At 45.2% G+C, this 144,179-nt stretch overlaps 1 protein-coding gene across 5 annotated transcripts; it reads right to left on the reverse strand.

The window, feature by feature from the left end:
• Positions 1-26,657: 26,657 nt before the first annotated feature.
• On the reverse strand, positions 26,658-117,888 carry LOC139046702 (sulfotransferase ssu-1-like). 5 transcript variants are annotated; one of them, XM_070521442.1, is made up of 4 exons: positions 117,823-117,888; positions 44,887-45,002; positions 41,744-41,992; positions 26,658-28,006 (listed from the first exon to the last, which is right to left on the reverse strand). In XM_070521442.1, exons 3-4 carry the CDS (start codon positions 41,984-41,986, stop codon positions 27,293-27,295), a joined length of 957 nt encoding a protein of 318 aa, XP_070377543.1. In that variant the 5' UTR covers positions 41,987-41,992; positions 44,887-45,002; positions 117,823-117,888; the 3' UTR covers positions 26,658-27,292. The 5 variants fall into 5 exon arrangements, with proteins under 5 accessions (XP_070377543.1, XP_070377544.1, XP_070377542.1 ...); XM_070521443.1 differs by lacking the exon at positions 117,823-117,888 and adding an exon at positions 89,493-89,589; XM_070521441.1 differs by lacking the exon at positions 117,823-117,888 and adding an exon at positions 47,496-47,593.
• Positions 117,889-144,179: the final 26,291 nt, after the last annotated feature.

Raw genomic sequence — 144,179 nt, forward strand, 5'->3', positions numbered from 1 at the left:
CTATAGTCTGCTGATAAGTGGTTGAGGGGCGAGTGCCGTCGAGTATCGCCTGAGCCGCCGAGTCGTATTTGAACTCCGAGTGACCAGTTCACGTAAGAAACGACAAACCAACGTCTGCAACGAAGCTCACTGTCGTTCCTCTCAAGCTAGCTCAACCTGCCCGAGGGAAGCCGTCAGGTCTAGACTCCCCGGAAAACCAAGCACAGCAATCGCATCCACCGCAACGAGATCGGTCCGCCAGCTTTATTCGGGAAAGCTCTGCCATCGACTCCACGGTTTATGGACTTGCTGCTGCTGCCTAGCCACGCGTATCCCCTCATTTGTTTTTTTTAACTCTGTTTTACTGAATCACTCTTAAGTGTATTCTTGTGTAGTGTTAGTTTTCATATCCAGTGTTACTTGCTCATTACATTTCTTTTGTTCTGATGATTGATCCATATTAAGTCCATGTTTTAGTGTTCTTGTGTTTGTTTTTGTTCGTGTGTCATTGTCAGTCAGTAAATACCTTTTGTTCTCTTTCACCTGACTCTGACTCCTTGACTGTGTTCGCTTGATTACGGAATGACCAACCGGCTTGAATAACCGGCCGAAGAGTTAGGGCCGACAACGAACGTGTGAAAAGCAGTGACAGTGGGGTACGTACAATTGTACGTATATTTGTAATTACTGCTATGTACCTTATTTAGGCTAATAAACAATAAGGAGAAAGACTTTCTGATTCGTCCTTGTACTTCCGAGGGGGTTGTGCAGTTCTTTATTGGTGGTTCGGATGCTTGTTTTGAGCTTGTTCTTTATAAAACTTATGCTGTTCCCTGTGGTGTATGTGTGATTTCAATGAATCTGTGCACTGTTGGCTTCAATCTGCTCAGCGCATGCAGCCTCTGATTTAAGGGGGTATGAGCCACTGCATTTCTTACTTGCTTATGGAAGCGCAAGCGTCCGTAAGCGTAGTCGCATAGCGTAGCGACATTTTGCCCAGGGGAAGATGAAGCTCCCTCAGCGAGATAAAGAGACCCGTAAAGGAGAGCTTGAGTATTTCGACGTGAACAGCTTGCGTTGCGTCAAGCCTCAGGGAGCTTCATCTGCCCCCCGGCAAAATGTCACAGCGCTACGCGACTGAGGTAGAGAAAGCAATCCCAGCTGGCACTACCTTGTGGTTTCTTCTTGGACCTCGTTTGAAGATACAATGGGTCCAACTTTTTTTTCTTTCACCCCAAGAAACCACAAGGTGTTGCCAGCTGGGACTGCTTTCTCTACCTCAGTCGCGTAGCGCTGCGACATTTAGCCCGGGGGCAGGTGAAGCTCCCTGAGCGAGCTAAAGAGACCCATGATGGTGAGCTTGAGTCTTTCGACATGAACAGCTTGCTCTGCGTCAAGCCTCAGGGAGTTCCATCTGCCCCCGGGCCTCTTCACAACCCCTATATATCCCACCCCAGTGCAGGGTAGCAAACAGGAAACTCGCCTCTGCTTCACCTCTCTCCCTTTTCTCTCTCTCCCTCGCTTGCTTCAGAGGCTGCATGCGCTCAGCAGATTGAAGCGAACAGTGCATATATTCATTGAAATCACACATACACCACACAGAACAGCATAAGTTATAATAAAGAACACGCTCAAAACAAGCATCCTAGCCACAAACAAAGAATTGCACAACCCCTTGGAAGTACACGGGCGAATCAGAAAGTCTTTCTCCTCATTCTTTATTACCCAAAATAAGGTACATAGCTGTAATTACAAATATACGTACAATACTACGTACCTTAATGTCACAGCTTTTCACACGTTTGCCGTCGGCGCGAACTCTTCGGCCGGTAATTCAGGCCGGTTGGTCGTTCCATAATCAAGCGAACATAGTCAAGGAGTCAGAGTCGGGTAAAAGAGAAAAAAGTATCAGCCATTGTATCTTTGCTTGCTTAGACAACAGGTAACAGAAAAGGCTGTTGTTGTTTTTTTCCTTTTTTTCCTCTCATTCTTTGTCCTCTTCACAACCCCTATACATCCAACCCCAGTGCAGGGTAGCAAGCAGGAAACTCGCCTCTAGTTAACCTCTCTTCATTTTCTCTCTCTCCCTCGCTTGCTTACGAGGTTATGAGCCATTGCTTATGACTATATTGTTACAGAAACATGTTTTTACAGAGTGAAACGAGGTCCAAGAAGAAACCACAAGGTAGTGCCAGCTGGGACTGCTTTCTCTACCTCTCTCGTAGCGCTGCGACATTTTGTCCGGGGGCAGATGAAGCTCCCTGAGCGAGCGAAAGAGACCCGTGATGGGGAGCTTGAGTGTTTCGACGTGAACAGCTTGCGTTGCACGTGAACTCCGATTACTTGGCGTCACTTTGGCGGCGACATAGTTCACATCACTGAAGCTAGCGAGTATAGCGAATGCTCGCGTCTAAAAGGCGAGAAACTTGTGATATAATCATTTTTTGGCGAACGGGCGTCCACAACCAAACATGGTCACCGGTGTAAAGATCACGGGGATATGCCACGCATCATAGCCAGTCTTACTGCCGCCCTGTGAGGGCAACGTCCTAAGATGCCCCATTTGACGTGCTTCTTCAGCACGACACAGGGTTTTGGCGATTGAAGGACCCTTCTGACATGATAAAGGTAGAATAGTGTCTAGAAAGCTCTGGGCAGTGCGTGCGTCCAGCAAAAAGAAAGGCGCATATAGGGTAACTTCATGCTTGACACTATTGTACGCGGACGTTACAAAGGATAAGACGGCGTCCTAATTATTGCGTTCAGCGGCGACATAAATTGATAGCATCATGGTAAGGGTTTGATTCGTCCACTCCGAACGGCCATTGGTTTGCAAGTGCTAAGGAGTTCAAGGACGATATGCAGAACCCCAAAGCTGTAAATGTTTTTCAACGATGTCGGCGATGAATTGCCGCCCACAGTCACTGATGACAACCACGGGAGTACCGTGACGTTGTATCGTGTGACGCAACAAAAAGGAAGAGACATTGGTTGCAGTGACAGATGGAAGTGCCGTCGTTTCCGCATAGCGAGTAAAATAGCCGACGCATACTATAATTCAGCTGTAACCAGTTGACGTCTTTGGAAGCGGGCTGATCAAGTTGATGCCGACTTTTTCAAAGGGTGATGTCGGTGGCATAACTGGTTGCAAATTGCCTCCGGGAGCTGTCGTCGTTTGCTTGTGCAGCTGGAAAACAGTACAGGTCGCGACATTCTGTTTCGTTGCTTTCAAGAGCTCGCGCCAGAAAAATCTTTGGTGAAGTCGGTGAAGTGTGCGCGCCAAGCCAAGGTACCCGGACGCGATATCAACACGAATGGAATGAAGGAGAGCAGAGGGAAGCTTTTTGGGCACAGCTAGACGCAATGGAGGACCATCAGCAGAGTAATTTTTTTTGCATAGCAAATCATTACAAAAAGTAAGCGGTATTATTCCTACTGACTCACGTGCAGCTGCCCGTAGGGATTTCAAGGTAGTGTCGCATCATTGCGCGCTCCCCATGGTACTCAGGTCTGGAAACTCGGAAGAGATGAAAACTATAGTCATCGAAGTCATCATCATCAGTCTAAGTGTGCAGGGAAGGGAGTCGCGATAGGCAATAAGCACGCCTGTGAAAGTGTCCATTCTTGTAGCTGACGGAAAAGCTTGAAGGCACCCTTGAAGGCACAACGCCCAGCGGGCCAACTCCCCAGACGTGTCGCGAAGCCCAATAAGCCAACAGAGTGAACGATGATCAGTCACTATCGTGAATGCGCGGCCGTACAGATACGAACGGAACTTCTCAATGGCGAAGACGATTGGTAGATACGCGAGTTCAGTAGCGATGTAGTTTCGCTCCGCTTTTGTAAGTGTCCAACTAGCATAGGCAATGACATGCTGGCGACCACCCTAGATACAAACACAGCGCCAACACCCACACCGCTGGCGTCAGTATACAGCTCAGTTGACACCTCCAGGTCAAAATGCCGCAGAACTAGTCCGAAAGCCAGCGAAAATTTCAGCTGTGGAAACGCATACCCACTGTCAGCAGTCCACAAGTATGGGGTGTCTTTAGAAGGAGAGACGTGAGAGGAGAGGAAAGCTGTGCTAAATTTTTGATAAAGCGCCGGAAATATGAGCAAAAGTCTAAAAAGCTTCGCAGGTATTATATCGTCTGTGGCTGTTGGAAGTCGCGTACCGCTGCTCTATTTTCAGGGTCTTGTCGTATGCCGTCTTTGTCGACCAGAATGTCTAGTACGAGTGCCTGACCCTCACGAAATGTATTTTTTTTTTATTTTCAGATGAGGCCAGCTTGCTGGGTCACGGCTAGGTGGCTCAGGCGATACTGGACAGCACTAGCCCCTTGACGCTTCTCAGCAGATTGTAGCCTCAGCTTCTAGAGTGCTTGGCTCGTTCTAAACGTGCGTTCAAATAACTTCTTTCCCTAGTTCTATGTGTTGGGGAACGGCAGATAATAGTAACGATCCAATAAAGTTGCCCCCAAGTGTATCCCAGTTCCTCCCAAGGTCTTGGCCGCACCGCTTTAAATTAGGTGTGAGAGAACGGGTGAGTTCCCCCCGCTGTTAGAAGTCGCGCACTTGTATTGCACCACACACGCACTCCCTTGAGTCCATGGTGGGCCTCCATTGTCCGTTTACAAACACAGGAGAAACTACGGCAGCCGCCATACGGCGCTGTCGGCACAAAAACACTCGCAGCACTTCGTGGAGACAGGATTCCACAGACACCACATATTTCGGAGTATTCGCGCCCCTGCTTTCTTAGTAAGCTTCTCAATGCAGGTGTGGGGCAGAGCATACACAGGGTTTCCTACAAAAAAGCGTCCGGGCGTCACGGCCATGCCGAGTACAAAAAGACAATAATCTCATAACCTGCCTTCGACTTCTGCCAGCCGCATGCCCGAGTGGCCGGCAATAACTGTCTTGCTCACCGGTCCCTATTTCTGCGACCCTTTGGCACCCGTGGATCGGTGCTCCACCGAATCGAATAATGCCATACTGTGACAGCTGATTGTGTGAATCGGTTCTTACCAAACGTATTGCTACTCCAACCATATTAAGCCTTTATTGCTTTTCAGCTCCTTATTCTTCTGGGTCGAACAATTATCAACCGCCACCACACCTCATTACTTATTGTCATCCTCTTTAACTAAATCACTGCTTAGCTGTCTGCGTTGTGCGACAACACACACAACGAAGTAGAATAAATTAATATGGTGGAAGTATACCAACTGTTTTTTAGGAGGTCTAACATTTGTAAAAAGTACCACTTACCGTTAGAGTTACTTCCTTTAAGAAGACGCTGTTTAATGTATTAAACACTAATGTAACAGGAACAAAAATGCAGTGCGTCGAACACTTTGAATATTAATATGTCTGAACTGGTGCAGTCCAGAGAACTCGTTCCAACTGAATACGCCTTGCAATCTTGCCGGCTATAATTTATGGATTTGTATGTGTGCTTTAAATAATTAAATAGAATGTTAGTAGGCTATTGTTCTGCTTGCTGCTTTATACAGTTATATGAAGGACAAAAAAGAGACCGAGACACATGTGCGCAACATGTCTGTCTCTTTTCTGTCCTTCGTTTAACAGTATAGCGAAGGAAGCAGAGCAATGCCATACCAACTAGCCCGAGTCGAAGTTTTATTGAAAGTTAGGGTAATTATGGTAAATATTTAATTACGCATTTTCATTTATCGTAGAAGTAATGGCCGCCTGATCGAGAAATTCAAATCAAGCGTTAGAATTGTGCTATCTGACACAGGCAATTTTTTTAAGGTGGACCTTCTAGAAAAGAACAAGTGGTATTCGCCTTCGGCAAGCAACGTCGCTTAGCCGGTTGGGAAACAAACTCGCCTTCTAAGCGCCACGCATCAGCGACGGTTTTCCTCAGTGAGTCGGCATAGGAATAATACTTACGCATTTAAAGCAGGGCCAAGCACAGAGCCATGGGAGATGCTCTGTGCAGCTCTACTTCGACGTGCTTTCAGTGACGCCACTGAGTGCTGGCTCATTTGCGCGTGCCACGCGCATTGTGCTTTCGTGTGTTGCCGTGACAGCATGCGCGGGCTGCTTGGATGTGCATGTTGATCAAAATTTCTGTAGTGGAAAGTTGAAACGAGTGGAGCGCTTTTGCAAAGGCGTTGCATTAGGTAGCCTATTTGTCAAAAGAATGCGCACCGCGCTGCGTGACATCTGAACTCCGTTAGCTGTGTTGCAAGAAAAGGGTCGCTTTTATTTTGTTTTCCGGCTTTTGTCGTCCCTTATCACCTGTGCAACGCGGGAACTTTAGATCATGATGAAGCCCTATACACAGCAAATGTTTCGATCGTGATCAAGAATGAAAACTGCTGCACGGTCCACTGGCTCAACCTAGTTGTACTCACTCAGGAAATCGGTGCACACAGTACATTAGTAAATACTGCCTGAGACCGCGATCAACTATGTACGGATTGTACGAAATTGAGGTCGAAAGTTCTTGTGCGGAAGAAGCACCAGCTTTGGATAAGATTAAATGGCAATGCAAAGTGCGTTTGTTGCGATTGAATAAATTTGTCATCAGTTTTAGCATGTCAGGGACATCGCAGTCCTTGTGTCACGCGACTTCATGCTACAAACGTAAATATCTCTTGGTATTTGTGAGGCTGCTTTCCTTGCGACTTTCATTACGTTTTTAGTCATTGTCAAATCCTTTGTTTTTCTTGTTTTGTTTTTACATTGCGCTGACATCGGATGACATCACACCACTTGCTGCAGCTGCATGATGATACCGCAGCTGCGGGCGCTCAACTGTGGCGCCCATATGAGACTACGAACAACGGCTTCTGCCTCCGACTCCCCCTCCTTCCCCGCCGAAATGTTTTCGTGCTCTTATGCCCCGCCGACCAAACCAATCCCCAGCGCCGGAAATCATTCTGGATTTTGTCAAGGATCTCTTTTTCACGCTCGAAGCGACATTTAAAAGCGAACATTGCAAACTCAGGTTAGATTTCGCGGCAACGCCCATGCATCGGGAGTCACATAACACAAGGAGCCCCATCCGAGCACAAAGCTTGAAGGGCGTTTTGATGGCGAGGGGGCTGGTTGCGGCCTCTCGCGGAGGCCGCGAAATCTACGGAACGCATGGATTTCAATTCCGAAACTTCATGGGTATAAAGTTCTCATAAATTGTTGATGTGAAACGTGCATTGACATTTCCGAAGTCGTGCTTTAGATTTTAATTTCCGAAATTTTCTGGGTTCAATGTTGTTATAAACATTTGACGCCAAAGGTGCATTAAGAGAAATTTCTCAACTCGTACACCGGACTATCCAATGACACAAGCTAAATTAACACACTATCAGACAAGTTGACAAGTACGCAGCGACGTCCGATGAGACGAAGCGTTGTGGTGGTTAATTTCTGCCGTCATGTCAGACAAAAGAATATTAACATTTTTTTCACTTGCGCCAAAGCATCAATGTCAAGACACTAAATCCAGCAAAGGTAACTATGTTCTTATTTTTCTACTTTGACATTTATTCGCAAGGACACGTTGAGCCTGTTGAATTTTCTTGCTCTCGCTCCCCATGGGCTGCAAGAGCAAGCCAGAGCGCATGCGTATTTCTGGTATTGCCCTGACACCCACGCGGCACACGTCGGTGCGCATTCGTTTTTGTCTGGCCGAGTCAATTTTCGCGTGGCAGAGTTTTGAACGGTTTCTGGCTAGCAGACGACAAAAAGAAAATACGCTCGCCGACATCCCTGTGGGGACTCGACGGATTGCAACGCGTTCGCTTGAGCGCAATTTCTACGGAAAGTCTTGTGTCACCGGTGTAAAATATCGAGCAGTAGGTGTACGGTTCTCTGTGGACCGAGCGTCTCCTGTTTTCTTCAATATTCCTTCGGAAGCCACATTAGGTAGCCAAAGTAGGCATTCGATTGTGGCCAAGGTACATTGCCTTGTTTTTCGGTGCTCCGGACCCACAAAAGAAAGAAAAACGCATTGTTACGGCGCATCGAAGTACCGCATGGTGAAAGTTCGATTTCGTAACGTTTTTACGGAAAGTAAAGAGCCACGGGGCGCTTCAGTTGCCAGATAGTTTTAGCATAGTATTGCGATAGAAATTATATGGACACTTCAGGCGCGTTGCTGCCGTCGTCGTCGCCCTCATGTTCCACATAAGTCCTACGCGAAAACATCGTGACCGCGCGCCGCATGCTGCATGTCTGAGTGAAAGTGCAGGAGGGGAGTTGGCACGGGTGAGCCGACGATGGTGGCTCAGTCAAGCGGGGCAGGAAGCGCGCCGCCTACCGCTGCGCGCGATACATCGGGGGGAGTGGAAGGAGGGAGCGGGGGGGCTCAGGATTCTGTGATATTGGAATCGGTGATTGCGCAACATATTTATTTGCTTTTTCTGAGGCATTCGGTGACTTATATTCAGTGACTCATTCAGTGACAGTGAGTTTTCCTCAGATACGTAGATTTATTGGAGATTTATATATATATTTAAATATCTTGTTGCGAGGTTGTCTGTATACATGCACTGAACTTTGCTTCCAGTGACGCTTTCTTGCCCTTTATTAAGGTCTATCTTCGCATTTGTATATTCCTTTGTATCCGCGCACTTCAAATGTACGAGGGCGAGTAAAATGAAAGTGATCCAACCCACCCTACGCAATAATGGTTCGGTTCAGTATCTGCGAGGCATGAGCGTAGCACACAGGCACCTCTCATTTATTTATTTATTTATTTATTTATTTATTTATTTATTTATTTATTTATTTATTTATTTATTTATTTATTTATTTTAAATACTGCCAGTCCCATCAGTGACCATAGCAGGTGGGTATACAAAAGTGGAATACGTGGAAATAAAAGTGCAAGTACAAATTGTCTGTCAATAAGCCAAACAAGAAACGCAAAAGAACAAGGTAAAAATACATAGAAAAAACAAATATGGATAAAGAAAAACATTTGAATTTATTCAGAATAGGGCTGCGCATTTTATTTCATGTTGTTCTGACTACAACAAAAGCATAACACAAATTAAACTCGACCTCTCTATACAGCCCTTGCATGATCGTCGTGATATAGCCCTGCTACCATTATTTCATAAATAAGTCAATAATACAGCACCATCAGTTTTGCCTCTTGAGACTCCTCATTACAGGTCACACCGGTGGTACAGTCAGTGAAATTTCATGCGTACCTACGGAAAGACTAATTCATTTAGCTACACCGCTCTTCGAAGAGCCATTCGTCTTTGGAACAATGTTCCTAACGTTATCGCTTATGAAAGGTTATCGCTTAAGGTTATCGCTCTTGAGGTTCCGATTATTATTGGGCTATTACCCCTTAGATACTGTTTTATCCCACTCGCTCTGTAATTCTATTGGTTATATTTTACTTTGTAAAAGTTTCTTCTTCACTGACCTGTTGCGTTCAAAAGCATTCGGTTTGTCTTTTGTACAATTTTTAACAACACATTGCTGAATATTAGCGTATTTCTTACATTGTATTTTTTGTATATATGGTGACATATGAATTGTAATTATTGTATTGTCTTTGAGTTTACCTTCTCCCTTTACAGAATGCCTCTAAGGGCCTGTTAGGTATTTTTAAATAAATAAATAAGTTAATAAGTAAATAAACATGTCTAGGAGGCATGCGCAGCAATACAGTGAATAGGTCATGAAAAGGACTGCAAACAGGAACAAAAATAACAGTAAACATCTACACGATAACCAGCACGGCTTACAAGAGTTGCAAAGCATATTATGTGAATAAGACTGCGTTACTGATTGCTTGATATGGATTCTAACCGTGATGTGAACTGAGGTAATGAGTCTGCAGAAATGACTGAAGCATCGAGGCAAATCCATTCCCTTATCACGAGGGGGAAATGAGAGTACACGAATGTGTCATTATGGACATGCATGTTCTGTTGGAGTTTGTACATGTTTATGTATCTATGATCGTGACATGCAGGTATGAGGATAAATGCTTTTTAATGCTCTCATACACTGGGTTGAACATGGTTGCGTGACATAATGGATGCTCCAAAACATGAACAGCGTGATGTCGTGAGGCTTTTGACAGGCGGAGGTGTTTCTCAAAAAGAAATTAGTCGCCGTATGGCTGCCGTGCACATTAAACAATGTATTTCATTAGCCACTGTGAAACGTTTGAGCAAACCGTTCAACGAAGAACGTGAAAGTTGCAAAGACGGTCCAAAACCGGGCCAAAGCCACCGTGCAATCCCTCCCCCCCCCCCACCTAACGCAATTGCAACGGTTGGTGAGCTGATTACACAAGACCGGAGGATAACCATCGATGAAATGGTAGAGCGTGTGAACATCAGTCATGGTTCGGTTCACACCATAATTCATAAATATCTTGGTTATTGGCACTTGTGTGCGCAATGGATGCTCAAGATTTTGAAGCACAGCCAGAAGACGGAGAGGTTCAGTGCTGTCTTGGCTCATATGACGCGGTATCATGCGGTATATGCGGTATATGATGCGGTATGTAGTGTCACCGGGGACGAATCATGGTGCCACTATTACGAGCCTGGAACACGACGGCAATGCTTAAAGTGGAATCATTCGAATTCACTGTCCCCAAAGAAAGCAAAGGCCCTTATTTCTGCCGGAAAGGTGTTCTTGACTTTTCATCAATCCCCAGGGGCCATTACAGCTTCGAATTTGCTAAACCTGAAGAGACTATCAATCGTTTCCGGTATTGTGAAACGCCGGATCTGCTACGTGTTGCAATCAGGAACAAACGGAGTAGAAAAATGGCGAATGGGGTCATCTTGCTCCATAACCATGGCCGTCCCCACGTCGTTGATGCGGTTAACACAAAACTGGCAAATTTCAAGTGGGAAACACTGCAACATCCACCATAGAGCCCAGAACTGTCGCCTTGTGACTTCCACCATTTGGTTTAATTGAATAAGCAGCTCAAGGGAACCAGATTCACGTCGGACGATTACGCAAAGGAGTACATTACAGGCTTTTTGAAACAGCAACCTAAGGAACTTTATGAGACGGGAATCATGCGACTCGTTAGTCAGTGGGGCAAATGTCTCAATGCTCATGGAGACTACTTTTACATAAAGTGCCCCGTTTGTCATACATTCTCATCGGCTCACATTGATTTAACTCACCCTCGTATATTTTGCAGAACTCCTCATTTTTGTATGTGCAGTCTGCTGCGACTGTCGGTGCAATTACACGGTTCAATTTCGGTGGAATTACTCAAACTACACGACCGGTGACAGCTCCTCCTGAGCAATACATTTGAACAAGGGAGAACGTCATTGAGCTTTTTCCCTGGCCGTTGCATATGTACAGATGTGTAAACAAGGTCCTTGAATGAAAAATTTTGATTAAAACATTTGTCCTCCACTTCTTAATTTCACGGCATTTACATTTGTCATATCAGCGGCATGCAATGCTTTGCTGGTTTCGAGCTAATATAGGTCTAAATTTTCTGTGATATTTTCTTTACTTATTAAATAGAAAAAAATGGAAGTATTGATATCAGTTATTTCGGGCATAATTTTTGGCTCACACGAGTATGTTCTGTTCATACAAAATACATAATTTACTTGTCTTGGCAGCGCATAGCGTTCAGAGAGAGAGAGAGGGCTCTTTACTAGAAAACAGAGAATTTTACCAACGCGTATATAACCGCGGGCATGCTACTCTGTATAGGGATGGGGATTGGGATTAAAATATTCCAGAGAAGAGTGCATAGCGTTCAAAAATTCGTTTGCAGCATCTTTGGCAATTGCAATGGAGTTATCTATAATGAATTTGCTCCCTCGACAAATTCTACGAGGAGGAGGCGGAGCATATCCCCAAATTTAAGTTCGCCCACCCCAAATTTCAAGTTGGCCCACCCAAAAATTAAGTTACTCCATCCTTAAATTTGAGTTGGCCCACGTCAATATTCCCTGACATTCGCGTCCGTTCCTGAGAATTGAGCATGCTCTCAGGAACGGAGGAAATTAGGAATAGGCAAGAATCAGATGTATGCGTTAAGAGACAAAGCCGTCAATATCATTACTAATATGGATAAGATAACTCATATGGCTGAGGAGTTCTATAAAGATTTATCTTGTACCAGTGGCACCCACGACGATAAGTGAAGAGGGAATAGTCTAGAGGAACTTGGCATCCCACAAATACCGCCAGAAGAAGTAAAGAAAGCCTTGGGAGCTAGGCAAAGGGGGAAAGCAGCTGGGGAGGATAAGATAACAGCAGATTTGTTGAAAGATGATGGGCAGATTATGATATAAAAACTGGCCACCGTGTATACGTAATGCCTCATGACCTCGAACGTACCGGAATCTTGGAAGAACGCCAACATAATCTTGATGCATAAGAAAGGGGACACAAAGACTTGAAAAATTATAGACCGATGAGCTTACTGTCCGTCGTCTATAAAGTATTTACTAAGGTAATAGCAAATACAATCAGGAACACCTTAGACATCTGTCAACTAAAGGACCAGGCAGGATTTCGTAAAGGCTACTCAACAAGATTTGAAATTCCCACTATAAATAAGGTGATGGAGAAATGTACAGAATATAACCAACCCTAATATATAGCTTTCATTGATTACGAGAACGCTTTTCATTGGGTCGAAACCTCAGCAGTCATGCAGGCATTACGGAATAAAGGTGTAGATGAGCCGTATGTAAAAATACTGAAAGATATCTATAGCGGCTCTACAGCCACCGTAGTCCTCCATAAGGAAAGCAACAAAGTTCCAATAAAGAAGGGCATCAGGCCGGGAGATACGACCTTTCCAATGCTATTCACAGCGTATTTACAGGAGGTATTCGGAGACCTGGATTGGGAAGAATTAGGGATAAGAGTTAGTGAAGAATACCTTAGTAACTTGCGATTAGCTGATGATATTGCCTTGCTTAGTAACTCAGGGGACCAATTGCAATGCATGCTCACTAACCTGGACGGGCAAGGTGGAAGGGTGGGTCTAAAAATTAATGTGCAGGAAACTAAAGTAATATTTAACAGTCTCGGGGGAAGATAACAGCAGTTTACGATAGGTTGCGAGGCACTGGAAGTAATAAGGAAATACATCTACTTAGGGCAGGTAAAAAATTAAAAATTAAATTATTGGGTTTTACGTGCCAAAACCACTTTCTGATTATGAGGCACGCCGTAGTGGGGGACTCCGGAAATTTCGACCACCTGGGGTTCTTTAACGTGCACCTAAATCTAAGTACACGGGTGTTTTCGCATTTCGCCCCCATCGAAATGCGGCCGCCGTGGCCGGGATTCGATCCCGCGACCTCGTGCTCAGCAGCCTAACACCATAGCCACTGAGCAACCACGGCGGGTTTAGGGCAGGTAGTGACCGCGGATACGGATTTATTTATTTATTTATTTATTTCATATACCTCACAGGCTCCAGAAGGAGTATTGCGTGAGGGGGGCGGTACAGATAACAAATGCGGAGCAAAAACATAGCTTTTGTTACATAAGTATGAGCAAAAAAAGAGAATGAAATAATAAACAAAGAACACAACGTAAACAAAGATAAAAAGCAGGAAAGGTAAACGAACAGGTGTTAGCTTTTCATTATACAGTAAAGCAAACAACCTTAGAACAAATGCTTACATAAATAAATAACAATGAAGTTAAAAGTAACAAAACTGAACAGATACTAGTTTTTAGCTAAGTACTAGCCAAATATGCAGTGATTTTTTGTCTGAAGGTTAATGGGTCATTAATGTCAGCGAGGTTATCTGGAAGACCATTCCACAGTGCAATCGCACGTGGCAAAGCTGAGCAGTTGAATGCGTTGGTGTGACCGAAGATGCGTTGGAAACTGAGATGATTATGCAGGCGTCTAGATGTGCGGGAGGGACGAACGAGTGGTAAAGTAGATGGGCGCGCATTATGCATGATTTTGTGCAGAAGACAAAGTAATGCTATATTCCTGCGCGATTCCAAAGATGAAAGCGACAACGACAGCTTGATGTTAGTTACGCTCGAAAATGGGCTATAATCTCTGGCAATGAAACGTGCAGCACGGTTTTGGATCGACTCGAGAAGATGGATTAGATATGCCTGATGAGGTGACCATATAGAAGCTGCGAATTCGAGCTGCGGTTGCACTAATGTTTGGTAGGCTATCTTTCTTGTGAGGGAAGGAGCGCTGCGAAGGTTACGTTTTAAATATCCGAGAGTGCGCGATGCTTTAGCCGTTATTTTCTCAATGTGGGATGACCATGAAAGGCTAGGTGTTAGAATAATTCCAAGGTACTTGTATGAAGACGTGCGAGCGACGATACTATTGTCAAGTGAGTAACTGAAAATGGAGTAGGACTTTTTGCGAGTAAATGTCATCAGTTTGCATTTGTTAGTGTTTAGGGTCATTTGCCAATCCATACACCAGTTAGTGACACATTGAAGGTCACGTTGAAGAGCAATATGATCAGCGGGGGAGCGGATTTGACGGTAGATAACGCAGTCATCTGCGAATAGTCGAACACTGGATGTAATGTTTAATGGCAAGTCATTGATGAAAATCAGGAAGAGTAAGGGTCCAAGGACACTTCCCTGAGGTACGCCTGATGTTACGTTACTGAAAGGGGAAGAGTACTGGTCTATGACAGTGGACTGCTTTCGAAAAGACAAAAAGTTTCTTATCCGAGAAATTGTTAGGTCGTCAAGGTTTAAGCATGAGAGTTTAGAAATGAGGCGACAGTGAGCCACGCGATCAAATGCTTTAGAGAAGTCGATGAATATTGAGTCAGTCTGAGCACTGTCGTCCATATTTTTAAAAAGATCCGTAGTGAATTCAATTAGTTGTGTCTCACATGAAAGGCCTTTTCTGAATCCATGCTGATGTTTAAAAAAGAAGTTATTACATTCTAAGTGATGAACGACATTAGTAAAAATGATGTGTTCGAGTAACTTGCAGGGAACGCTGGTTAGTGATATTGGACGGTAATTACTCACATCGCTCTTGTCACCTGACTTGAAAATGGGTATGATTTTGCCAACTTTCCAATCATTCGGCAGCTCCCCTGTTGACAGTGACTGCTGAAATATATGACTAAGGATTGTACTGGAAGGGACTACTGTATTCTTTAGGATTTTCGTGTTGATGCCATCAAATCCGGAACTACTCGATAATTTGAGATTATTAATCAAAGTATCGATTCCAGCGGCTGTTACGGTAATAGGAGTCATATATTGGTAATCAGAGTCTGCCATCTTTGGCATATTGGAAAGGTCTTCCTTTGTGAACGTGGAAAGAAAGTAGTTGTTAAATACAGATGCGCAGCGCTCTCGCGGTATGGGAAGACCAGTGCTATCCACGAGAGTGGGAGTGTCAGTGCTGTTTGAAGGAGATATCGTTTTCCAAAATTTTTTAGGATTATTTTTTATCATTGACTGAAGGTCATCGGAAAAGAATTTATGTTTTGCACGACGAAGGGAACTGCAGTAGGCTTTTTCGCAGGCTTTATGTTTATTCCACGAACCTAACGTGTTGACGCTTTTGGCTGCCCTGTATAAACGTTTCTTTTTGTTCTTTAACGCATTCAAAGTTTTATTAAACCATGGTTTGGGCTGTTGGTGCGAAATGAGATCTGAGGTATGTATTTATTTGCTAAACCTAGTAGTTCTTCTTTAAACAGGCACCAATTTTTGTTGACTGATCGTTGAGAAAATGTTGCGATAAATCTAGATGAAAAGCTTTGTAAATCTCGGTTAATGGCATTATAGTCTGGTCTTTTATAGTCAAATATTCGTTTTGCTGTTAGATTACGTGTACATGAAGGTGTGCGAACTGTAAATTCTAATAACGAGTGGTCACTGAACCCATCAGTGATGGAAATGGTGCTAACTCGATTAGGTGCTGTTGTTGGAACAAGGTCTAAGACGTTAGTAATGCGCGTTGGTTTGAGGACTAGTTGCTCAAAAGAAAAATCAAGGATGAGCTGGACAAAGTCATTAGATGCACGCGAATTGCCTCTCAAGTTAGGCCAATCTATGTCCGGGAAATTAAAATCGCCAAGAATGAATATATCAGCTTTAGGGAATTTAGAATGAACAGCAGTAAGGCTCTCACGCAAGTTAGAAACAAAGTTATCAGTGCTGTCAGAAGGCCTGTAACACACTCCGTAAAGTGACTTTGATAGTGTCGATGTTACACAAACCCACACTATCTCAATAGCGGAGGGTATCGGTACTATAAACGAAGTGATGTGCTTCTTTATTGCCAGTAAGACACCACCTCCCCTTCGATTATGTCTGTCTCGGCGATAAATGACATAATCCTCCGTATCAGGAAAAACTTCGCTGTCATTCACGCCGTCACAGAGCCAAGTTTCCGTTAGTGCCAAAATATCACAGTTACTATTTTCCAAGTACGATACAATTTCGGTGCGTTTAGAAATTATACTACGAATGTTAGTAAATGATAAAGCTAGGTACGAAGGCTCGGTGTGTGTATGTTGCGCAGCAGAGGGGTTGTCAGACGCGCATGTTATCGGGTTAAGTTCTAGCTATCGCGAAATTGGTACCACGGTATCGGACAGCGAGTCATACCTGTAAGTAGTGTTATCTACTCGCAGTTTGTCGAAGGTTAACTTCAACGGTACGCCCTTGGTTTTCGCGAAGGCAATGAGCTTGCGTCGGGCGTTGCGTGTTTGGAGCGAAAAATCTTCGCGAACAGCGAATTCCGTGCCTTTGAATTTGTAGCCATTTTCTATTATGCTTTGTTTATTTTTAAAAAACGTAAATTTAGCAATGATTGGCCTGTTCTTCTCTCTGTTGAACTGGCCAAGGCGGTGTGCGCGTTCTATTTTGGTGGGTTCTATGGTGATGCCAAGGTGTTCATGATGCCAAAGTTTATAACTTTAGATTCGGATGATGGCCATGATTCGTTTCGATCATCAGGGATGCCAAAGAAGAGTAAATTACACCGCCGAAGTCTGTTTTCGGCATCCTCGCAACGCATCTCTATTGTTTTAAGCTGCCTCGAGATAGCATGGCATTCTTCAGGAGACTCGGATGATGACCTATTGCCAAAACTTTTAATCGATTCGAGATCACCCTATCATGAGAATAAAATAATCAGAAGAACAAAAATGGGCTGGGGTACGTTTGGCAGGCAATTTCAGATCACGAACAGCAGTTTTACCATTATCCCTCAAGAAAAAAGTGTACAACAGCTGTGTCTTACCAGTACTCACCTACGGGGTAGAAATCTGTGGGCTTACGGAAAGGGTTCTACTTAAATTGAGGACGACGCAACGAGTCATCGAAAGAAAAATGATGGGCGTAACATTAAGGGGGTATAAGAAGATAGCAGATTGGGTGAGGGAACAAACGCGAGTAATGATATCTTAGTGGAAATCAAGAAAAAGAAATGAGCATGGGCAGGGCATGTAATGCATAGGGAAGACAACCGATGGTGATTAAGCATTTCGGGCTGGATTTCAGGGGAAGGGAAGCGTAGCAGGGGGCGGCAGAAAGTTAGGTCGGCGGATGAGAATAAGAAGTTTGCAGGTACAGCATGACCACAATTAGCACATGACCAGGGTAGTTGGAGGAGTATGGGACAGGCCTTTGCCCTGCAGTCGGCGTAGCCATGCTGGTGATGATTACGTTAAGATATCAGTTGACCCACCCAAATTTATTTGGCCTGCTCCCATATTTCAATTTGGCCCATCCACAAATTTTTGTTGCCCGCCTGAAATTTGAGTTGGCACACCCTCAAATTTCATTTTGCCCACGTCCACATTTTAGTTGGTCCACCTGAATATTTCTCGTTGGGCCTCCCCCAAGTGCTCCAAATGGCAGATGCAAATAAACATACAAAAGTCCGCGATCATGACTGTTACCAGGAAAACGGTATCGTCAATCTTTATTTATGCAATAAAAGGCACTCCACTTAACAAAGTTGAAGAACACAAATATTTAAGTGTTACATTAACCTCGGAGCTCAAACGGGACCAACATATCAGTAATATAATCTCAAAGGCGCTGCGCAAACTAGTTTTCTTAAAAAGAAGCCTGGCGCTCGCAACCAATACAACGAAGCTGCTAGCCTACACATCATTTTTAAGGCCTGTTGTCGAATACGCTAACACAGTCTGGTTTCCGCATACACTGACTAACATAAGTAAGCTAGAATCAATACAAACGAAAGCTGTGAGGATCATTCATAACAAATATAGACGTACACACTCGCCAACACATCTTTTAACCCAGTCCGGTTTGCGAACGCTATCCACAAGAGCGAAACACTCTCGCTTAAAATTGTTGTTTCAACTACCAAAATATAACTGTAGGTAGATACCTCATACTAAATTTCATTCTCCAAGGCTCGACCTACACGTAACAAGCATGCGCACACATTGACAGAATACGCATGTAAAAATGACACATTTAAGTATTCTTTCTTCCCGCTCGCAATAGCAGAATGGAACCAACTTGATCCTTCTATCACCAACATTGAATCATTATCCGAATTTATCTTGCAAATAGAAAAAAAAGTGTGTGAATGACAGTGCCTATTATGCATGCAGGGACACCGGCGCATATTGCTTCATTCGTTAGGAAATTTTAATACACACTCTAATTTTCGACAGCTTATTCGTTTGCCAAAATGATTCCCAAACACTCGTAGTTTTTTTTAGTTAGTTCTGCTTTATTACTTGCCCTTAGTATTATCTGTGCTATTGTTAGAAAGCATCTTGCTCTTTTCCATTTCTTTTTTTTATTATTTACTGTTCCGTTTTATCTTAACATGGTTTACTTGTATAGTACTATGTATAAATTGCACTGCTTATGTCGTTTTTTACTTTTTGTATAATCTATACTTTGATTTCCTTGCATTGTACGGCTGAATTATTGCACCGCCCAACTGCCACGCTCTCGAAGGAGAGCAGCAGTATTGAAAATAAATAAATATGTAACTCTTCGTTCAGGAAACTTTGGTTCTCTGAGATAAGCTAAAATATGCACCTCCTGGAACTAGGTTAACGACTTAGACATATCTAAGTCGACCTAAACTCGAATAGGCCAGCATTCTCTGGGATCCCCACACAAAAGCGAACATCGATGCTCTTGAAATGACACAGCGTAAAGGTGTCAGGTTCATTTATTCTAAACATCGTACAAGTGACTCTCCCGCTAGTCTGATGACGCAGCATAACATTGACTCTATAGTTACGAAGAAAAATACAGACTAAAATTTCTCTTTAGAATCTCTCCTCTGTAAACCCAAATCCTTATTTAACACAACTAACAGCACGTCAAACACGACATCACGACGTCAAACAGCTTATATCACCTGAACTAGCCTTTTCAAACATTCTTTCTTTCCACGCACCATAACCGATTGGAAAAACCTACCTTTTTCACAGTTATATTGCTACGGCACAATATGTGCGATCACGAAAGGCCAGCAGTGTGAAGACGACGACGATTAGATGCTAGCGCGGGCTGTTGCCTCTTGACCTAGCGCAGCGTATTTTCCTTGTAAATATATTTGTACATAGCTTTTCGTCTGCGTCATCCTACGTAACATATCTGGTGGAGGTGGACGTTCCCTGTACCTCGTCACGGAGCTTCGCAGTGGACGGTACGTCGAGCCTTCCTTCATGGCTCCCGGCGACGACAACCCTACTCCGCCGGCTCCGACACCTGCTACCCCTTCGACGACCTATATCACTCTCCCCGCTACCCGTGATCCTGGCGTATTCTCCGGCCACGATGGGGAAGACGTCGATGACTGGATCAGCCTCTACGAACACGTCAGCCGTAATAACCGGTGGGACCCTACTATTATGCTCGCCAACGTAGTCTTTTACCTCGGTGGCACACCTCGAGTTTGGTATCGCACGCACGAAGATGAGCTCACCAGTTGGGATTCACTTAAGACACAGCTTCGAGACTTGTTCGGCAACCCCTACGGTCAAAAACTTGCCGCGCAGAAGGCGCTTTCCGGCCGTGTGCAGACGTCAACAGAGCCCTATTTCACGTACATTCAGGACGTCTTGGCTCTGTGCCGCAAAGTTGACACCCACATGACTGAGTCAGACAAGGTTTCCCACATCCTCAAAGGCATTGCCGATGACGCCTTCAACTTGCTCGTTTGCAACAACGTAGCCACGGTGGATGCTGTTATAAAAGAGTGCCGCCGCCTGGAACTCGCCAAAAGCCGACGTATTGACCAGCAGTTTGCCCGTCTGCCCAACACCCCAGCGACATCTTCCTGTGCCGACGCTCCTCGTCCCAACAACACTGCCGATGTTACCAGGATCGTCCGGCGTGAGATCGAGGCCGCCTATCCGGCTGCCTTCGACTCCAGTCCCACCAACACATCTGCAGTCACGGTCTCACTGATCCAGGCAGTTGTCCGCCAGGAGTTTGAAAACATGGGTCTTCACACCATCTGCTCGGCCCATCGCCCTGATACCCGCCCGGCCCATCGCCCTGATACTCGCCCGGCTTCTTCGATTTCGCCCCGTCCCGCATCTTCTTACCCACCACTTTTCCGCAACCCATCTGAGTGCCGCAATGCTGACGACAAGCCTATTTGTTTCCACTGCCATCGAATCGGACACATTTCTCGGCACTGTCGTAGTCGCTGGAGTTCCCAGATCCGGTCTACTTATACTGCCTACTCTCACCCCTCAGGTGGCCCTTCTCGTCCCTATGCCGCACGTTCCGATAATGCCGCTACTGATTCTCCTGCAACGAACCGCCCCTATTCTCGTTCGCCTTCGCCCCAACGACGACAATCTCGCTCTCCCCAGCCCCGTCGCTCCTACTCGCCGACTCCCTTCGGACGCCGCTCCCAGCCGGAAAACTAGACGATGCAGCGCCTCGAGGTGACGCTGCATTGCTCCCTACGCCCCCAAATCCTCTACTGACTTTGCCCACTCATCTGAACCTTCTTGACGTGCACGTCGACGGTGTTTCCGTGCCTGCTCTCATAGACACTGGGGCGCATTTGTCCGTAATGAGCGCTGACCTTCGTAACCGGCTCAAGAAAATTATCACGCCCGCCACGACGCCTGTTGTCCGTGTCGCCGATGGCGGAACAGCCCCCGTAATTGGTATGTGTACCGCCCGCGTCTCCTTCGCCGATCGCTCAAGAATCGTGCTATTCACAGTCATCGCCCACTGTCCCCACGACATCATCCTCGGCTTAGACTTCCTCTCCGCACATTCTGCTCTCATCGATTGTTCCGCCAGTACTCTCCGCCTTGACCTGCCTGTTCTGGATCCTACTGAACCACACCCCAGTCGCCTCAGTTCCGCCGACTTCGTTCGCTTGCCACCTTCGGCACTGACCTACGTTGACCTAGTGTCATCCCCACCAGTCCCCGACGGTCACTACATCGCGGCTCCTATGCAAGACGTCCTCCTTACACACGGGATCACAGCACCCCATACAGTTTTATCTATTACGGCGAATTGCGTCTGCCTGCCAGTAGTCAACTTTGGCTTGACGACACAAGTGCTGCTACGTGGGATGTCTTTGGCCCAGCTTTGTTCGTTCGAGGATCACTCAGTAGCATCCATTGCAGTAGACGACACTTCATCCGATACTTCTCTACCATCGCAGTCGACAAATTGTTCCATCGCTGACTTACGGAAAATGATTGCGCCCGACTTGCCCTCCGAGCACGCTCGTGAACTCTACCGCGGTCTGTTTTCCTACCACGACATTTTTTACTTTAACGATCGTCCTTTAGCCCAAACTACAGCTGTCAAACACCGCATTAATACCGGCGATGCCCCTCCTATTCATCGCCGCCCGTATCGAGTGTCACCAGCTGAGCGTCAAGTTATTCACGCAGAAGTTCGCAAAATGCTTGCCAAGAACATTATTGAACCGTCATGTAGTCCTTGGGCGTCACCGGTTGTGCTGGTAAAAAAGAAGGATGGCTCATGGCGCTTTTGCGTGGATTATCGGCACCTTAACAGGGTTACCAAAAAGGACGTGTACCCCCTACCTCGGATTGATGACGCCCTTGACTGCCTCTACGGTGCTCGCTATTTCTCCTCTATTGACCTTCGCTCCGGCTATTGGCAGATTGCCGTGGACGATCTCGACCGCGAGAAGACTGCCTTTGTGACACCCGACGGTCTTTATCAATTCAAGGTGATGCCGTTCGGCCTATGTAACTCTCCTGCCACTTTTGAACGCATGATGGACTCCCTTCTTCACGGTTTCAAATGGTCCACGTGCTTGTGCTACTTGGACGACGTTATCGTATTCTCCCCAACGTTCGCTACGCACCTCGAGCGCCTCTCAGCAGTCCTGGACGTTTTTCGGCGAGCCGGTCTGCAACTCAACGCATCGAAGTGCCAATTCGGCCGTCGCCAGATTACCGTCCTTGGACATCTCGTTGGCGCGAACGGAGTGCAACCGGACCCAGGCAAGATCCATGCTGTTACGCACTTCCCTGTTCCGACGTGTGTCAAGGATGTGCGCAGCTTCTTCGGCCTTTGTTCGTACTTCCGCCGTTTCGTGAGGAATTTCGCCGCCATAGCACGACCACTAACCGACCTTTTGAAAAAACACTCTCCTTTCCAGTGGGGCGATAACGAGGCCCCTGCATTCTCTCATCTAATCGACATTCTCACAACGCCTCCCGTTCTGGCCCATTTCGATCCTTCTGCGCCTACCGAAGTCCGTACTGATGCCAGCGGTCACGGAATTGGAGCAGTACTAGCACAACGCCAGCGTGGCCACGACCGTGTTATCGCTTACGCCAGCAGGCTCCTCTCACCCGCGGAGCGCAGCTATTCCATCACTGAGCGTGAGTGTCTGGCCCTAGTTTGGGCGGTTGCGAAATTCCGCCCATACTTATATGGCCGATCCTTTTCCGTTGTCACAGACCATCACGCGCTTTGTTGGTTATGCTCATTGAAAGACCCTTCAGGAAGACTTGGTCGCTGGGCCTTACGCCTCCAAGAATATTCGTTCTCTGTCACCTACAAATCTGGCCGACTACACACGGACGCTGACTGCCTGTCTCGCTACCCGGTAGACGAGCCTGACGACGCCGACAGTAGTACCGCCGACGGCATTTTCTCTGTGTCTGCCTTCGCTAACATCGCCGATGAGCAGTACCGAGACCTATCGCTGCGAGTACTCATCGAGCGTCTGCGCTCTACACCTACCGACGCATCCGTTCGCCGATATGTCCTCCAGGGCGGCATTCTGTACCGAAGGAGCTTCCTCCCTGATGGCCCTGATCTTCTTCTTGTCGTGCCAAAACATCTACGACAGGCTGTGCTCTTTGAGATGCATGACGCACCCACTGCAGGACATCTTGGGGTAACCCGCACGTACGACCGCGTCCGCCGCCGCTTCTATTAGCCTGGTCTCGCTCGCTCCGTTCCACGCTATGTTGCTGCCTGTGATCCCTGCCAGCGTCGGCAGACACCTCAGGTGCTACCTACCGGTCATCTCCAGCCGATCACCGTCCCTGTGGAACCGTTCTTTCGTGTTGGATTAGACCTGCTCGGTCCCTTTCCCACGTCATCCTCTGGGAACAAATGGGTAGCCGTCGCGACTGATTACGCCACCCGATACGCTATCACTCGGGCTCTCCCTACCAGCTGCGCCACTGACGTCGCGGACTTTCTCTTGCGTGACATTATCTTGCTTCATGGCGCCCCGCGACAGCTGCTTACTGACCGTGGTCGAAACTTCCTCTCGAAAGTTATCGCTGACATTGTGCGTTCCTGCTCCATTCAACACAAACTGACTACTTCATACCATCCTCAAACCAATGGCTTGACAGAGCGGTTAAACCGTACTCTTACCGATATGCTGGCGAAGTACGTTTCCAAGGGCCACCACGACTGGGACAATGCCCTTCCTTACGTAACATTTGCGTACAATTCTTCCGGGCACGACACCGCCGGATTTTCTCCCTTTTATCTCCTGTACGGTCGCGAACCTACCTTACCCCTAGACACGGCACTTCCTCCTGCTGCGGTCTCAACAAGCGAGTATGCGCGCGACGCCATCGCCCTCGCCGACCATGCACGCCAGCTTGCCCGTGCTCGACTTACGGCCTCACAGACCACTCAGCAGTGTCAGTACAACGCCCGCCATCGTGACGTACAGTTTTCACCTGGTGCGCTCGTGCTCCTGTGGTCGCCCTCTCGTCACGTCGGACTTTCAGAGAAACTTCTTTCGCGATACACAGGGCCCTACCGCGTGCTGCGCCAGGTGACGCCTGTGACTTACGAAATTGCTCCTGTGGGCTCACCCTCGTGCTCTCCTGTGGCATCTAGTGATGTCGTACACGTCAGTAGGCTCAAGGCCTACTACACTGCTTCCGAGTCCGATCTTTAGTCGCTCCGGGACGGCGCTTTTGCAGCCGGGGGTAGTGCTACGGCACAATATGTGCGATCACGAAAGGCCAGCAGTGTGAAGACGACGACGACGATTAGATGCTAGCGCGGGCTGTTGCCTCTTGGCCTAGCGCAGCGTATTTTCCTTGTAAATATATTTGTACATAGCTTTTCGTCTGCGTCATCCTACGTAACAATATAATGCTATTTTTTTAGAAAATAGAAGTCTTTAACATCACTAACATTATTGTAATACAAATTTATATCGACACTTATCTGTTTAATTGTGTTCTGTTATCTTGTGTCTCGTTGGCGTGCAGTAACGGCCTCGTGTAATATTTTTTTGTGTATCTCCGTGCGTGAAATTATTTTGACAATTAGGTTGTGTTTCGAGCGCGTAATAAAACTTTATCATTGTGGGCTACGCTTCATTGCCCTGCACGTGATGTTGCTATTTGCTAATGTTTGTACGGTTCGTGCTTTTTTTTATTTTTCCGCTTTTACAATTACTACTCCTCTTTGTTGTTAGGTATACGATCGTGTTGTATGCTAATATTCGTATGCGTTGCTTGGATTCATCTTTATGTATTTTTGCCACTCCTGCTTGGGTCCTCTTTCGGGCCTGCAGTATTGTGTAAAAAAATAAGTGTTTTCATCTGCTGGTATTGGCATCCCCCCCCCATTCCAATATGCCATTTCTTTTGATAGTGCAGCTGTTTCGTCTCTGTACATATTTTTTGTTCTTGATTTCTTGTGCTATATAAGTCATTTTCCAACGTTCTCTACGCCGTCTGTCTGTCTTTTCTTTTTTGTATATTTCTCTTATTGTTCGCTATCTGCGAGGTGCTGCCACTTGTTCCCGTTGAGGCTTTGGTAGGCCTGATTTTTATTGCATTTCCAACAGCCACGAATAAACTATCTGTCTGTCTGTCTGTCTGCTTGTTCGTCCGTCCGTCCGTCCTTCCGTCGATCCGTGCGTCCATCCGTCCATCCGTCCATCCATCTACAGTTATTCTAAAGAAACAAATCGCTGCATACCTTCCCGAGTAGTTCTTGTGGTGTCCTTCAACAGGTTTGCTGGACATCCACTGTTTCGGGGTCGCGATGGCGAGTCAATTTTTTCACTATAAGTTAATGTACAATAGCAAAAGTGCGCGATGTGCATCATGTTTTTATTGGTGCGTTAACAGTAATCAGCGGCAGGCTTGCTGATGTCCTTCGGACGCGTCTCAGCGACCTTTATTCCTTTATTTCGTGTCATTTACACAAAACTGCGACAACTCACAGCCATAGGTTTCATTATTCCTTATAAACAAATATAAAACCTTGACAGGATTACGTTACAGACACATCAGAAGTGCGGTGAACGTGCACGAAACGTAAAGATGCACTGTTGCTGAGGAATAAGCCACAATTTAGTACCAGATGCAAAAAAAATAACGAGATACAAACTACTAAAAAGCGATGCGTTATCTGCACTTCCGAATTTCGTTCGGGAACGTAGCTATCTGCACACTCAACAGAGAAATGAAAGAAGGAAAAAGTAATCTCCAGGGTCACATACGCATGGATAAAAGGAGCAGCTAACGCAGCTTTACATTAGACACGAAACAGAGATTTATGACCTCGACATATAGCGTTATTTTGGACAAGGGGCTATACCTCCTGATACAATTGTATGAAGTATTTATTACTCGGAAGCACCTGCACTCGTTTAGTACTGGTAACACTGAAGTACCAACGCAACCACCGCACTTTCCAGTTCGAGCCAGGCAAATCCGGAGAGAACCAGCGCGTTAACAACATATACCAGTGCATCTAAGCATAATAGCAGCGAAACTAGCGCCTCGGCCAGTGTGACCCTGCTTTTTTGCAGTTACCTCACCGATGTCCCTGTGACTACCAACGAGCGCCAACGTTACCTCTGCGATCCAATGTAAAAAATGCGCTGGTTTTACATGGAAGGTACTGGAAGGTGCTGGTTTTTGCAGTAGGACTTAGATGACAGTTCTCCTCAGTGGGCCTAGAAAAACTCAAAAGCACATAGAAAATGCTCCTGTGCTATCTCGAGATGATTTCCGCCAAGTCGCCAAGGTGGGAAACGAGTCTCAGGGAAATAATTTTCACAAAGGAGCAGTTACGATTTCACCGTGCAATTGAGATCGTAAAGAAGTCCGGCGTTAGAAATGTTTCTGTTTGTTCGCACCCAATCATATGAGTGCTCTGAATCATTGTACAAAATTCCATTAGGTAGAAAGAAATAATATGTGTCGATCGAGGCTGCCAGCAACTTCTTTCAATGCAAGGACAATAAATCGATGCTATCGTTTTTATTAGACAGTCATGAAGAAAGTCAACACGACACGTCGTCTTCCGTAAGAATAACTACTTGCTAGTAGTGAGGACTAAGCTCGGGATGCTATGGTTTTGTTTAAAGACGCAAGAGGCTTTGTTTCCAAAATTAATGCAATCAAAAGTTCATGCTTATGCAATCGCGTGCGGTTTGTTCTCCGGAAGCCTCTACATCACGGGGACCTCTATTTCAACATAAAGGGAAAAAGGGAAAACAGCGCCAGTCATGACAATGTCCTCATTAAAACATGCTGCGAGTGCTATTCAAGTTGGATTGTACCTTCGATCTAGTATTTCTTGCGATGATGCTCACTTTCTTTAACTGCAAATATACCATTCCCTGGTAAAAAGCGTATTCAATGAAAGCAGAAAAAATAGCTTCCGTTCAATCTTTCATCGCATTTTCTTTATTAATACTGCTTCTGTTTTCTTGTGCTCATGTTTCTTAATACATGGCTGTTAAATAATGACTCAACATTTATTTCGGCGGCGTGTAATCTTGAATGATAATAGTACGTTCTAGTAAATTTTCCACAAGGAACTCTTCTCCTATAAATTGCATAAGCGGCCCACACCAACGCCAGGTATTCAGAAGACATTACTCAATGCTCGTCCACAACGTCATGATGTGGTTGCTGCCTCCAGCCGCAATCTTTAGGCGCTCTTCGAGCTTCTTGATCATGTCAGGTGTAAACATGTCTTCTCGGCTTAGCCGCGTTTTGCCTTCATCACACTTCATGCCGAACAGCTGTCCGAAGGTCACTGAGGCTTTCTGCAGTTGCTTCACCCAGTCTGGTTTGCCTTCATCAGGCAAGGCGGCTGCCTCCTTCATCTTCAGCTTCGTGTGCTCCTCCACGCACTCCCAAACACCCTCGTATTGAGTCTCGGCGCAGATCTTCCTCAAGAACTTTCCGTTTCGCCTCAGCCACTCACCATACTGGCCTTCCTCGTCCAAGAAGTCAGCAATCCTCAAAACTGTTGTCATGTTATCATATTTCAAATCTTCATACGTGAGAAATAGGACGTTGTCGTCGAACCTTCGTTTGTACCAGGACACAAGGTCGGTGAGGTAATCACCACAGAAGGCTCGGCCCTCGACGAACTGATCAAAAAACGAGGGGAACGCCTTGAGTGCCTCGTCCACGCTCTTCCCTTGGGCGCTCGAAATCTGTTCAAAGAATTGCGCGCAGCAGTCGTACGGGTTTCTCGCGACGTAGATGTACTTTGCGCAGTCTGCTTGAGGAACAAGGTGGAAAGGAAGGTGGGTGCGTATGCTTCCGGGTCTCGGCATGGCCTGGACAGCATCAGAGCCCTGCGACAGAGTTGGAATATAAGAATGCCGTAGATTACTAAGCGTAAAACACTATTAGAAGCAAATACACATTAAAACTGGTAGTGTCCAGTAGAGCGGCTGACGTACTGAACACAATCCTAATTGAATGGCAGGGAGGCGGAGAGGTAACTTGAATAATGGTACAGTTGTGCAGACGGCGCTCAACTCTTATTACACCAGCAAGAAATCCAAATCAAGAAACGGGCTGACAGATGGAATAGCACACTGTGGTATGCAGGTTATAGACAGGGATAAGGTGCCTCAGACAGGCTGGACAACGTTTGCATAGGAGTACTTATCTTCGTCAAAGCTGAAGATAAGTCCTCCTATCGAAACGTTCGCCAGCCTTTCTGAGGCACCTCATCCTGTTTATAACCTTTATACCACAGTATACCAGTAAGAACCTCTTCATCGCAGCAGGGAGGGGGGGGGGGTACACATTTGTTGTGGGGCTAAAGAACATGCACATCAACAAGGGTAGGAATGGTGGCTTGTCGGTGAATAGTCAGGAACACTTTTTACGCATCATGAAACGTAATACGGACGCAAGAAGATACTTAAAGAAGCAAAAGAACAGCGCTACCAGCAATAACGATGTTTATTATGGAGACAAGACCGCATATACACTACAGGCACCGTAGCTGGCATACATCACGTCGAAGCACTAGGAAACATGCGCGATTAAAGTCAACTATCGAATCATATTTGTGACCAGGGTTAACCTACCAAAACCAATTGTCAGCACTGACGCAGAAAAACTAACTTCATCGGAGACAACGCTATCGACGGCTTCTAATGCCCAAGTCACCAAGCGTGTCTACACGCTCTGCCTCAATAATTATTCAGGTGAAATCTTCTTTATATACACCAACAATGACGCCTTTATCAAGGAAAGGTTGGCAACGACATGCTTGTGTATACAGGTCGGTAAGCTTATCACGCGGCAACATTTTGGTTTGTTATTAAGCTCTCTCAACCACTCATTTATGAAACTACTGCTTTACTCGACGAATTGTTTCCCCGGGGAGAGTGGCATACTATAAATTACAAATGCCTTGCAATCTATGAACTACTTTTCATTCGGTTTTGCGCACTGAACTTTGTTTGTCATAGGAAGATTTCTCTTCACATCGGGTCTTTTAGGCTTACTAAGTACCAAAAAACCACCCTAATGTTATCGTGGAGTGCCACCTCCTTGAGATTTTGTGAAAGTTGGTGAGTATAGCGAATCACGGCTGTGATTCTCGTTCCTGTACTTGCACCGTAGTGAGTGTCAGATTCGCCTGAACTTCAGCGATTCCATTTCAGCTGCTTCTCTGCTACAGGTACTAAAGCATGGTCTGGATAGCCAGCTTCATTCAAGCGTGAAGTCTGATTCTGGAAGCTGTACTTTATTAGATGAGGGCAAGATTTCCTTAATTAGTTGCTGCGGCACATTGTCACAATGCCTTTCTTGGTTAGTTTTGGGTGGTTAAAGCGAAAAGGGAATATTCATATTTTAGCCCTGGATCTTGGCACCAGCGTAACTGGATGTCGTAGCTAACGAGTTTCAAGCCCGCAGGTCTAACGGTTCCTTCAATCGGCCATTCAAGTGCGACTTCAAGAGTATTAAGACAATCGCGGAACACACTAAACACTTGCTTGATTTTGATTTGAAAGCTTTCCCATGAGCAGCCAATAAAAATCTGGCACTCACCTAATAAAGCATAGCTTCACGAATCAGACTTCATGCATAAGGATGGTCTATCTAGACCTTTTGAGACCAGAAGCTACTCAAAATAATTCGCGGCAGTTCAGGCCAGCCTGACACTCAAGACCGGCAATGTGCACGAACGAGAAGCAAAGCCGTAATTTCCTGTATTATCTAACTTTCACATTATCTCAAGAAGCTGGCACTCCGCGATATCGTTCGGATGCTTTTTCCAGTAGCCGAGAACTTTGGAAGGATCTGTGCGAAGAGGAATCCTTCAAGGACAGAAAAAATTGAGTGCTCAAAACGCATAAAAACAAGTTCGTAGATTGCAAGTTTTTGCGATTTATCGTATTCCCCTCTCCTCTGGGAAACAATTCATTAGCCAAACCAGTAGGTTCATACATCCGCGGTTGAGAGAGCACAAGAAGAAAACAGAAAACAAAAAAGCTGCTGCCTGACGGGTTTCCCGCGCTCCATACCCAAGCATCTCGTTGCCGACCTTTGCTTGATAAAACCATCCTTGTTGGTGGGTATAAAGATTTCATCCTCATAATACTTGAGGCAGAGCATATAGACGCACTTGGTTATTTGTGCGTTAGAAGCCGTTGAGAGCGTTGACTCCTAATAAATAAGTTTTCCTGCGTCAGCGGTAACGATTTGTCCTGGTGGGTTGTCGCTGACCATAAATATGATTCGATAGTTGACTTTCATCGCGCATGTTTGCAAGTGCTTCCATGTGATGTATGTCTGCTACAGCACCTGTAGTGTACATGCGGTCTTGTCTTCATAATAAAGATTGCTATTGCTTGTAGCGCTGTTTCTTTTCTTTTTATATATGCCTTCTTGCGCCCATATTACGTTTCACGCTGCACAAAAAGTGTTGCTGATGAACTTTAACCCGTGGTCAACATGCCGCCAGGTTTTATAGAAAATGCGTGGCAGACGCTGAGAACCAAATAAATTCAGCATTAAAACGGGATAACCTTGCGAGTTAGACTCATGAACAGGAATTCGGCGTCAACCTGATACTTTACCTGAATAGACCACAATTTGACAAAAGTAATTTGGGTGCGTAGGAAAAGAAATATATTAGTGTGTAAACCTGCGATTTGGGAACGTCCGCTGAAGCTACATGGTTACTAGGTGTGTAATATTCTTAAGCTGCATGATCGCTAATATTCCGTGCCCAAACTGCGGTTCTTCGGTGTATCCTTTGTTTTGGACTACGAAAGTACTACTCATGCACTGGTCCCAGTCTTCATTCGCAGCACAGTGCTAATCTTAAAGTTTTATTTGAAACAACAATGGCAAGTTTTTCTATTATTTCTCTGTAATTCACTAGAATGAAATTAGTTTTGTGTATTACTGGTACCATACGTGGTAAGGCACAGCCTATTAATTATGTATATAAAAGAGATTGATTGTTCTACATAACAAGTGCAGTGGTCGGCGCTGTGGAAATAGTCAACACGTATGTTGTAAAGCACAGTGAAAAGAGAACAAAGACACGGTTCATGAAACGTAACAAACACAGAGGGTTCGTATGCGCCGCAGTGAGTACACATGTTTCAGAAATAGTTCGTGATATGTCATTGGAATTGTTGCATTTATAAGTTGCGTAAATGTGCTTGTGATGATGACGTGGCAAAGCATTATGCTCATTGTAGCGTAGCAGAGTGCATGCCAAGCGTGGGCACACCAACCAGCCGCATGCACGTGCACAAAACAGTCACAAAAAGAAAATCATGTCAAATAGCCATATTGCGAAAGCACCACCTGCCTCGCAATGAACCCGTTGACCGTCCTCGATACGTACTGTTCACTACTTGTCGCGTGACTGTGCGATTCACCTGGCAAGATGATTAGACATCGCAATTGGCGACGCAGCAGAGGGTGCTAAGAATCACTGGCTCCGGACAGGCCGCCATTGGAATATGAACCTGGCAACGTTTAACGCTAGAACGTTATCTAGTGAGGCGAGTCTAGCAGTGGTATCGGAGGAATTAGAGGGAAGTAAATGGGATGTAATAGGGCTCACTGAAGTTAGGAGGCCAAAAGAAGCATATACAGTGCTAAAAAGCGGGCACGTCCTGTGCTACCATGGCTTAGCGGAGAGAAGAGAACTAGGAGTCGGATTCGTGATTAATAAGAATATAGGTGGGCACATACATGAATTCTATAGCATTAACGAGAGGGTGGCAGTTCTTGTTGTTAAACTTAATAAGAGGTACAAAATGAAGATTTTACGGGTCTACGCCCCTACATCAAGTCATGATGACCAGGAAGTCGAAAGCTTCTATGAAGACGTGGAATCGGCGATGGGTAGAGTGAAAACAAAATACACTATGCTAATGGGCGACTTTTATGCCAAGGTAGGCAAGAAGCAGGCTGGAGACAAGACAGTGGGGGAATATGGCATAGGCACTAGGAATAGCAGGGGAGAGTTATAAGTAGAGTTTGCGGAACAGAATAATATGAGGATAACGAATACCTTCTTCCGCAAACGGGATAGCCGAAAGTGGACGTGGAGGAGCGCGAACGGCGAGACTAGAAATGAAATAGACTTCATACTCTGCGCTAACCCTGGCATCATACAAGATGTGGACGTGCTCGGCAAGGTGCGCTGCAGTGACCACAGGATGGTAAGAACTCGAATTAGCCTAGACCTCAGGAGCGAACGGAAGAAACTGGTACATAATAAGCCGATCAATAAGTTAGCGGTAAGAGGGAAAATAGAGGAATTCCAGATCAAGCTACAGAACACGTATTCGGCTTTAACTCAAGAAGAGGACCTTAGTGTTGAAGCAATGAACGACAATCTTGTGGGCATCATTAAGGAGTGTGCAATGGAAGTTGGTGGTAACTCCGTTAGGCAGGATACCAATAAACTATCGCAGGAGACGAAAGATCTGATCAAGAAACGCCAATGTATGAAAGCCTCTAACCCTACCGCTAGAATAGAACTGGCAGAACTTTCGAAGTTAATCAACAAGCGTTAGATAGATGACATAAGGAAGTATATTATAGATAGAATTGAACATGCTCTCAAGAACGGTGGAGGCCTAAAAACAGTGAAGAAGAAACTAGGAATTGGCAAGAATCAGATGTATGCGTTAAGAGACAAACCCGGCAATATCATTACTAATATGGATGAGATAGTTCAAGTGGCTGAGGAGTTCTATAGAGATTTATACAGTACCAGTGGCACCCCCGACGATAGTGGAAGAGAAAATAGTCTAGAGGAATTCGAAATCCCAAAGGTAACGCCGGAAGAAGTAAAGAAAGCCTTGGGAGATATGCAAAGGGGGAAGGCAGCTGGGGAGGATCAGGTAACAGATTTGTTGAAGGATGGTGGGCAGATTGTTCTAGAGAAACTGGCCACCCTGCATACGCAATGCCTCATGACCTCGAGCGTACCGGAATCTCGGAAGAACGCTAACATAATCCTAATCCATAAGAAAGGGGACGCCAGACTTGAAAAATTATAGACCGATCAGCTTACTGTCCGTTGCCTACAAAATATTTACTAAGGTAATCGCAAATAGAATCAGAAACACCTTAGACTTCTGTCAAGCAAAGGACCAGGCAGGATTCCGTAAAGGCTAATCAACAATAGATCATATTCACACTATCAATCATGTGATAGAGAAATGTGCGGAATATAACCAACCCTTATATATACCTTTCATTAAATTACGAGAAAGCGTTTGACTCTGTCGAAACCTCAGCAGTCATGGAGGCATTACGGAATCAGGGTGTAGACGAGCCGTATGTAAAAATACTGAAAGATATCTTAAGTGGCTCCACAGCCATCGTAGTCCTCCATAAAGAAAGCAACAAAATCCCAATAAAGAAAGGCGTCAGGCAGGGAGATACGATCTCTCCAATGCTATTCACAGAGTGTTTACCGGAGGTATTCAGAGACCTGGATAGGGAAGAATTGGACATAAATGTTAATGGAGAATACCTTAGTAACTTGCGATTCGCTGATGATATTGCCTTGCTTAGTAACTCAGGGGACCAATTGGACTGCATGCTCGCTGACCTGGAGAGGCAAAGCAGAAGAGTGGGTCTAAAAATTAATCTGCAGAAAACTAAAGTAATGTTTAACAGTCTCCGAAGAGAACAGCAATTTACATTAGGCAGCGAGGCACTGGAAGTCGTAAGGGAATACATCTACTTAGGGCAGGTAGTGACGGCGGGTCTGGATCATGAGACGGAAATAATCAGAAGAATAAAAATGGGCTGGTGTGCGTTTGGCAGCATTCTCAGATCATGAACAGCAGGTTGCCATTATCCCTCAAGAGAAAAGTGTATATTAGCTGTGTCTTACCAGTAGTCACCTATGGGGCAGAAACCTGGAGGCTTACGAAAAGGGTTCTACTCAAATTGAGGATGGCGCAACGAGCTATGGAAAGAAGAATGATAGGTGTAACATTAAGGGATAAGAAAAGAGCAGATTGGGTGAGGGAACAAACGCGAGTTAATGACATCTTAGTTGAAATCAAGAAAAAGAAATGGGCATGGGCAGGACATGTAATGATGAGGGAAGATAACCGATGGTCATTAAGGGTTACGCACTGGATCCCAAAAGAAGGGAAGCGTAGCAGGGGGCGGCAGAAAGTTAGGTGGGCGGATGAAATTAAGAAGTTTGCAGGGACGGCATGGCTACAGTTAGTACATGACCGAGGTAGTTGGAGAATTATGGGAGAGGCCTTTGCCCTGCAGTGGGCGTAACCAGGCTGATGATGATGATGATGATGATGATTTGCGATTAAAAAGTGTCCGGAGTGAAGAATGAGCTCAAGGGCTGGTTGGTTCGGCCCACTTTATCCCTGCTTTATAACGGTACCGCTATAAAGCAGCACCGTTATAGCGGCGCTGCTTTATCAGCACCACTATAACGTGGAATGTTTGTTTGCATCCCTAGACGCCATTTGCAGTTATTTTTACGCTGTGAGTAGAGTAGTGCAGAATCTGCTAGCCCATAACTACGACATACAAAAGGGACGTCGATGCCCTCCCCCCCCCCCCCTCCCCCCTAGGAACGCTGCACTAGGTAATGCATTCCCTTAGAAAGAACGCTTGCCGAAATATCTCATTTCTCAGGGTAACACTCGGTGACGGTTTACATTACCATTTATTTTTGTGCTGCTCTCTCCCTCGTTTTGCACGCTATCTGTGCTTTATCCTACTCTCGTTTGCCTTTTTACATTCCCCTAGCTCTTGGGTTTCTTTGTCGTTTGTTGGTCGGACTATGCTATTTCAGCTTCCCAGGTATCCGTTCTTAGACCCCTTTTTCACCGATATACCAAACAGCCCGCAATGTTCATCTTCAGGCAACTATCGTTGTCACCGAATAAGAACGATAAGGCAAAACTACACCACTTGGATAGCATGAGGTGCGGGTATCGAATTGAGAGGTTAATGTGAAACCTGCGATGTGCAAAATAAGGCACAGTCAGCAGAGATTGCTTGAGTCAGGCTATATTTTATGCACTTAATCAGGGTATGCTCAAACCAGACTTTTTTCTGTGTTAGGCATATGGTTTTAATACTGAACATTGAAAGAAAAGCCTTTAATGGTCTGCTAGTCCCTCAAAAGGCGTGCACTGAGTGGACGTCATGTGATCTTTAGCATTGATGATATCATATTGACTAGCTTTTGTTTTGCGCACTTATTTGTCCCGCGAAATACTGCCATGATATACCACTTTTCTTTAAAAGGATGCTTTCCTGGAATTTACATTGAGGTGGGCTAAGCTCATGGAATTTATTAACTGAAAAAGTGAACCGATGCTCACCCGCTCGTTCAAAGCAAAGGACCACAATGTCTACCTCACCACATACATATAGGCAAGGCTTCGACATCATCTGTAGTATTTTAAAACCTTGTTGGCAAGTTCTAACTGAACGGAAGTCAATTCTACTAGCATAGAATGAAAGAGTTCACACTAGCTGGGTTCATTTTTGTCTCTTTGACTATCGCGATCTGTGAGAAGTCTTTGAATAAGTTAATGCGTGAAAATGTCGACATTCACTTCTTTTATTTACGGTCGCGTTAAACTCCAGCATGAGTAACGGTAAACGTTCTGCGTGACGGTTAACAAACCAGTATTCAATGCGCACCCAGAGAACCTTCCGAGGCGCGAGTGTTATGGAAGAATCTAAGGGTGACGGTGAAGGCCGGATCATATCAATGTCTACCATCATCTGCGCAGCTTTCTTGAACCATATATATCGCTCTTTAGACGTGATGTAAGGGGGTTTTCGGATGCAGGCCCCTTGGAACCTTGTGAGGCTTCATTCTCTTCTGGTAACTTGCAAATTTTACAAATTCAGTACACTTAGTTGAAGCATCCCCCACACACTTGACAATCCGCAAAGGCACTCTGTCTACTCAGCAGTGCTTTTTGCCTTGGTAGTCGTTTGAGTAAGACCACGGCATCTGAATATACATTATCTATCTCATGCCTATTTGTAACTCGTGGAGACCGAAGTCATAAGTCATAAACAGGATAGCCAGTACCTAAGTAATACCTTGGTTAAGGTAGAAGTCGGCGTTAAACACCTGCTGATTAGAGGATACCACTTTCGCCTTGCAACCTTGAATACCTAGCTCATTTAACTATACTCGTGGACAACTTTCGGTGGCAACGAAGGGAAAGCTACCGAGGCAAAGTGTGCACAAGTGACAGCGCTTCCGAAAAGAGTCCCATGTTTTAATCCACGTCATTAGGCAGGAGCAGAGAAAACAAACACTTTATTAGCAATAGTTAAATAAGACAGAATACAGCACTTAGTGTAAATGTTTACTTATTTTGCGACTTTTCCCTTCCGCGTCTAGGAAAACGCGATACCGTGGCACGTGGAGGCTGCGTCAATTCAGCCACTGCTCCAAGCAACCAAAAGCCCTGTAGAACGCTGCCGGACTACTTGGCGTGGTAGCACTTGTGCAGCAGGCACGAGCCTGTAGCTTTCACTTCATTGCCACAGAAAGTTGTTGGCGAGTATAGGTGAGTGACATCTGCTTACCATCTTGGAATTTATTACAGACTTAGAAATGCCGCCGTCTACCAAATCTACCACATGTCTTCCTTCCACTTTGATGAAGATGTGAAACACGCTAGAGGAAGTTAAAAAGTCGTGTTTAGTTGATCGGATCGGTACGATCATTCTTGTTTGCTAGTTTTTGTAGACGGGAGGCCTTGGACATCGTTTCCTAGGTTATTCGCCCGATTGGCTGTAGCACATCAAGTTGTCTGTGTGACTTCTACGGTTGCTTAGTTCTGGCTGATTACGGCTGCACCAGTTCGCGTCAGTCAATCTTAAGCGATTGCTCGAGTTAGCCTTAATTTGATACCATCAAGTACATGGTTCTTCTGAAACCACTGTATGCCACCTATAAATTCAAGGGATAAGTTCAGGGCAGAAGAAAGCACTCTATGCGTCAGCAAGGCTACCACTTCAGAAATGGAAAGAGTAGAGCCAGCTAGCATGAAAAGGCGTCGTTATTCTAAAAAGTTGTCGACGAGCAAACTCTGAACCTAAAGTAAAGATGTCTAGAGACCAGATTGTTGGTAAATTCATGTTTATGGCCGCGCGCCATGTACCCACCATTTTGGTGTATGAGCAGAAATCATGGGTTAATGAGCAGCATATGATTGGAATTATAGTGCTTATAACTGCCTATTTACGTCATTTTCGCCTGTATATACATATTTTTGCTTTTAGCAACAAAAGTGCTTTTTCGGGGGCATCTTGTTATCGCGATAGCAATTATAGAAACGCTGCCAGCCAATTTTCTTCGCCGGCAATGACGTCAATGTCGCCGTAAGGTTCCATATAAAGTGTAAACGCGATGAGATCGTGGCCGCCCGCTTTATGCAGTAGGTGCGAGTTAATGCTCATGGTGTCATAACAAGTTCATTGTGAGAACTTGCTCATAGTGCCAGAACAAATGGATCGCACTTGTTGTCTGCAGTATGCCAATTGACACAAAAGCAGTGTCTCGCCTTTTTAGCTGAATCCTGCTATCGATGGATGCAGGCACGTACCCAGGATTTTTTTTCGGGGGGGGGCCCACCACCTCCATCATCATCATCATCATCATCATCATCATGTTTATGTCCACTGCAGGACGAAGGCCTCTCCCTGCGATCTCCAATTACCCCTGTCCTGCGCCAACCGATTTCAACTAGCGCCCACGAATTTCCTAATTTCATCGCTCCACCTAGTGTTTTGTCGTCCTCGACTGCGTTTCCCTTCTCTTGGTACCCATTCTGTAACCCTAATGGCCCGACGGTTACCTAACCAGCGCATTACATGACCTGCCCAGCTAAATTTTTTCCTCTTGATGTCAATTAGAATATCATCTATACCCGTTCGCTCTCTTATCCAAACCGCTCTATTTCTCTCTCTTAACGTTATGCCTAGCAATCTTCGTTCGATCGCTCTTTGCGCGGTCCTTAATTTGCTCTCAAGTCTCTGCCCCATATGTCAGCACTGGCAAAATGCACTGATTGCACACCTTACTTTTCAATAACAATGGTAAGGTTCCAGTCAGGAGCTGGAAATGTCTGCCATATGCGATCCAATCTATTTTTATTCTTCTGTGAATTTCCTTCTCATGATTCATTAATTGACCTAGGTGATTAATGAGTGATTAATGGGTGATTAATTGACCTAGGTAAACGTATTCTTTCACAATTTCTAGTGGCCGACTGGTGTTCCTGATCTCTTGTTTCTTTGCCCGGCTATTTATCATTATCTTCATCTTCTGCATATAAATATTCAACCCCACTCATGGTCCCATAATTTTTCAATTCTTTAACGTCTCCTCTTTTGTGGTTTAGTATAATGTCTGCATTCTTCCAGTTTTCTGGGACCCTTGCAGCCGATAGACACTTCGTTTAAAGAGCCGCCAGTTTTCCAAGCATTATGTCTCCTCCATCTTTGATTAAATCGGCTGTTATTCGCCCTTCTCCTCCCACTCTTCATCGTTTCATGTCTTGCAGGGCCGTTCTGACCTCATCGCTAGTTATAGGAGTTTCTGTATCCTGTTCATTACTGTTTCTAAGTGAGGTATCGTGACTCCTCTGGGTACTGTATACAGGTCAGCTTAGAATTTTTCCGCTGCTTTTACTATATCTTCGAGATTGCTGATGATATTATCCTTCTTATCTTTTAGTGCATGCACCATGGTTTGTCCTATGCCAGGTTTCTTTTTTACTGATTTCAGGCTGCGTTCATTTCTTACGGCTTTTTCAGTCTTTCTCATGTTATAGTTTTGAATATCAGTTATTTTCGCCTTGTTGATCAGTTTTGACAGTTCCGCGAATTGCGTAACGCTGTGCGGCCGCCAGTCCCATACAACCGCGTAGAGCGCAGGACTCTGCGATTCTAGACGTACTGCGCTCACTGCGAAAGGTTAGAAAAACACCCACATAAGCACAGCAGAGAAGTGGCTACGTGAGGCGGTTCCACCGATAACTGTAGTAGCGTCATTCAAAACAAGTAATTGTTCTCCACTTCCGGCGGCGTTTTCCCTACTTCCTCTTTAAATAAAAAGATGTCGATCCATAAATATTCTCATAAACAACGGTTAACTTTTTATTGTTCACTTTTGCTTGCAGTTTGGTTGTTGCCTTGGCTCTCTCCCTTAGTAGATCGCTTAATTTCTCAACTCCTTGCGATTTTTGTTTCCAGTTGCCAATTTTGCACGAAAAGTGACATACAATTAGGGAAAAGCAGACGAGGTAACGGGCGACAGTCATCTTGCTTATGGGTTTAAGGGTTATTGCAGGGTTTCATGATGGACGCTCTTTCACATTATTTTATTTCCCACCTTATCTAACCCGCATATCACGTGTATATGGTTCCGGGCATCTGCCAGCGTCGCGGCGAGCCGTAACTCAAGGAAATAATGAAGCAAAGGGAAAAGTTAAACGCAATTGACGTTTTCTCCGGCCGCAGCTCGTTCCATGAGAGTACAGACCAGCTGAATAACAGCCGCATCCCTCTCCTGGTCCTAGGATCAGCCTAAACAAAGAAGGTTGAACTAACAAAAGCAACAGCTATGCGCATCACGGTTGAATAGATGGTGACAACTGAACGCATCTCGAGTTAATCACGCGGGTGTGGAATCTATGAGAAAACTGTCCTTCAAATTACAAGAGATGCCGATAACTACCGCCATCTAAAAGGAGTGAAAAAGGCAGCATAATGCTGACCGATGAACAGCTGCCAAGTCTCAACATTGATCTGGCGGCGCTTTAGGAATGTGTGAGGAGTGGTGGCGTGGGTGGGGATGGGGGGGGGGGGGTATACCACTTGATTTCGGGGGGGGGGCGGGCCCCCCCCGGGGCCCCCCCCTGGGTACGTGCCTGGATGGATGCTATCTTTAGATCTGACAAGTGAACGCTACCGCCGTTTCACACCCTGAAAATGGCCCGCACGCATTTATAAATTAAAACAGGTCGTTGCTTGAGAACAGCTTATAGTTCTTATTTCTGCCCCTATATTAACTAAAATGAGGCTTTACGTACATGTCTTATGCGCCGAAAACCTACATTCTTAGTGCCTACAAATCGAGCTACTAGTGATGTCTCGTCATTTACTAGGTTGCTCGGGGATGTCGCCAGGAATTGTTCCACCCACTGTTTCCAAGAGTTGCCTGCTTCTTCTATAATGTAAGCTGGCACCACTTTTGTGAAACACATTTGACGTAAACAGGCATGTTAGCAATATTGTCTCCAGAGCGCGCCTTCTTGCCAGCAACATATTTAAATATGCAAGCCATATGTTCGTACTTGATGACCTGCTGGCCAACGCACTGAGCTGCACAAGTTTATTTGCGATCTTTTCAGCACTTGGGTACCTAATCAGCGGAGTCGCCAGTTGGTTCTTTTGCACAATTCGCCGTAGCTTGTATCTCGAAAGCTTTGATAAAGAGCCTCACCTCTTCCGTCCCAGACGGAATGCTTTTGGTGCACCGGTTCAACAACTAGGTCATCCAGCTTCTCCAGGCGCGGGGTAACCTTTACGTAATTCCTTCGGTGAAGTACAGTACTACCCATCTAAGACTTGTCCAGAACTAAGCTCACTAGTTTTGTCTAGCTGAGTTCGCGGGGTGACTCCGCAGCTAGCTTATTTCGGGCTTAACGATCGGAGAATTTATCATTCTCAGCACAGATCTCACCAAGGGAGAACGTCGCCCACATAATAGATTCGAGAACGGGCTGCGTTACGATACGTGGCATTCCTAGCTCAAATAGTAGAATACAAAGCCTCACTGGGAACCTAACGTCTATCATGTGTGTCTCTTATATTCCGCCTTTGTGTTCTTCACTTCCTTCGTCAAATCACTGCTTATTTCCACCTTTTACTAAAGGACTCATACCGTGTCAATTTATTAATTTTTTCAGATGCTCTGAGCCATTTCGAGCAATGAAACAAGTTAATTTGTCACATACGAAATTGAAGAGTGCCAGCAGAATCCCTGCAACCATTGCTTTGGCCGAGCGCTCGATTCAAGAGTACACAACAAAGCATTTTCACGCTAAGTTGATACGTATAAGAAACGCAGACTTGGACAGTTGCTAACAGAGTTAGATTAGCAAGGACAAATGAAATGACGTGACCTAAGTGAGGAGAATCTATTGCATAGACGAAAATATTGGAATAAGTCTGGACCCGACTTTGTGGCTGCTTTCACGTCATTTAGTTGTTTCAACCAGCTCAAGTTCAGACGCTTCTGTTCAATGATACGTTGCACTAACAGGAGGTTGGACTACTTTGCCCGAAAAGGAGGTATTTGAGCGACTTCTATTATTACGAAGTAGTATACAAGTTTTCGTTACAGTACGTTTCTCTGGTGTAGGACAATTGATGAGTGCTCACAAAACCAACCTTACTGTGCACTATCACACAAGTCGTTTAAAGCCTAGATGCACAACATGCCTTATATTACGAAAAACACAATCATCGCCTATATTTTGCGACTACAATAATGTCAAGCTTACCTGCAACTCGAGGTGAGGTAGGTGCGTGGCCCGTTCCATAAGAGGAGACGGTGGCGCCCTCTTGTGGAGAATGTGGTAGATTATCAGTTGCACCCAGGTGTCTCCGCATAAGGGAAAATTTGTCACGACGAAGATGTCGTCGGCTTGAGGCTGGTAGGACAGCGCCGAGCGTGTATTCTCATCCGGGTAGAATTTGCTAATGAAGGCACTGCTCTCGCCCTCTCGGTTACTGTTCCCTGGCATGGCTTACTGCAAGACAAAGATGTTAGTTCAGATGTCACCAAACAAAGATAAAGAGAATCAGGCTTTTTATAAGATGTGTGATAATCTACTGCCTCCTTACAATAAGAGTATATTACATCGAAGGTACTAGTGGTACTAAAATCATTTTATCATGCCATGCACGTGTTTTGACAGTGTCCTGAAAAAAAATCCTATTTCATTTTGTGTGATTGTATCTATTGAAAATGTGGGAGCGACTCTTTGGGTTGAAGTGCAGACGAATCTTGCACTACCAGATTTATTTAGGGCATAATTAAAATTGGTAAGAAACGTTAATCACCACCTAAATAAATTAAATACACGAAACTTTGTGTTCATATTAACTCAAAGAGTTCCTTCTTTCCTATACACACAAAAACGGCAAATGAACAATTTTATTTTCAAGGCACTGTGACAACACGCAAATAACGTTTAAAGTCTATTTGCATTGGCACCTTCGGTATTAGCAGGCACTTGTTTCCACCCTGTTTCGAGTTGCTCTAATGTGTTTTTTTTAAGTTTCCCGCTGGTATGCGGAAACACTATTACAAGCAATCTTATATTGGGACGAAATTGGCTCTGTTACGAATTTCTAGTGCACATAACGACGAGAAAATGTGCTATTACAGCTTCTGCAAAAAAAAAGAAAACGAAAGCTCATAGAAACGCTGTACCTCATTTTTAAAAAGTAAATATGAACCAGACAGTAACATATTAAGCGAGGTACCTTATGAGCAATGTGTGGTTACGAGAAAGTTTCAAGTGCAGCAGTGAAGTAAGCGCTTCGGGGAAAAAAAACGGATTAAACACGCGCTCGGAAGCCCTCAGTGCACTCTTAACTGCCCTGTTTTACCGAGGTGTAGAACATAGTGCGGACGTGCAGCCAAGTTAGAAAAGGTGTGTGGAATATATTTCACCTTTTAGACCTAATACGGGTCGTCGTACATAATTCTGAATACGCGTTTTCTGAAAATTCTGTACATCATGTGAGCTTCGTAGTAGGCATCCACGATGTCAGAGCTGAGCTAAGCCATTCACCTTAGGTATATTTGTTACGTATAAGGTTAGATAAAGGTGACGTACAAGGAAGATTCAAAGTTATAGGGATAACTGGGACCTGTATATGTAATCGCTCTGGAGTGTTATAAGCGTTTCTCAACTACAAACTGCTATGCGGAACTAATTGTAACCGAAATGAGATTTACTAAAAGCAGGTGGAATATAAGTGCGGATGTGCAGGCAAAGTGACGCGTGTAGATAATATACAGATTTTGTGCAGCAATCTTTCAGGAGCTGCTCGAAGACGCGATACAGCCGCTATTCACTGTTTTCTAGGCCTCCGAATGAACTCTAAGACACATTCAATGTATATTTCGTCAAATAAGGGCATGTTCAGAATGTTTACAAAATCGAAGTTTCTTTATTAAACAGGCAAAACCTGTTTGAATGCGCTTAAATGTTACAGGTTGGGCAGTGTCACTTGAGCCATAGGTTTGGTAGAAGCATGGATTCAGCATGGATTTCAATAAGGACGCTCTTGTGAAACACAATTATTTGAACTCATAACTGACCTTCATCAAGCTGTTCATGACTGCATAAAAATCGATGCCATATTTATTGACGTTAAGAAAGCATTCAATAATGTTCCCCATTCTCGCCTAATGATGAAACTTATCCGGCTTAACATACATGGTAAAACTGTTAATTGGATCTCAAGTTTTTTCACCAGTCGCTACGAATTTGTTTCCGTTAGTGATCAGTATTGCGATTTAGCGCAAGTTAAATCTTGCGTTTCTCAGGGCTCCGTACTTGCACTAATTTTATTCTTAATTTACATTAATGACACCAGTAACAACATGACTTCAACATTTCGATTGTTTGCAGATGACTGAAATGATTACCTCTGAAGATACTAAATGGCAAATTTTTTTTCTAAAAGAAAAACTACGACATTTACTGCAGCCAGTAACGTTCGGTTCATATTTTATGAACAATATGTGCATACAGAATGTGTCTACGTTAGAATATTTGGGAGTGATTTTAACTTCTAACCTTACATGGAATGATCACATCGATGAAATAATTTCGAAAGCAAATAAAATACTTCGATTCATTAGGCGAAATTTGTATTTAGCAAATCATTCGACTATTAGCTCAAACAGCAATAGTTCGTTCAAAGATAGAATACGCTTGCATCATTTAGAATGAAAATCAGGCATACCTAATAATCAAGCATGAGTCAACAAAATAAAGCACCACGTTTCACCACTAAGACCTACTCTAGAACATCCAGCATCATGGCTATCAAATGGTCGCTCCAATTACCCTCTGTTGAAAAACCACGTCTGTTAGCACTGCTTTCCCGCTTCCACAGATTGTATCATACCCTATAATCCTTTACAGCATCCCATATCAAACCGCCGCAAAGAATTTTCCCCTGCCTCGACCATCCCTTCAAAGTGCGTCCCATGTTTGCGCGTACGAATCTCCTTCGGCAATCACCGCTATTTCTTGCTATTCATCACTGGAACAAGCTGCCAAAAGAAATTCCTCCTATACACGATCATGGCTCACTTGTAAGCCATATGAAACGCAGTTTAAATACGCACGTCTGGTAAAAACAGAATGTTGTGTTTTTGACCCACTGTAAATGCATTTACATTCTTTGTACCAAGTTTTTTTTTCAGGTTGTATGCATTTCTTTCTCTTTCTTTCTTCTTTATTTTTTTTTGTGTTCGATAACGTATACTACGGTATTCTATATTGTTATAGCCCTCCGCTTGTGTTTGAAATATCTTCTTGTTATCCCCGCGCCCCCTATGTAATGCCCGCAAGGGCCTTACAAGGGCGAAAGTGAGTTAGAAAGGACTATATATACGAACGGTTGAGCTCTTCTGCGTGCTCCTGAAGGGATCTCGTCCGTTTCCCACGGCTTGCGGACCAATCAGTGATTCACGGCGGCTTTCAGGTGGATCAAGGCGGAAATGTTGTATCAGACCTGTAGAAAGGACGGGTAATTACCATCGCCGTGTTAACAACATGCGGCTAAGCGCATTCCGCAGAACCTAGTTCTACTACCACGAATTTCGAGAACCGCAAGAAAATTTATGAATATTATACAGATTAGGTGCATCTTGATGCTAGGAATACAGCGTTGTTTGTGTTCATTTGAATCATGCTGTATTTGTCACCTTCCAATCTGTAACTAATAAACAATATAAGCTTCTATTATCTGTCATGTAAATACTGGATGTAAGCAATCGAATATCGGCCTTCTGGAATACGAATCGAGAACGAATATCAAGTATTGAATATCAACTAAAGAAGCGCAGGCGCTCGTGTTTACAGCAGGCATATCTATTTCGGTATAATTAGGAAAGCTCTCGCACTGAATAGACAGTCAACTATCAAGGACAATTAGGGTCGTTTTAAAAACAAGGTCACAACAACCGTCATGAAAAGAACTGCACGAAAAGCCGCTTGACACCGTTAGAGCGTGGTGGCAAACAAGCTTTCCAATAGTGACGGGCTGCTATGCGACCATATTTGCACAAATGCAAAGCAAATTGTTGAAGAAAAAGCAAACGTTATGGAAACGGAAAAGAAAATGCGAATGACGTATTTGTGCGCCCTTGGCACGACAGAGGGCATGTTACAAGGAAAACAACCCTAGTTGTAACGTAAAAGACAAAACTGCGACATGACTAGACTGCGAGAAAGACTAATTGGCAGTTCAGAAGCAAAAAAAAAAAATGGTACGCGACCCTTATCTTTGAATTCGGTGTCTCTCAGTCACAGTCGCACCTGCACACTGGTGTTAACTTTAGGCGAGCGCAAGGCACGGACCGAACTTGGAAGTAGCTGTTTGCCATTAAGTAGCCGGTTAAATGTGAAGCCACCCTCTCGTACGTGACGTAATTAGTGACGCCATCACTTGTGCATTCTACTTCCGGGTTTCTCAGGAATTTCGCCAAAGTCGTGTTTACGTGGCGAGTCTCGAACGTATACGCTAATGTGCGCGGTAATCAATTATTTGTAATTAGTTCTGATCATTAATGGCAGACATTTCAATACCACAACTTCTCATTAAAGCTCTGATACATCTATAAGAAAACCCACGAATATTTACTGTACTATTTTTTCTATTTTTTCCGATATACTTTAAACCTTCTCCCCAGTCGTCTCAGGAGGTGGATCGGAAGTGCTGCTTAAGAAACTAGAGTGTCACACGGTGCTCGTGCAACTATACATAGCCTGATGTCCCGTATTGGAAGAAAAGAAGGGGTACCAAAGAGCGCGGTTTTGTAACAACGCTTCCACGTATTTGCTAGTCAGAACAATATCAAACAAAGAAACCAGCTTATAAAACCAATATGAAGAAAAAGAAAGGATAGGGGAAATTTTTGTAAGTCTTGAATAAATGTGAAAATGACAAGCTCAAGCACAATGCAAGAAAAAAACAACTTGCTGACGGTGAGAGCCGTACCCGCAACCTCCGCATTACGCACGCGCTGCAATACGAATTGTACTACGGCGACGGCAGTTCCCACGTCTATGCATTCTTGGGTATGTTGCCACAGAACTCCTCGTTGGCCTAGTTGGTGCTTGCTAAAAGACATGTTTTTGCCGCAATTGAACACACACAAAAGGAAGACACGGGCGGCCGCCCGTGTTGTCTTTATGTGTCTTCTTTTTGTGTGTTTGTTTAATTGCGACAAAAAGATGTCTTATTCTTGGGTATTTATGTTTTTGTACAAGATCTAATCCATGGAGTGTGAAGCAGTGCCACATTTCCTCCGCAAAACTGAAAACAAAGCTTGCGTTTCCAATTTTGTTTCTGCATTGCTTCAAAAGTTTTGTTGCTGTTTTACTGTTGATAAGCATATTTTCCGGTACTTAGCAGATAAACAACAGTAAGCCGATATCAACAATCGGTTGTTCAGAGATAGATGGTTAATTTTGATATTCGTGACTACAGAATAGTTTATTTAGGAATACGAATAATGTATTACAGACCAAGTATTCCTTCTCTATTCTTCGATTAGTCACTTACCCTATCAAAAATACAATAGTATAGCTAAGGTGCTGTATAGCCTGATGGTAAATTCGCGGATTTTATTCAAGTACATGGACATTAGAGAAAGACAAAAACGTATAAGTAAATGATTTACATCAGCTTAGGTTGTAAAAGCTTTGTAACGTAAAAATATTTCAGAATATTGAAGATATGAAGTACAAAGGAACTTCAGTATTTTTTGCTCTGACCCAATCTTGTGTAATGCATTGAGCAATCATGAAGGTGACGATATTGATACGATTTATGCGAACAATCTAAAAGCATATCAATAGAAAAAGTCAAGCAAACGTTCAACAGTTCAGGCGCTTTCTAAGAATGCATAAGTTTGTGAATGTTTACTGAGGCGTCCTTCATCGCTCAAAGGTTCGGACTGGCGGTAGAATTATAATGCTAGAATGAACGGTAGGCACTCACGTCCCTTAGGCACGCCACTCCGACACGACCGTCCCCAGCGCCCTACCTAAGACGACTCTTCCAGACATCGCCACGCGCTCTGACGACCGCACGTCAAGTTTCATCGTAGGCGCCAGCGCTCGTTTCTCCCCTGGCGGAAGATTTCACCTCCCACGGTGTAGGTTTCCGTTGCTTCCCTTCAAGGTCGCGCTCTCGCTTAACTCGCGCTGCGTGCGAAACGTCTCTTGTTTGCGATGGCGCCTCATCGGAAGGCTGGAAATTGATGTTGTGTTGTTAACAGCCACAACAGCAATGTAAATGCGATAAGGTTAATACCACCAGTGTAGTCCTACCGATTCCTAAGAAAATGGTACCAAAAAGCCAGACGACAGACATGGATTAGCGCGGATGCACTGAACAATGTATTAAACAACTGACAAACTAAGAGATCCCGTTCAATGATCGCTCGTGAGTATAAGATGATTTTTATATATATTATAGTATATATATAATCCACAAGGATTTCATGATTACGCGGTATACGATCCCTTTCTTCAAATAATAAATTTCAGTTGTTGAACCAGCGTTGTGCTGTCTTCTTTGTCGTGTTTAGCTTGTGCGTGCACTGCCCAACAATGGAAACTTATCTTGCTTGCGCTATCAGTGGTCGTGGTTTACGCGTGCCCAGAAATTGAGTATGTGTGCGATGCATTTAACATGACCGCAGTTCCCTCCTGCATCAGCGCTGCACCAATCAATCGAGTTGCTCGAAGATACAGGCTCGCGTATTGGTCGCGCCTGTCTTGCCGAAGGAGACATGCTTACTAATGGTTTAAACATCCGTCTCTTGACCACTGTTAAGAAATTACCAAACTATTTACGCTGCTGCCCCTATCCGATATTGTAAGGTATGTACTAGTTAAAGTTGTGCACGCACGTTGTATTTGCGGTAGGCGGTGATATATTTTGTATATTTCCGCACAGTGCCGATGGAAGTACCTGGTCGTCAACAGCGACAACACGAATTTGCAGCAGTAATTGTGTGGGAAACTGCAACAATAGCTTTCGGCAACACGCATCGTTTGTGCTGACGACTTTTCCGGCGACACATGCGAAGTCGTTTCGGATTAAGTGCTCCGCATCTCCTATGTGGCTAAGTAGACGCTGCCCTTTTGCCAAATTGCAGCCACGAAAACTGTCGTCAACCGCACAGATCTTGTTACAGGCAGATGAAGCGTGTGCATCGTGCACATGGCCTTCGAATGAGACGTCCACACACAGGCTCACGCGCGCGCGGTGCGAAACCTGGGCAAACGCGTGCAGTGCCGCAGGCAACCTAGGCGGCGTGAAGGAGAGATACGAGAGGCGCACACCCGCTAGTTGAAATTTTACCCCGCATACGGCGCTCTCACGCCTTGTGTTCCTGTATATGCTCCCATATACAGCAGCACTACTCACGCCAGCGCGGCAGCGCCGCTCCACGGTGTCGTTGTTGTCTGCATGACCGCGTCGTACCAACTGGCGTCTCGTATCCACACGTCCACCGTCCGGCATCGCGCGAAGTGGGGTAATCAGGTAGCCCGTGCAGAACCGGGATCCGGGTCCCGCAAGCTCCGCGCAACGCATGAAACGGAGTGCTCGTTCTACTGACATAGCGTAAGCGCAAAGCAGCGTGGTACTGTGCCTACAGGGTGAATCTGTTATTGCTATAGTGAATTACTTTCTTTCTTACATACATCATAATGAGAAATAAATAATCGGGTATAACTTCCCTATAACGTCCGTGTAACGTCCCGGGTATAACCGCAATTTTATTGTGAGCCACGTCCTAGTGGAAAACTACGGAGTTCGACTGCCTGCGGTTCTTACACTGCACACGTATTCAAGCGCGGCAGCGTTTTGCAAGTCGTCCCACTAAAAATGAGGTCGCCGCTGCCAGGACACAACCCGTGTCCTCGAGCTCAGCAGCGCAACCAGCTAGGGACTTGGCTACCGTAGCGGCAGAACATTTTTGCATTGATCCCATGTTGCAATACTCCCGCCTTAGGTCTCATATATTTACCGCGACAAGTATTGTGGTTCCTCGAAAATGTTACGGACCTCTACGTGATTGGCATCGCAAATGAGAGCAAAATGCGGAATGTTGTCCGAGGTAAAGAAATGCTACTCAATGACGGCGCTCATCTGTACTAAGGTAAGTGCGCACGGGTGTGATTTATATGCAGTTACACGGCCCGCTCATCTCCGGTATTCAACTTGTGCGGTGTACAGGACTTTTGCGGCAAAATTTTAAGGGACGGCATAGTGCGCAGATGAATTTTTTGGGCTAGAGTAAATATTATGCTTAGTATAGACATCACTGGCGGTATTTAATATCCTCGAGATGGGACTGGGGGATGTCGGTGTACATATCGGATAGGCAGTTAAAATCAAAACTGCTTGTCGACAAAAATACACCGCCGTGTTTTCAATATGTAGTAAAGGTTGCATGATGCAAGCAAATGCACCCATGAGACCACGAGATGGCAACAATGATTCTCGTGTCTACGAAACCTTCACACAGTCACGGTGATTGCTTGCTGGCGCGGTAACAAACAGCAGAAAATCATTTAGTCTCAAGCAAAGCGCGTCGCAGGGGAGCGGGTGAAATGGCCCAAGCAAAAGGGGGCGCGAAAGCTGGTGAACGAGATGATACTGCAGTTCAACAGCGAGAGAACCAAAAAAGCAATAAGACTGGCAGCGTGAAGCGGCAGGTGACTGGTTCATACAGCAGTATCATAGTTAACTCACCTTGAAGATGCTTTCGTGCACACTCGGCAACCACCAGCAATGCCATACTGTTCTTTGAAATTGATTTCCATTTTGTTACATACAGGTGCCTTCTACAATGGCCATCAAGCGTTTTGTTGGTTCGTAGAAATGGTGAATCGGGTGTCTTTTTCCAAGTGATATTTCGGCTACTTCGAAAAAACGCATAGAGTTTCAATGGTGAACTTGTTTGAGAAATAAACATTACACAATAAATAACATTCAATAACATTCAATAACATTCAATAATCATGGATAGCGCCCACAGTTTTAGTGTGTGGCAGTGGAATTGTCGCGGATTCCACAACAAAAAGGCATCGCTGCGCCAATTAATTAGATCGATGGGGGTCAAACCAAAAGTACTTATGCTGCAGGAAACTTTAGCGGACGAAGTAAAGCTAACCGGGTACAAATCGGTATGTAGAGAAAAAGATTCCGGAAGGGGATTGGCCACCCTCGTTGACAAAAAGCTACCCTTTATCGAACACGATATCCATCTCGGACTGAGTAAAATCGAGTATATCCTAGTAGAAGTCGTACTCAAAAGGCACAAGGGCAGGGCGCAGAGTATCTTCTGCCTGAACATTTATAGCAGTCCCACCTACAAGAAACAAAGCTTTAGGGCACTTTTCAACAAGGCACTCGCAGTCGCAAAGAGCTCTCCGCTCATCATCGGAGGGGACTTTAATGCCCCCTACCAAGCGTGGGGATACGCTTGGAATACAAAGAAAGGTGAGGGGTTATGGAACCTTGCCACGGACCTGGGACTGTGCCTGATCACAGATCCGACTTTCCCCACCCGCTGTGGCACGTCCACGTGCAGGGACTCTACGCCCGACCTAACTTTTGTCAACAACTCGAAACAAGCTAGTTGGGAAAACTCTGGCACCGATCTAGGCAGCGACCACTATATCATACACATAAATATAGGTATGCCGAAACAAGAGACTAGAACCTTTCGGTGCACGGACTGGGACCTTTTCAGGAAAGTTAGAGCGAAGAGACTAGAATCGGAACCGATAGAAGCGGGCAGACAGTCCTTCCAGACTTGGATCAACCAGCTCGAAGAGGACCTCAGGGAGGCCACTAAAGAAATTAAGACAGAAGAAAACATAGAAAGCATGGACAGTAGGCTCGCGCATCTGATCGAGGCCAAACAATCCATTCTGCAAAGATGGAAAACGCAAAGACTGAACCGAAAGCTCAGGAAAAAGATAGCGTTGCTAAACAGACAGATCGAGGAGCATTCGAGAACGCTCGTGAAACAGCAGTGGGACGAAGTTTGCCACTTGGCAGACGGCAGAATCAAACATGGAGGCAGTTGGAGCATCCTCAAACATCTATTGAACGAGAGCGACACTAAGTCAAACAAGAGAACAGCAATTAAAAAACTGGTACATCAAGTCAGCCAGTGCATGACTCAGGAGGTAGTCATGAGACAGCTCGCGGACAAATATCTCCCGCTCGAACAACCGGGCGATAGCGACGAACGCGTGGAGTACATGGGAGGACCGTGCAAGGAAATGGACCGCGATTTCACCGAGGGTGAGGTACGGGCCGCCCTCCATGGTCTATCTAGTAGATCGGCAGCCGGACCCGACGGTATTACCAATAAACTCTTAATGAATCTAGACGATGAGTCGATCACTTTCCTGACGGGTCATTTCACCGAGCTGTGGAGAAAGGGAGACTATCCGGAGGAATGGAAGATAGCTAACACCATCCTCATACCAAAACCGGGCAAACCACTCCATCTGGATAACCTACGTCCAATATCGCTTACATCGTGCATAGGTAAAGCTATGGAACACGTTATTCTTAACAGACTCACTAGATACGTCGAGCAAAATGACATACTCCCGTATAACATGATCGGTTTCCGCCCCGGACTATCGACTCAGGACGCCATGCTCCTGGTCAAACACCAGCTCATACACGTTAGCCCGGTGCACGCGAGAGCGATTCTGGGACTAGACGTCGAAAAAGCTTTCGATCGCATAGAGCACAAGGCCATCCTCGAGGTCCTGTCCGAGCTGGGGTTGGGCGAGAGGCTATACAGTGTAGTCAAGGCGTTTCTGGGCGGTAGGCAAGCGAGCCTCACGCTAGGTGAACTAAAATCAAAGGTGATGAACCTGGGAAACAGGGGCACCCCGCAAGGGGCCGTACTTTCGCCCATGCTATTTAATCTAGCAATGACCAGAGTCGCGAGGAAACTGGAGAGCATAGAAGGTATACACTTTGCAATATACGCCGATGATATAACCATATGGAGCGCCAACGGTAACGTAGGCCAAACGGAGACCAGACTGCAAGAGAGCATACACGCCGTGGAAAGCACGTTAGGCGAGATGGGACTCAACTGTTCGGCGGCAAAGTCGGAGCTTTTGGTCCTAAAACATCGACGCAGGGGTCGAAGACCCAGGGGCTACTTGCCCGGGGAGGAACCCAAGATTATGTTACGCTGTCACGACGGATCCGCGATCAGGCAGGTGGAAAATATTAAAGTTTTAGGCTTCCACATAGCAGCGGGAGGTACAAACCTGAATGCCATTCGGCACATTTCCAACAAGACGGACCAAGTCATCAGATTACTAAGGAGAATCAGCAACAGACACAGAGGCCTGGGTGAGGACAGCGCTCTAAGGCTAGTGCACGCCTTCGCTCTCTGTCACTTCACCTACGTGGCAGGTCTATTTAAATGGTCGCAGGCCGAGCTGAACAAGCTAAACACTCTGATCAGAAAGTTAGTGAAGGCTACCCTAGGTATACCCATCAGCACCTCGAACGTGAAGCTCATGAACCTAGGCGTGCACAATACGATAGAAGAGATGGCGGAAGCGCAACAGATGGCGCAGCAGGAAAGACTGACGAAAACGCGAGCGGGCAGGCTTATACTCAAAGCGCTAGGGACAGACCCAAATAGATCAATGAACCCGAAAGAATCCGAGGTAGAATTGAGCGCGAAACCTAGAGACGTGATCAGAACCACCCCCCTCCCGAGAAATATGCACCCGGAACACAATGTTAGCAGGAGAAAAGCGAGAGCGAAAGCTTTGTTGAAAGAAATTGAACAGCTAGGACAACAGGCGGCCCTTGTAGACGCTGCCTGGGTCAAAGGCAAAGAGGCCTACACCGCCGTGGTGGTCGACAGCCGGGGCGAGGTACGGGACGCCATCACCATCTTCACTAAGGATTCCACGGTGGCGGAGCAAGCCGCGATTGCTCTAGCCATCAGGAACCGTAAATGGTCTTTCATCTATAGCGATTCCAAAGCAGCAATTAAGAGCTTTGACGAAGGCTATGTAGCTGGGACTGCGGCTAAAATTATCGACAAGGTCGAAACTATCAAAACTGAAATCCGATGGTTTCCTGCACATATGGGACAAGTGGACGAGACTCGGCCCAACCTCAACGAGGTGACGAACGACCTGGCACGAGGACTTGCTTGCCGTGCCGGTCAGAACCGAACCGACGCCCACTACCATTCCGGGGAACATAAAGATCACTTACTAACTTACAACGACATAACTAAATATTACTACTTGGGGCGTAGGCAATTCCCTCTGCCACACGTAAAATTGAACAGGGCTCAGGCAGTGACACTACGTTTACTGCAAACCGGGACGTACCCCACTCCGTATTTCATAAATAAAATTCACCCAGAAAGAGAAATTAGGACAGAATGTAACGTGTGCGATGGCATCATTGACATCAGACACATGCTGGCGGGCTGTCCCGCGACTCTCGCCGACCCCGAAGAAAAATGGCTTTACTGGCACAAGTTCATAACAAGCTCTTCATATCAAGATCAGCTACGGGCTGTCCAGAGGGTCCACGATGACGCCATAAGGCTCGGCCTGGCGGTGCCGACGTGGACGCTGCCCGCCTCGGTCTGAAAAGACCGGGCTTCAGGACACTAATAAAGTTTTGTGAATGAATGAATGAATAAATAACATGAACAAGAAAATAAAAGGCACAATTTGGTCCTGTGTTCTGTTCCTTTTTAATATGCGTTGTTGTAGGCGATAAATTAGGTTAATCAAACAAGAACCTCTGGAACATTGCTACACTATCAGGGGCTTAAGCGCACTAAATGCCACGTGGGAATAATTCGCATAAGTACATCATAGTTTTTTGACAGATATTGCATGCATTATTCATTCTAGTTTTATTAACCCTGCACTTCTGAATAACGCACTGATTGAATGGCGCAGTGTCCATGCTTATTAGACCATAAATTCATGTTTTTTATGTCTGTGTATGAGCTGGGCTACTAAATATATGTATTTGTCTGTACGCTAATAATTCTTTGCTCAGCTCGTCTGTGCATTCTTTGCTTAGCAAGCCATTTTCTTCATTAAAATAAATACCAGAAGGCGAATGAAGGTGTTTAGATGGGTTCAATCCGATGGACTACATTGAAACGCAGTGTTTGAATTCCCCTGGAAAGCTACATATCTACTCTCAGCGAAGACCCCCACAAACTTCCACAATGAACTTAGAGCCGTGTCATACTGAAATAGTAAAACAGAGAAACGCCGACGAAAATTAAAAGCGTTTAAAGCTTTCAAGACGTTTCGGCTTCCTTACCGTAGCATTGTTCACAAAAAAGTGGCTGCAGGAGGTACGCTTATGTCCATTTTAGTACCTGACTGAAGGGCCTATCGTGCGAAGGGAGAGGAAGGAGGAGGAAAAGAGCTTTTTATGACGAACACTAAGGCCCAGTAAAGAAGAGAACTTGCTCCGCTAAGGCCCGTTGTTGAATATTGGCATCATACCTGCGTAGAGTTTTTTTTTTCGTAGTCTGGATAAAAAGCGCCTCGATATACTGACGGGAACACCAATTTGTTTCTTTTGCTATTATGCTTGCCTTGTCCCAGCAAACCACACCACTAGAAGTTGCCGCGTCTTCTGCAAGTGCGTTGTAGTGAACGTTATTCTTTCTGATGTTATGTATACGGTCTTTCAGTCGCCCTTCACAATCCGATTCACGGAGCAATCCAGGCAGCCTTCGCAACCAGGCAGAGGCTAACCGCCTTCTTCGTTCATTGCAGAAATGCGCGTTTGAGGAGCGGAATCCGAAGCTGCTACCGTCACTGCTGGTGGAACCTACACGTGTCCACGGATCGTCCCCCTCCCTCCGTTCTCTACTGGCAAGCCGCACCTGCGCACTACTGTCCGATATCAACGGCGTCCCCTATATAACCGCTGCACGACGGTCCCCACATCATTCACGGAGCAATCCAGGCAGCCTTCGCAACCAGGCAGAGGCTAACCGCCTTCTTCGTTCATTGCAGAAATGCGCGTTTGAGGAGCGGAATCCGAAGCTGCTACCGTCACTGCTGGTGGAACCTACACGTGTCCACGGATCGTCCCCCTCCCTCCGTTCTCTACTGGCAAGCCGCACTTGCGCACTACTGTCCGATATCAACGGCGTCCCCTATATAACCGCTGCACGACGGTCCCCACATCATTCACGGAGCAATCCAGGCAGCCTTCGCAACCAGGCAGAGGCTAACCGCCTTCTTCGTTCATTGCAGAAATGCGCGTTTGAGGAGCGGAATCCGAAGCTGCTACCGTCACTGCTGGTGGAACCTACACGTGTCCACGGATCGTCCCCCTCCCTCCGTTCTCTACTGGCAAGCCGCACCTGCGCACTACTGTCCGATATCAACGGCGTCCCCTATATAACCGCTGCACGACGGTCCCCACATCATCCACGGAGCAATCCAGGCAGCCTTCGCAACCAGGCAGAGGCTAACCGCCTTCTTCGTTCATTGCAGGTGTGTATCCTGTATCTTTGATTACATCGATCTTAGGCTACTGGATTGCTCCGTTCGTGTTTGTGTCCAGCATGGGTGATAAGCCTCCTTCAACTATAAAAGAACTTGTAAAGGCTATGACTGACTTGAGTGCACAGTTTAACTCTAAGCAAAGTGAACTAAAGCAAGATATAAAGCATGTGATTGAATCTGAAATGGAATCTGTCAAAACTTCAATGGGCTTTATCAATGAAAAGTTCGAAGAATTTAGAACAGAGATCTCTGAGCTCAAAAAGACCCTGTCTGACGTGAAAAACGTAAACCTGGAAATGAAAAAAGAAAACAACCGACTCACAAATGAAGTGAAAACTCTCAGGCACGAATTGACTGAACTGCAGCAGTACAGTAGAAGAAATAACCTTGAAATCAAAGGCATCCCTCCAGCACCCACTGAAAATCTGATTTCAGTGATGACATCGATCTGTCATCTCTTGAGCACCAAGTTCGATGAATCCGATGTTGAAGCTATCCATCGTGTGCCCTCAAAAAACAAGGACGAACCCAACATCATTGTTAAGTTTGCTTCCAGGAAAGTGAGAGACAGCATTCTGAAAACAGCGAAAAAGCAACGGCTGAACACTACACTTCTGAGCTTTGACGATCACGAAAATCCCGTGTTCATCAACGAACATTTGTGCCCGGCAAACAAAATTTTGCTAGGTAAAGCACGGAAAGCCAAAAAGGAAAAACAGTGGAAACACGCATGGGTATCAGATGGCAAGATCCTGATGCGCAAGACAGATACCTCGCATGTTCTACATATAACCTGTGACGCTGATCTTGCTCAGGTAGTCTAGAAACATGGCCTTTTCCGTCGAGGAAATCAGTGCTAAGTGGCACGAGAGCGAAAACCTTTCCATTTTTCATTACAATGTCCGCAGTATAAATAAAAATTTAGACCAACTCACTGTACATTTATCGCAACATTCTTTCCAGTATGATCTTATCGCTGTAACTGAAACCTGGCTTAGGAAGGGAGAAATACCGTACATACCGGGTTACACAACGCTATCTTTACCAAGAGATAGCACCGCACGAGGGGGTGGCGTTGCTCTTTTTATAAAAAACGGCATAGATTATCAACAGCTCTCGGATTCCTCTCTGAGCTCTAATACCACAGAAGCACTTTTTATTCGCCTTAAGACAGACGTCGTAATAGGCGTGGTATATCGTCCGCCAAACACGTGCACAAGTCAGTTCATATCTGATATGGAGTCCATTCTGGTTCCTCTGATGTCTTTTAATAATCAGTTAGCAATAGTTGGTGATTTCAATATCGACTTATCAAAGGATGACTGTCCAGATTATATTTTCTTACTGGAATCGTTCAACCTCAAGAATGTTATCAATGTGCCCACTCGAATTACACGTCAGTCTGCAACAATTATTGATCACATCTTATGTAACCGTGATATGGATGCCTGCGCTGCTGTTTGTAACCAAAACATTGCTGATCACTGTTCAACTTTTCTGTTTCTGCCACGGTCGGGTATCGATTGTATTTGCCCTACCCATACCAATGTATTTTCACGGGTGGACTACGCGCATGTCAGGCGTTTGCTCGAATCTATTCATTTCGAAAATCTGTGTCACAGTGACGTTCACACAGAATTTGCTAACTTTGTATCTGCTGTTTCCGATGCAATTACTAAGTCAACATTGAAGTTTTCTCGGCGCAACTACAAACATGCCATATGTCCTTGGATTACTGAGGAAATACTCACAGTATTGAAAAAGAAGGATTCGTACTATAATAAGCTCAAAAACAACAGAACAAATGCTTATTACTTGAAACAGTTTAAGTATTACAGAAACAAATCCGTGGCGCTGATGAGAAAATCAAAGAAATTGTATTATACTAATTTGGTTAATCGTCAAGGAAATGACACAAAGCAAGTATGGAAGATTGTAGGAGAAGTTACGGGAACAGCTAAAAGAAAACAGATTGTTCCTGTCAACTTGTCAATAGAGACTGCAGACCAGTTTAATCAGTTCTTCACAACATACGGTCAGAACAGTGCGCAACCTACTCCCTTAGCTTCAGTGACATCCGACATACCTCGATGTATTAATAATGAATTCAGTTTCTCGAACATTACTAGCGATGAAATTGCAAGTGTTGTGGCGAACATGCCCACGAATAAAGCGGCCGGGCCAGACGGCATAATGGCTAAGGTAATCAAGGACAACATTGATTTGTTTTGTGTTCCTTTGTGCAGAATATTCAATCATGCGATACACTCTAGCTTATACCCCGATACTTTAAAAGTTGCAAAAGTTGTTCCGATATTTAAAACTGGTGACCCTAACAACCCGTCTAGTTACAGGCCAATATCTGTACTGAGTGTCGTCAATACCATTTTTGAAAAATTAATTGCATTCCAACTGAAAACCTTTCTTGATGTTAATCATATTATTTGTCCTCAGCAACACGGATTTGTTTCTAGCAGGTCCACGTCCACGGCTGTAGTTACTCTATCACAGCTTATCCTATCTGCTCTTCATAACCATAATGTTGCTGTAAGCGTATTTATAGACATCAAAAAAGCTTTCGACACAGTTTCACACTCCATTCTTTTAATGAAACTGGAAGCATATGGTGTGCGTAGCGGGGCCCTTGAATTCTTTAAAAGTTATCTTTCTTCACGACAGCAGCAAGTTGTCCTCAAACAGTTCAAGTCTGCATACCAAACTGTTACGTGTGGTGTACCCCAGGGGTCAGTTCTGGGACCGCTTTTATTTTCGCTCTTTATTAATGACCTCCCCAATGCAATACAGTGTTCTCAAATTTTGATGTATGCGGATGACACTGCACTTATCTTTACTGGCAACTCACTTGAATCAATAGAAAATTCTATTAACAATGAACTCCAACGTATCTCGACCTGGTTTCGTAATAATCATCTAACTTTAAACACTGAAAAAACTAAATATGTTATTTTTCGTTCAAAACAAAAGTGTATTGAATTAAGTGATTTTTCTATATGTGTTGACAACAATGTTATTGATAGTGTGTCTTCTTTAAAATATTTAGGGGTCATGTTCGACTGCCACTTGTCTTGGAAGGAACAGGTGCACAGTGTGTGTAAAAAGGTTGCGTACGGTTGTTTTACCTTGTCTAAAGCACGGCGGCACTTTCCACCTGCTATTCTTAGATCACTGTATTTTTCATTATGTCACAGTCATCTCAGTTATTGCAGTGAATCATGGGGAATCACATACAAAACGTATTTAACACCATCGCTAAGACTACAAAAACGTGCCTTGAAAACCATGGGATTACCTTCTTCGAATAGTTCTAACAATAACATTTTTGACGCAATGCAAATCATGTCATTCACAACCTTACGCGATTACAAAATAGCTCTTATGGTTAATAATATTATAAATACCAACTACCCCTTACCTCTTGGTGCATTCAGTATTCCCGTCCGCAACACTAGACAAGCCAGCAATGGCAATTTTAACCTTCCTATTTGCCATAATGCGTACGGAGAAAGACGAATAGAATTTACAGGAGCGAAAATTTGGAACTCGTTGCCAATTGAAGTAAAGCAAGCTAGGAATTTCAAACTGACATGCAAGAAACATTTTTTGGGAATGGAAGCAAGGCTACAAAGTTAGTTTTTCTTCAATGTGTTTGTGATTGCTGTCCTATATGTTATTTTGTATTGGACCGCTTACTAGCCTCATTGGCTATCGGTCCAAATATCTGTGTATACATTTTGTTTGTGTTACTCAATAAAGACTTCTTGATTCTTGAATTTCCGCTCTCGCCGATATAATCATGTAGCGTTCCTAGTTAAAGGACCCAATAGACGTAAAGCATTGCTGTGGAACTGGCATCCATTTCATCTCACTTTTATTCTCACTTCATTCTTCTCTTCTCCTGCCTCCCGGTTCCCGCGCTTCTTGATCTTCTATTCGAAGGCTCATACCGCTTAACCCTTCCAGGTTTCTTTTCCTAACCTATCCTGGTGTAATACTTGAAGACGTTTCCAATCGAAGCACTATCAACTGAGCCCTGTTCACCAATGTACCATAGTCTTCAATATTCCTTTTAGATTGGCTGTCTTTGTAACAAAGTAAGAATCATAAAATTTGGCACTGGATTCTGTTACTTCTTTCCTAACTAGAATGAGGTCGGTGACTTAAATGTCTGGGATATCTGAGCTATGTCTCTTGAGAAATTTTTTGTTTCATTCGTTCACGGTACCTCTCCTCCTGCGATTCATGTTTACTTTTCTCGACGATCTTGAGATTTTCTAACAGCCCCAGTTCACGGTCCACCTGAAGAATAGGGGTTTCTCCTGGAGAAGCGAACTGCGGGCTGCATCCCAAGCCACTGGTGTAGGAGCGATTGTGATGTGCTACAGCTGTTTCTAAAGAGCATTTCTATCCACCATGTAATATCATACATCCTGATGTATTGTTTCACATCTCGTATAGGACGCTCTGCAAGCCCATTGGCCGCGGGATTGTATGGCGCAGAGAATTTGATATATACATCGTGGTCACGAGCCAACCTTGCTAGTTTTTCACTCTTGAACGCTTGGCCGTTGACACTATTCGCATCTTGCGTTCCTGGCCGTGCCGCGACCATGCTAGTGCATTCATCTATAGCCAGAATAAAAGCTTGCCACTTTCGGACTCCTTCTAGTTTCTTATTTAGCTCGGCAAAATCCAGGTGTATAACGTCAAAAGGCAGGTTCGAGTGGCAAGGTATTATCGTGGCGTCCATAGGCTGCTTATATTTCACTTTGTTGGCAAATGTGGCATGAACAAATGCATTTATTGACATATTTTATGTGAGGACACGAAAATCTCTTGACTAGCTTGTTGTAGGTGCGCCAAAATCTGTCGTGTCCTCCTGATTCTGGACTATAGTGGTTCAAATAAAGCACCTTCGAAACCAGCGTTGGCAGGACTTGATAGTGACTTTCCATAAAAATCGATTGTTCAGTGCCTTCTCACAATTTTACTTCATTGATTTCTTCCGATTGCACTTTTTTGGCCTGTATCATCAGTCTAGACAATGCATCTCCATCAGTCAAAAGGGGTCCAGGTCTGTGGGAGATGGTGAAATCGAACTGCTGCAAGTAGTTCACCCATCTGGCGATACGTTGCTTTGGTTGGGTCATATTCAAGAGATGAGTAAGGGGCTGGCGATCGGTGAATAAAGTAAACTTCGCACCTTCTAGGCACGTACGGAACTTCTGAATTGCTTTGAGGACGGCACGAGCTTCCTTTTCAGCAGTCGTGCAGTTGACTTCAGGTGGCTTAAGGGTGGAGCTGTAGTAGCCTACAACATGTCGCTTTTCTTGGCCAGGTGCTTCTGGACATTTCTGGTAGAAGACTGCACCTGCTTCATTGTGTGAGGCGTCGGTATTCAGTTCAAAGGGTAACGTGAAATCTGGTATGCGTAGAATAGGGTCAGCAGAAATTCTGTGCACCAGATCACGGTAGACTCTCTCACATTCCTCAACGCACTCAAATGGTACTTCTTTCTGCGTTAGGCGTGTGAGGCATCTTGTTATTGTGGGAAACTCTTTTATGGAAGGTCTGAAATCCTGCTAATCCCCAAAACACACGCAATAAGTGGTCGTTTTATGGTTTTACCAGTTCTGATATCCTATCGACGGACTCTTTTTTCGTGCTTTTGGTAGTCTCATCAAAGACTCTTCCAAGAAACACAACTTTTTTTCGAAATAATTACCTTTTCTCAAAATTAACCTTGAGATTTTTAATACCTGAGAAATTTAATAAAAGGCATTTAATACCTGAGACAGGTGTTCCTGATGTTCAGCCTCTGTTTTGGAGAAGACGATAATATCGTCTATGTACACGTTAGAAAAGATACCTACGAAAGGCTTCAGGACTTCGCACACAATCTTCTGGAATCATGCTGGCGAGTTTTTTCAGGCGAAAGGAAGCGGTTATATCCGTACAGATCGAAGGGTGTGATAAAAGCAGTGTACATTATTTGTTTCCTCGTTTAGCGGTATCTGCCAGAAACCTTTGAACAACTCAGTGAGTGAAAAACTTCGGCAACCACCTATCTCATCTATAATCGTGTCTATCTTCGGCATTGGAAATGGTATAAGTTCTGTTTGGCGATTAAGAACCCTGTAATCTGTGCACAGTCTGAAAGTTCCATCTTCCTTCGGCGCAATAGTTATGGGAGAGGCGAAGCGTGACACCGAAGGCCAGATTATACCGGCGTCTAGCATCTCCTGCAATTCTTGCTTCAACCATATCTTGCATTCTCTGGACATATTATAAGGTGATTTTCGGATTACGATCTTGTCAGTTAGTTCGAAAGGCACCTTGTGTGACTTGATCCCTTGTGCATAGCTTCCTATGCATACCAGTTCAGGACAGGTCGTTGCAATATGCTCCGCGGACTTGACCACTCGCAGGTTACCTTTTCTATCATGCTGTGTGTCTTCCCTTGATAGTCCTTCCACTAAAACCGCATCGTCCAAGTATACGTTGATTTTTAGTTTCTTTATATCTGGTGTGGATAGCAGAAAGTCGTACGTTAGCCCCACTATCACCAGCACTTCACTCTCTATTTCATGACCTTGGGACTCGATGTTTACTGAGGCCCACTGATTATTCATTGTCCTTCTCCCGTCATAACCTTGCATCCATAGTACTCTTCCACTATCCAGGTGACTTACACCTACCAGCTTGGCATTTATTATAGACACAGAAGCACCGCTGTCGACCAAAGCGATTATATGTCTGCTTCCCACTTTGACAGGAATGTGAAGCAGGCGAGTTATATAGACAGTTTCAGTTGTGGTCATCGCGTCGGACTGATCACCCTTGTATATTAGTTTTTTGTCGTCGGAGCCTCTTGAGCGTCTGAAAGTAGGGGGGTAGGGTCGTTGTCGACGTTATTCACCCGACCTCTGGGAGCACGCCAAAACAAGTTGTCTGTGCTGTCTGCAAGGCGGTTCGGTTCTCGCGGATTACGGCTTGGTCAATCCGCGCCGGTCCATCTGAAGCGACTGCTTGAGCTAGCGTGCAGTCGCTTCTGATATTTTCTTCTGAGTAGATGGTATGTCGCGAAGGCACTCCAGGAGCCCGTCCATAGCTTTAGGTGATCGTACTTTAACTTGCTTCAGCACTTCCGCATGCAGTCCGTGCACTATTAGTGCTATACTAAGGCAGAAAGAGGAAGCGTAGGCTCGGTCAGCTTTAAAAGGCGGCGTTTTTAAGAAATTAAGCGCGGCGTCCCAACTTTGCACAGGGTTGCTTCGGAATGTCACCAAGAATTTTTCCTTCCAGTGGTTCCAAGAGTTGCCAGCATCTTCAATAATGTGCAGATCGTATCACTTTCGTGCAGCACGCCTCTTAAGTAACTACACATATTAGTATTCTTGTCCTCATCAGAGTGCCAGTTGTTCTTCCCTGCGACATATTCACAGAATTCAAGCCAACTTTCTGGACTTGAACACATGCCGTCGAACATACCGGGTTTTACAAATTTAGTCACCGGCTTCTCAGGGCTTAGAGAGCTTATAAGCGATGTCGCCAGTTAGTTTTGTTGCGCAATCTGTTTTTTTTTTTTGCAGCTGAAGAGTTTTCAAAACGAGGCACACCTCTTCTGTCGAAAACCGTGATTCAAAGGCCTTTCGACGCATCGGTTGAAGAACTAATTCGTCCAAGATCGCGAGACGCAAGTTTTCGTTCACTGCACCCTTCAGATGTAGTTCAGCAGTGCCCATGGAAGCCTTCTCTAAAACCAGGTTCCTGAGTTCTGCCGAGTTGAGTTCGCGAGGCAGTTCCACCGGTGGTTCGTCTTGCGCTTCGTATCTCGAAAAGATGATCGGCTCTGCGGAGATCTCCTCGAGGAAGAACGTCACCCACATGTTGGAGTCAGTTGTCGGCTGTGCCAAAATAATGTTGCGTTTCTAGTTAAAGGACACAATAGATGTAAAGCATTGTTCTGGAAGTGGCGTCCATCTCATCTCGAGTTTATTCTCACTTCATTCTTTTCTTCTCCTGTCTCCAGGTTCCCGCGCTTCTTTATGTTCTATTCGAAGGCTCATACCGCTTCAAAACATGCTCTGCACAAGGAATTCTATAAACAACGCCTGGAATATTTTCTCTCTTGAGCTGGTCTTTTACGTTCACCGGTTCATGCTTGAACTTACGGGCGGGTGCATAGACCACGACTACGTGAAATGTTCCCATACGGATCTTGCCAACGCCTAACTGACCCCTGGCACATAGGAGACGGCAGCGGGGGCCCGGCGTGGCTCAGCGCCCAACGAAGCACCATTGTGCACGCACCGTTCTACGGAACGAATAAGACTAACAGCTTACACGCAACCGGAAAGTTCGCAGCACACTCAGGAGAGATCAGAGGCAAGGCCACCTCCACTGGAGCAAATCCTATGCGCTCCTTGTATCAGGGAAGAGGGAACTGAGCGCGTGCGGCAGACTGGTTGATGAGACTCATAATTCAAGTCGCGACCGGTGCACGTCTGCTTTCTAAGGACACCAAATGAAAAGCGGCCATTTTTTCTCTCTACCAGCACGTCTAGAAAATAAATACGACCAGAGATTTCAGTTTCAGTTGAAACTGGATGGATGTCTCTATCCTGTTCAGATGCGCCGAGAACTCATCGAAAGATTCCTTATCCAGGATGCAAAACCAGTCATTAGTATAGCGCAGCAAAATCTTTGGGAGACCGTCGAATCAAGTCAAGCCCATGTCTCCACTGACTCCCCGGAAAGATTAGCCACCTTAACTGAAATTGGAGCACCCATCCCGTTTTCCGGCACTTGGTTGTAGATCACATCTCGAAACACAAAGTTTGTGTGTTAAAGGCAGAACTTCAGCAGCTTAAGAGCGGGCGCGTCTGTCGGACATCTGTCGCTGAGTTTATCGTCGGGGAGTAAGGCAGCTGAGCCCACCTCCACCGCCAGATCCACGGGGACACTGATAAAATGTGACGTCACAATGAAGAAAACTAATAACACTGGTCACACTCTCGGCAGTGGCCACTACATTGTCTCCTCTACCTTCGAAACCACAACTCACAAACCTGTGTCTATCCTTACCAAAGTCAAACATTACGACAAATTCAGAAATCTAAGCGACCAAACCACACCGACACACTTTAATGAGCTAGACAAGTGAGTGGACACACTCAAAGAAGACATTTCAGCTACCACAAGACACGGTAGCTATTGATTCAAACCCTGAAACAGATAGCAAACTCTTCCACTTGTGGGAAGCGCGCGCCAGCTTGCTTAAACGCTGGAATTATTAACGGCACAACCACCAGCTTCGTCGCAGGATCACAAAACTCGAGCGCCTGATCGAGCACTGATTACACTCTTGGTCTGGCACCACGGCAGTGGGGACAGATATGAAACAGCATGAACGGACTGTTCGGTTCCTAAAAGTCGCAGCATTTGTTCCGACATTTGCTTGATCCCACGCATCTACTAATACATTGGTTTCATACCATCTTGGCGATCTTCCTTTGGAAGTAGTGTCGTCAAACAAATGTCTTGCCATCCCTATATCTTCAACATTTACCTGGAATGATCACATTGAATCTACAATTGTCAGCGCCCATAAAACGCTTGCTTATTTTCATGGGAATTTCTGATGGGCTCCTCAGGCTCCTAAAGTATTACTTTTTAAAACACTAGTTCGTACGAAGGTGGAACACATCGCCTCTTTTTGGGACCCTTTCCATGATAATCTAATCTACTCGCCTGAAATGGCTAAAAATAACTGTGCACGTTTTATTATGTGTTACTATACTAGAAATGCAAGTGTGACTAATATGAAATCGAGTCTGGAACTGTAATCACTAGCATCTCGCCGTAAAATTTACCACTTGTCTCCTTTTCACCCCATATTTCACATTGTTCACTACACGATGATTTCATCTTGGCTACTCAGTATTTATGATCACGCATTTATCACCGACATCATGTTGCCGTGAAATTTTTTTTAGGACTTTACTTTCCAGTATTCATTTTTACGCAGAACTTGGGAGCAGTGAAACTTTCTTCCTGCCGACACTACTGAGATTAGAGACCGTCAACCGTCCAAAAATGTGTTAACTAACAGTAAATAAATAGTTTTTATCTCGTGTTCGTTGTTTCTTTTTCTTTGCTTGTGCTTACCTTTATCATCTTCTTGTGAGTTCACAATGTTTTATAGTTTGATGATTTGTATTGTATCTATTCACAGAAATGCTCTTTCTTTCTTTTTTTTCTCTTTTTACCACTCCCCTCTGTAATACGTCGCCCCTGAGGGTACAATAAATAGATAAACGAGCAAATAAATAAATAAATACATAAATAAAGCTACCCCTACCCTACCCTACATTAGGTCTACCTTACTACCATCGAGGAGCTAAAGGTCTCATCCGCCAAGCATATAGGTCGGCGCTACATCTCCCACGGACAACCTTCACAGCAAAGCTACTCGCTGCAGGAACCCACAACACTCTTCTCGGACTGTGCGAGGCCTCCCTCACCTTCCAGTACAGTCACCTGACCCGCACTCTATTGGCCAGGGCTGTCCTCCACCGCCTTAAAATGGGCATTCAGGCCTCGACCCAGGCCCTGTTCAACTCCCACCGCACATTCAGAACGCGTCAGAAATATGCCCCTCATCCATCATAAGGGACGCCATATGGCATGAACAAGTGTCTTCTGCGCCAAATACAACCAGTACTGCAACTCGATCTACGTCGACGCAGCCGAATGTCCTACCTACGAGGCGTTCGCGCTGCCAGCGGTAAGAGGGACCGGCACCTCTCTCGCCGCTGCAACCATATTGGTGACGAGCTCCACCACTGGACAAACTACCGGCACCGCCGGCGCGACATGGTATGAGGGCATGAGAGTGGCCTGTTGGTCTAGTTGGTACAAGGTTATACTAGGAGGATGGCAGCAAACTTCACAGTAGAAAAAAATCAAGAGGCAGACATACACAAAGAGACACCTTGCTGTCTCTTTGTCTATGTCTGCCTCTTGATTTTTTTCTACTCTCAAGTTTGCTGGCATTCTACTAGTATAACTATGGTATGATGGATCACGTGGACACCGTGGCCACGTTGGCTGCTTGGCAAGCGCCAAAGCGAGCTAAAACGAAATTTCAAAGTCCCGCATGCGCTGTGGTTCCGATTGAGTGGGGAGGTTTTCCCGCTTCGGGTGTCTGCTGGATAACACTTGAAAGCATTATAATAGGCCGTGGCTGCCTATGAAGGCGTCCGTCACGGTGGGCTACCGCTCGGTGCCGCAGTGCCGGAAGTGCGCAACGGGACCCGGTATCAGCCTTCATACGTAGCGGCAGAACAAGAAGCTGCGTGACGCTTGGATCGCGCAACTTAGAACTGCCGAGCAGCCATCGGCTAGAACTTGGGTGGGCAGCAAACACTTCCACGGGGACGATTTTTGCTATGGAGTCGGGGCTGCTATGTTTGCGGAGAGTGGAAGAAAGCGCGCACTGGGATGCTTGCACGCGCGTGCTGCCCGGCTAATGACATGAAACTCTTGTCTATGGACCTGGTGATGCTAGATACTGACAAGTTCACTGGAATGAAGAGGGAACGGTAAGAAGCACATAAAATAAATGCAATTGCACTGCTAATGTTTGTCTTCATGCAAACAATGGATGTGCTGGATTAAGAAATAGAAGCAGTGGGAAATTGCTCGCTGAGACGACCGATAAACGCACAGTGCGACGCAACCTGAGGAATGATATTGAAATGTGGGGAATTTAGAAGAAAAGAAAAAGGGGGGGGGGATAGTCATGAAGGCACATCAGAAGTCGCCGTAGGGGTCGGAGTCCATACAGTTATAACGAATGTATTTTTCAACAGCTGTGATAGCTTACACGCCACAATGGTTGCTCGTGTGGTATCAAATGGTCATATTTTTTAGCCTAAATTAACGGCACGGTACGAAAATGGGCTGGTCACGAAAGCAAAACATTGTGCGCGGACAGTAAATGCAGAAGCGCAGATGGTCGCTTTGAACCTGTGCGACAGCTGTAATGAGGCTTCATTCTGTTATGCTCGATTTGGTTATAGAGACAGCTTACCAGAAGCACACATTTCACATAGTTTGCTCTCCGTGAATGCCTGCGTATCGCGCAAGAAGCTGGTTCGCAGGACTCCATCGCGGCGAGCGCGCGCAGAGTCCGTTCACCACCTATTTACTAAGGAGATAGGGCCTGTAAACCATTCTGTGCGTCCTTCTTGGCCGAGATGATTAGCTCGATAGTAAAAAAAATCCTTCAGTTGGAAAGTACGTACGTAGTGTCTAGGAGAGCTCCCGCATGGTGTTTTTCGTGAGTGCCAGCAGCTAACCGAACGAGAATGGTACCACGTACTACGCAAGCGAGGCACGTTCGATAGATGGTGACTCCGTAAGTACTAGCCCCAATACTCGACCTCACCGAAACAGCGCAGGAAGCTGTGATCGTTCTAGCGATCACAGGACACTATACTGGCCTCGCGGATCGCACATGACGGAATCAAAGTGTCCGCTGTCCAGTTAGATAGCGGGTCGAAGGCAGTGGAACATTAAAAACAAACTTCAATTACACCAAGAAGGTCAGAAAATCAACTTAACAATACACAAAGCATTCAGTTTTCAGACCGTAAAAAAGAGGTCCTGTCTCTAGGCCAGGTAGGGCGAGTCTGCCCATCCCACGTTTTCGGGACCGCGGTTTCCATCCCCGTCGCCGTCCCCCACACCCAGGAAACCCCCGACACCTCGAAGCATCGTCAATGGGTAACTTCAAGGAGCCACGGAGGTCAGTGAAGCAGAAAGCAATAAAAGTATGGAAGGCTCGCTCCTCACTTGAAAGAAAAGTCCGGCAGTGCGTTCGCGGTGCGTCCCCGCCAACCACCACACCGCCAGTACGATTTTCAGCAACTCGAAAGCCACCATACGCTACTTTTGGAAGGGCCACATATCCTCAACCACCCTCCACCTCCTTCGTAACACCCCATAACCCCTCCGAGAGATTGAACTGATCTGGGTACCAGCCCACTCCTTCAACCCGGTGAACGAGGCAGCCCACACTAGCGCCCGTCGATTAGTCAGCCGGGCCGTGGACGTCTCCAACCCGAGTCTGTGAGAGACAGACTCGTCTCATTTCACGACAGAACCAACCACTATCACCCCATAATTGGCAACTCTATCCACCACCTCACAAGACCCAAGAAATCATCTGGTGCCGGTCACAGACCCACTCTTTCCCCAACCCGGCACTATACTCTCACATATACCTGGTCAGTACTCTCCCTCCTGCATTAGTTTTCGCAATAGAGTTAAATTAAATCACCTAGTTTCGGATTGTACGGAGGACCCACCTTCCCCGGAACTGAGTCAGTTCCTTACATCCGAGCAGTGGGATGCCGTGCTGCTCCACTTTGACCCGGCAGTACTGGGTCGGAGGTACCACGCGAATCTCGCTGTCTACCACTCAGGCCGCGCTTTCTCTATGGAAACTAGGTTTCTCAAGACGTTTTAGTTGAGCATCCACGCTATCACGAATTTAATGTTTTTCAGGAAACGCATGTGAGATTGAAGTACAAGCAACGGTCGAAAACAATTCTCAATTATCAATCGGCCCATTCTAAGCTCGTAGAAAGAGCTGTAGCAGAAAACTGCATCCGCTCTGCTCGAACCAGGTCCTCCGAACATCAAGTTTGTTATAGCCTCGAAGCCCAACTACGGCGTCTTAACATAGCTGTTTTTTATAAATTGTAGCCTCAGTAGTAGAAAGCCAGATTCGCGAGGTAATATTTGGTAGGAAGCTCAGGTGGAGGAATACGCACGCCCTGCACAGCGACATGTCGTAGTGCCCTACTGGCATCAGCTTTCAGACTACCTCAACAATGTCAGTGACAAGTACGCGGTATGAGTTGTGCTTTCAGCCAGCCCCGAAAAAGCTGGTAAAAAGCTAGTGAACGATCACAAGGAGAGGCAAGCCTGCAAAATAAAGCACACCAAAGCCCTCCTTAAATGCGAAGTTGGTGCGGTGTATAGCTTTACCCTCGCCTGTGAGAAATGTTATATTGGCCAAACCGGGCGCTGCCCCAGTTAACGTTCAATAGAGCCTCGCACGAATGCTGCTTGACTAAGTGGCGCTGGTCATTTAGTCAACCACATTTACCATTGCTCGTACAAGGCAGCATGCAAGGCGTTTCTCGAGGAAGCACGGGTGCTGCGCAAATTCAGCACTCAAAAGAACAGCGAGATTTTTGAAGCTTTTGTATCTCCAATGAAAAAGACTACTGCGTTAGTGCTCCTTGTGCACCCCATAGCACAGCAGTTCTTGTGGTTCAGAAGCGAACTTATTGCTGTAAGCGTCGAGAAAGTCGGCTTTCATTTGACATGTAAATGATCCGAAAAAAAAAGAAACATAGCCAAGGTCGTGACCCGAGAATGTATAAACATGTCGTCCTCGCTGCCGCTTCTAATCTCGTCGTATTCTCGAGCCACCAACTGGAGCGCCCTCGTAGGAGCTAGAATTACATCTGCAGGGCTTGTATAGGCGTGATCGAGAGTGATGGGCTTGTAGTGAGACATGCTGACAGTACAGAGTGTGCGTTCTATGAGAAGTCCTAGCGTCTTAGACCAATTCACACGGATGTATTCAAAGCTGTCTTGAGAGAAGCTATGGCTCAACGAGGAAGCCATAATTTGATTAGAAATGCCAATAACGGCTCCTGAAATGGAATGTGCCATCGATAATTTGAACCCGGGTAATTTCCTCGCACCCCCTGGTCTAAACACGCGATATTACAAAATGTTAAAAACATTTTGTCCATTTCAAACAGTCTATTTTATTGAAGGTTACGAGAACAAACCGGAACAATCATCATTTAAAGTATCTTATACGGTACTCATGCCGTATTCCTATGGCATAAAACATTTTAGGCATGTGAAATCATACACACCCGAATCACTTATTAATGTTCACTAGAACATCTCAGTCAGAGTCCTTGCAAGAAAAGTTCAGTTAGTGCCGTAGCTGTTCTCCAGATCGACTTTTAGAACGCGTTTGAATGCGCTCTATCTTCATCTGTACGACGTTCATTATTACATTATGTTGGGTCCATATTCAGAGAGGGAGTAGCCGTTGTGTACTAGAATTGCAGAAGCACGAATAATACTCAGTAAATACATAGGAGCTCCAATTAGGGTTCAGCGCTGTGTGCGTGCGGGCGACCCTCAGCTCGGTGTTTGGTGTTTATTTTCAGAACATATGTGCTCGTAAGTAATAAATATACACCTTTTCTTGGCTTTAAATCAAGCGCAACATAGAAAAAAAATATAAGGGGATTAGCTTGAACGTATAAATGTTACATTTTTTCTCAATTATTATATTCTATGTTTTAATTTTTCGTGCAGCAATGTCTGTCTCTACCAGAACATTCGCTCATGGACTAAAATTGTGCTATCTGCCAAGGGCAATTAAAAAAAAATGAAGGTGCTCGCTGAAACACCCTATACATATGCTGTTATGCTGTGCGCGCAATAATATATGTGAATAGTCAGCACTGCGCGATTCTTTTATGTCCTATGTCTTTCATTGTTACCTGTTTTTTACACAGGTGCCAAACCGGTCTAAATTAGCACATGACTGAGTATTAAAAAAATGGACGCGGTAGCGGCAGCGAAGACCTTAATTATGTTCGATGCAGGAACTCTACCAGTGAGAAATTTTCTAAAAATAATGGGTTTACTAGTGGCATAGGAATGACACTGCCTTTTTTGTTGTGAAATGGTATTTTCTTTACATGTACTGAAGAAGACGCATAAATAGAATAAATAGATACGCACATTTCGCTTCACTTCAAAAATAACAAAGCCAAGAGGACGCATACGCTCGTTCATGTAAATCGACTCTGCGACGCAGCCAAGGTATCGTTCTGCTTTCGTTGCCGGCGGGGAACATCGTGCGCAGAAACACAACCATTGATGCCGAGTATCTGTGCGCACGCCACACCATGGTGCATACAGTCGTCGTAGCGGACGGCAATGATTAATATGCATTTCTTTTTTTTTTGTCAGTGTGGACTTGTGCACCATTGAGGGGCGATGCCTACAACGCCTTTCTCGGCGCTCTCAATCACGAGAACGTCTTGAAACGCCTAGGGGCGTGTCCTGAACGTGTCCACCTGTAAATGACTGCTCATTTCGCCCACCGCTACCCGCCGTGGTTGCTCAGTGGCTATGGTGTTGGGCTGCTGAGCACGAGGTCGCGGGATCGAATCCCGGCCACGGCGGCCGCATTTCGATGGGGGCGAAATGCGAAAACACCCGTGTACTTAGATTTAGGTGCACGTTAAAGAACCCCAGGTGGTCGACATTTCCGGAGTCCTCCACTACGGCGTGCCTCATAATCAGAAAGTGGTTTTGGCACGTCAAACACCATAATTATTATATTATATATTATCGCCCACCGTTGATTGGCTGTACGCGCAAGAAGGAGGCAGGCTGGGGCGCCTGCCTCGTACTCACTCATATCCCAGGCCAACCAGTCAGCACTTGTGCTGCCGCCGAAATCTACCGTCCACTAATTGGAGACATATACCCGCTGGTATTTGCCGGGGAGCTCCTTCCGACTGGCGCCAGCTGCATTAGTATCGCTTGCAGCCTCACGTCCCCATATCACCCCTACGCATTGCGTAACACCATCCCACGAACGTCAGCGGAACGCTAAATCTTGCTATGGCTTTTAATGATTGGCCTTCTTTGTCAAAACTGCCAAATTTTAGTTTCAAATTTTCGCCTTTTAAAGCAGTTTCCAGGATCTCATCAAGCACAACAAAGGCTCTCACTCGCAGTCTTGTTGACAGCGTGCGCTTCGGTATCATGCACAGAATGGCGGACGAGTATGCATATTTTCACTATGGGACAGAGAAACCGAAAGCGTAAAAACTTGTCCTACAGGCGGTTCACTTTCATGTTGCATGTGCAATACCTCTCTATTATTGCCTAATTTATAATGTTTGATAGCGCACATCTTGGGCGCCCATTCCTGCATTGAGCGTCCGCGTGCCTTTTGCTCCCTCGGTGTATCCCAGCAAACCCGGAGCACTTCGGGGAGTTAAAGAAGGCGACAGTGAAGAGAGCGCGAAGAAGAAAGTGGAGGAGGAGGCGGAGCTGATCTGCCTTTGTTTTGTTTACGTATCGATGTGTGCTCCTTCTTGATAAAGAATTAAGGAATTTAGCCGTCAGTCGGCACAGGTGCGGGTTTCCCTTCTTGTCCTTCGTCTTTTTCGCGTTGTTCCCTTGTCTAGGCTACAGTAAAAGCATGAAGCCGAAAGCCAAGGAGAGGAGAAGGGCGAAAGGCTGAGCAGAAAAGCAGAAGACTGCGATAGCGAAGAGAGTGCGAGGAGAAAAGCGGAGGAAGCCCGACGAGATGATGCTTAGTTCCGCACTGGCGCCGGCCGTCCGGAGGAAACAAAAAAAATGAAACAGGAAGCTCACCTTCGCGCATAGCATTCACCGCAAGCTTTCTCCGGTAAACATTACAGTAACATAAGGTGCAGGTGCCGCGAAGCGGTAACTGTTTGGCCAGTCTATATATAGCGAAATATATCGGCGCGATGCTTCGATATATCGCGAAACGACAACACGCATAGGAATGCACTGAAATTTCGCATTAGGGAGTATCGTAAGCGTCCTGGCATATTAACACGAAAGTGTAATGCGCGCTTCACCATCAAGTTCCTCTAACGGATGTGGCATCAGCGCGAACAAGTACGATACACTCGCTTTTGACAGGGATGTGACCATCATCTAGGAACGGTGAAGCGAAGTACTGCATCGTGGCACTAACGAGCGCCGACAGAGGGCGCTTCAGTAGTCCCAGCGCAGCGGAGGATTCCACACGGTGTAGGCTATGTAGGCGGTGTAGGCCTTCTGCTGAGGTGCGTGCACTGTTTCCGCACATGGTATTTTCTTACGCGTTCTGTTAGCCTGCAACGCCTCATCGCCTACGGAGTGCGGCTTCAACATGCATGAGCAGTGCTTACACGCCGCCCAAAGCATCGTTTGCGATGACATCAACCAATAAAACTGCTGCGCTACGCCGTGCAGAAAGGAAACGACATCGCTTTGGTCCGGCGAAAGACATGCTTGCGCGAAGCAGAACGCCTTCGCGCACTCACTGCTAATTCTGCCACTCGCATTCCTGAAGCTGGGCGCGGCGCAGCTCAACTGGCTGCACAAGACAGTACGGAGCCGCACCACAATGCTCGTAGCTCCGCCGGAGCGACTCGGTAGCAGGACGCCGCTCGGCAACAGGGCGCGTTGCGCAAAGTGAACCAGCAAGGTTGTCGTCTGCCCGCAAGCCGTGCGCCTTTCGCTGCAGCCTACCGTGAGATCACGAAGCAAACATGCCACAGGCGCTGTGAAGACACGTTTAGCTTTGTATTCTACCAGTTGCTATGAAACAGGGATCAGCTATATGCTTTTCGACATGATAGTACCTGTGCCTGCGTATTCAACAAGCTGTTAAATTTTTTTGTTCTACCCTTTCAAAAAAGGTAGATGGAATATAATGAATACTGTGCCGGTGCTCTCATAATCGAATGATGTTGTGTTGCTCCGTGAAGAGCAGTTACTCGTGCAGTATGTTATTTGTGTACCAGTTCACAGAGGTCTAAAATAAGCCTTGAGCTAAGGGATCTCTTTCAGTATGTTTTTACGCAGTGCTCACGTTTCCACTATTGTGACGTTGTTGCGACGTCGTAGAATAATGTTTTACAGAAGCCTGACTACAATACTTCCACTTGTTATCGAGCGGGCTGGAGCTCAGCCATACAAGTGGCGCTCGAAACACACCATTATCGGTGAGGACAATCAGCGACCATCCAAATCTGGTGTGTGGATCAAGCGCGTCAGCTTTTATATATGACTCGTCAGATGTCCCAGCGTAACCCCTGGGGAACTCCTGTATTTAGAAAACGCCACACAGTTCGCATCAGGATTACTAACCAATTACAGATAGTTCGAGGAGAACATAAACGACAGGTAGAATGAACGATAACATTCGAATAAGTTTCAAATCGTGCAAGCGCTTCTTGCGCTCTGCGATAAACTTAAGTTGTTACCTGGTGAAACGCAGTGCCGGGAAAAATGATGAGTAAGCAAACGTATCAACGTACCGATTTTTATTATAGACATGAGAAGCCAACAAACAAAGACACCAGGAAAGACATAGGGGAAATCGTACTTACCCATCGAATTAAAAAAATCATAAATTAATGGCAGTGGAAGTGGATGAAAAAAGAACTTAGCGCAGGTTGGGAACGACCCCACGTCTTCACATTACGCGTGCGATGCTCTATCCAATCGCGATACCGCGGCGCGGTTTCCCCATTCACTTTATTGAGTATTTATGTGTTACTAATAGAACTAATCTTGGGAGTGTTAGCCAGCGCAACCACTCACAAACCTTGGCGACAGATGTGGAACAGCCTTTATGCCGCAAGCGTTACGAGTACGTGATCTTTCTAGGAGAACCCAACTGGTCAATAACTACTCGATGGCATAAATGTTGCCTGATTCGAGTCTCTCGTTTTGTAAGCATTAGAGGAAAGGGGGTTAACCAAGGGGCCCGATTTTTTAATAATCATATCATGAGAAGTCAACAAAGGTACCAATGAAAACATAGGCGAAATTGCTTGTACTTACCAAATGCATTAAAGAAATCATAAATGAATGGCAGGGAAAGATGATGAAAAAACAACTTGCCGCAGGTAGGGAACGATTCCTCGTCTTCGCATTATGCGTGTGATGCACAAACCAATTGAGCTGCCGCGCCGAGTTTCTCACACTTACTTTTCATTTTTCCGATTGAAAGAAGATGGTGTAACATGACCAGGCAACTGAGCGTCGAGAGACGGAGGGAGATTGCCTTACTTTTCGGAGGTTCTAAAGCTTTCACCACATCATGAGTTTTTCAGTCTCACATAAATCCGCACGGCTTCATTTACAGGTTGGTTATTCTTCCCCTGTTTCATTTAGGCCAGACCTTCTGTGCCTAATTTTTCCGCCACTCCCAGTGAACTGTAGTGATATGATAAGCTTGTTGTGGTGTCATCCGAAACACGTGCTTTGTGGGGATGTGGAGACAGATCCCGATCTTCCTATTAATGAACTGCTGCAGTTTATTTTCGAGAAACAAGCAGAGATGAATTTTATACTTTCTTCGCTAGGACAAAAGCTGGATATAGTTGCGGAGATGTTCGCGAAATCGGAAGCCCTCGAAACCACTGTACGCAATCAGGAACCCACAGTTAAGCAACATGACAAGAAAACTGTTGACTTCGAAGCCAGGGCTAGGTGGACCAACGTGATTGTTTATGGGGTCTCGTGAAACCCGAATGAAACGAAAGAAGGAATTAAAAATGCATTTGGAAAGGGTAATTTCCCAGATCGCTTCGATGTAGAAGTGACGTCAGCAGAAAGGATTCAGCGGCTGGGACAACAGAAGAGAAATCGAGATAGATATGTTGAAGGTTTGTAACAATAAAAAAATAAAAGGGAAACCACAAAAGGAAGCGATCTTTGTAAGGTTTGTAACCACAAACAGAAACGATATTTCAAACAAGTAAAAAGGAGCAGAAAGAACTATTTTACATGACTATTCGCGTGAAGCACAGCGAAAATGGGAAGAACTTTTGTATTAAGTGCGATCACATTGCAATGCTGATGCAAACGTAAAGCTCGTGAAAGCTAGACGTTTTATAAATAGATTACTATGGACTACATGTGGATTTGCACGCCCAAACTTGTGTAAAAGTGCCTAAAGACTCTACTTCTGCTTCTCGCGACAATGACTGAGAACAGAAGTCACGGCAAATCTCTGGTATTTGTCTGGCTCTCTCAGTCACGTATAGGAGGCCCTGAAATGAGGCCTAGACCCCATTTATTTCTCACCACTGCTGGCCTTTCTTCTGCTCCGCAACAATTCTAGTTTCTAATTCTTAACCACTCCTCATATCAGCGCTCCTACAATACGCTTATCTCCCGCCATTTTTCAGGCTCTCCATTTCTATCGCATCCCAATACAAACTTCTTGACTTCCTTATGCCTGCAGCCTAGAATACGCAAGTCCTCCACCCCGTTGTCACGACCTGCCACTCAGTAACTCGCCTCATGCCCGCCGTCGTCACGCGGCCGTGCAGCACCATTACCCCCTTTACTACCCCTGTAGTAGCCTACAGAAATGCCTCCTTCCTAACTCCTTAAAGGTCCTGCAGTTACGCTAGCGACTGTCCCCCTTCCCGCCCCTAAAACTGACAACCGCGGCCCATGCCTACACCCTCCGGATGCAGTCTCTATCGAGCTCCTTGCCATTGCCCACACCCTACAATCATTTCCCTTACTACCCTCTCTCCCGGAATATATATCGCCATGCACCACATGCGGAAGCGCACACTCCCCTATTCACTCAACAGGTGGTCGAACGAGCGGTCTCTGCACTGCAGGCTTCCACCGTTTTCCTCCTCTGTATCCCAGGCATTCATGGATTGACGGCAATGAGCTGGCTCATCAGCTCGCCCGCGATGCGTTTAACCAGGCATGATTGACTCCCTGGCCCGAAACCTCGGAGGACTTTGACAGACTCTCCCTGCACTGCACCATAAGGATAGTACAAGTAGTACAAGTAGTAGCACAAGTACCTTTACCTTCAGCTCCCTCTAGACAAGCGCTCCTATCATCGCCCTGATGCAGCACTCACTGCTCCGGATGCGCACCTTCTGCGGGATATTCAAATGGACGCATTGATTACCCCCTGCCGCCTCTTTCTCTACCGCTATTGATCAGAGCCCTCCTCTCCCAACTGCCCCTCCAGATATGCGAACCTCTCACATTGCCTACCCTACTTCTCGGCTTCTCAGCAATGTTTCCTATTCTCCCCCTCACTTTTCCATAGCCACCTGGCTCGAGTACCTTGGTGCTGAAGGGGAAGAACAGCGTCCACTTGTCGCCTAGGCGGTCGATATATTCGGCCTATAATTTTATGCTGAATAAAGTAATATACTACTACTACTACTATTACTACTATGTTGTTTTTGTAGGATCCACATTTAATGGAAATAATGGAAACTTAGTTGCAAAATGACATTTAGAAGGATGAGGTCTTTCCTAACTGCTACAACGTTATCCGCCTAGAAAGGACGAGCAGGGGTGATGGTGTTGCCCTACTGATTAAAAAAAAACAATATAATGTGAATGACTCCGAACATGAATGAGCATGCAAATGTTGGCTGCAGAATATTTCTAGCTGAGAGTATATTATTCATTGGCACCGTATATAAGAAAGCAACTAGCTCCCTGGAGTGTTGTAAAAAAAAAACTGATGCTCCTCCAAAGGCAATCAGAAATATCATCATCATCATCATCTTTAGCCTGGGTACGCCCACTGCAGGGCAAAGGCCTCTCCCATACTTCTCCAACAACCCCGGTCATGTACTAATTGTGGCCATGCCGTCCCTGCAAACGTCTTAATCTCATCCGCCCAGCAAACTTTCTGCCGCCCCCTGCTACGCTTCCCTTCCCTTGGGATCCAGTCCGTAACCCTTAATGATCATCGGCTATCCTCCCTCCTCATTACATGTCCTGCCAATGCCCATTTCTTTTTCTTGATTTCAACTAAGATGTCATTAACTCGCGTTTGTTCCCTCTCCCAATCTGCTCTTTTCTTATCCCTTAACGTTACACCTATCATTCTTCTTTCCATAGCTCGTTGCGTCGTCCTCAATTTGAGTAGAACCCTTTTCGTAAGCCTCCAGGTTTCTGCACCATAGGTGAGTACTGGTAAGACACAGCTATTATACACTTTTCTCTTGAGGGATAATGGCAACCTGCTGTTCATGATCTGTGAATGCCTGCCAAATGCACCCCAGCCCATTCTTATTCTTCTGATTATTTCCGTCTCATGATCCGGATCCGCAGTCACTACCTACCCTAAGTAGATGTATTCCCTTACGACTTCCAGTGCCTCGCTGCCTATTGTAAATTGCTGTTCTCTTCTGAGACTGTTAAACATTACTTTAGTTTTCTGCAGATTAATTTTTAGACCCACTCTTCTGCTTTGCCTCTCCAGGTCAGTGAGCATGCATTGCACATGGTCCCTTGAGTTACTAAGCAAGGCAATATCATCAGCGAATCGCATGTTACTAAGGTATTCTCCATTAACTTTTATCTCCCATTCTTCCCAATCCAGGTCTCTGAATACCTCCTGTAAACACGCTGTGAATAGCATTGAAGAGATCGTATCTCCCTGTCTGACGCCTTCATTTATTGGGATTTTGTTGCTTTCTTTATGGCGGACTACGGTGGCTGTGGAGCCGCTAAAGATATCTTTCAGTATTTTTACATACGGCTCGTCTACACCCTGATTCCGTAATGCTGCCATGACTGCTGATGTTTCGACAGAATCAAACGATTTCTCGTAATCAATGAAAGCTATATATAAGGGTTGGTTATATTTCGCACATTTGTCTATCACCTGATTGATAGTGTGAATATGATCTATTGCTGAGTAGCCTTTACGGAATGCTGACTGGTCCTTTGCTTGACAGAAGTCTAAGGTGTTCCTGATTCTATTTGCGATTACCTTAGTAAATAGTTTATAGGCAACGGACAGTAAGCTGATCGGTCTATAAATTTTCAAGTCTTTGGTGTCCCCTTTCTTATGGATTAGGATTATGTTAGCGTTCGTATGATGCAGCGGTGACGTAGAGGTAGAACACCCACCTCGCGTGCAAGAGGTCCGTGTTTGGAATCCCGGTGCCGGCAATTTTCCACCGGTATAAAGAAAAAAATCCGCGTGTTGATAAAATTGCACAAAAAAGGCCTGGAGTGTGGCCTGATCCCGGTGACCAGAAGCGGTAACGCTATCGCTCACCAGAGCAGGATTGGCCACCCTGGTGCAGTACTTGGCCAGAACCTCCTATATGAACACAACAATAAATACGAAGCAGAATAATACTAATGGACGATTTCAATTTATAGATTGGCATAGCCGAATTTCGGGTTCCTTGAATGGCTCGCACGCCAACGTAAGGCTAGAAATAATGGTGAACCATATCCTAGTACAAGCACTGGATTGCACAACACTGACCCATTACAATTAGGAGCCCATTGGGGGACTAATTAATAAAACCTTCAGCCCTCGTATTAGTGTTGAAGATAGGATCCTTCCGAAAACTGAAATAAGCTACGCGCACAATTTCAAACCAGCTGATGACGCTTCAAATGTGAGTGCTTGGGAAGTTTGACTTGACACGCTTCCACAGGAACACGATGGGAATAAATTCTGGAAACCCTTTCAGTTTCATGAGTTGAAACGCTAATCTTGCATTGTTCCAAGGAAAGTAAAATGAATAGAAAGAGGCAGCCGGTGGGTGACCTGCAATACCTTTAATTTAATGCGGCGACTTTGAGGTGGGCAAAAAAGATTCCAAGTAAAGCTGCGACCGTTTCATGGCTTAGCACACGGGTATGAAAAATGGGAAGAGATACCTGAACAGATTTTTTTTACCACGATGGCTGATGACGTGGTGCAGAGTCCTAAAAAAAGTTTAATATAGTTATCTTCTTCGGAGACAATGATACACAACATTGTAGTCAAGCAAACCGTTGGTTGCGAACTGCTAAGAATAGCTGAAGCCTTTACCTACTTTGCCACGATATTTTCTTCAAAGAGAGAACATCCTCTAGAAGATACGAGATGAAATAAGGTACATAATTGTGACGTCATCGTATCTAATGAAGGAATAGTAGCACTACTGCTAAATTTAGACGTGAGGGAAAGTTGTGCCCAGTTAAAATACCCAACGAATTTTTAAAACGTTACTGTGAATGGGTTTCGAAATTGCTTGTTCAAATAATTGCTGCATCGCTCGAAATGGGAGATTTGCCTGATCATTGGTTTGCTGAGAGTCGTAGTACTCGTCACCGCTAGAGTAGGTTGAAAATGATAGCGTATTCCATTCTGACGTAGTAGCTCTGCGGAAACCCGCAAGGTGGAGAGAAATAATGAATAAAGATAAAATCAGACATCCACCCGTTCGTAGCAATTGCTACAAAGGAAACGCATACGGGTTCCTCGAAAGAAAAGCCTCATAGTTGAAGAAAAATTCGTCCTGGTACAAGCAGCATTCCATTCTATGCAGCATTGTTTCCACAGGTGCTTGTCAACTGTCACTCAACGTTTTGACACGGTTCAATATTTCGCAGCAATTTCACATAACTATTTAACCCGAAGGAAAACATGCCGTGTTGGCTTAGCGGCTTTGATGTTGTGTTGCTAAGCACGAGGCAGTGAGATCGAATCCCGGCCACGGCAGGCGCATTCATATGGGGGCGAGTTGCAGAAAAAATCGCGCACTTAGATTTAGGTACACGTTGAACCCCAGGGAGTCAAAATTAACCCGGTGTCCCCCACTAAGGCGTGCCTAATAATTATATCGTGGTTTATACCCGTAAAACTTTACACTTTGATGTTTTGACCACTGTGAGCAAGTTGATGTTACTGCTTTGGATTTCTCGAAATAATCTGGTAATGTATGCTACGTAAAGCTTATCAGAAACTGAAAACGTATGGGTAAGTCCCATGATAGTAAAATGGTTTGAGGCATACTTCCGTGACAGATGGCAGCTTGTAGACATAACCAATGAGCGCTCAGCTTCATTGCCTACTACTTCTTAGGTGCCCCGAGAATGTGCGATAGGAACCCTGCTATTTTTTCTGCATGTAAACAATTTTCCTAAAGATGGGCATCCACAGCTGGAGATTCGCCTTCTGGTAGACGACTGTCTCTGGTTGTTCTTATTTTTTTGTTTGTGCTGTCTAGGAAAAGCGTTCATGTCCATACCTTGCTAAATGAGTCGTTAAATATTGTTTCGTTGATGTGGAGCCCACGACAAAGAAATTAACTTTCATAAGTCATTCTCCAGGAGTGCTTCATCTAAAACATCACCATTTAATACTATTAAAAATTGCAAACAAAGGAATTCCACCAAAAGAGTTGCGGAACTGCACAGTGATATCAAAATAAGGAGGCGTAAATTGTAACAAGCATCTCGTGACATGAAACTCAAGGTTTAGACTGCCGTTGTTCCACCTGCCTTGCAGTACGCAAGTATAGTGCGGGCTCCGTGCGGACTAACGGTAGTAAGTAAAATCGAACGAGTGCAGCGTCTTGCTGTGAGCGTTTTTTTCTCTGAACATGTAGTTGTAGTAGTAGTAATATGTATTTCGCCCATATTGTACAATATGCCACCGAGGAGAGGCTAAAGGAGGCAGATAAATCATGCCTCATGACAATGCCTTATCCCCGGATTACCTGTCGTGGCACAGGTGGCGAACAGGCAAAGCACATAGCTCCCAGGAACGCTGCCCACTAAAATTAATACCACAAAAAAGATAACAAAATCTACACACGCACTAATGATAACGAACTCCACAAAATATTTAGCAGTAGACAGAAAACGCTGCGGCGAAAACAAAAACGTCATTAGGAAATAGGTAAAGATAGAACACACCGATTGATGCCAATTTATGTTTCAAAATTATGCGGAAGGAAAAAGCATTCTTACATTTTTCTTAAACATCGATACACTAATACTTTATACAGCTATTTCCACAATGAATTGGTACGTATTACACAAGGATGAGATTTGGTGATGTAAAAATTGCTTTCCATAATTGGTACTAGATCTGGTGGTAGGAAACGCGACAACACGTAAATCATATGTTATATCGCTCGACAAATAAGTATTACTGAAAGTATCAAAATACTGCTAGACCTTATTGAAAATATTAACTGCCAAATTTAAGCTATAGAAATGATAAAAGATTGCGAACATGACAAGTCTCGATAACATTTGCTTCGAGTGCTCGGCCTACACACAATACTCGTAGGGCTCTTTTTTGAAGGGAAGACAATTTAAAGGACTCCGTTTTATTGCGTGTACCCCATACTAGGTTATATTATACAAGGTGGGAATGAAGAAGACCAAAATACAATTGTTTCGTTAGTTGTTATGGAAGAAAATGCCCGCTACGATAGATTACACAAATAGATCTGGCCATTTTCATTCTAATATAATTCACACGATCTGTCCACACTAGGTCTCTGCGGAAGCATACACCCACAAATCGGCAGCTATGCACCTGTTCAACACGCGAGTTTTTGAATTCTAATTGGATATGATAGGTTAATGGTTAGTTTTTTTGGATGAAAAAGCAGGAACTTCGTTGTTTTTTTTTACATTCAATTGAAGCTGGTTGACAGAAAGCCAAATGGATAGCTGGTTCAACCAGGCATTACACTGCTGCTCCAATACATTGAGATTAGAACGAAAAAAAAATAAATTTGTATTATCAGTTAATCTGTTAATCGAACGTTGAGAATGTCAATAATATAAAAAGTAAATAAAAGAGCTCCCAGAATTGAACGCTGTGGGGCACCAAAATTCGCCATACCGAAATTAAATTTTAAACCATGATTCTCTGTATACTGTGCCCGTTCAGTAATATAACTACTCACAAGTGCATTTCCCGGTCCACGAATTCCGTGAATGTCTAATTCTTTTAGAAGCATTGTATGCTTCACAGAGTCGAAGACATTACAAAAATCTAGAGAAATTCGAACTGAAAGCACTCTATTTTCAATATTGGTAATTATGGTATTTTTATATCTAACACTGCTGTTTGAGTCGATTTGCATAATTGAAAACCACACTGTTGTTGACAAAGAAATCTTTACCTTGTACGAAATTGTTTAGCCGATTAGAAAGTACGCTCCCAGTTACTCTTGAGAGAATTGGCAGTACCGAAATCGTACGATAAGCGTTCGGGTCGTGTTTGCTGCATCCACTGAACAAAACGGTAACATGCGCCATATTCAATTTGTCTGTGAGTACTCCAGAGAGCAGCATTCTATTGCATATATGGGTGAGTGGGGCCAGCGACAATATTAGCAGTTAATAGGAAAGACAGCAATTTCATCCTCTAAAGGTGAGCACGTGTTCCTAAAGGCATTAATGATCTTAACGACTTCATCTGTTGAAGTAGGTGACAAAAATATAGAATCCGCACTACAGGGAGGTAAGTATGAGTCTATAGTCCCAGTCAAATGACAGTTAACGGGTGCATGGTATGCTCCTGCTGCTATAAAGTGATCATTAGGCTTATAAGCAAGTAAGACCGCTGAAAAAGTTACTCCACTGACCCTTAATTATGAGGGCAGGTCTTCTTTTTTGCTGCCTATCATTGAGTTTATACCTTGCCAAAGTAGTTTAGGGTTGTGCAAGACAGACGAATACTTATTAATGCAGAATAAATAAAGACTTGGCGTTCTTTAAATCGGATCTTAATTTGTTCCGGAACTTCTTAAACTCAATTAGCTCAGCCCAATTTCTTGTTTCCAAAAAGCCAGATAACATTTTATTTTTTTGTTCAATTATTTGCAAAAGTGCTCCTGTCATCCATTCTTTTCTAGCCTTCCTATAATTTTTTGATATTTTGTGTCAGCAGTGCAGTGTCATAGCATTCTAATACTTTTTAATAAATATATCATACGCACGAGATTAGTAATGATAATAATAAATAATTAATAGAAGACATCAAATTATAAATCATGCTGTTCTCATCATAAGCTCTCCGTGGGCGGGTGGGAGGATTCATTTTCGCTTTCTAAGACTGAATAATTTGCCCCGCTGCTTGTTAGGACAAACCTCCCCAAATGTGCTTCAAGAATTAAAATAGCTTGGCAAAATTTTTTATCGACTGAGCAATGGCAAACTAAAGATAAATCCTGAATTTTACTTGCGCCCTCCCTGCAGACTGTCACCCCGTTACTGTCAAGCATATGCTCTTGGATCTAATGTGCCTAGAGTTGATGCTTACTTCCATTTCTCAGCAATACTAGAGTAGAAAAAAACTAAATTCAGAAATATTTGACAGTACAAACTCACTCGCAATTTTTTAAACTAAGTTAGACTCACTTATGGTTTAATTTGAATAGCGAGTTTCATTATTGTTTTGCATGATGAGCTATGTTACGCTTTGTATGTGGTTATATTTTTTGTTTTCAGTGCTGTGAATACGGCCACTCTGTAAGATCTCAGAAGGTGTAGCATTATTGAAAATAAATAAATAAATAAAATAAATACATGAGTAAAAAAATAAATAAATACAAGTATTTGTCTAATGCTTACTTTTTATAGCTTGTCTTTAGCCTGCTTGACAATTTGTTGGGTGTGCTTCTCAATCACATCTTTTGGCTAATCTTCACGTTGGTACGCGCCATCTTTTCAGGCAAAAAAATCAATTTCAAGACAGCCAACACCATGTCTATTTCACGCTGGCAATTTGCTGGTGCCGAGTAAAGAAGAAATGGCATGACATTTATTCAAAGAGGCTGTCTGACGTCATACAGGCCATCTTCTCGCTGTCCTCGTCCACTCCATTTTGCCACTACCCCGTCTTAGGTCCATCGACAAAATATACCATGCATTGCAGAGCCCGTCCAACGCGCCGTCTTTCCGCGGGTAGGGGTACACATCCTTCATGATTTTGTTCTGGTGACGCCAGTCGACACAAAAACGAAGAGTTCCAACCTTTTTTTCTTCGCCATGAGTAGAAGATGCACATGGGTTTTCCGACGGCGGAATGATGACGTAGCGCAGCATTTCGTCAACTTCGTTCATTATAGCTTCTAGTTCTCGTGTCGAAACACGGTGAGGGCGTTCTCAAATTTTACGCGATGCTTAGCAATTGTTGTATGTGCGTATGGTGATGAAAGGAAGTCCTTGTGTTCCTTCAGGACATGTTTGAGCTGTGCTTACTTATGCCTTGGAAGAAACGGAATTATATCGGAGGCTGGTTCAATAACGCGGAGCGTCATTGTAGGTTCGGCTGAATCATAGCGGACTGTCGTATCTTCGACTGCTGTCGCTTCTTCCACGCAGGCAATCTTTGTGCCCTTGTTCGGGTGTTTAAATTCGAAGGTTCACAGCATTGCTTTCGTCTTTCCTCCTCGCAGTTGAGCAATTGCTCTCGCGTCGAAAACTTGAAGGTCGAGCTTTGGAAGTTAGTCACCCTCGACGACGCCTCCTACGTCTGCACCTATTTTGGTGCCGTCGTAAATAATGATAAAGGCCGCCCCACATCCATCGTTTCTACCGGCATTTTCTGGTGTTGCGTAACTCGACATCGTCGCATGAACGCCGCCACAAAGAGCGTCCAACCACACGAACGGCACGCGGACAATTTATGATTGGTCTGCGCTCACCGAATTGCTTCCGGCGGCGGCGGCGAGATCTGGTGCCTCTTGAGCGCGCCAACCTCAGCGTCGACAGCGGGCGACGCCGGGTGGCGGAATCCCGGGAAAGCGCTGAATGTGAGGCCGCCTTCATGAAGCAAGGCGGGACGCTGACTTGACCTTCGAGCCCAATCAAGGCATGGTGGCAGCGAGAGCTCTCCGGCGGTATCACTTGATCATCAGAAGGCGTTATCGGTTGGCACTTGCGGTCGATGCGATCATCGACCGCAAGTGCCAACCGTTGGTTAAGGAAGTCGATACCCTGAATTAAGTCACGTGAGCATTGTTGGAGGTTAACGAAAGTCGCTGGTTAGGTCCGGTCATGAACGGTCATTCAAGTCCTGCAGATTTAAGTCGGCGTTATCAGGTGTCCTCGAGCCATGCGGAGTTCGGCGGACTTCCGAGGCCATCTTTACTTTACTCATTTGACTTGGCGGCGAAGTTTCCTCTGGCGACAGAAGTTAGCACCTGTGTCTTCTGGGGTGTTGACGTTCTGGTAATTTATAGGAAGGTCGAGGCCGGTGTTTCGTGGCCTTCCATTTGGCCAGGCCATGGCACCGTATCACAGCTGCGTCGTGTTGTCCCGGTACTGTGACTTTGCATCGTCGAGCTTCCTTGAGGCGGCATCTGCTTGGCTTCGAGGCGACATCTGGATGGCCGCGTTTCGTTGCGGCATCGTCGAGGTCGCTCTTACCACGTCGTCGTCGTCGGAGGAGGAGGAGGAGGAGGAGGAGGATCTTGGGCATTTCGACGAACAGCAACCGCATCTCTATCGGTTGCTACGTTTATTTTCTCGGTTATGGGCTTTCGGGCCGGCACCGGACTGGGCAAGTGTGTGATCGCCGCTGCGCCGACAGGTAGCGTTTTTTCGACGGCGAACGAGACAATCACCAGGGTCTTTATTGCGTGGGGGCGATGTAGTCGGCGTCATATCAAGGCCGTACGCATTCCTGTGGGCACGGAATGTTGACGGTGAACCCTCGTAGTCTCAAGTCACGGTATGGACATCGGTGATAGGCATGGCCGGCTTCTCTAAGGTGATAACAAAGCGGTCAATGGCCTGGAGTGCCTCATGCGTCCATTTCCCTAGTATAGCTGCGCCGGCCGATGGGCGCGCGTTCTGGCGGCGGCGGACGACGAGAATGTGGCGTGACGGGGTCTTGGCGTGGCTGTGGGAAGAAACATGGCGGCGGACAGCAGTGGCGTAGCTTATCAATTCCGGCTGAGGTTGTGGCGTTTCAGCAAATCCCAGCGACTGATGGATTTCATCACGGCCGATGTCGGAGACAAAGGCCATTTGAGGCTGCGATGCAAGATAATTTCACGCAGTTCTTCGCGCAGAATTGCCCTAATACTCTCTCAGAAGTTGACGGAATATAATTCTTGCACTTCTAACTTCAGCGTGAGCCCTTGGCGGTCATATTGCCTATTGCGCATTTCCAACGTCTTTTTGATGGTCATGGCTTGTGTTAGAAAATGCGCAACGGTCATTGGGCGTGTTTCTATTTAGTCCGGTGAATATTTCTTTAATGCTGTGCATCAAAAAAGTGGACCTTCATTTTTTCTAGATCATGGCGGGTGTCAGCGTGGTGGAAAAGACGCGTTATTTCTTCCGCGAAGGTGGTGATATTATATTTGGGCAACTGCGCTCGGGATTGCAGCAGAAGTTGAGCCCTTTCTCTTATAACTACGCTCGTAACGGTGTTCAAGAAGTTGCTTCGAAAGAGCTCGCTCGTTGTTAGAGTGGTCTCCCAGTTCTAGAACCACGTCCGAGGAGCGTCGACAGAGAAATAGACTTGCCGTAACGTGCCGACGGAGTTCAAGTTATTGAACGTCGCGTCCCTTTTTTATTTATGTAGCCAGGTATATGGGTGTTTCGTCATTGATCCGTGGCTACCTTGGTTGCGGTAGCGTCACAGGCGGAGACGACGCTGAGGCTGTCATTGTTGCTGCTAACTTGGGCGTGGGCTTACGGGTGTAGTGTAGAAGCCCGTGCACCGGTAAGAATTGAAGAGTTGGGCTAGCTCACAGATCCGCGCTGATTTTTCGTGGACGATGCCTGCAACGTTTAGCCTTGGATTATGGCGTCGTGGGGACGTCCCATAAAGGAACGCAGAAGCACCTCCGCCAGACGTCACAGTGCCATGGCGGCGTACAATAACACACTGGCAACAGTATCACTCAAAAACGTTAACTCTTTATTTGGCGAACCTGTGCACAGCAAAACAAGTGGCACTTAAAACACAACGATAGCGGCTAGCATAGAGGGCGATCGTCCGAATCTGATGTGCGGGTCAAGTGCGTGGGAATTTATAGATGAGTCGTCAAACGTTCCAGCATAATCCCAAGTGGCCACGCGCCTTCCAGAAAGCACTACATAATTCGTGTAGTGCATGCCGCATGATTACAAAGACTTCCACTAGAAGATACACAACAGATAGAATCAACACTAACATTTGAGTCCGTTCCAAATCATGGAGGCGCCTCTTGCATGTAGCGATAGCACTAGCTTTCAGTTGTATGCACGTGAACTCGAGTGCCCGGTAAGGAATAAGTGCATGTGTCAATCCTGTCAAATCAATCAGATCATAAGGAATTTATTAAAATCTAATTGTGCCCATCTGATTTCTTTGACTTTGTCTACTTCAGGAGCGCACACTAGCTTGAAGCCGGTGCTGCCTCTCAGAAAATATGCACATACAACACCTCATGAAATGCGTTGAAGTACAACGCAATAGGCGGTTCACCAACAATCCCCATCCCCTAGAAATGCTAATGAAGCCCATTATTTGGACACCTAGTGCCGCCAGTTTACAACCATCTGTAGTGTAAGTAAAGTGGCCAGGGAAAGGGTTATCTTGGCAATGCAAACTGAGCAAGAAAACTAGTTTTTTGTGGATCTATATGTACCTAAATTTTCCTGCGCAACAAAAGTGCTTACTGCAATTGCCCGTGAATTAGTGCAAAGAATGCAATAAACAACGTGTGGGCCAGAAAATCCAAGTGCATTCGATGAGAAACTGTACCTGTCTTTTAGAGACAGCCGAACGACGCTTTGCTGCGCTGATTCCCGGTCTCAAAGTGATAGGCAGAAGCTTCCTTTACACGCAACTTTCCACGAATGCTCACTTAAGCCGTGGAAGGGGCACAGAAGAGCGCCGCATAGCTTCAAACGCGCGTTAGGTGAAACATATAGCTACAGCTGTAGGAGAAGGGAAAGAGAAAGAGGCATAACCTCTACCTTCCATCAGCACGAGGCTACAAAATACCCAGTAAATGACGCGAGCGTAACGACAAATAAGCGATAGGCAGCAGGGCTGGTAATTTCTTTTTGCTTCGTTTCTTTTCATATTTTATTTTTGCTCACTTTTTCTCCTTTAATGTTTTTGTCATATGGAGAGCGTGGCTAAAGACTGTCGCACATTGTGCGATTTTCATCGCACAGGAAGTGCAGTTTCCGCCACATGCGGCGGAAATAGCATTCACAATGTCGATACCTCCCTACATTTTTCGACTGCGACGAAACGGTGACACGTCACACCGGCTGCGATTTTTGGACGAAATGGCACCATGAACTTTTCGCTGCTTGTTTCGGGAAATGGCATCTCGCTTAACAAGTTCAATTGGCGGATACGTAAACTGTCGAATCCGGTATGTAGCACCAACACGCGAAGCGAGAATAAAAAAAAACTTGTACTGCAGACTTTATTCTCCCATTTCTATGCGTTCGTTGACATACTACGTTGCAGATAGGGTGCGTGTTCACGTTTGCTTTTTATGCTACAGACCTAGTACTTGCTACGCACCTTTGCGAGGTCCCATTACATTGCGATATTCGATCCCTACGATAGAAAATGGCATTCTGTGGTCGTCACAATTTTGTTAATTGTTAAGGAGAGGCGCTCCTCGTAATACTTTTTCGTTACTCGTACTAGAGGTTTCAAATTTAATCTATTTATACAGTTGTCTAAGCAGATTTCAATTGCTTCACTACTTTTGGTGTAGCTGTTATAGCTGTTCAGTTATGTTATGAACAATGGCAAAATGTACTAAATTTTCACACACATTATTGTGCTGCTGGTTGTTTAGCTCCGTGTAGATCGCACAGAGCCGATATCTAGCGAAAGAGCGTGTACGACTGCTGGAAGTATAGAACAATATTCGAGCATTTCAATAATTTTTTTTCACGACTATCTGAAATGTAAATTTCTACTTTCACAACTACTACTGGCAGATATTGCAATTTCAAGTACGTATCAGCACTGTACATATCTTCAAGAGTACGTATGCTAAATATTGTTAGTATCAGACAATCATAAATGTACGAGGTTATTTTCATGTTACTGAAAAAAAATTGTTGATGTGTCCTAATTATTCTTTCATAGTTGCAGTAATTCTAGATGCTGTTTGAATAGACATCGGCACTTAGCGATCTGCAAAGAGCGAAATAAGCTACAGCACGAAGTTTTTGCAAAAATGAATCACGTAATAAATTGCCCGCAAAATTGCTCTATTTTCCCATTGTGTATGACATAACTCAAGAACTATAGTGGCTACACAGAAACTAATGAGATGTGAAAGCTGCTTGTAATGCTCTATAACCGGGTGGAATTTCAAATCTCCAGTACAAATATTTAATGAAATGTTTTTTTTTTTTTCGAGGAGCGTCTCCCCTTAAGCTGTACAGGAAAATCGCGCGTGCAGAGCAGTTTAAGTAATGCCAACCTATGCAATGTCGTACGAAGAGACAGCAATGTACCCAAAGTGTCAACGTTGCGGTGAACACCCTAGCCTTAAGTCGCATTCTTTTTCTATAGCTTTTCCTGTCACGCGTAAATTCCTTGATGCATCTTGAAAGGTTATGAAAGCTAATCTGCTCATTAAATTTCACATGCTAAACGTGCCGGCTATCGTAATGAATTGTGAACGATCGCATATTTCAATCGGTCACTTCAATAAACAGCATCGTCAACTTGTTTTCCAATATTTCGTACACGTTACATTGTATCTCTTCTTCGGAGAAGAATTTCTTTTTGCCAACACAGAAACCAATCAACCTTAAATATGCTGCGGATTTTGTGCCCTTACAGCACCTGTATTATCCCTTGTTTTGAATGGTAATTACATATACAGTTACATAACATTATTGGCTTGCTATAGTGACAGAGTGACAACGCACCCTACCGCAACGTCAACTAAAACTCCTGCAACGATGTCAAAAGCTGGCAGACAGCCTGTTCTTATATCCGCGAAACGTGATACGAACATCCTCACACGTTGATGTCACTCCCGTGTTTGGAAGGCGGGTGAAGTCGTGGGCGATGCATCGGCTTTTAGCATCATCGACATTCAGCAGTAATTTCGTTGAACATCGAAGAGTCGTTGACCATCGAAAGTTCAGGTTAAACGCAACGTCCGCGATTCCTTTCAGAACGTGCGCGACCTCATCGGCTTCTGGCATCTTGACGCAACCTTTTCGGCTAAAGGCCAGCCCATCCTGAATGTACGTCATGTATGACTCGGTAGAAGTCTTCACATGCCAGGCAAGTTCTTTCTTGGCGGCGCGCTCGCAGCCTGCAGCTTTGCCAAGCAACTCGCGAAGTTTGGTCTTACATACGCTCCAGCTTGTGAGCTCCTCTTCAGTGTTATCAAACTACGCTTCCGCAGTTTCCTTTAGGTAAGATATTAGGTCCGCCAGCAGCAAGCTCGAGTACCACGTGTAATGTGCGCATGCGCACTCAAAGAGTGGAATTCAATCGTTGACGTCGTCGCCATCAGCGCCGGAAGGGGTGCCAGGATCACATGGTGCAGCCACGACGATGGCGGGAATGGCGGCCGCCGCTGACGTAGTTTCACCGCCGGAAGACAAGCATAGAGTGGTGACTTGGCGACCACTGCGGAGCTCCATCTTGCGTCAGATCCCCAGCACTTTCCCCGAGGTGTGACGTGAAGGCACATACAACAGGGAGACGTATTTATAATATATTTACAAGGAGAGCAAGCACTGAACCATGTGGTCGAATGAGCCCGCCAGATCAACGGCGTGTTCTCCATCGACGCCCCTCTAGAGGAATATTACCCAAGCAGTAATATACCTATGCAATAGCGGATCAACGGTTCGGTGTAGAGCATCAACAACGAGGGTAGTGACACTTTTTGTGACGCAACGTTTATATATAGCATATAAAGCTGCAATGACCTTTCATATTCTACTTATCTGCTTGCGTAGAGCTTTAGTTAGCGACTGCTCATTAACGTGCAACCCTTTTATGATTTTGCTTGTATGAGAAAACGTGTGGGGACCAGAAACGTTTCATATGTGATGCATTGGCACAAAGCGTTGCAGCATATTGCTGCTATTTACATTACCGCCACTTACAGCTCGGATTACCTGGTGACTTGTAACAGTAAGTAATTTGAAGGTGAGTTAAAAAAACTAAACATATATTTCAGTAAAATAGAACGGTGGTTTTGTATCACGCAATCACAGTGTATTCGTAGTAATGCGATGCAGGCAGCACCACTAATAGTTATGAAACTTAAGAAAGAAGAATTGTCAACTTACCTGTTAAAAAGAACAGACAATAGATAATTCAGTGCCTGTGGAAAGTAGCTTAAACTGGCTCTTGTGGACGCTGATGAGACAAACGGAGTTTAAGGTATTACAATGTTTCTCTAATGTCTTTCCTAACACCTAGCATTCTCCAGATTTTGTACCAAAGCACCACGCAAGAGAAACTTCGATAACGATACTATAGCGGCATCAGAATTTGTGCGAAAGACGCCGCACGCATTGGCGTATGCGGCACAGTACCGTTGCTACAAGTAAGAGTCATGGCAATGAATCTAGCAAAAACTAAACAGAAAAGGATTCAAGAAAATAAAAGGCCGGCTGCGCACAGACGTTAGTGCGCTTGCTTTGTCGACGTGGCCCGAACGCCAGCATGTGATTCTTATCGACCAATAGGAACGCCCAGTCGTCATCGCCTGCCCTCTCTGGAGGGCTCTGGCGGAAAGATAAAATGTTGCTGCCTTTGGTTTTATTCAGGGTGCTTAGTGGTGGCAGTATCAGCTTGAAGAGTTCAGCCAACATTTCTAGTTTCGCGCGGAAATGCTACGATAGCAGTATCTCGTATCTTAAGATACACGATACATTATTGCATATATCACAAATACAGATACTGATACACGTCTTTCCGGACCAATCATGATACAGATACAAGATATCCAAACAGTATCTAAGATAATATGTAAGACACATACATTTTTCCTTCTGCCCAACACTGGTTGCGCACTCCAATACAAATTTAAACTTCAAAACATTTTTAAATAACACGCGTATTATTTGCTCCTATAAAGACAGGTCAACAGTATTATAACGTACACATTTTTTTCGCTGCATTAAAACATTTCTGTAGCGTTTGTCACGATGCATGGCAGCAAGCAACTCTGGGCGCCACACCAGCTGTCTAAAAAAAGCATTGCTACGCACGCGATTGCACAGATATTTCTTTATTTATTTTTCTCCAGTCGCAGCATGTGAAACAGGCCAAAAGTGACCTTCGAATGTCTGCACTCTCGTGAGCATAATAGAGGAACAAAAATATGCCTGCGTAATTTTGTCCACGCATAGCGAGCGCAGAGTCATAACTGAACTCTGCACATTTTCATATTCGTGGTTAACTGGTATGTGTGCTTGATGCAGTTCATGCGCCTGTTTATGACACAAGGAATGTGACGCTCAAAAAAGAGAGGCCCAACTAAAAAAAAAATGTGATCGCACTGTCTGGGGTGGATAAAAACCGCCAAACACCTGGTGTACGTGCAAACTGTAAAACATATATATGAATTCTGCCTCACAATCAGAGAACAGATTGTAACCTGTAGCTCGTCAAATAAGAATGAACCCTTCAACCTAACGCAGGCAGCAAAGCTACAACAAAGCGACGGAACGCTGTCAAATATCTGCTGGTGTATTCTCCGCCACTAGCTCCAAGGCTGTATATCTCCATCAAAACAAGTAAATGGGGGTCCACTGAGAGTGTTGTTGCAAACGCTGCACATCCATTGCTCTTGAATAACAGAAACAAAAATAGTACATTCTTGAACAAGTATTAGCTGCCTGCCTACAGAAGAATTGCACTGGTAATAAAACAAAATGGTACAGCAAGTTTGAGGTATGATAAAATGCACTTCGCTATGGTAGCTTTAATGTAGCTGAATAAACAAGAACACTGTATAATAACTATATTCGAGCGCACTTTCGATATTTTACTTTACCGAAGCATTGACGCGCCGCGATCTTGGGCTGTTAACGCTAGAATGTTTTCAATCTGTTACAAAGAAATTACAGAACTACAGTAAATTGCATAAAGGCATTATAAATGGGTCTATTGAGACGTTCGGTGTTTCATGATGACGTTATTCTGCTGGCGTTGTTTGTGTGACATCCTGAAATGACGCCCGTCTACGAATTGTAAATAACTTTCAAAATAAAATCTACTATCAATAGCAGAAAGTACGGTGGCATCTGCGTCTTGAGACCAGTCATCTAATATGGCTCTATGTTTGCAAAATCATCGTTATTTTTTATTGCGCACGCGCATTTCTACTGCACGGTAGCTTAAAATATACTGCGAAAATTAATGCAGATATGAGCTCCATCCTGAAATGTCTATTTGGCTCAGTGCAAAAGGCCATCTGTGGTTGGTAACTGAGTTGATAGTAACTTTGCAAGCACTCTCAAGATACAATTAGCTTATAATTACTTGGCCTGCGATTTTGTATAAGGGGCGCATTAAGCACTCAGCTGCCACGCTGTAATCTTGCCAGACCCTCCTCAGCCGATAATTAGAACCCATACGAAAGCACGTGCGAAGATCCATGACTTCATATAGGTCGCAAGAGTGCACTGGAAAACATATTTCGAGAGATCTCACCATTAGGTGGTAATCAGCGTTAAGTGAAGTATTTATGTTTTGCGCAAATGTCAATCCAACGATATCAAGGTGGAAACGCAGCAGTCATTAGGAAAATTTTCGCTTGAAACGACGCAAGTATAATTAAATTTACGCACTTCTCTGAAGCCTACTTAAATTATCCTTAACCGACTTCATCGCGACTCTCTAGCTAAACCACCCTCGCTCAGGCTAATGCTCTGACCTGGATTTGACCACTTCACTTGCTTCTCGATTTTCAGATGCTTCTGTTGCCCATTTCTTCACCTCTACTCCTGTAGCCAAATATTCCAGCTTGTGCTGCCAATTTCTTCACTTTTAGCATTTTGTTCTGCTCGTTGGGCACATGCGAGTGATATGGGGCCAGTGGCAATTACCTATGCAATGACCTCAATTCTTTTCTCGGCACGGCTGCAGCAAGCAGTATCTGCAATGTGTGGACATGCGGTAAAGGATTATGAAGTTTTTCTTGCAGCGCAAAAAACACGACGACGCAGAGGAGTAAACAGAAACACACAGTACATGTGTGTGTCTGTTTACTGTTCTCCGTCCTCGTGTTTTTTTGCGCTACAATAAACACTTCAATATGTAACACCAACAAGCCCAAATGTCTGCACTGAGGTAAAGAACTTCCACTTCAAAATAATTATATAGAAAACTAGCTCACGAATTCAGTCGACTTCATTACGATAAGTATTCAGGCTGTGTAGGGACAGACTTTACTGCTGAAGAAACCTTTGTTTAACATATGTAGAGGTTATTTTGAAATGTTCATTCCTTCGTTTCATGCGACAGAAATTGTGTCATGGACAGATCCACTACGCTGTCAGCCACACTCGGCCAACGTTCTTAGACATACTTCAGTTTTGCAGCTCCCTATGCGAGCCAACTGGCCGACGTGGCCGTAGCGGCGGTCACTGGAACTACCGGCGCTGCAGTCGTGTCTTTCGTCACACGCCACACGTCGTGTGCTCTTGCTGCGATGCGTCGCTTGCACCAACTGGCATGTAGCACTTATTCGTCGGTAAATGTAGTTTAGATGAGCACTCCGAGTTTTGTGACAAACCTGCAGCGCTTAAGTAACAGCGACTTTACAGTGTCGATGTATCAATGTGTACTGCAGTCACGTGTCTCTTCACGCATGGTGCTTCGTCTACTATGATGGGCGCGACGCGTCGTTTGCCCTACCTTGCGCCGCTTGCTCGTTAGTGAATGTGGTTTAGCTACCCGCTCAAATATTTATGCCAAGATTAATGCAAAAAACGCCATTTCCTGTGCCAACATCGAAATGCACGCGTGGTCAGTGCATCGAAGCTGTCGCTGTAGGGGGCAAATGAGCGGCCGGTCGCAACGATTGGGTTTTCCAACGAACTTTTCCTAGTCAGTAGTGCCGATTTGGTCTGCAGAGTGCATTTTTCTGGCAGCGTCTTCATACCATGTGTAATAAAGACGAGTGCCTGTATATCTGCAGGGGCATTAAGAACGTATCGCACGCTGCTCGAGAATGTAAGGCGCACCAAATGCTACTCCTCTGCTAGTAAGCTAACCGCCTCTCATTATTTTAGTGCTAAGTGATCATTGTGATCACTTTTTTAGTGATCACAATTGCTGATTTCCAGCCTGGAGAGACAACGCCATCTAGCCATACCTTGTTCATGGTGTCGAGGTGTTCAGGCCGCACAGCGGAACTCAGGTTCTTGTAGGCCTCATAAGTAATAGAGTCTGGACAAGGTGCTGTCTTGCGACTGGTACCATCTATCGCTGCAATCAACTCAGGCATGGTGAAAGAGCTTGCAATCCCCACAGAGTCTGCTGTAGATGGTAACCTGACGATATGTGTCGGAATGCCTGCCAAGGTAGCACCATTGGCTGTTTGAGGCAACACGTCGTACTGCGGGAAAAACTTCCGGGCTGCTTCTCTGGCAAAATCATGCGGCGACAAGCCAACAGCGACGCAGGCTGTGGCTGCCACGTGTGGACGTCGGCAACCGGGTTCCATAGCACGAAACGTTCGCTAGAGAGAAGCGTTCGATGTCGTGTATGAAAAGCGCTCACACCACGTATACCAGTGCCTCCGCGAGAGGTCGCGTTCATATCTCTGGGCCTTAGTAGTAAGGAAATTCAGTCTTGTATGTACTTGTGCAGACATGGGGTCTCGGGATGCTGCCAGCTCAGCTTGTCTGCGAGCAGCCCACAAGTTGAGCAGGCCGATATACGGTGCCGGTCAATCGACGTCTACCCAGCTGATAGTTGTAGCTTCATTGAGCGCGCTTTGTATGCGGCAACAAGTAGTGGTGACGAGTCCACAGAGGTATCTTGGAGAACGGAGCGAAAGGTGTCCCAGTTGACCACAGAACACTTGCGGCGCAATCGGCGGGCCTGCGACAGATGAAGGCCGATGATGATAGGGTGGTGGTCACTACTCCAGCAGTCGGGCTCCAGGTGCCGAGTGTGCCGGGACCCAACCACCACGTAAGATCTGGTGCGTATGTTGTACGTTGAGCTTGAGGCACAGCCCGCGTTGCTGAATCAGGATGGTTCAGTAGTACAAACAACGCATCCGCGAAGGCGTCCCACACACGCCTACCTCGAGGGCAGAAGTAGGGTACCCCCAATCTAGGTGAGGGGCATTGAAATCACCACCAACTAAAACAGGACGCGCTGGGCACTAACCAGCCCAGATTAATTCTTGAAGAAGAGCCACCAGCTGATCTTATGTAGTATGACACTACCACAACAGTTGCCTTGGGTAACTTCACAGCTACTGCCACTACCTCCTGATATGAGTTACACCAGTTTTCAAGAGAAAGGCAGATCTGAGGATAGCGCGTACCAACATACACTGCCGCCTTTCCTAGAGGGGCAGCTGTGTGCACGCGACGGTCACTCACCGAAGGAAACACGTATCCACTGAAGCCCGGAATGGCAAGCAAGGCATTGGTCTCCTGTAGTATCAGGGTCCACACCTGCAGCTTGTTCATACGTAGACGGGATTTAAGCTCCCCCACTTTCGTGGAGAGACCTCTACAGTTCCACTGGAAGCACGCCCCAAACACCTGTGCCCGCCATTTTGATTACGAGTCCAGCCGTTGTAAAATCACAGATGTCAGGTTGGATAACTGGCTGACCATGAACCGCAACAGCGATGTTGTAGAGTTATCCGGCAACGGAACTGGAGACCTGGTAGACTCTACGACCGCTACAACAGGGCGTGACAGAGACGATGATTCAGCGGAATCGATAGTTGTAGTGGTGTGATTTTCCACTGCGCGTCACCGACGCGAAAGTAGTTCACAGTGCTGTCGGAGCTTGGATGCCTCCGCTAAAAGGCAGGCAATTTGATTGTCAACTGCTGCCATATCATCACGCGGATGTTACGGCCCGCTCTGCTTCTGTGTAACCAGCGGGCGACGGCGGTCTTTGCGAACTTTGTCACTGTAAGTCTGTTGGTAATGGGGTGCAGGCGGGTCGGGCTCGGAAAGCTCTGGCCAGCGGTCGTCATCCCACTCTATCGCCGCAAACCTGTTAGATGTCGGCACTGGTTGTGTTGCAGGATGCTGAGGCCATTGGTTACGAATCCCGCGACGAACCTTCTGAGGGTCCTTTTGCTTTGCGGGACAACTTGGAGAAGTGATATCGTGGTCGTCGGTCTTGCAGAGTCCACATCGGTAAGAAACTGCGCCAGCTAGTACAGCTTCATCTGGCGCTGTAAACGGAAAGGATCGGCGCACGTGGCCCGGTCGGAAACAGTTGTAACAATAGACGACACTGGGTTTATACGGCCGAGGTCGTAGAATGCAGCCATAGTAGTACAGGCAGGTTGGGGGAGTTGGTGGGCCCTGCAAGGTGACGATGCGAGAGCGCCCCTTTCCCATGTAACGCGCTTGAATGACACGGTGAGTAGGACAATAGAGCTCACGCTGTAGAGCAGTCCGGTCCTCGCCAACGTCAACGTTGTAAACGTCACAGCGCTGTAAATCCGGGCCGTCTACCAGGTACACCTGGACCGGCACGGTGACTTCGCTTGTTATCGAGAGACGTTGAAGCGTTCGCAAACGCTTGACAGCAGCCAATGTCGGGAGTCACACAGTGATTGCATTTGACTTCTTCCTGGCCGTGAAGCCGCGGAAGCCTGTGGTGCCAAGACAAGCGTCTAGGTTTGGCTGAATAATCCTGTTCGGAATCTCTGTGAAGCTTGTGGGGGCCAGAGCTCTAATGGTTGCTTTATAGCAAACCGAGCCCGGTGTTGACACAACTGGGTGGTCAGTTGTTAGCAACGCTTGCTTTGGGAGCCGCTGTTCGCCGAACACGAATCTGGTGCAGATTGCTCCTGTGGCGGCACACTCTGCGCATATTTCTGCGCACCTGCCATCTTATCATCTGGCCAAGCATACCACAGCTGCACGCTGGATTGCATGGTCGATAAAGCATAGCGCCACCGCCATGTCACCCGAGGTATGCGTCACCGACGGTGGCTATAAGAACAAGCTGCTTGGCTGATAAAAGCCGCCTTCTACCACCAGCTACGGTGACGAACGTAGCGTTCGTATGCCCGTCCGCTGGCATCGTTCACCGAATAAAGAAGCGTTACGTTTTTATGTTGGGATTCGTCCTTCGCTAGCCGCGACATCCCCACATCTGGTGACCCGGACAACGAACAGCAACGCATCGCCATGGACGAACAAGACGCCCTTCAACGACAGCTGGAACTCCTCAACAGACAGCTTCACACGCAGCAAGAGATGATCCAGAGGCAAGAGCGACAGCTTCAGGAACGGCACGACCAGCTCACTGGTTCCGTGCAGCAGCATCCTGCCGGTTCCGCCGAGGACGCCGCAACCCCGGCAGACGGCATCCCGCACGCTGCTCCGCACGGCGTCTGGCGTGTCGCTGTCAAGCTTCCGCCGTTTTGGGCCGACTCGCCCGAAGTATGGTTCACCCAAGTCGAGGCCCAGTTCTCTCTTGCGCACATCACACAAGACCGGACCCGCTACGACTATGTCGTCGCCCACCTAGATGCCCGCTACGCCAGCGAGGTCCGGGATATCCTTGCCAATCCACCAAAGGCCAACCTTTACGAACACCTCAAGACGGAACTCATTCGCCGCCTGTCACTCTCGGACGACCAGAAGGTGCGACAACTTCAGTCCGCAGAACTTGCCGAGCGCAAGCCTTCGCAGCTCCTCCGCCACATGCGTGCTCTCGCGGGCAACATGGAAGTCCAGGATTCCTTACTGCGAGCACTTTGGCTTCAACGACTTCCACCGCACGTCCAGGCAATTCTGCAGGCTCAGCTTACGCTACCTCTCGACCAACTCGCCGGGATCGCTGACCGCGTCATTGAGGTCTCTTTGCCGCCGTTATCGCCCACCGTCCAGGCTGTCGCCGCACCGCCGAACCAGCGAATACCAGTACACCCACAGACGTCCATCCACGACCGCCGACATCGCAGCCTGCTTCCGTCATTACGCGCAGCGGACGTCTCGTACGCTGCCCAGATTTTTTCAAGCCCTGAAGGCTCTCCACTCCGCGGGGGGGGGTGATGTGGCGACACACTCTGCGCATATTTCTGCGCACCTGCCATCTTATCATCTGGCCAAGCATACCACAGCTGCACGCTGGATTGCATGGTCGATAAAGCATAGCGCCACCGCCATGTCACCCGAGGTATGCGTCACCGACGGTGGCTATAAGAACAAGCTGCTTGGCTGATAAAAGCCGCCTTCTACCACCAGCTACGGTGACGAACGTAGCGTTGGTATGCCCGTCCGCTGGCATCGTTCACCGAATAAAGAAGCGTTACGTTTTTATGTTGGGATTCGTCCTTCGCTAGCGGCGACATCCCCACACTCCGAAGGACGCTTCTAAGAACCACGGGGGAGCCGACGGCACAGATGGTAGCGCAGAAGACAAGTCCATAGGGGTACTCCTTTCGTCAAGCACAACTGGAGCCCCATTCCCGATCGGTGTCTGGGAAGCCATCGCCGGGCTTCGCCATGAGGGCAGATCACTCACGGTCTGATGTGCATTTTGGGAAGGTGATGGGTAGGCTGGTAGCCGAAGGACTTGGAGCAGGAACCAAGAGCTGGGATCCAGGATCAGGTGTCGATTGTGCGGCCAGTAATGCCGTCGTGACGAGCGGCACCGGCGAATCTACCTCCGCCAGCGCGTCACCGCAGGCACTAGGCCTTGTCCCGGTATCCAATTCAGCTGCAGGGCCGATGGAGTGACATTCGCTGAATGTCAACAAACTAGACTGCGCATGAGCGTCCGAAGCATGCGCAGATGTGTTGGGGTCCAATCTCTCGATGCATGGAACGTATTTACGCGGAAGGCGAGATTTTTCACAGGAGCAGTAAGCAACCACCTTAGCAGGGAAACTTCGTCGTCGTTGACCGCCGCAACGTTTACCTGTACGGCCTCATGACAGGAGGAACTTCTCTAGGATGCAAGCAGCCAAAGAACGTAACAAACGTGCATCTACAAGGCATTATCAAGGTTTGTATAATTTGAAGACGTGTGTTTAAACTAGCAACATTATCATCGGGCATTTAGCCCATCTGTGTACGTCATTCTAAACGTGAATTTACTATGAACAATCAGTAATGTTTCTTGTAGCTTAAAATAGATATAGACAGTTGTACTATGAACATCAAAAGGCACTTCTTCCATGGTAACAAAAGTTGTGATTAGTTTGTGCCGGAGTGGCTTTTGAGACCAAAAAAAGTGTCTCGGCACAACATTCCGTATGAAGATCACATAGAGGTAAGATACACCAGTGCCACGTAGACATCCAGAAGAGCTATTATTTGGCGCTATATTTGTGTACAGTGATGCACTGCTTTTTTCACATTCCACGCGGATTTATATTCAACGTGACGACATTCTTATGTTGAAGTCATTTCTCTTAAGAAAGAAATTTCTGCTGTATTGACTTGTATGGTGGTTATTAGCGCAAGAGATTCAATAGAAATGAAGGCAGTTTAGAGTTGCAGTTATGTAATTAATGCATGCCTATCTGATATGCAATGTATATGATATACAGCATTCCTAGCACGAAATACTGCATAAAAATCATGAAGAAATGAGCATTGTCTCCTATTCTGCACTATCTTCCAGAGAACTTATCAGTGTTGTTTTTACTGCACTCCGCTTTCTCATTTCCCATCATTCATCAATGGCAGTCTGCTAACAGAAGACAGTGACAGAACAGAAGGGTCTTGGCGAGTCAAGGTGGTAACAACGTTGCAGTAAATTTATGCATTTAAACCTTATTCATTAGTAACAGCACTAGTTTGGAGTAATTCACACAGACACACATTTCACAGTTATTAGCGTGCGTTAAGCTTGGCTGCTGTTCAGAACTTTCATTTCATTTCATTTCATTTGATTTCCTTAAAGGCCCCATTGAAGGGGTATTACATAAGGGGTGGGTACATACATACATAATGAAATTGATGGCCATATTTTTATTACAGGGTAAGATAATTTGTTACGGTGTTTAAAAATGTGCTAGGACAGGTTATGACTGTGATTTCGTTGGAAAGGCCGTTGCAGTTTGTTGCTGCACGAAAAAAGAATGAAGACGAAACAGTGACAGCTCAATCCACGATAGTGGATTGAGCTTGGAGACAAGGAACGGTATCTGGATAGCGCAGCAAAACAAGGAAAAGGCATCCGCATGGTGTGCTGTCACTCATTGAATGCATAGTTTGTTACTGTTTACTAGTACAGGTGGAGCAGTCGAGGCATAAAGCTACAGAGAACGCAGAGCAGGGGCTGACATGGTAGATAAAGAAGAATGTGCAGTGGAGGACCTTCTCCAACTTTCAACATCTGGCCATCACAAGAGTGTTGCCGAAAAATCTGTGCAAGTAGATTCCTTGTTCATTGTAAGCAGGAAGCTGAACCTTGCCGGCTTGCTGTCTACAGACAACGCTGTTGGAGCTTTCACAGGTGTTCAGTCAGTGAAAACTTTTCATTCAATTTGCAATGAGCTGGTTATAATTGACAATAATGCCTATGAGGTGTCCGTGCTTGAGCGTGTTGCACTTGTCATTCTGCGCATAAAGACTTGTCTTTCATTTGATTGCTTGGGTGCATTATTTATTATCAGCGAAACAACCGCACCCAGGCTCTTTCGCTCTACATTGCGCAGCCTTGCTGCAGTCTTGGAAAGTGAAATTCCTTGGTCCACAACAGAGGAAATAAAATAAACATGCCACTTTCCTTTTCATATTTCGCACGGGTGCTTGTCATCCTCGACTGCACTGAGGTTGAGACAGAAAAGAGTCGCTGTGCTTCAAGCAGAATACTTACGTACTCCCACTACACGGGAACACATAGTGCTAAAATCCATGTGGGTGTATCGCCTGCAGGTCTCATAACGTTTGTAACGAGTACTTTTGGTGTTAGGGCATCCGACAAGGCTTGCTAGAGAAATGACAGGTGCTTCAGAAGTTGCCAAGCTTTCAGGATGACGTAATAGCTGATAAGGTATTTAATGTAGATGAAATGTGCACAAAGCAAGGGCTGGGTGTTATACAACCCTTTCTTGCGTTCTCTGCAGCAATTCTCAGCTGCAGGTGCAACTCGCTAGTGCACGTGTTCACGTTGAAAGAGCGATCCAGAAAATGAAGGTATTCAAAGCATTCAAGAACCCAGTACCTAGGGAAATGAGAGAGGCACTTGACCAAATCTTCACTGTAATAGGAGGCATTTTAAATTTGTCGACATCAATACTTCTCATATAAGGTTCTGCGAACCTTTACCATTCTTCAGAACAGACACAGCAATGAAAAGTTCGTGTGCTTGCAAATGAAGCCATAAGATCTTTATGGAACACACCAAGCTTAAAGCAAACACGTCTGTACCGACTGGACACGTGCCTTCGACTTCAACCCCCCTCTGCAAAAATTATGGGGTTTTATCTGCGAGAACCACGATCTGATTATGAGGCAACCCCCATCTGGACTTTCTCGACTCGAGACAACAGTACTTTGCCGATTGTGGCTTGGTGTTGCGTTCACAAGATCTTTTGCCTTGCGAGTCGTTATAGGTGAGAGCGCAGCTTGCAGTCACTGTGGCACCGAAGAGACTATAGAACTCGAACTTTGCCGCTGTCCTCAATACAGTGCGCACCGGCTGTGGCTAGCGGCCGTATTGGTAAGCATGGGCAACATGCCACTTTCAGAATGCCGACATGAACTGTCGCCGCACCAACAGTCGGTCAAGACTTTGTTGACCTATTTACGTGGCAGTGGCCTATTAGCCTATTAGAGAGACTGATCACGCTCCCCCTTTCTTCATGCATTTGTTTTTGTCCCCGCTCTTCTTTCCATTTTTAATTCCCCTTTGCCTTCCATTGGTGCAGGGTAGCAAAGCGGAGGCTTTAACTGTGGTTACCCTCCCGCTCTTTCTCTCATTTACATCTCTCTCCCCTGAAAATCTTAACTGAATCTACCGTTTCATAACTGTGAGCCACAAGTCAAAATCCTGCTGGTTTTCATGTAGTTTAAGATGTATGCTTTGCTGGCAAAAAGTGACACCTAAAGAGCAAGCACGTGTGTTTATTTTGCTGCCATCCTGCTGTGCATGCTACAGTTGGTTTTATACACCGCAAGCTGCACTGCAAGCACTACAGAGACTTTGTGGTGACGCTCGGTCGTGGCAGTAGTGCACTGATCTGAGTACTAATAGTGCGGCCTTTGAACATGGAAATGAGGAGATCCTTAAATTGTTCAATTAAAGCGGTCTCCTGTCATCCATTAAAGTAAGTCAGTGTCGAGCAGCAAACGTCCACGTTTATTTAGTTGACATATCCCTGATAATCAACATGCTATTGCCGAGGAAATAACGGTTCAATTATAAAAGCAGCCGCATAATTTTTACATGCAACACGCCGTGGTAGTTTAGCAGGTAAAGCGTCGCGCTGCTGAGATGGAGAACTGGGTTCGGTTCCCAGCCCCGGCCGCCACATTTTAGTAGGGGAGCTGCAAGAGCAAGAGCACTCGTGTACTTTGATTTAGGTGCACGTTAAAGTACTTGTGGTGGTAAAATTAATCCGGAATCCCGCACCCACTACAGCATGCCTCATAATTATATCATGGTATTGACCTGTAAAACAAATTTCACATTTTCATTGTTTACATATATGTCTAACCTTATTGAGGTCGTAGATGTTGCAATGCCAAGGCAAAATATATTGCAAAAGAATATGCGCATTGCGCTGTTATTCTGCGAGGAAATTAAGATCGAGAACCGTTTAGGTAGTATTGCTTACGCTGATGTGTCCGTTGTTGTTGCTGTTTGGGATACTTCTGTATAATATTGCTGTCATGAAAAATTACTTTCATTTTCCCAAACGTGTCTAACTGTTCGTCCTTATGTCGCTATTTTAGTATACAAATAGTGCTTGCCAACAAGAATTTGTGTAAGGAGTTCATCCCATAACTTGCAAGCAGCTCTTTTCCATTACATTTAGACGTGAGTGATTTCACTGGTTTAAGTATGTTTGTGTTCATAAAGAGGACATTGCGTGGGCTAATTGTTCGTGATATCAGCGAGAAAACTCCTTCATTTTAGGCTTACAAGCAACGAACACTGATTTATCCCTGGTTTTGCTTTTAAGTAAAACACTGCTAAAGTAAAACACATTATTTACCTTGTGAATTCATTCTGCGCAGTTGTGTGTAAAAAGAGTGCGCTCTAGCTGCCATGTAAAGGGAATGTCACCCTGGCAAGCTTGGAGCTCAGTAGCAATTTATGGCCACTCCTTGTATGTTTTGTTTAAGGGTAATAAATTCAAATTGAGATTGAACAAACTATGTGAAGTTGGGACCATCTATGGATCCGTGACTGTGTTTGATATTGAAAGAACACTTTATTAGAAAACGATTATGCAGCAACAGAGCTCCAACAAATACAGAAATAAATCACTACGTAGAATGACCCGCAATTCCATTTGTTTGTCCACCACAGTGCAATGACTAGAAAAACTTGGGCCAGGGCCCTCACGACTCCTTTATGTAGCCCCCTATCTATTTCGTTAAAGCAACAGGCAAAGCAGGTGCAACGAAAGGAGTAAAGGTTGCTTTGGAGGCAGGCTGGCTAACGACGTTGACGTAGGTAGGTTTCCTGCATCAAGAAGATGTTTAGGATCCCCGCTGCGCACTTATCACTGTTATATCTAGGGAGTAAATTTGCTCTCTGACCTTTTTTTCATTAAAACTGAATTCTAAAAAAAAACAATTGCTGTACTTTTTTCAGTTTAAATTAAAAAAGATGAAGCCTATTGGCATTTCATTACTGGTATGATGCAAAGATTGAACACTTCTTTCTAGGGCAAGCTTATATCTTCTTGCTATGCGTCAATACTCGCTGCCTTTTAGCCAACAGAGGCATCTTCTAATAGAATTCATTTTATTTGTTTCTATACAATCGTGGAATGGTTAGTCGAGTTTACTGCTTCTTGACAGAGACCTTGTAACCAGACACAAAGCAGGGCTTGACATCACAGTACAAGTTCTGCCCCACTTTGATGTACGTAATATGAATACAAGCCAAGTTTCAAAGAAAGAGACTGTTAGATCACACATAAAGTAATAACACGAACATAGTATGTTGCAGAGAACAGAGTATAAAAATGATTAAGGTGAAATAGTCTCGCAAACAACAGTTGAATATTGTATAAAAATATTTTACCAATAATGCTAATGTCACCTAAAAACAGAGCCAAAAGTGAGACAAAATGGTGTCAATAGGTAGTATGCATGCCTCTCAACATGTTAAAGGCTACGCGCAAACAAGCTCTTCATAATAGAGCGGTTGCTGCATGACTAGCTACAAATATAAAGAAATGGTAGTTGAAAAATGATCCTATCGGGAGAAAATGCTGCTGAAAGAGTTGAACACTGTAAACCCATAAAAAACAACCCTTCGCAAAGAAGATATCCCAGATTGTATCATTTAAGATAAAACTGCTATATAACTAGGCTGTCATAAAGATGAACTCACATTTAACAACATTAGAAGCAAAAATTACAAGTTGTAGTGCAGGAGTTTCTTGCGAAATAATGAAAAAAACTTGCATTGCTCATTTTGTTTCTGTATTGCTTGATAACACTTGTGTTCTAACTTCTAATTATTTCTGATGTTTTGTTTAGCAGATGGACAACAGTAACCAGAAGGTAACGTTCAGTGGTTGTCAAATATTTGAATATACCAAATAGTTCATTTCCGAACATGAATAGCTAGTAAGTAGTATTGAGTTCGTATTCAAAGCGTAAGAGTATTTCCACACACTTGAAATTTATACTATATAATACAAAGCATCATGTAACACACGCGATGACATCACAACTTAATTGTGCCGCACAATGTACAGAGTATCAAAGCTTTTCCTTTTGTGCAATGCTAAGGACTTAGACGTGTACTGATTTCAAGGAACAAAGCTAACGATGAAGCCTATCACAAGACAATAGCGTGAAAATAAATTGTTGAGGGTGCACTTCTCTTGCCAAAACATTCACGCTCCTATAGACTAGGTTGCTCTGGACAACTTTCTAGTTGGCAATGCCTATTCGAATCATGCATGCTTAGCAAGTACTGGAAGAAGATACTTGATGTAAATATACTAAAATGGATTTCTGTTTTGAGGCTATGGTAAGCCGCTTTATCTCTCCTTGAAGAGCCTCAATTGCTGTTTTGTTGATCGATGTGATGCGAACCCGAAGGCCTTGTTTGATGTGAGCATTCGTAAGGTTTATCGAGGCTGCGTCAATGGTCTTTGCCACGGCTTCGATGACTTGTCTTGAGGTGAGTACGTTGTCTGAACTGGTCAGCAAGATAGAGGATTCGCATTCGGTATTAGCTGTTTGGGTCGTTCCAGTAGAATGAGGTTGTTTGACCACTTGCGCGTAGGATCGAGTGTCCCGCGAAGACTTGTTCTTGTCCATAAGCAGCTGAACTTCTGCTTTGAGAGCTTCTTTTTCTATTGGAAAGTCAAACAATGCAGTTTTAACTTCCTGGAAGGTTTTAATCAGTTCAGAACATGTGTCTGGTTGTGCACCTTCTTGTCGGGCTTGATTAAGCACCCTATAGAAGTTTACTTCCTGAGCATGAATGTCTATTACGACTTGTCTGGTTCTCGGTCGTGGTGCATCCGAGTTATCGCCGTTTAGATGGATGATACCGCAGTTGTCGCTCTATCGCTGGGGTGCGTCGCTAACAGCAGTGTGTTCTGGTTGTTTGTTAGTAACTGTGCTGTCAGAGCTTGCTTCTTCAGTGTCTAAATGACGTGGGATGCTTAGAGCCGGATTCTCGCATTTCTTATAGTGATGATTTCCGGCAAACACTACTTGTTCGCTTTCACTTTAAGTAGGGTCTTCTCTTGTGGAGTCCCAATCATCATGGTCGCCCCATGCATCTTGACGGTAGTTGTTGATGGGGAGCGATGATTCAGTTGATTTTTCTTAGTGCTTGCGCTTTTGAAAAAGTCTGCTTTGCTGAGGGGTTTAGGGTTGGCTTCAGTGTCCCTTTGCAGGGCTCTTCCCTGTTATTGTTGGGCATTCGAGGTTCTCCATTGTTTCTCATATGGGGCTTAAGCCTGTTTCACATGATGCGATTTTCGTCGCACCGGAAGTGCGATTTCCGTCGTTTGCGATGAAAATCGCAGTCGCAGTGCTGACCCCCCGATTTTCGGCTGCGACCAACCGGTTGGTCGCACAGTCGCACCGTCGCACCGATCGCTGCGATTTTCCGTCGAAATTGCGCGGAGAGCTGTCAACGGAGCTATTTCGCCGGTTTGTTTTGATGGCGTCTCGCACGAGCAGTGCAATCGCGGAGACGTGGATCGTCGAATTAGGTACGTGCGCGAATTAAGGGAGAATAAAAAACTTGTACAGATTGCATTCTCCTATTGCTATGCGTTTGTTGACACGCTACACAGCAAATGAAGTGCATTTTCACCTTTGCCTCGTGCGCCTTTGCGAGTTGTCAGTCCTAGGAGGTGTTCGATCCCCAGCAGACGACGAGGTCGTCACAATTTTCTTTTGTTGAGTAGCATGCAAAAATCGCGCTTACGGAGCAGCTTGAATTATTTCAACCTCGGCAAGGGCAAATGACAAGACAGCAAAGTACCCGAAGTTTCTACGTTGCGCTGAACGCGGTACCGTTCAGTTGCATTTTCTTGTCGGTTTTCAAGCATGAATTTCCCGATTCATCTTGAAAGCTTATCTTGCCTCTTATTAAATTTGACAGAGCAAAAGTGTAGGCTATCGTAATGAATTTGCTACGGTAGTATTAAATCCGTGGCTTGAATAAAATATTACATGCACGCTAAGTTGCACCTCTTCTCTGGAGATTTTTTTTTTCTTGCACAGAAACCAATAAACATAGGCTATGTTGCGGACTTTGTATCCTTACTGCATCTGTATGAACACTTGCTCTGCAAGGTAATCAACTGTACAGCTAGCAGATTAATTAAATTGCTTGCTATAGAGGCAAAGTGACAACGTACCCTCCAGCATAATTATGTAGAACTCGTGCAACAATGCGAAAAGCAGGCAAACGGCCTGTTCTTGTGGGGATAAAACAGTATAAAACGACACGCTGAAGAAAAGTAAATCAAAACTGTGCAGTGAAGTCAGCCAGTACAAGCAGTTCTTGCACATTCACAGCGGATCAAGTGTGCAGAAACATGCCTTCCATGTTTCTAGTAAGTTTCTAATAAGTTTGTGATCACATATATTAGTGTGTAAATCCATATAACGATATCCGCTGCGATTATTATTTTTATAAGTAATGAAATACCATGCTACTTGCAAGAACATATATCACCCAAGGATTTCAGAACAAATTTCTGCGTTTCAACTATACACAATATGTGGCTTATTCAATAAAAGACCATAAACTGGGCTTTTTTGCCATGACAAATTTATTCCAAACTTTACTTACATACAGGCAAGAAAAAAAATTATAGACAGAAATATTGTTCTTCAATTTGTTCATCTGCCACTGTGGCTATAGCATTCTGCTGCCAACACAAGGCGAGGGGTTGATTTGCCAGCCATGGAAGTCGCATTTCGATGGGAGTTGTAGGTGAGAAAAAAAGCTCTTGCACTTAGATTTAGTTCATCACCTTTTATTGAACCCTTACACTTCAAAATACTATTGCATAGGGGGGCATGCTTATGTAAAATCTAACACCAATAGAAAGCAAAGGGCAGAATTGTAAACCAACCATCTTTCGTGATAATTCGAGTGTGTAAATATTCATTGCATCGATATGTATTGTTCAACAGCACTGCACAAATAAGCATGAGCAGGTGTAGCAAGTACTCTGTCAGGAAGCTGGTTCTACAGATGTATAAAAGGCATGAATGCTCATACTACGTCGCACACATAGCACAAAGAAAACCTTTTTCAAGAGTTGTCCCTTCTGGCAGATATGAGTGGGACATAAGCAGCAGAAACTTTATTGCAGGACATTGTGTAATACTGCTTATGAAAGAGTGAAGAGAGTGAAAAGGCTTTTAACAACAGTACCTCATGCTGCTCTAATAAGAGGAACGATAAGCAAAAACATTTCTGGTAGAGCACTTAAACAGCAACTTTCTGAAAGACAGAAAATTTCAGGTGAGAGTTGGAGGTACATTTGGCGCACACACACCAACAACACGGGCATACTACAAGAAACACTACAGCCTATGGTGTATTACAGTCCATGGGAAAGCTATCTTATACAGAAATCAAGAATGATGCAACAAGCCCTCGACAACACTGCAGACTTTCTTGGCCAGTCTGGCCTCTCGCTTTCTGATAAGTCAGCTCATATGGACGTCGGAAAAAAAAAGAAAGACTAGAATCAAGAACTACCCAAGATTGCACATTGTGATCCACATAGCTGGACAAATATGCCCGCAAGTCAACATCCACAAATCCTCAGCTAGTGTAAGCCCGTGACGGCAGAGCCAGCACGTGGGTGAAACAATTATGCAATGCCTGGACGCAACTTCCACACCTGGTGAACAGAATAATCTCGAAATAATGGGGGTGGACTAGTGCATACTATAGAAAATCGCAGATGCTGTGCTTGTGTCCAAGGTATGGCACGGTATGAATTACCAGCAGCACACAAAAAAGACAACTCATCCAATACAGGCATCGGGTAGTAATAACAGGTCTTTCCAACTGTACCATGCTTGATGACCTCTATGAAAAAGAGCTGACGAACAAGCTCCTAGACGGAGTAGAGTTGCAGCCTGCAGCACAAATTCTTTGTCTCAAGAGCTCAGAACCTCGTCCCAAGATACTATGCCAGCTAGCATACGAGATGCAAAGATGACTACCCCTCCCTTCAGAAACACAACCTCGGGAGTACCTGAAATTGAAACACAACAGGCCCATACCGTGGAATATGGGGGCAAACAATTAGGGCAGGAGACTATATGCAACTGCCAAACACACAGAGGAGGTTGCTAATCATGAAAATGCAAGCAAACATAAGGCACATATAGTACACTCATCTGGCAATACCAGTGTAACAGTAGTATGACACTACATAAAACTAAACGCCATATAAGTGAGTACCATTCCAGGTCTTCCTACACCTAGAAAAGCTGAACTGAAGGCAATCAAAGCAGCACTTGTAGTGCAGATTACACCCTGCATGGATTCACCAGAAACTGTCTGGGCCTGCACATCACACAAGATTGTCGGGAAAATCAGGAGATTGACACGCGACTTGCAAGCACATAGCCAGAAATTAAATTACAGAATACATAGCCATGCAGATATTTCAGGAAACAAGCGGGCTTATAAGCCTGACATAATAACTGAGAACTAGATGAGTTTGTGTATATTCATTATTAACTAAAGTGCTACAGATAGACAACAGACAAGAAAGAAGTACTCGGTGTGTTCACTTCGTTCCTCTCCATCGAATTTCTGTTGCAGTATAGTTAATGAATTCATAAGGCTGCACAGGAGAAGAATGATACCTCTGCCCAAGGGCCCGATCTCACATCCAAATCCACGCGTGTGCACACACACACACAAATGTTGCAAGAGTGGATAGCATGAAGCAGTATCAACAGGATGACACTAGATATGGATGAGGACGAACTTTCAACTGAGGTTCATTTGTAAAAATGTGGCAAGTTATATAAATTAGCACAAAAAAAAGGACGATGAGCAAAACGAGAACAAGGTGAAAGCAGGAGCCAACGTTTCGACAAGTGGACTTGTCTTCTTCAAGGTCCACGTGTGAAAACGTTGGCTCCTACTTTCACCTTGTTCTCATGTTGCTCATCGTCTTGAATTTCCATCTCCTGCCTTCCCCGAGTTTTCCCCAGAAAAGAAAGACATCTTTGAAGGATAGATAAAAATTGGTGCTTGATACAGGCAAACATAAATAAAGATGCTACAGAAAGAAAATATAGAAAAATTCCAAGTGCAAGAAAAAAAATCATTACAATTGCCAATCCTGCATGCCAGCACCTTTCAAGAAACTTTGTTGTTATTGCAATAGACGGACTGACAGCTTGTTTATGCAAGCACATACTTCCAGTTCCATGCCACTGGGAAAAAAATGAGTTTCCTGGAAGGTAGCCACATGCACACTTGATGATCACAATGTTTTTTTTTCCCTGGACTTGTATATCTATATGTATTTTCTCCCTTTCCTGCTTTTATGTTTGGTTTCATCAAGCACTAGTCTTTATCAGGTTTTATTGCTGTACTACTTTGTGGTAACCTTTATAGATCACTGCATTTTCACAATAAACCTTTTAATCAGAAGTTAGCATACCCTGTTCTTACTGCTTCACACTGTACATTCTTGCTACATTGGCCAAATAAAAGATTTTATAAGGTATCATGAGGGCCATTAAAGTGACTTGTTGCAGTCTAAAAAAAAAACGAATAGCCTGGCTGCAGATGGCACCAGAGAACACATAGGACAAACAAGAAAACCGAGGTGATCTAACAACCAAAAGTTTAATGTACACACCGAGTAAATGCTCGCTGACAAGCAATAGACTGAACATGCACAAAAAGGAGAATCAAAAATTCATGTGTGTTTCCCGAGAGGAAATGCATCCATTTCTAACGGAGGCCGTGCTGACAGGATTAACCAGGCATTTTTAGATCTACAGCTTGCGTAATTTCTCTAGGCAGCTGATCTGCACAGAATGCTAGCTTCTTCCTCTACAATGCACGCTCAGATGTGGAGAGTGCATTGTAGAGGAAGAAGCTAGCATTCTGTGGAGATCGGCTGCCTAGAGAAATTATGGATGTTGTAGATGCAAACACACTGGGAGAATCTTGTGTCAGCATGGCCACTGTTACACTTTCAGAGATGGATGCGTTTCCTGTTGGAATCTGTATGGACACACATCAGATCTTGCTTCTGCTTTTTGTGTAAATTCGGTTTATTGCTTGTCGAACAGCATTTACTCGGCATGTTCAATAAACTTTCATATATTAATACACCTCATGATCGCCTTGGTTTCTAGCAGAAAGGTGTTCATTCTTTTTACAGTGAAGCTGTATATGCCTAGGCGAAACACTCATGGTCCGATCCCAAAAACCCTAGTGTAGGGGTATGAGCCATTGTTTAAGGGGGTGTGAGCCATTGCATTCGTCTTGCATGATGGACGGCGACATTTCTTTTTGGGTAGACAGAAATGCTTATGCATTTCAAACATACATTTATCTGCGTATTATTGCAGGGAAGGAACACAGAGGGCGACGGGGTTAAGACAAGATCATGATGTCATTATTATCTCACAGCAAAGGTGTGGTGGGCCATTGGCTAGACCGATAGTGACGTCGTTTCTCTCTAGCAGCAGAGCACGCGTGCAGCAGTCTCTCTCCGACTTCCCAATAGGTTCGAAAATGTGTCCCTGTATTTAATTAAATGAAATGTGCAGCCCCGGTGTGTCACTTCGTAACTGCAGTGCATAACTGAGTCATAAACATTATGATTAATGCATTAAAAAACACAAGTGTGCAACATAATTCAGAAAGACTTTGATGGACCCGCTGGAATACCACAATGAACCACTCATTGCACTTTCCATGATAGTGATCTTGCAAAGTGCAATGTGTGGCATTCCAAATAAACAATGTGATAAACCCAAGCCAAACATGTGCATAACCTCATTAAGAAACACAGACATAACCAATAATATAGAAAGACTTGAATAAACCATTGAAATTAACCCAGTGATAAACACCGGGGCTGCACATTTCAGCTTTGCTGGTTTACTGTCTGTACAGGGTGCACGGGCAGTAACTTTTTCTGTTATTGTTTGTTAAGTATTGTATAATGTTGTGCCAGTAAAACACCGACTACTTGGTGCAATGTATTGGCACTGCTTTTTTTGATGTTTTTTTTTATGTTGTGCCCTTCTTCCTTCTGTAGCTACTTTTCTATTCCCCCTCGCATAATACTCCAACCTTGCAGCCTGCGAGGTATATAAATAAATATGTATATAAGCACATGTCATTCATTTATCTGCATATACCTCGCATCATTTCTTGCTCAACAAACGTCACTGCATTGATGTCTCGCAGCGTGCATCTACATTAACTGCCATTTGCGTTTCGGTATGGTTTGTGAACAGTGTAATGCATAAAAATTACATTACATTAAGGTTGTGACCTATGCGGTGCATAAGCAAACCTTGCAAAAGATGACATGTTGGATTGTTGAAAATAAGACAAATTGTATATATCGCAGTTACTTTAACAGTATTTAATTGACCACTTGACAAAAACTTCACTTCGCATAGATTCCAACACGTACACTGAATCTGCAGTTTTCTTCTTTGCTTATTAATGCAGTCGTTACTGCATGGCCACATTGTAGATTTGAAAACAAAGTGAAATAAATTTGTTTGTTGCAATATAACAATATGTGTAGATCACTGCGATTGTAACACAAAAACTTGATACATACATGCACACTATAGGATGCAGATAAATGCTCAGGACAAACTCCAGAATGTTTGCATCCGGATACTTATGAAAGTGAACAGTTTCACTCCATGGCTGTCAATGAGAGGGAGAGAGAAAACTTAATTGTGTTCGTAGAACAAAAATGCATTGATAAGCTTAGACATATAGTCATTGCTTAACACTTTCGAAATGAATAATTATAGCTTGCTATCGACATTGAAGCAGCCTTTCGACAGCAAGAAAAGGAATAAGTTTCTCCAGCTCTGAACATTGAATTGCAGGAAATGCAAGCAGGCATAAAATTCTGCCAATACAATCTGTTTAGGAATACCAAATTGGAATAAACACTGAGGCTTGCATTTGTTCTTTCTCTGGCTGAGCAATCTAGTTTTAAATGACTCCCGTAAACACGTCGTAACAATGTTGATCTAATACAGGTTAAATGCATGACTAGCTTAAGAAATCCGGATGATTGCTATAAATTACAGTGAAGAAGCTATAATATCTAATAACATTAATAATATAATAATAATATTTATTTCCACAAAACAGGCTAACCTTGAGAGGCGTGCGAGGCTGAGCAGAAAGCTGAAAAATTCTACGGCAAGTCCGCCTGCCGTGGGCCTACGATCCTGCGTTATGAATAGCGCGTATTGATATGGTCTTCTTGTTAGAAGTTCCTAGTATACTACCAGCGCGAGACACGGGACAACAAAGTGGACGAGAAGCGTGTCTTTTAGAATGCTATGTTACAACGTACAGGTTTTTACAAAAGTGACGGTAACTGCTCGAAACATTTGATGCGTCGGCTTTTGCGCCTTTAGAAATATTTAGAGAGGGCTCCCATATATACATTCGCAGCGCGAGCGCGGCGATGGACGAACCAGGCTAGCGCTAAGGTTGAATTTCACAACACAATTTTCATTCCACGTCGTAATCACACAGATCGTTTGAGGCTTCGTTCAGGGGCACACGCGGGCGTTCGGGTTGGTGCTTCTTGTTGCGTTTGGCGTAAGAATATGGCTAGGAGCAGGCACCACATATGCGCAATGACGGGCAATATACACGCATCATTTCTCCAGAAGCTGATGCCGAGCACGGGTAGCGCGAGGATCTTGTTGGGCTGACACGACAACTTCCTGGCAGCCGAATTCCGAATACTGCATATACGGTGAGGGTAGCTATATGAACTTGTCGATAGGTCATCTTGTATATTGTTGTAGCGCAGGCAGAACGAAACGGTCATAGAAGGTAGATAAAATAACACACAGCGCTGAACCATAGAATAAAGAATCGCTGAACCACCTGCGAACAGCTGTTTACCATTGTTTACGTGCGCGATGTCGCACTGAACTACAGAAACCGCCGTCGCGCACTCCGAAACAAATGTTAACTTCAACACGTTTTTAAATTACAAAACAAGCATATTATTTGCTCCTAATAAAGAAAAGTCAACAATATTATAAGTTAAACGTTTTATTCATTACAATAAAATAATTGTGCAACGTGTGCCATGAAACCTGGCAGTAAGCAACCCTGGGAATCGCACCAGTCGCATTGTTAAAATCGCAATCATGTGAAATGGGCCCTCTAAAAATCGCTCTGCGACGCGTGCGACAGCACCGATTTTCGTCGTTCCAGTCGCAGCATGTGAAACAGGCATTAGTCGTTTGTGCGCTCTTTGATTTGGATGACTTCCCAATTTTGTCGTTTTCGAGCTTGTTTTTCCTCTGGTCGGAAAACTTTTTTCTGATTTTCCCCTGTCAGGGTGGCTTCGCCACTACAAGGAAAAAGTTGTCTGTGTTCTGCTGGTCGGCAGGGGTGTTGACTCGCTTTGTGGAGGTTGATGGAGCCTAGGGCGCATATGGAGGGGTTCTTAGTTCAAAAATGGCTGCCCCCATGGCTGCTGATTGAGCACTTTGTGAAGGGTATTCAAAATGGAAATTATCGCTCTTCCACTGAAAGTAGTGGTGAACTTATTAGCGGTTACGTTGGCCGGAGTCTCAGTGGGTATGTTCATCAGGAGATTATTTATTTATTACGAGTGATTAAGCTGGATGGGTTCGGATTATGTGACCATGTGCTCGAGGTGCGTGAAGTGGCCTGGTTGAAGGGGTTTGCTAATTAGTCAAAATGCAGCTAATTAAGCATTATAGCTTTAAAATAATGTTGCAGTTAGGTAGCCTGGAGTGCAAAGATTATGTTCCGACAGTTGTTATTTCAGATTAGTGTAAATTTCTTCGGATGGGAAGGGATTTAAATGGAAGTTTTTTATATTTGTGATATCAACCATGTTGCTTCCACATGGTAGTGATTAAAACCGGTGTAATTAAGTGACTGTATGTGCTACTCAGATTATTTATGTATGCATTTGGTCCTGGAACATTCGCGAACAACTTCCCATATTTGAAAAGGGGATATGAAACGGTGTACTCACCGTTCTTGACGATCTTTCGAGGAGCAGGTTGCACAAGGACCCAGCCGCGTCGCCGCCTGGTGGCAGTAGTATTGGGCCGGGCGAACAGTCCTAATTCTGAGGAATGTGGTATTCCTGGGACGACAGAACACCTCTTGCGCGCTGCCCGCGATTTCATGTACAGAGAAAATTAATCACTGACGTATTGTCAGAATTTGTCGTTGGACCATTAACTGAAAAGGTTTTATTGGGACCTTCGCCTGATCCTCGTCATGAGCCTGGTAGTCTGAAGGCACTCAACAAATTGTATGAGAGCAGTCTCGACAACAGACTTTGAAGGGTCTTGGAGTGTGAAAATTCTCACTACCAACTTCATCCTCATAATCAACAACTTCTCCATTCTATCTTTTTTCTCCCTTTCCCCATCTACTAAAGCCGAGTAGCAGGTGCGAACTTTGACTCAGGCCGACCTCTCAGCTTTTCTATCATAATAAATACCTCTCTCTCTCCCACAAAATACTTCTGTATTGTGTTTTCGTTTCTCTCTTTTTCCTTTTTCTGTCATTATTCGCATTCTCATTTTCCTTCCCCTTAAAAGGTAGCCAACCGAAGATAGCCTCTTGTTAACTTCCCCGTTTATACTTTACCTTTTTGTTCTCTCTCTTGGTTGACTAGATTTATTCGTTTGATGCGTCACTGTTGGCACTGTTGATCCACAAACAGTGTTTTTCTTGGACCATCATCCGTTTTGAGCATATGCGATGTGCTAGTTTCATTACGATCAATGTTGTGTCTGACTATTTTTGCTGTTGGAGCTGTTATTACCAGCGTGACGACTCAGAAATACAGGTCTACACATTGTCACCATACCGAGCACAATATATATGGCATACACACTAGGCACCCTCGCTATTTTTAGTATTACTTGTGGCCGTCTGCGAAAGAAAAGAACTGACACTAACGCCCTCAAAAACAGCGTAGACTGCCAAGCTTTCCATAAATTGCCGAACACTGTTTTTTAACACACTGCATTCTCTGAACTAGAACGCCTCCACATACTTCGGGTGCCCAAGATGCTTCATTCCCCAAAGGCAAAAGTTTTACGCTTTACAAACTGGAAAATAACTTTAAACCATGTTTCATGAAGAATGTCTCGCGAACGTCTATCGCTAGAGAATGCAACATACTTTCTACCGCGTCACCACTTCGCCAATGTGAGGCGTTGCTTCCTGATTCGTCGGCAACACTGTGCCTGTATGGTTTCGAAATGCGCAGCTGATTAGATCGCTGTCAATGGGTTTCGGGAGTCTTTTCTGGCTGCAGGGCGGACATCAGCCTGTGTTTTCATTAGACTTCCGGTGCGGTTCACGAATCGCCGTACCGTAACTCTGGCTGCTGCTTCTCTAAGGCTATTTTAATCCATTTTATGCACCTCGTTTACTGAAGATATACGCCGCAAATGGTTCTCTATGTTGTTACTTCGTGTTGAGATCGGTCACTTCTTTATCTCCCATCTGCTATCTCGGGCGACGGAGAGAGAACTACCACGGCGCACAAGGAACCCCTTGTCTCTTAAAGAGGTGCATCAACTCATTAGCAGCAGCTACCAGCGAACAGAAGCTTCATCAAGAGCAGCATCGCCTGCCTACTAAAAGCTGCTTCCTGAGCACTGCTCCATCAGCCCAGGCGTCTATTGTACAGCCATGTAGATTCGTCCAATTTGAGAGGACCTGCCTGAAGTGTGGTTCGCGCAGGTCGAGGCCCAGTGTCACTAGAATGCATCACCGAAAGCTTGACGCATTACGACTACATCGTCACGCACCCGGACTTCAGCTACATAACCAAGATCTTGGACATTCTCGCCAACCCACTAGCGGCTAAACCTAACCGGCAACTCAAGACTCGACTAATTCTTTGTCTGTCACTTTCAGAAGTCTGTCACTTTCAGCTGCTCGAGTCAAAAAACAAGAGTACCTAAGCCATCGCAGTCACTCCGCCACACGCAGCCCCTCGCAGGCAATGCGCATTCGCACGATCAATTTCTTTGAACGTTCTTGCTTGAACGACTTCCTTCGCATGCCCTGGCTATTCGCCAGGTACAGTACGTGCTACTACTGGGTAAACTTGCCTATATCGCTGGCCGCATCATCGCTGCGGTCAGCGATGCTGCGCTAACTGCAGCTGGAGATCGCTGGAGGACTTCGTTCTGGAGTGGACATAAAATAGGCGGATGACATTTTACAAGAGGCAAATTGGTCGAAATTTAATGCACTGTTGCTCTTGAACGGCAGTTTCGTATTGCGAGTCCAGATTTTCACGTTTAGATTACGGCGTCTACCACCGCTTGTGTACCTCCACCTTCAGCTCGGGCTATTTGTCGAGTGATAGGTACGAACAATCTTGGTTAAGGTAGCAAGATCGATTACCAAAACTGATTTGATCCGAAACCAGCACGATGGTTACAGTGGTATGTGATTGGCGTGCGGTGCTGCCGTAGAACTTGTGCTCCTATCAAAGTGGTAAATTTATGAATATGTCGGCGGTGATCATTGTGGATGTTGACTGATTAGCCTCGACTTCTATGAGGTGCCAATAGGGCTACGACAGACACGTTAATTACCGGCTCCAAGTTAGACATCACCAAACTATGGTTTGGTGCCGGGCTCTAAAATTGCCGCGCATGCCTTTGTGAATTTGACTTCTTTGAAGAAGCGGCCACCCGAACTTTCAAAACGCACTCTTGACTTACTGCTAGGGATAATCATATTTTATCTGCCAAGAAGGACGCAAGAAGTGATGAACTCTGATACGACCTGAAAGTGTGCAAGTCAGTGGAACATGCACGTACAGATGCATATCTGTTTTTCATGGCAGCTTTCATAGCTCATGTTCCCTTGGCAGGGATCCTATGCAAAGGGAGTGCGCATTTCGTGGTCGGTTGGCACTCGACGACATAATCAACCAGCCCCTTATACGGTACTGGCTAGCGAGAGTGCAAATATTGATCGTCTGAGCGCCGTTAGAACCGCACCTGTAACTGTGTGAAGTGTGATCGCATGTCATCCCGTTGGAAGTACGAGGGCTGCTGGCCTTGACTTGAGGCCATTTGAGCTGTTTTAATGCGAATGCATTATGAGCCCCATTACGCGAAAATCCGGCGTTGTAGTCGGCAGCGCGACCGAATGTCGGTGCCGAAAATGGCCGACGCCAAATGTCGGTTTTTCTTTCTCGAGAAAAGAAAAGAAGTATCAAGAAATACTATAATTTACGTACAATTTCGCATCGACGTTTCTGTGAATAAAGTTCAGCCTTTGATAAGGAAATTACGTGAAGTTTAGTATGGGTGCGGACTAAGCTCGAGCCTCCGGAGTGCGAGATGAGCACGTTTCTCCGACGCAATGGTGGCTCCAGGGGCCCTATAACGTAAGACTATTCCAATATGTTTCTATTCCAATCTCCTGACGTCAAATTTGCGTAAGCACCGACGCCAGCACCGGGCGGTCACCCGCAGGGTTGTCTGAACACACCAATAAAACGCTCTCTTTGTTCATAGGAGGTCACCTTTGTGTGAATAACATTGCCTACACTGAGCGGCTTGTCGTATCTAATTGGCTGACAAGAGGCGAGGAGAACGCTCAAGTGGAGAGGGATTCGATGGGGCAGAGCCAGTGCACTGAAAATCGGTAACCGGATGAAGAGGGCGGTGCCGGCGCCTGCGATTGGTCGGCTTTCCCTCACTTACCTTGTGGTGGCTGGTAGAAAATCGCGGCGGCATGCAATGGAAGCTTAAGAATGGCGCTAAAAGGGGCCCTCAGCCAAGACGAGTTCGCAGAATGAGGTGGTAAACGTGCCTAAAGTTCTCAAAAACGTTACACGGCCACGCAAGAAGTTTTATTATGCGCAAATACACCCATGCTCCCCGGCAGGTGCCAGTAGCGAGCGCCTGAGCGTTTGGCGGCAGCCATCTTTTATTCCTTTCAGAACGGGGCAGCCTGCGGCTATTCAGAAGAAAATTCAGTTTTGTTGGACATATTAATGCATCTTTAATGCGTACACGTCACTTCGATGCGGTCAATTTTCGCGGTTTTGTGACGTCGCGTGACAGGCAGGTGAAGTGGGTGCAGCCCGAAAACTTTTGACCAATAGCTGAAGGCTAATGGCGAAAAGGTGTCGAATCAGAAATAACTGTTTTTCTTTTTTCTTTCAAATCATGCATAATCAGTGTGTACACATCATACCAGCTGGGGAGGTATCGCGGTTTTCGTGAAGTCACGTGACAGACAGGCGAAGTGGGGGTGGACGAAAAAAAGTTTTTGACCAATCGTGGAGGGCTGATAGCAGAATTGGAATAGAAAAGTTTGGAATAGTTTTACGTTATAGCGCCCCAGGGTTCTGGTTGAATAAATGCATAGAGTTTCTAAATAAATACCCTAGATGAAAATGTGGCGCTAGTGTCTACGGGGGCTCTCATAAGCGTTGCCTGAACCTACATGGGAATGATGGGAAGTACAGGCTTCGGATTGACTTCGATCTTTAGACGAGTGGCATTTGCTTGCGGCGCAGTAAACGAAGCTATACTCAAATATTATCGCGTAACATTTAATATTATTTATGCAAGATGTTATATCTTGTACAACACACTACATAAACTAAGTATTACCTTGAGATGGAAGCATGGTTTTACTATGATTTATCACCGGGACACACCAGGGTATGCATTCTTGTGCGCTGCCGTTGCCGATTTAACGCCAGATAATTATTATTTATTTACTTTTGCAACAGCAATAACAACCGTGCATGTAGTTATACAAAAATACTCATCAAGTATTTATGGAAAGAAAAATGTTGTATTGTGAGAAAGTGTTGCGCCCTTGAGGGGAATGCTACAAGTGTCACCTGCTACGACGCTTGCTCGCTGCAAACGCGAGACGTTTCTCGCAGATGACAGGCACTTGCGAACTCTCTCCCTCTTTTGAACGGCTGCGTTGGCTGTAACGATTGCTGAACCTATTCAAGTACTTTTAAGCGCATCTGCTGTAGTGCTAGCTAGGATGCTAGTGGCCTCCTATCGGTATGCTTCATCATATTTTATATTGACGCGCCGCTTCCAAAGCGTTACGGCGTAGCTTTGCACGTACCCTTTTTCCGACACTTGACTACAGCCAGGAAGCAGCAACCATTCCTACCACACGTAAGTTTGTGTTCTCAAAGTCCTAAAACACGCATTTCAATGAGCACATAAACGAGCAACGCATAATGATGCCTTCAATAAAATTTGACTGTCAAGCCACTAGAAGTACAAATGTATATGTCTTGTATCAGTAGTGCCTTCTTTTTATTATTCTTAAGTTTCATAAAGCACGTAAAGCTACAGCGCCAACCTAACTCACTTAACCAACCAAGGTCCAAACGCTCGAAACGTGTACTTTCACCGTTTACGATGCCGTCACTTTCTCGTCAGGGCTTCGACACCACACCGCGGCACAAACATCGTCTCAGTCGCTGGCCCAGCGCGCTATAGGCACCCTGCAATGCAGTTTGCCTGTGCATATCGTGCCACCTAGCAGCAGCGGTGAGCACCCGCGGGTATGCCCTCACCGTCATTCCACCATTGTCCATGGTGCACTCAGGCCCGCCTGAAAGCCTGTTTTTCCAATTTTCCAATGGATGCATCGCGGCCTCTTGGCAGCTCCTTCGTGAGAAGTATGGACAAAAAGAACAAGCGCAGATACTTCTGCGTTAAGGATTGTAACAACCACGAAGGGGATGTCGGTATCAAATTGTACCGCTTCCCTTCAATACCGGGGGAAGCAACCCGGCGGCTGCAGTGGATCGTCGCGGTTCGTGCCGGTCCTGCAAGTTTCTGTTAAACAAACTAAGACGTAAATGCGAAAACAAGAAAAAATAAACAACCCGCAGCGGCATCCGTAAAAACACAGAGTACAGCGTCAACTGCATGAAAACGTGTGAACGAATTCCCGCTCTGGAAAATAGCTTAGACAGTTGTTTAGCTCGCCTTACTCTAAAACAAACGTGCAGTGGTTGTTACGTATCAAATTTAGCTTCGTAAGGCTCCGTGCTGGACCTTTGTACACGCTGTGTTTCTTCCTGCGCCAAGATCCAGACGCGAATTCAGGAACCGACCTCATTCGTGCCGATATTTTCTCGCGCTCAGAACAACAGAACTAAGCTTGGAATACACTGCAGCACACGTCGAGTATTCGAAAATTAGTATTTCTCTCGCGCACGCTAGCGCATATTTGTTCAGTTCTCACGTTGTTTAGTCTCAGCTGATTGCTCTCTATGATGCTTCAGCGGTAATGTCCTCTCACACTCCAGCCCGAACGACAGTACCAAAATATGCTCGAGGCACTTTGTCAACGGAGAAAAAAGCACTTACCTGCCATTTCTCCAAAACCTCTACAATTGTGAGGTGCAAGGCACGCTTCAAGTAATGAAGCGACAATTGACAGTTAGGAGACGTCCACGGCCGCATTTGCTCACTTACGTTGCATAAAATAATTATTTGTTAACTAACATTAGTTCAACGTCGGAAGCATGCTTGCTATGTTGCGACAAATACTTCGCGACCTGCGGTGGTAACTTAGTGGCTATGTTGTTCGGCTGCTAAGCACGAGGTCGCGGGAAAAAATCGCGGCCATGGCGGCCGAATTTCGATGTGGTCGAAATACCAAAACATCTGTGTAATTAGATTTAGGTCCAGGTTAAAGAATTTTAGGTGGTCTAAATTATTCCAGAGTCCCCCACCATGGCACGCCTACTTATCACACCATGGTTTTGGCACCTAAAACACTATAGTTTAATTTAAGCACCTCGTGTTATGTCCGTGATGTTTACTTCTTTGACACGATATACATGGTTGTCGTCGTAAATCTGACATCCTTTTTCAAGCGTCGGTGGTTCAAAATAGGCCTAGATGTTTTCGATTGCCTTTAAACCGCAATTTAGAACGTCTGAAAGGTTTCAAACGAGTGCCGCAAAAGCATGCCTCCGTAGCAGTGGCCGGCTCGATGTTTCGCGCAACTGACGCGCTGGCGCTGAGGGCTGAGCCGATCGCTGCGCCGCCTGACCATTGCAGGGAGCCCATCGCCACTTCGAGCAACATAACAAAGGCCGAGAGCTTTGCGTTGCACTGTCCCACTGAAGGTTACAGCAATTGTGCTTGGAGCCAAACCAAAACTGCCGAAAAATACTTGTAGACTTGTCCCATGCTGTCTCTGTGGACCGTTTGTTTGCGCAGGTAAACAATGTTCGCTCAAAAACCTATGCTGTGCTTATAGCTGGAATTTGGCATTGCAGGGATCTCTTAGCAAATCATCAGTTTCGATTTCCTTGAGTGCTAAATTCTTATTCCTCAGTGTCGCCACGAGCGCGTCACCGACGCCTCAGCGTCTTTCATCTCCAGCCTAGCGTAAAGCTACCAATCTTTCAAGCAGTAAGGTACTTTCCGTAAAAATCCGTCGCCTTATCACGCCTTTCTTGCAAAAGATTTTGACCTCCCTCGCCCAAGCAGGCTTTAACTTGATGTGTGTCATAAGACTGTCCAGTGTACCTGGACCGCTTCAGAACTACTGCCTTCCTTCCGCATCCTTTCCTAGCTCCAGAACACCTGCGCATCGCCGTAGCTGAGTACAAATATCTGCTCTAAAAATAAATGCCCCGCCGTTTCCCCCGGTGCCAAAGACAACGGCCGGTTGGTGACTTTGACGGTATTGCCGTTCCCTGAATGCCCGCACTGTTCTGCACTGGTAACCCGTGCGTCGCATACAATACTTAACCCACAACATACCAGGATCCCACGAGTTTTATCTTCTACTCGACTTCTACTTCGTCTGTCTTAACTACATACTCGTCTTGTCTTGGAGCGATTATGATCACTGCCACTATCTTCCTGTACTTTCGAACCATATTGCTGACCACGGCTTACTGATCTATATACAGGAAACTACGCTTTGCGCACCGGTCGTCACCTTTTATGAGCTGCCAAGTCTGAGCAGAATGACCTAAATTTTTGCTGGCATCACAGCTTGCCCTACGAGATTATGCTCAGCCCAACACCGCCAAAGATTTGCGCCGCTTACTTGTCAAGCTTAACTTCTACCAGCGTGTGTTCCTAAAGCATGCGTTTATCAGGATTCTATTCATGAGGCCTTGGCTAGTCTCCGAGGTTACAACTCCATTGCCATGAAACCACTTTTCACGCAAAAAGTTCAGGAGTGCTAAGATGGTCTGCGCGATGCCACTATGTCTCATCCAGGACGGCGTCTCGTGTGACTCGTCACAGATACCTCAAGCACCGCCGTAGGAGCAACCCCAACGCAACGCGCGGACAAAACTGGAGCGCTTGGCATTCTTCTCTATGAAATTCGTCAACCGGAACGCAGCTTCTCCCATCACCAGTTCTACCATCACAGCTATGACACCGACGAAGAGAAACTGTCATTCTACTACAGAGAGCTCCTATTCACCTAAAAGGCAGTTCAACATTTCCGCCATATTCTCGAAGCACAGAAGTGCCCCATCTATACCAAGGAAGAACCTCCCAATTGTGCCTTCTGTCAACGCCACGTTACACTTCCGCTGGTACAGATGAATGCGCTGTCATTTGCCACCCAGCTTACTGCCGACATCATTGAGCGAGCAAGGTAATATTACCAGTAATTTTCGTAGTTTAGATAGCACATAGAATTGCCAATGGACGAAGGAAATGACGAACCGAGCGCGAACACTCAGCTGGTTATTTTACTGAAGAGACAATATTTAAAGTACCCGGGAAGCACCACCTGGGCTGAGAAACCAACACCCGACAAAGAACGGATATTCTAAACATTGAAAACAAACGTTGGCTGCATTTGCTATCAATTGGTACCCAAATACGTGCTGAAAAGATAGGCACATTCTTTTTCCGTCATAAAAATGAGTTGCATCCGCAATAAATAACGTTCGTTTAGTAAACCAGTTGAGAGTTCTTGTTGTCTGGTTCTTGCCTTCGTCCGAGTATTTCGTGCACTACGCAAAGTATGATTATGAATAGATGGCAACTCGCGTAGCTTTCAGTTTTTTCTAATCTTATCAGTGACGCTATTTCCATTGCTTGCACCATCAATTCTTCGCTCGCCACTAATCACGTACTCGCCGAAGCTGTGATAACTGACGCCGAACTGCAGCAGCTGCTCAACAGCGGCTCTCCATAGAAGCTACAGCAACTTCCATCCCTTAGACAGGAACTACTGTCCACTATGACATATCCACCTGGAAACGTAGTTTCCGTGCCTTCAACGCATTTCCTACGTCTTCTCAAGCAGCTGGACCGCTATGTTTGGCTGTTCATACGCGTGACTGTTCTACCTGGGCGCGCAACTGAATTAATGTCAAAGTTCAAAAATTACTCGGTACGTCATTGCGCTCCTCCGAACAATCTACCATCCCGCAGAACTCTTCCAACACGTCCACCTAGACATCATTACACCAGCAGGAACATTGAGATCAATCACAGTTATTATTTTGTGTGCTGTAAATGGCACGCTTTGCATGTCTTGAAGATAACAGAGTTAGCTTATCCGTTATAAGATGCGATGTTTCCAGGTTTGTTGCAAAGGACATTGAAGAACACAATTCCTGTTGAACCCATTTTGTGAAGAATTTCGACATCAGTGCGATTAGCATTGTAGCTATGTTGCGACACCCCGTACAGCAAACGCCGAAGCGTGCATGCAGCGAGGCTCCTTTCTCACACTCCAAACTGCACCAGCTGCACGGTGTAGCAGCTCCGCTGCGAAGTCCATACCTAGCGCTAGTTCAATTCCACCAATCGCCAACTGAAGTTCTAAAGGATCTTTTAACACGACAGGGTTAAGGAAAACCTGTCGCAGAAAATACGGTGTTGGTGCCGACGACCACGTCACCGGCCGAAAGTAAGTTATCTCGAGCCAATCATCCCGATCCGCAAAGGCCCTCAGTTTGGCACAGAAGCGTTACTGAACTATGCGAATTTCGCGAAGTGAAATGCTGTGAAAGTCCTACTTACACGCAACCTAGAGACATGATGGCGTAGGACTGTAATTTGAATATACGAGAAAACATAATTCTGTTACGCGAAAACTCAAAGACAAATCTTTTTTTACCGCGACAGCGTTTTCCAGCTGCAGCTTTAGGTCTGTCTTAGTGGCGCGGTCCACTCGGTTCTTTGCAACATTATAAAATGAACATACATAAAAAACACAAAGCCCATATTCGTGCACAGTGTTCGCCGCCAGAATTTCCCGGAAAACGTTACGGTTACATGAGATGCAGTTGCCGAGAAGCGTGTGAAGCAGTCGGGGATCCTTGAACGCTGTCGCGTTCCACTCTTAAGGGCGAAGCTTACACGTACTCCAAAATTTTTGTGTCACTGAGGAGTGAGCGTGAAAGTTTGCGGTAAAGAGTGTTATTGAAGAGCGGCACACAACTAGTGGCACAGGTGAGCTGGGCGTTTTGACGGATGGGCGGAGGTGTAAAAGAAAGCCCCTATATCCTATTACCACTGTGAGCGGCCAATCATAGGGGCCAGTACGTACCTGAGGGGCCAATCACGGTCCAGTGAAGTCGTGGTGCAGAGCATAACCAGCCAAATAGAGAATGAAAATTGCTATAAACGAGTGTAAAACATTTAAAAGGACAACATGTTCACGATTACGCTTCTGTAGAAAACCAACAGCAAAGCAGAATACGCTTGGTTACCGATATATTAGCTCTCTGTTTTGTTGAGCTCTGTGCTACTAGGTGGCTGCACCGTGCAGGCTTGCCATGTTTGCGCCCCCGCTCATCCATTAAAACGCCCAGACTTCTTGCGTTTTCAATAGCGCACACTGAACTCTATTCTGACAATATTCCTTGTGCGGAAAGTGATGGCCGCACACGTGTTCGATGCTGGTGCCAATCGGATACCTGATACCTAATGCGATGCAGCCGCTCCGTTCGCATGTTGTCGTGCACAGGAACATGATGTCGCAGCTTGACATGCCACTCATTTTTATATTTGCAGCTCATGACATAAAAGGGCTATTAAAGGTGCTCGCAAAAAGAAAGCACGAGACCACCACTAAACGTGTAGCTCGTGTTAATATGGACGCCTTCGTAAGAGAAGCAGAGCAGACGACACTTGCTGTGTCGGAGTGCCTGAGCGTGGTGATTAATTGTCGCTGTGTATTTTGTTTCTCTTACTTATTGTTCATGGAAACAAATAAACCAACATTTCAGATAATACGAACAAAATGTGTCCACCATAATGACATAAAAATTATAGATGACGTGATCTGGGCCGCCGAATAATTGCCCCTCAAACTTCGTTAAGTAGCTACACGCTTATAAGAATCCCGCTTCCTTCTCAGGCACCCTGGCCGAGGCAAACGCTGCGTCGCTCTTGGTCTAATGACATCACGTGGACCCTCGCGCCGACTGCACCGCCATTTACGCGTGAGAAGCGTCTACCGACAGGCAAGGACCACATGTTGGTGCCGTTGTTCTTCCGTGTTGTTTTCGCTTGCGAACGCCTTGAACTAAATTTTCTAGCAACTTAGACGTCGCTTCACGGCATTTTCCATCACCATGACATGCTGCACCTTCGGATGCCAAAATAGTTGCAGCAGTGGCAAGAAGATCTTTTCGATAACGTCCGGCAAGCGCGAGGGGTTCAGGAGAAACAGATGGGTTTATTGAAATCGGAGAAGGAATTTCAAACCAACATCCTCCACAGGTCTACGAGAGGTAAGGGGCGAGTCTCTCATAGTATTGTATGTGTCAGGCTTGAGTAATTTATTGCGCGCAATGGCGTAGTAGCACAGTTCACTGAGCATGTTGTCGTGTGTCTGCAAGCTTCAACACGATTCGTGCGCCAAGGGTACTTTGCTTATGCAAACGCTACGTGATCCTATTTGGTGCGGGAAATCGTTTTGCACGCCAACGGGCTTGACTTATCTGGCGCGCGAGGCTGCGTGTGAAAACGTGATTTCGAAACTTTTAAGATTCAGCGCAGTCCTTTTGACAAAATTTGAGGCTCGAGTGAGAAAACTCATCTTACCTAATCAACTTTACGCCTTTTGCAACTACTTACTGCCCTGTTTTACATCAGTAGCTTTGTTTGTCTCGTTTGCTCCTGTTCATTGTCGGTGGTCGCCCGGTGGATTTGCGATACCAAGGCACAAATGAGAATTGTATGTGGTCTCCCGAAACCAAGTTACGGGGTGCGTTCATCGCGCAACGATAGTATCATAGGTCATTGAGACGTACGTGCTAATAGGCGTGGGCTTTAAAATGTGCTAAAGCTAAGGTGCGACGGTGGAGAACTCGCAGAAAAAAGCGTGCGTTCGCCCGCTCGCTTGCTGGTAGGTTTAGTCATTTGCTCGTTCGTTTAGTCGTTGGCTTGTTCGTTCATTCTACTGTTATTTGATATGGCTACTAGATCTCTGAAACGCACTTGCTGTAGGCCACTAAGGCTGGTGCGTTTAGTTACGCAACGTGACAAGTGGTGCCTAAATATCACCGATTGCATCATCTCACTTACCGCAGTTTCGGCCGCGTCATAGCACGGCGATTCTTCATGCGGTCATCCCTTCACTAAAGTCACATCTTGCGAATACCATTTCGGAGCGAGCGCAACTGTCCTCAATACATGCACCTTAGTGCAAATCGGTTCGGCAGAAGTACGTCCTTTGGTAAATGGACCAGCTATCGCACGATGAAATATTGCTTCTGATGAGTCACTAGCCTCAAGAAATAATTTATTCAACGTAAACTCACTATGCTCTTCTTTGAGACTGAGTGAAGTGCTGATACCACGTTCCCGCTTTGAGAACGGATGCTAAAAAGCTGACTTCATTCTCCATGTACGCACAGTCCCGACTCGATGATCGGCCGTACGTATATCTGTCGACTTTGAGGCACGACAAACATAATACCACCAGCACTCACCTCTGAACTTTGCGTTTGCATACAATCTTAGCAAGCACCCACATTCGTGGCACTGTAGCTTGTAATACTCTATCGAACCTTCAGAGCAGGTATTGTGCGTGCCCTCGGACAGCCTTTGTGCGTCATAGCTGATACGCACCTCGAGTTCACGCGGTAAGGACGGCGTGGAGTATATAAGTTACTGAGGCTTATTGAGGCCAGGATATTGGCATACGATCGTAAACGTGTTATTTACAACCATTCACAAGAAGACCTTGTGACACGCGCTTGACAAATGTTGCGTACGAAATTGTAGTGCACGCAATACATTCGCAGTCGTCATGGTGTGGCATTTGCGCTTGTTTAGTTACTTCTAACAAAAATAGTTATCCAAACAGGAAAAATGCGGCGGTCACTGAATTTTTGTACGAATGTCATGAACGTAGGATGCACGCTTTCTGAACTTTATTGGAACTTTTGTGCTCACGCCACACTGGCCGACAGCTAGCGTCTGGTAAACCAAGCGCGGCATGGCAGCAATGCACGTTGAAGGGGAAGTGCTCTTGGCGTAGGACTTTACTAAAGACCTGGTATGACGGACAGTGCCCAGCCGAAAACCTAGAGTTATGACGAGGCCTGCATTGGTTTATGGAGGGTCATAAAGCGAGATGCCTGATCGATGGGGCGCAGGTGAACGGCACGGAGGCTCGGTGACCAAGAATCGCATTGCGAAGGCGTCGCGCATGCCACCAATGCCCCAAGATCACATCGAAATGGTCATTCGCCCACGGTTTGGACTGAATTTGGAGAACGTTAGCCCTACAGCGGAGGGCAAGGCGATCGTCGAGGCGGCAGGCCTCAGCATCGAGCAGATTAGGGAAGATGTTATTTGCCCTACCTTTTTGCAAGATATCTTGATGGCTAGTACGCAAGAAAGGAGCAAGGCTCAAAGACATGTGAGACTCAGGTCAATCAGGGTGGCAGGCACTGATTTTGAAGTGAGTACGTGCAAGACGGCCCCACACACTACGTGTAAACGGGTCATTCGCAATGTAGACATTATGGATGGCCCAGCGACACTTGAGCTATCCGCTGGCTATGGCGGTCAAACCAATCAAGAAGAGGATCAGTTACCATTGTTTTCGACGGGTTAAAAGTGCGCAATTTCGTCGGATATGGGCCAACCCTGGTCTGGTGTTTCCTGTATCAAAAGCAGCGGGACATTTCTTTCTTTGTGTCAAGGTAGCTTTGAATGCCGAGGATTTGGGGCTCGGAACCCTGAAGATGATCACAACTGTGTGCCTTGTTGTAAGCTTTGTGGCGGACGACACCTGACCGCGGATAAACAACGCAGACAACGATACCAGCTTCCCCATGTCATGCCTGTTCGGCGGCAGGAGAGAGCCATGGCGGAGCTGACGGCGGAACAGGAGGCAGCCGAGATGGTGCTGCAGGTTAGCGCGCGGCAACGCTCTACGGGGCGCTCGCGCTCTAGGAGCCGTTCCAGGTCGAGGCAGGGGCCATCGTCTGACAAAGAAGCTCGAGAACAAGTTAAGGACAGTGCAAGGAGCGATGGAATGAAGAATTTTAGGCGTAACGTTAAAAGACAGGACGAGAGCGGTGTGGACCAGAGAGAAAACGGGGATAGCCGATATCGTAATTGTCATTAGGAGAAAAAATGGAGCTGGGCAGGCCATGTAATGCGTAGGATAGGTAACCGGTGGACCATCAGAGTTATAAAATGGGTGCCAAAAGCAGGGAAATGCCGTCGAGGACGGCAGAGATTTAGGTGGGGTGATGAATTTAGAAAATTAGCAGGCGTAAGTTGGAATCAGCTGGCGCAGCACAGCGGTAATTCGAGAGGTCTTCGTCTTCCAGAGGTCATAAAATAGCTCGGTGATGATGATATGCATAGAGCCACGAGTCCCGTATCGATGACTGCGCAGCGCGCACCTCTGCGTCTGCACCGAAGCAGTATCCGAGATGGACGAGTCGTAGTTGAAGTCCTGGCTTGGCCTACATGTCGGCGCCAGCGTCAATGTGCGCCTGCACCGGTCTCTTACATACCTTGCATGTTCTTCATCGGTTTCCGGTGGCTTGAGGGGAGGAGGGGGGCTATGCAGCTCCCTCGTATAGGTCAGTACGGCGCGTTGAAACGGCATTTTGTGCTACCGTTCTTGAAGCACGTGTGTGTCAGTTCGTGCGTCTGGCTTCGTTGTGCACAGGACAATGTGTGCATCCGCACAATTTTAGGTGCTGAAATTGGACCGTCTTGAACTATTTCACAACGTTGTAGGGAGAGAACAGAGAACTGTTCTTGCCGCTGACGATCTGCATTATGGTACCCAATGTGCGACCGAAATTGAGTGCGCGAACCACAGGATCGTCCGCCACCATGGCGCAGCTCTCGTGAAGCGTTGTATATCCGAAAGCCTTTTCCAATTGCGTATCCTCGTGTTTAGCCGCTGGAGAAGCTCGATTGGACCTTCCCAGTACATCTCAGATGCCGACAGGGTTAGGAACTTTGACGATTTTTGCAGCCGCCTGATAATGGAGCAGACGTCTTGGTTCTTGATGTGCGGGAAGCCACGATAAATTTGAAGTCATCGCTTAGCGCTTGCTCTACGAACGTCAGTTTGTTGAGATATGCACGTGTCACTTTCTATGCCATAGTTGCATCTGCATTCGAGTTTCGAAACTCACCTTCGTGAATGTGCTGATTCTGAACTGCATTACGCGCATTGCCATGTACATCACATGGCGGGCCACGGGGCTCCATGTGGGTCACGCCGCCTACATTCCCTCGTCGCGATGGGGCCCGTTGCTGCTTTGGCTTCAGCTTTCAACTCTGGTGGGTCTGAGGCAGACATGTGGGAACGCTATTTCTTCTGCCTTGATGTCGTGGACGATGTTGATCGGTGTCTCGTTCTCGGTGGGCGCAAGCGCGAAGATTTAATGGTTATCGCCCATCATGATCTGCTGACCTAACGACCTCCCCATTGCCACCTGGTAGGGATCGTCAGCGCCTGTGAGATTCATATCCAAGTAATCTTCTACTTCTTCGGTTGGCACGGCGTCTGCGTTGTTCATATTTCGTCCACCAAGCCAATATCAACCTTTAAGCCGTAGTACTTGTACAGAGCTGCACTCACAAATTGTTAATGCACATGATCGAATTCGCCTTCTCTGCTATTCCCTGCGAGTATGATGTCTTATACATATTCTATTCCTTGAAATGTGCATTGACCGTTCTGTCGTGCTATCTAAGTGATTCAAAAGCGTGGCGACAATTTTGTCAGCGTTCACTACTGGCCCCTTGAATGCCCGATTGACCACTGGTGCGATATATAAATCTGCAAATGTGCATAAATGGGATGCGGAACACCACTAACATTTCAGAAATGTCGGTGAGCTTCGGCAGGTACGGTGGCCACTCTGGGTGGGGGGGGGGGGGGGGGTAGCTGTAGCCGTTGAATTTGGACAAGTTCGGAATGTTCCTCTGCTTCACGCTCGCCAAGTACGCCCGGCACAGCGCAAAACACTTGATATGCTCATTCGGAAAATCCTTTGCAAGTAGTTTGTGACATCGTTCCTGTGCGAGTGTGACGTCCGTTCCACACCACAGTCTATCGCAAACGCTGCAACCAGTTCCCAACGGTTGTCTAGAAAGGTTTTGCTCAATTGCTGCGTTGAGGCTGCGTACTTGATGTTCCTGACTTCGCACAATAGCCGTGGATGCTGTCTCCGCTTATCGCTGACTTGGCTACCGCCTTGCACGCGGCGCCGCCTTCTTTGCCGCTCGTCAGCTCGTCGTGGATATGGGAGGGGGGTGGCTGCACGTTGCTTTGCTCCAGTCGCTCGCTCTGCCTTTCGCGTTATGAAGGTTGGGGTATTGAACCTTGATCACTGCAGCGGCTCGCTTCGAACGTGGATTGGCGGCGTGCACGTGCAATAGTGGCGCAGTGGTTCGAGCTGGGGTCGTGATAGCAGTAGCGCTGGGGCAGAGGATCAATTCCTCATCATGGCCGCTTTCTTGTTTAGTTTCTATGAAGATGTCGTAATTGTTGCACCGTTTTTCTTCCACGGCTTTCAAACGAAGGCGGGGTTGTGCAATAATCCAAGTGATGCTCTCGCAATAAAGGCCAGGAAGATCGGACAGAGCTAGCGTGCATTAACCTGCTACTCTGCTCAGGAAGAAGGGGAAAAAGTACGTAAAGGTGTGTTGACTGATGATGATGGCGTAAAAGAAGCACGCACAAGGGCAGGGGCATGTTCGGTATAGTGCTCATCATAAAGCATAAAAATGGAAGTCATCGAAGCAGGAACCAATTTTCATATCTTGGCTGGGGTGCTAATTGTGATGAAACGTCGTGTACTGAAGTCAAGAAATAGGTGGTGTGAAGTTCTCGAGTGTGGGTGCTACAATCGCGAAGGGAGGGCTTTTCAGTTTGTAAAGAGCTGCGATATGCAGCTAGAACATGGCAACAACCTACACATTGCATGAAGTGACCAGTATCTGCATAACCCAAACAGTGCAGTGCATTAGTTCCATCAGATGCTTCAGCATTTGCTCAACTTTTTTTGTTATTATTTGCATCTATCTGCGTCTTTAGAGTGTCGCGGCTTTATCGGCCCTATCACTCGCTTCTGGACGTAAACGACTACTACAGTCCGTTCTTACGTCCGTGGGCCGAGCGCTGAACGGAAGTTATTCCGTTTCTGCCTCATACAGGGCTATGAATATTCGTGCTGTGTTGTGACCGACCTTGGATTCGCAGTGGGTGTAGTCACCTTCTTGGATGCAGACACATGCAGAGGGAGTCAAGGATGCTTCCCACTTGGTAGTTCTAAACTGCTACTGTGGCATTCCATTCACAAGCGTTATGTAGTTTGTTTTCTCTACGGCGACTTTCGCCTCTTGCAATTCATTGAAAGATGCGAGCGATCGAAAGATACGTATTCTAGCAATCGCTGAATGTCATTTCGTGACAGTAAAGACAATTGGAGCATTTAAAAAAATTACTTCACAGTCGGTAACGTAATGTTTTCCGCTGCAATGCTGCAGTTAACGTAGTCTCAACACAAAGCGCTTGCGTTGCCTATCCTGAGACTTTCCGCACTGCAGAGCCCACGTAGCGTATGGTAAGACAAGGCGTCTTGTGTACCGTACCTTAACAAACACTGGTAATGGTGATGGAGGAAATAATAACTTGACGCGCCGGGAGTTCCGCTAACGATTTATCTCAAGTACGTGCACCGATGAACTCCAACGAACCTTGAGATCGTTCTGCTTGACCAAGGTTCACATAAGAATTCAAAGCAGTCGTCGAATCCTTTCTGTAATAAAAGCAATACCAGTACAATTGTGCGAGCTTGCAGAATCACAATTTCCAGTGAAGCTGTTTCTTTTTTGAGTAGTTGAAACAAGAATTTCAGCTGAGTGTAATTGAATCACATACTTAAGGGCCTGGCTCGTATGATTAACCCACCTAAACCTTGCCCTTATGTAAGTTTTATGAGCGCCTGTTAAAATATTTTTGGAAAGACTCATCCACAAACACTTCACGGCGATAGAGCGATAGAGCTTTACCAAAAGTTCTCTCCCCCACACCCATCTTTCTAAATTTTGTCACGGTTGCGTTGACAGTGCTCCCAAGCCAGCAGAATAAATTTCGTGCTGTTCGCAAAGCACACTTAAATTAGTGCTAATCGCGGGTACACAAAATTTGCCGCTACAGCCATAATAATACAGACCACATATTTTAGCTTCGCGTACATGTTAGTCGTAATTTGCTCTACGCATTAGTCGTAACCTGCCCCTCGTCGTAACATGTTACCCAGGTGCTACGTGTTTTTAAATGTTCGAACAGGAATTGTCTGTTGTGAGAGCACAGGTTGCGTGACACCGAGAGTGGCACGTTAGAAATCATAAAATGTGGCTGCTCATTCTGATTAAATAAAGTCAGTTCACTCGAAGTCGGGTGCATCGCTTCGTTCTTACAGCGCCCATGAGCACGGTGTACTTGTCAGTCCTTGACTACCGCAGTTGCGTTAACCCGAGAGTCGAGCTTTGCCGAGCTACGAACGGCGTATCGTCCTAAAGGAGGTCGTGAAGTAGACGAACCACCTTGGTCAGGTAGTCATCGGAGCGTCTACTTGCTCATCCTTGATGACATTGCTCTCACAAAGTGTCGAAAACACACACAAAAAAAATGCGCTAATGTTGCTTCGGTCTTAACAAAAGAACTGTTCAAATTCTGTGAGCAATAAGTCGGGACATTTGGAAATATATTAGGCAAAACTTACAGATCGGGTTCCTGCTATCACGTCGTTTGAATTGAGAGCCAAGACTTAAAACTATAAATGAGTTGTATTTGAGCATGGGTGGCGATGTGATTGCGCACTAGGGCTCTTAGACAACACAAGCAAGTTTCGGGCTATTGCGTTACAGTTATTGTGTATTATAATTTACTTGCGCCAAATTGCGACAAAAAAAGGCAAGTTATACCTGTGCGAACAGTATAGTCATTTGTACAATTTGTACACAAAGTCGCACTGTGTAAATTTGGTGCCGGTAAAGCCAGTTAGACAGTATGAATATGTTGCGCCGAGGTCTCAGTTGAGGCTTTTAAATTGTAATTAATAGAAATAACAATTCATTGCATGCGCCAGAGACAGAAACGCCAACATGGTGTAGTCTGACGTGTTTCCGTACGCAGTTAAAAAAATCTATCATTCTTAGAAATACAATGCAACCCATTATGTCACGCCGTGATGTCACGTAACATATGACATCACGTCTGTGCTACTACAGCGCAAAATACATGTATGAAAGTATCGCGTTTTCCTACGGGGGAAGGGACTTTTATTTTGCAAGCAAATGCAGAAATTGACCAGAAAGCATGCTACCAACGAATCATGGTTCAGTGTTTCTTTAGCTTCTATATCCGCTCTGCGGGCTTCAGCGCCCAAGAAGTGATGCCAAGAGTGAGTCCTAGTAAACTAGGACTATACTATGGAGCTTTCATAGCGTAGAATGAGCTAGGACTAAAATATTTTTCTTCCAAAATTACTCTTGAGTGGTGAAACCATGACAAGACCACGTAATCTGCAAAACCATGTCATAGGATTATGAGGCACGCCACAATGGGGAATATCGGATTAATTTCCGCCACCGGGGTTCTTTAAGGTTCACCCAATGCACGGTACACAGATGTTTTTTTTTTTTGCATTCTGCGCCCATCGAAATGTGGCCGCCATGGCCGGGATTTGATCCCGCATCCTCTTGCTTAGCAGAGCAACGCCAAAGCCACTACGCCACCACAGCGGATAAAACGTGTCTTGATCGAGCTAGATCACCTGGAATTAACCGAAAGGCATTTTAAACGAGCAAAAAGTTAGACAAATATATCTTTTGCATAAAAAGTGGTGCAGAGATAAAAAGACGACAGGAAATGAATGACCTTTTGGCTAAAAGTTTACACCTCTGTATATATTCTTACACTATATTGTCGCGCATAGTCTGCTGAAGTATACACACTGAATGGGGATCCAGGCATTTGTCCTTCACGAAAGGAAACCGTTGATGCGCGATACCGAGACAAACTTCGTTCTCTTCTTCTTTAGTCCCCTTGCTGTGCCACTGCATGTTGCATTACCCCCTCTTCAAAAAAATAATAATAAAAGAATGAAAACATACAAAGGCTTGACGTGAGAGCGCCGAGATGGCCTAGGACGAACAGATAGGCTATAGTAACAATCACTGTGGTGTGCGATATAGTCACCAAACACTGACGGACGAGCAACAACAAAAACTAACCTAAGCGGCTGAAGACGTCGGATTTTAGCGGCTATATTACGGTTTCTACCGCACAACATGCACAATCTCAGATTGCGGTTGTCGACGTCGGGGAGGCTGGCTTCCGTCAGGAAGGACTTCGTAATTCACGTCGCTAATCCGCTGCAACACTTTGTAAGATCCGAAGTAGCGACTGAAAAGCTTCTCGGATAGTCCTTTTTGGCGCACGGGAGTCCAGACCAAAACTTGATCGCCAGGTTGGAACTCGACTTGTCGATGGCGGAGATTGTAACGTTTTGCATCGATGCTCTGTTGTTTGTTTATGTGCACTCGGGCAAGCTGACGGGCTTCTTCCGCTCGTTGCACGAAGAGTTCGGCATCTTGGGCGAGATCGAGGTGATCGATGTTGTCGCATGGCAGCATTGCTTCTAACATAGTCTGCACTTCACGGCCGTAAACGAGGTAAAACGACGTGAAGCGTGTTGTTTCTTGCGTAGCAGTATTATACGCAAACGTTACGTATGGGAGTATCTCGTCCCACGTCTTGTGCTGTACGTCTACGTACAGGCTCGTCCACTCTTAGCGTGAACCCGGCTCACCGTGGCCGCGCTCCGCGGGGCGCCAGTGCGTCCGGCGCAGGAGCACACGGACCCAGGGGAGGTGCCTCGCGTCGTCTGCTACACACAGTAAAATAATTTACACCCTCAAGGGTGAAAACTTTTCCCCATAACACCCCACAAGGGTGTTACGATGGCGAAAATAACCCTAGGGTGTTTTAATTTTTGGCATGTGGGGTGTTTTTCCTATCAGAACAACCCATTTACAGCCAGCAAGGGTGTATTTACTTCAAGAATTACCCAAACACTGCAAGGGTGTTTCTTTTTCACTTTTACTGTCTGTTACAGTCGGCATGAAAAATGCAACTTATCGTGGCAGCATTGTACACAGGTACTTAATGACGCATCCTTGTATCCACATTGATTGTGCTGTTTTAACATTTTGTTTCTATCACAGTCATGAGCAGAGTCACAAAACAGTTCACCTATTACCTCCGGGAAATGGAAGTCTTTATAGAATACTAATAGCATAATTAAAAAAATACCGTGCAAAGAAAACGGGGACCAAGAACACATTGTGTTCTTGGGGCTCGTCAGGTTTGCGCCGTAAATTTCTTTGAATAATAGCCTACCAACGAGCTCAAACCAATGCTCTACTGATATTGTGTGCATCTGGATTGGTGGCGGATATGAACTGTTATATGGTGTGGTGTAACGTAACTAATGTTCATCAATAAAACAAATGTTTATTAAACTCTGGACAGAAAGCATGTATGAAAACTACAAATACAGGCAAAAATAAATGTAACAGTGCACAAGTAACCCATTTTCTGAATAAGGATACCGAGGGCGTGCAGAAACTTGCACTGCACTAAAAATATTTAAATCACAGGATCGAGAATCACGTGTGGCGCACTATTACTAAAAAAAGCAGTGTCACAGTGCATGCCTCCAGGAAAGCTGCAGAAAGAAAAATAATACAGAATGATGCAGGACTACTGTCCAGTGCAAAAATGAACACGTCAGAATACCAAAGCCGTAAATGTATCCACAGCTGTCGCAGCAAATGGCTGCATTTTTACTCAGATAGTGAAGCAGTGGCATCGGCAACAGACTAATATACACCAGATATACAGTATACACATGCCAACAGAATGACAGTAGTATACCATTCTAGTAACACACAAGCCAAAGAACCAAGACAAAATTTATTATTGAGTTATTTGTTCCTGATTTAATTATTCTCTTTTATTGTGCATGTACTGGCTATACCACTAACAAACGAAATTGCAAGAACAGCTATAAGAAAGAAACAAGCACTCTAAATGCGAAAATTGCTAAAAGTAATGAGTCGTTCCTTAAATCACAAACGTAACAACAAATAGAAGACTATACTGAGCTTGTAAGAGTACATCAACATAATCTGTAGACTGTCTTAAAAGTGTACAAACTGATAGGAATCGACAAAGCATAGGGAGAGATGTATTACTGTATACCACAAACAATGAGCACCAGTACCGGGCTGATACATAAAGAGCATCGTGGATGTTTGGTTATCCAAGAGCAGATTTTAGGCTAATAATAAATAAAATATATTACACATAATTAAACAACCTATATAAGGGCATGGCCCGGGCATACAAGAGTCCTATTTCCTACACTATGAATCGTTAGCACATCCATTGAAAGGCTAGTCAAGTTCTTGATGACAATGCACTCCGGACACTTCCTCACAACGTAAGCATGAAAGTGCTCGTCGTGTTCTATTGTCTCCAGCTTCTGAGCAAAAGCAAAAATATGCCTCTGCACAGAAAAAATATTTTTAATCATAACAAAAGCTGGTTCCTCTGGACTAACATCGGTGACCACAACGCTACCAACTGTGTACAATATACCGCCAGTGCATAAAGATTTAAGAGAAAATGCCTCTCCTTCCCTCATATTCTTCGAAGAGAGAATTGTTTTTATCTGTGAAGGCATCTCCTCAAACATGATTCTTTTGCATCCTACAGTCCTAAAGGCTGCACCATGATCGCCACAAGACTGCAGGTACATCTCATAACCTTGATGGCGACTTGCAAGGGTCGATGTAATGTTTCTAAAGTTCTTCAACTTTCTGGCCAAATCCTTGAAATACTGGTGTTTTGCTTCGTATCTCATTGCCCATGCATTTATGAGTGGTCCATACATTTCCATATACTTTGGATAGTGGATCAGAAAGTGCATTTTACATGGAATACGTACATCTCGAAAAACTTCCGTGAAGTCAACGCAAAAGCAAGAGATGAGGCGGTCTACATAAGCGATATATTCCATAGTGACTCTTCGGCTCATGAGAATATCAACTATTTTTCGCAGCAAAATGTAAAGCTCCCATTCTTCAACTCCTTTTGGAATCTGTGTACCTATGTAGAATGGCAAGTATCGAAATAAACAAAATAGTTGCGATGCACTTCCTTTTATACTGCCTTGCAACATTGTCATTGACAACTGCTCAGGTTTGTTCCGCCTGTCATTGTCAACATAGCAGTAGCCCACAATTGAAGAGTTCAAATACTCTAAAGTAATGATTCTTTTTTTCACTAGAGAAAGGAGAACGTGCTTCAGCAAAAATGGAATTACACCTTCAAGTAAATCATGCATGAGGTCCGGGGGAAGGTGCTGCGTCGCATGAAAACCTGAAAATTTAACAGCACACTCACTCCTTACGCCATATATGGGGAGACAGCTAACCCCGCTTTGAAGTAAGCTTACTTGGCGATCGTGGGCAGCTGGCGTTCTTTCAACAAAGTCTGCCGGTCTGTGCTTTCTTCCAATTTCACTGCTCAAAGCCATGCAGTGGCGACATATTCTGCCTTTGCTGAAACTACATCTGAACCCTCCCAGTCGATGCATAGAAAGGTTGTCTCCGCAGGCAAATAAAACTGAGCCTGTGCAAACTTCCCCATTAATAAAAATGCCTGTCGTTTCAAGATGTGCAATGTCGTTAACAAGAGGTTGTAAAATTCGCTTTAAACCATATTTCACAACAAATTTTTCCTTCGCTAGCACAGCTAAATGAATTGACGAAAGCTGTGACCTTGTTTCTGGTGGGCCATTTAGAAGCGTATAATACACTGACATTATTTTGTGTTTTCCCCGTTTGCTTCCGAGGGGATCGCAAACCTCAAACTCATCCGTATACAACTGAATGCACAGCTTCTTTGTATTTCCTTGAAAGTATGCATGCTCTTGGAATGCTTTGCCGTCAAAAACGTCAACAAGATAATCTCCTGAATTTCTTGACCTAATTCTTGCGTCAGCTTGAGGACTTTCGATCAAGTTCGTTAATACTTTCAGTACAGGAACATAAGTAAACACTTCTTTCTTCCTATTAATGTCCCTACCAAGACAGATAGTTTGTGGTTCTACAAAGTTCATGCAGAACTTCCAATATTTTTCACGTTCCTGATCATTAATGAGCCTTGCTAAGTCATTCTGAATGAATGATGTGGCAGATTTGAAGCCACCATGAGCCTCAGTAAAAAAATGTGCTACGAAAGACTGAAGGTACATCACCAAATCCGCGGATATTTCTTGAATTGTTGCATTCGGTAGGCGCTTTCCCTCTTTCCATTTCAATTGTAGATGCGCAAACTGTTTAAATAAGTTTGGACACTGATCAGTAGACAAGCTTGAACTTCTTTCTCCAGACACTGCAAAGCTTGTGTTTGCACTGAATAGTTCATCCCCCTCACTGCTGCCAGGAACCACCTCAATGTCATGTTCCGCATTGTCTACACCTTCTTTTGTCCCTTGTGGCTCTTCCATATCCTCAGTACCTTCGAGGAGACCTGAATGGTACCTTGAAACATGCTTTCTGTAAGCTCCATAATGTCTATATGTCCTCAGGCATCCGTCAAGTCCACACACCCAGTTCTGTTCGTGCCCATGCTCAGCGTGTAAGTGGCGAAACAAGGACCTTAGCGTGTTCTTTCTCTTTCCACACTTGTGGCACTGCATGAAGCGAATTCCAGGCATCTGGGGAACAAAAGTAAGTAGGATGTCATTCACCGCGCGCAGATTACATTATTACTTATAAGAAGATGTTTCAGTGAAAAATGCACAATATGGTGCGTTGATTTGATTTGATGTTTATGTCTTTCAAAGGAAAGGGGAAACCAAGGCAAAATGTGGTAGGACTGACTGGGTCTTGGCTCCCTTGTGCTGTTTTAGTCAGGTTTACATAGTCAGGTGTTTATATATATATATATATATATATATATATATATATATATATATATATATATATATATATATATATATATATATATATATATATATATATATATATAGCGACCTTCTAAGCACTCCCATCCATGTGCATCCCCTCTCTACCTCTTCCACGTGATCCGCTTCCCCTCACTTTCGCACCTACACTTTACTTCACTTTGATACTCCTGATGCTGATGTATTAAAATAAGCCTGTCGAGCGTAGCTGCATAGGAATGCATGCTACTGAGAACACTTAAGAACCCGGCCAAGCATGGCTCGCTCCATACCGTATTCGTGGCGTTGCCTGTACCTCGATGTACTGCACGTATTTCGCCTTATAATGCAATACAAGGTTGATTTGTGCAACGAGTGGTTGAGTACTAATGACAGAATTTAACTGAGTGCTTTCGTCATCGGGCAAGTACTTGAATGTCGCGGAGGAGTCTGTAATCGTATCCTGCATTTACCTCAATTTCTCGATTATTAAGGCTCTGTTCGAAATAATATTGACGCCTTAGAGATTCCCGAGAAGTAATCTATCACTTTAGTTTAACTTAATATTTGCCTTTAGTGTCCCTTTATTTTTGGAGCATCGCGCTGCGTTGCTGGTGAACCTAGGTTCAAGTCCTCTATCAAACACGTTATCCATCTTTTTTTTTGTGGATTATTCGGCTGGACAAGAGCACTCAGCCGCAGCTAAAAAGTCCGTTAGGGTCTACAAAGAAAGTTTCGCTCTAAAAGCACTCGACTGCCGAAGCAGTTGATCATGGGAAAAACCGAGAGCAGAGCAGCGAAATTCGGGCAGCGGCAGCATCTATTTA

Source organism: Dermacentor albipictus, chromosome 7, assembly GCF_038994185.2.
Source record: "Dermacentor albipictus isolate Rhodes 1998 colony chromosome 7, USDA_Dalb.pri_finalv2, whole genome shotgun sequence".
In the NCBI taxonomy this organism is placed as follows: domain Eukaryota; kingdom Metazoa; phylum Arthropoda; class Arachnida; order Ixodida; family Ixodidae; genus Dermacentor; species Dermacentor albipictus.

Coding starts and splice junctions, on each gene's coding strand:
- LOC139046702 (XM_070521442.1), bottom strand. CDS start 41,986: ATGCCAGGGAACAGTAACCGAGAGGGCGAGAGCAGTGCCTTCATTAGC. Junction 28,007..41,743: donor TACCTCACCTCGAGTTGCAG/GTAAGCTTGACA, acceptor ACTCTGTCGCAG/GGCTCTGATGCTGTCCAGGC.